At 38.5% G+C, this 144,179-nt stretch overlaps 9 protein-coding genes and 2 non-coding genes across 14 annotated transcripts in view; 3 read left to right on the forward strand and 8 right to left on the reverse strand.

Moving 5' to 3' along the window:
* Positions 1–11,985: 11,985 nt before the first annotated feature.
* Positions 11,986–34,687, reverse strand: ark2n (arkadia (RNF111) N-terminal like PKA signaling regulator 2N). 3 transcript variants are annotated; one of them, XM_052104377.1, is made up of 5 exons: positions 34,521–34,687; positions 30,148–30,909; positions 19,343–19,420; positions 14,323–14,407; positions 11,986–12,474 (listed from the first exon to the last, which is right to left on the reverse strand). In XM_052104377.1, the coding sequence occupies exons 2-5, from the start codon at positions 30,836–30,838 to the stop codon at positions 12,309–12,311; spliced, it is 1,020 nt and encodes a 339-aa protein (XP_051960337.1). In that variant the 5' UTR covers positions 30,839–30,909; positions 34,521–34,687; the 3' UTR covers positions 11,986–12,308. The 3 variants fall into 3 exon arrangements, with proteins under 3 accessions (XP_051960337.1, XP_051960340.1, XP_051960336.1); XM_052104380.1 differs by lacking the exon at positions 19,343–19,420; XM_052104376.1 differs by lacking the exons at positions 11,986–12,474; positions 14,323–14,407; positions 19,343–19,420 and adding an exon at positions 22,659–25,371.
* Positions 34,688–34,784: 97 nt separating this feature from the next.
* On the reverse strand, positions 34,785–40,417 carry LOC127627818 (HAUS augmin-like complex subunit 1). Its single transcript, XM_052104383.1, has 9 exons — positions 40,363–40,417; positions 39,152–39,326; positions 38,907–39,042; positions 38,577–38,711; positions 38,273–38,396; positions 38,122–38,187; positions 35,187–35,258; positions 35,031–35,078; positions 34,785–34,918 (listed from the first exon to the last, which is right to left on the reverse strand). Exons 1-9 carry the CDS (start codon positions 40,381–40,383, stop codon positions 34,853–34,855), a joined length of 843 nt encoding a protein of 280 aa, XP_051960343.1. The 5' UTR covers positions 40,384–40,417; the 3' UTR covers positions 34,785–34,852.
* Positions 40,418–42,591: 2,174 nt separating this feature from the next.
* Positions 42,592–47,712, forward strand: LOC127627812 (ATP synthase subunit alpha, mitochondrial). Its single transcript, XM_052104372.1, has 11 exons — positions 42,592–42,740; positions 43,420–43,495; positions 43,599–43,768; positions 44,706–44,879; positions 45,033–45,199; positions 45,636–45,936; positions 46,074–46,298; positions 46,386–46,493; positions 46,872–47,016; positions 47,114–47,264; positions 47,487–47,712. Exons 1-11 carry the CDS (start codon positions 42,681–42,683, stop codon positions 47,563–47,565), a joined length of 1,656 nt encoding a protein of 551 aa, XP_051960332.1. The 5' UTR covers positions 42,592–42,680; the 3' UTR covers positions 47,566–47,712.
* A 544-nt stretch (positions 47,713–48,256) lies between these two features.
* On the reverse strand, positions 48,257–52,181 carry hwa (huluwa). Its single transcript, XM_052104382.1, has 3 exons — positions 51,630–52,181; positions 50,107–50,293; positions 48,257–48,994 (listed from the first exon to the last, which is right to left on the reverse strand). Exons 1-3 carry the CDS (start codon positions 52,155–52,157, stop codon positions 48,828–48,830), a joined length of 882 nt encoding a protein of 293 aa, XP_051960342.1. The 5' UTR covers positions 52,158–52,181; the 3' UTR covers positions 48,257–48,827.
* A 5,338-nt stretch (positions 52,182–57,519) lies between these two features.
* Positions 57,520–61,561, reverse strand: LOC127627814 (dnaJ homolog subfamily B member 5-like). Its single transcript, XM_052104375.1, has 4 exons — positions 61,421–61,561; positions 60,529–60,775; positions 59,530–60,038; positions 57,520–58,215 (listed from the first exon to the last, which is right to left on the reverse strand). The coding sequence occupies exons 1-4, from the start codon at positions 61,511–61,513 to the stop codon at positions 57,982–57,984; spliced, it is 1,083 nt and encodes a 360-aa protein (XP_051960335.1). The 5' UTR covers positions 61,514–61,561; the 3' UTR covers positions 57,520–57,981.
* Positions 61,562–69,340: 7,779 nt separating this feature from the next.
* Positions 69,341–88,525, reverse strand: thbs4b (thrombospondin 4b). Its single transcript, XM_052104371.1, has 22 exons — positions 88,204–88,525; positions 83,422–83,619; positions 80,947–81,230; positions 80,719–80,821; positions 78,687–78,769; positions 78,536–78,587; positions 78,174–78,325; positions 77,941–78,078; positions 76,657–76,734; positions 76,385–76,537; positions 76,077–76,181; positions 75,860–75,967; positions 75,566–75,725; positions 75,334–75,452; positions 75,134–75,186; positions 74,849–75,042; positions 71,399–71,577; positions 71,258–71,306; positions 70,773–70,969; positions 70,501–70,673; positions 69,947–70,086; positions 69,341–69,808 (listed from the first exon to the last, which is right to left on the reverse strand). Exons 1-22 carry the CDS (start codon positions 88,277–88,279, stop codon positions 69,750–69,752), a joined length of 2,853 nt encoding a protein of 950 aa, XP_051960331.1. The 5' UTR covers positions 88,280–88,525; the 3' UTR covers positions 69,341–69,749.
* Positions 88,526–107,597: 19,072 nt separating this feature from the next.
* Positions 107,598–111,309, reverse strand: rpl37 (ribosomal protein L37). Its single transcript, XM_052104384.1, has 4 exons — positions 111,249–111,309; positions 110,042–110,177; positions 109,661–109,745; positions 107,598–107,700 (listed from the first exon to the last, which is right to left on the reverse strand). The coding sequence occupies exons 1-4, from the start codon at positions 111,249–111,251 to the stop codon at positions 107,631–107,633; spliced, it is 294 nt and encodes a 97-aa protein (XP_051960344.1). The 5' UTR covers positions 111,252–111,309; the 3' UTR covers positions 107,598–107,630.
* LOC127628294 (small nucleolar RNA SNORD72) lies at positions 107,946–108,024 on the reverse strand. The gene has a single exon (XR_007968645.1). It is a non-coding gene; the product is annotated as a small nucleolar RNA SNORD72 (small nucleolar RNA).
* Positions 109,855–109,932, reverse strand: LOC127628295 (small nucleolar RNA SNORD72). The gene has a single exon (XR_007968646.1). It is a non-coding gene; the product is annotated as a small nucleolar RNA SNORD72 (small nucleolar RNA).
* Positions 111,310–113,536: 2,227 nt separating the features above from the next.
* st8sia5 (ST8 alpha-N-acetyl-neuraminide alpha-2,8-sialyltransferase 5) lies at positions 113,537–135,931 on the forward strand. 2 transcript variants are annotated; one of them, XM_052104373.1, is made up of 9 exons: positions 113,537–113,963; positions 121,981–122,088; positions 123,452–123,550; positions 128,176–128,268; positions 129,571–129,657; positions 129,785–129,929; positions 131,709–131,821; positions 131,915–132,007; positions 133,528–135,931. In XM_052104373.1, exons 1-9 carry the CDS (start codon positions 113,833–113,835, stop codon positions 133,988–133,990), a joined length of 1,332 nt encoding a protein of 443 aa, XP_051960333.1. In that variant the 5' UTR covers positions 113,537–113,832; the 3' UTR covers positions 133,991–135,931. The 2 variants fall into 2 exon arrangements, with proteins under 2 accessions (XP_051960333.1, XP_051960334.1); XM_052104374.1 differs by lacking the exon at positions 123,452–123,550.
* A 7,776-nt stretch (positions 135,932–143,707) lies between these two features.
* Positions 143,708–144,179, forward strand: part of LOC127627346 (lipoxygenase homology domain-containing protein 1-like) — a 62,040-nt gene continuing 61,568 nt past the window's right edge. Inside the window, exon 1 of the mRNA XM_052103694.1 lies at positions 143,708–144,179. This exon is cut by the window's right edge and continues 327 nt beyond it. Coding sequence (XP_051959654.1) covers positions 143,810–144,179 — 370 coding nt within the window. The 5' untranslated portion in view covers positions 143,708–143,809.

The raw sequence follows: 144,179 nt of genomic DNA on the forward strand, positions 1-144,179 counted from the left end.
CCCTAGTGTACATAACAGAAGCATAACTATTCCCATAAAATCTAATGAAATGTGATGAATTGTAACAATAGTTTACCATAAAAAGTACATGTATCATCTTGTTAAATATATTATAATTTTTACCGTATACACAGTATGTTAAAGTTAGCGGTTAACAGTGTTGAGTAAGTTACTTAAAAATAGTAATCCACTACAAATGACTATTTCTCCAAAATTGTATTCAGATTATTTTACTATTACTTCATTAAAAAAGGCAATCAAATTACTAATTACTTTACTTTTAAATTACTTCATAAAACACTTTTCCACTCAACAAATTCAAAATAATGTCTATATTTCTTTTTTGTTCATTGTTACACACAAGTCAAACACACATTTCTCCTTCACAATGACACATTAGGATATATTAGTCATAAGCATAACCCTTAAATGTACTTAAAAGTAATACAATTAATTGAGAGTCAGTTACTGTAATCAGATTACAAGAATTTAAAATACAACACATTACACTACTTTTGGACTAAAAAGTAATTCGATTACAGTAACGTTTTACTTTGTAATTGAATTACACCCAACACTGCCCGTTAAACAATTAATGTTTTTCTACTGAATTATGGAACTTTTTTGTATCCCCTTTTCTCCCAGTTTGGAACGCCCAATTCCCACTACTTAGTAGGTCCTCATGGTGGTGCGGTTACTCACCTCAATCCAGGTGGCGGAGGACGAGTCTCAGTTGCCTCCGCTTCTGAGACCATCAATCCGCGCATCTTATCACGTGACTCGTTGTGCATGACACCGAGGAGACTCACAGCATGTGGAGGTTCATGCTACTCTCCACGATCCACAAACAACTCACCACACGCCCCATTGAAAGTGAGAACCACTAATCGCGACCACGTGGAGGTTACCCCATGTGACTCTACCCTCCCTAGCAACCGGGCCAATTATGTTGCTTAGGAGACCTGGCTGGAGTCACAGAACTTATTTACTTTAACCAGGAATATTTGATTATCCTTTATGTGGACTGAACATTTCTAAATTTGACTATGCAAGTTATATCAAGTAGTAAGTTAAAATACTATAGAATATCACCGTTTCAGATTCAATCTCTGTTTGTGGAAAATTTAGACCAACATAAAAATGGCAAAAACATTGTGTTGTAGTTTTAAAGTAAAAAATAAATACATCTTATTATAAAGAAAGAGGAAGTGAAAGAATCAAAGACATACACAGACTGCTGACCATAAAGGGGGTTGGTTGCTTTGAAAGACTATACGCTCCATATGTCAGTCCTTACCCCTCCAGAAACCCCTTCCCCCAAACACACGGGACTGAGCTGTGATTATTTCTGCTCCTTCTGTTCATACTTCTCACCATGACTCTAAACGAAGACCCCCACCCTGTCTCTCTAATTACAAAGCAACACATCTCATTCAACATCAATTACCATTCTTATTATAAAGAAATCTTTCACAGTCATTGTATTCATACAATATTTTACTTGTGTTCTTCCCAAAGCACATTCATTTCATGAAACCACAAAAATGTGACTAATGTCACAGTAAATCCATAGCCTTATTATAATTCTGATTAAAGCTACATATATGACTTTTAAAGTGATGATGGGATAATGATGCACATGCACGATATTACACCGATTATGCTTAATAACAACCCAACAAATTGTGGGGTCATGCAGATGCCTTAAACAGTTTTCCGGTATCGGGGTAAGGCCATAAATGGCTTAAGCAAAAACCAGGTCAATTTTAGCCCATTAACCGGATTTCTCGTTGCATGTAAACATCTTTACCAGCGTTCATACCGACCTATCCAATGTGCACATGACTGTTTACGTTTTGACGTCAATAGTTACACATTTATCTAGTTTTCTTGCATTGTCAGATTTGTTATTAGTAGTTATGAGTATCGCAAGCTAATTGTTACATTTAACATGTTTATACATTTATGCATTTGGCGCTTCTATCCAAAGTGACTTACAGTGCACTTATTACAGGGACAATCCCCCCGGAGCAACCTGGTGTTAAGTGCCTTTCTCAAGGACACAATGGTGGTGGCCGTGGGGATCGAACCAGCAACCTTCTGCTTACCAGTTATGTGCTTTAGCCCACTATGCCACCACCAGTGGAATCAGCCTTGCACCACTAGAGAAAATGCAAATATTTTGACTTCAGTAATTTGGTTCACACTACTAAAAGTATTAATTCTTGTATTAATTTACTATAAGAATTCCACAGTGATCTGCCATTGACACTTATTCAAAACACAATTACAGATGTCTATAATTAATTTCTTACAAGTTGAAATTCCAATTGCACACATCAGTAATGTACGACTTACTAGTAAAAACAATAACTTTTTAATATCAATAATTACATTGTTACCAGTGCAGTTGTCCACTCCTGATATCAACAATTAAATTACAACTAAAACAAATACTCATTTTATGACAGGAGCATTTTTGATTTTGTCCTTTTTTATAAGCAACTCCCAATGATTCTGCAATCTAAACTCCTTGTCCTAGATTAGCCAATAATATATACATTTACAAAAATGTACACACTGTGCCACTCAGTTGACATGATTTGGCAAAAAGACTCCCAAGTGTGGATTATCTTTTGAACTATAGGTGGCGCAGTCTCTACATGGCACAGGTACATTCAAGACATGATGTCAATAATGCATTCCAAATTTTATATAAATCTGACAATGCATTCAAAATATATTTAACTTTATGATTAAAAATCTATGTGCCAGAGTGGCCGTACAGCTGTGGTCAAAAGTATTGGCAGTGACATAAATTTAGTTTCGCAAATGTATCTGCTTCAGTTGTTTTGGTGTTGATTCACATTGTTTCTAGATTATTGTGCAGATTTATCAGATGCATTTTAAATAATTGCTAGAAGCTTCATTGGCCAAAAAAATGTACTTTATCACAAAAACCCAAATTGGCCCTGGCACAATATGACCAGCTAACATAATTTCACTAATCATATCAGCAGCTCCTGGGAAAGTGTGAACGAGTACTAGTCAGGTGAAATCATTCTGATTGGATTATAAGAGCGGACTGATTGATATTTAAGGAGGGAAGAAGTTCTTCCAATCATTGTGTTCTTGTTCGCAATGGTTACCTCTAAATAAAGACGTGCAGCCATCATCGCTTTGCATCAAAATGTCCTCACATGCAAGGAAATTGCTGCAAAGAATACTGCACCTGAAAGAACTTCAAGGAGAGAGGTTCAACTGCAGTGAAGAAGGCTTCAGGACATCCCAGAGTGTCCAGCAAGCACCAGGACCGTCTCCTCCTGAGTAGTCAGCTACAGAATCATGTCCCCACCAGTGCAGAGCTCAATAGCAGCAGCATGTTGGTGTGAGTGCATGTGCACACACAGTGAGGTGAAGTCTTTTGGACAATGGCCTGGTGTCAAGAAGGGCAGCAAAGAAGCCTCTTCTCTCCATGAAATACATCAAGGACAGACTGAAATTCTGCAGGAAGTACAAGGATTGGACCGCAGAAGACTGGTGCACTGATGAAGCCCCCTTCTGACTGTTTGGGACATCTGGAAAATCGATAGTCCGAAGAAGAAAAGGTGAACGCTACCATGAGTCCTGTGTCGTGCCAACAGTGAAGCATCCTGAGACCATCCATGTGTGGGGTTGCTTTTCATCACAGGGAGTGGGCTCTCTCACAATCCTGCCCAAAAACACTGCCATGAATAAAGAATGGTATCAAAACATCCTGCAAGAGCAACTTCTCCCAATGACCCAGGAGCAATTTGGTGATGATCCGTGCATTTTCCACCATGTCACAAGGCAAGAGTGATAATGAAGTGGCTCGGAGATCATTACATAAAAATTTTGGATCCGTGGCCAGGCAACTCCCCGGATCTTAATCCCATAGAGAACCTGTGGTCAATCCTCAAAAGGCTAGTGGACAAGCAGAAGCCCACAAATTGTGATCAACTCCGAGCACTAATAAGGCAAGAATGGATCGCCATCAGTCAGGATTTGTCCCAGAAGCTGATATCCAGCATCCCAGAGTGAATTACAGAGGTTATGAAGAACAAGGGTCAACACTGTAAATATCGACTCTTTGTGTCATTGCCAATAAAAGCCTTTAAAACTTATGAAACGCTTATCATTGTTTTCCAGTATACCATAGAAACATGTGAAAAAATAATCTACAAATATTAAAGCAGCAAACTTTGCAAAACACAAAACGTATGTCACTGTCAATACTTTTGGCCACGGCTGTATATGGCTAATATGTAGATCAAGATTTTAGGACATATGGATAAAAAATTACAGACAAAAATGGCCATTTTCACTTTTCTTGACCCATAGGTGGCACTGTCACCAAACTTTGCATGCCCCCTCCAATCGTGGTCCGTGATGAAGCATACCAAGCGTTGTTTCAATACGACAAGCCATTGTCAATATATAGCCTCACTTCCTGTTTTATGTCGGCCGCGTTAAATTCATGTTAACTTTTCAACAAAATCTAAATTTGGAATTCTGTTGATCAGACTGGAGATAATTTTGTGCCACTGTAGCGAAGATTAGAGAATAAATGATTAATGTAATAACGGCAGTCACGGTTTTAATTTAAGTGGTCCATTTGCATCATCCTGAGGAGTGTAATTACCATTAGGACTAATGGTTCAAAAGATACATATAAAAGAAAAGTGAATTTTTGAACTGGTGGTGGCGCTATAGTGTTTGACCAAGAGACTACAAATTAGCCTTTTTGTGCTCAGAAATTACTCTACACTTTAAAACAAATTTAACGCAACAATAAACCAATCCTTCATGCAACATTTAATACCATGATCTTATGAATTTAAGACTTGTTGCTTCGATATAAGACCTTTTTAAGGCCTGCAGAAACTCTGTTAAAAAAAGTGCATTTTTACCACTCAAGAGCATAAACCCTTTTCAAACTGAAATCCAACCGAGCGCACATTTGCATTCAGCTGCGATTGTCTGTATGAGGGAAACTCCTGTTTCTTTGTCTTTAGGGATGAACAGACCCTCCTGTGGCAGCTGCCTAACTGTGACCCCCTGAGGTCGGAGGTCACAGACTGCTTTCCCACACTGGAGTCTGAATAATAAAAGGTTTGTTACTCATTCACAAGTTTACCAGATGTTGAACTCATTTTAATAAAAACACACAAGAAATCACAACGTCACTCTTTAAATATCTCTATTTATCTTAAAATAGTTTCATTTTATACTACATAAATGGTTAAAGGAAGAAAAAGACTTGCAGAAGCAAAAAAATATTAACACTCTTTCACTGTTAATTTAAAATACTGTCAAAATGAAATGAACAAAACAAGAGTAACATGATTCAATTATAGGGAAGTGTTTTTTGAATGCAGAGGAAATCTAAAAGACAAAAACTAACAGACACCACATGCCCCTCATGTTGGGTTTACACTGTTCTCTGGCTGTCTAAATGATTGTTATTGCTATTAATGATGGTTAAAACACTTCAAATCAAATGACAGAACATTTCAGCAGTAGACACAAGAAGAATGGCGATCAGTTTGGAGAGACTCAACACAGGAGCAGATGATGATGTCACAATGGAGGCCTCGGAACTTTAAACTGGAGTTGCAACAGTTCAAAGTTCTAAAGTTTGGCAGGTAAATTTCGTTCTAAACAAAACAAAAAAAAGACCAGCTTGATATGCTGGTGTGGCGAGTGAGTGCTTGAAAACTAATTTAAAGAGTAGTTCACTCAAGATTGTAAATTCTGTCATAACTTACTCACCCTCATTTAATTCCAAACCCATATGACTTCCATGGAACACAACAGAAGTTAGGCAGAATGCCTATGCACCTCTTAACTACATATATTCAGAGAGACTATGCTGTGGAGCTAAAAAAAAGCTTTTTAAAGTGGTCCATATGACATGTGTGCTATATATATATATATATATATATGTAAGAAAAAACAGGAAGACAATTAGCATTTTCGAGCCATGGGTTTCTTTAGGAATTTCCGATGGGTTTTAAAAATGGCAGTTTTAGTTTTACGAGTAAAAGAAGGCCTATGGTAAAAATTAGGGATGCACCAATCCATGTTCTGACGTTTTTAGACGGATCAGGTCTCGGTCCAAAGAGCCGGATGCAAATCCGATACTTTTTGTAAGTCATGTTCGCTAATGTCAAGCTCTGTAAAACAAACATATAAGCACAATAAAGTAGTCCATATGACTCGTGCATTTATTCAATACCACTTAAAGACACGCAATAGCTTTGTGAATTGCAAAACCCTGCGTTTAATAAGTAAATATAGAGTATGCATGCGCAGAGCGGTTTATTGAGTGGCGCTGCTCTATTGACACACATACATAGCACGCGCAGGCTGGTGAAGCGGTCGCGGCTATATTCAGCCCTCAGAGCTTGTGGCTATTTTCATATTTGAGCGCTACTCATGAACAACATCTGTAGATGCTCAATAGTTCGGTTCACTTATAATATAATATAATATAATATTTCACCGGAAGAGCATTTTACCAGGATTTGAATAAGAAGTGAATTAGACTACTGTGAACTAGCCTACAAACATACACTTACAGGACTTCCTGGAGTGTTCCGACCATCAAAATAAAAGCTCAAGGGTTTTAACGTTAAAGGTGCACAACTGAAATATATTACTGTTGTATTTTACAAATCTGAAAGTCAATAAAATTAATAATAACAACTTATTATTATTTGTTTACAAATTACAAACTTATAAAATGATGAAGCGAAATTTTGTTCTAAAAAATATGTAAATTTTGAGCTACTAAATTTCTCAAAAGTACATGTAGCCAGGGCTGGATTGGTAATCTGGCATACTGGGCATTTTCCCGGTGGGCCGGCGCACTTTGAGGACGATCAGGGGCAGGAGGGGTGGGCCGGCTGTGAAATGAGCTGCCGCGTTATGCAGAACGGGCCACAAAACGGCACCGCGATTAGCCGAAGGGGACAGCAAAATGCAGAATCGGACAGACCCGTTCCACAACTTTTGGGCCTGTTTCTATGTAAAGTCCCGATTACTCGTCCCAGTCCACCCCTTCATATAGCTATCACAATGCTAATTAAGGACTACAACTACCATCAGCATGTGATATACGTGCTTTACAAAACGGATGACTGTTGTAGTCCTAATTTAGCAACGAGTTAGCAACGAAGCCACAACGGCTTCAAAATCTACGATTGAGGTATGACTGTGTGTAATTTATGTTTTAGAACAAAAAGTGAAAGTTACTTCAAGTACTTTTCTTTTGAAGCCATATAATAGCTTTGTGTAAGGGACAGACGGAAATGTAAGCAATTATTCACTGAAATCTTCATTTTCTAAACAAATAATTCACAAAACAACAACAACAACAACAACAACATGAGAGTGAGTAAATGATGACAGCATTTACATTTCCTTTAAAGGAAAAGCTCCAATTGCAATCATTTTGTTTTAGAAAGTGTTGATATGCGCATCTGGGTATTTGAGTGTTCTCAGTCACCATTGACAGATGTGGTCATTTTAACAACAGTCTAAATGTGAGACATCAGCTGGGATACAGCAACGGCTATTGCTCGAGGGCCTGAGAGCCTGTTACAATAAAACTAGCTTGAATAACTCTTCCCTGCTTTGAAACTACCAATTCCCTTTTTCAATGTGGCTAACACAGAAGTCCAAATAAATGCTTAGAGGGGCGGGTCACAGTTTAAGGTTGGGCTAAGAGACTCAACAGCCAAAATGGCCACCAGAGAGGCTTTAAAACCCCACCTACGAAATGACTTGCAGGGTCAAAGGGCGATACATGCAATATGATGCTGAATTAAGAATAATGATTCACATTCAGGTAGTCAGTGCTCCTCAAACACACACACACACACACACACACACACACACACCTCTAAAAACTCTTAAGGAAGAAAAATAAAACATTTACTTATACATTTCTCCCCAGTGGATGTCAAACAGACTAAATATATTGGCAAGACTCAAACATAAAGGGATAGTTCACCCAAAAAAACAAACATCTACTCACCCTAATGTTGTTCCAAACCCGACTTTCTTCGATCCCACACAAAAGCACATATTCAACTTCTTTCATAATTCGAAATTCATTCGGTTATGGAACAACAAGAGGGTGAGTAAATGATGATAATGTTCATTTCTGGATGAATAATTGCTTTCAATTTTGAGAAGCATATGCATATTGCTCTTCGAACAAATATGTGTATATGTAACATCAAGAAAAACACATAGCAAACATCAATAAATAGTTTCAGTGGTGTTCTCGGATGGCATGATGATGTAACCATAAAAACATGTGGAGACAAGTTGTGGTTTAACTGCTTAAAAACTCTATATGCAAATGAAATCCCATTAGAAAATAGCTTTTTTGCCTGTCAAATGTTGATTGTATTCACAAGTAGATAACTGAATAAGAAGTTTCATTGGCATAATAAAAGCACGGGTCTGTTTTTATGAGGGTAAATCTCACAAAACCTGTCAAGAACCAGTCCAGATCATATTTCACCCCAAAATCAAAAGTAAGATGCAAGAAAAATATTTTTCCCCTAAAACATATTTTTGGAATATTAAGATATTTCGCATTGTGACATTATTTTTCTGTCAATTAATTTTATTTTACTCCTAATTATTATTCCTGCACTGCAAAAAAATAAATAAAAATAAAATGGCATAAAAATTGTATTTAATATTTATAAAAATAACTATAATTGGTAACACTATGTACCATGCATTAGCATTAGTTCTCATGAACTAACAATGAGCAACACACACACACACATTAACAGAATTTAAGTTTTGTTAATGCTAGTTTCTTAAAATGCAATTGTTCATTGTTAGATAAAAGTGCTTTGACTAATGTTAAAATATACTACATTACATTTTTAAAAACAAACATTGTTTATGTTCAAATGAACATTACCCAATAAGAAATGCTGTAAACGTATTGTTCATTGTTACTTCATGTTAACAAATGGAACATTATTGTAAAGTGTTACCAAAAAAGTTATATTTATAAATCATGGTAGCATTTGTTTTTATGCCGTTGTTCATACAAAAAACAGTATTGCAGCAATTTTACTATAACAGTAAAAAAATACTGTATTATGTAAATGAAAATAATGAGAAAAATAAACAACTACTCTATGTAGATATTCTGGAGACCACTCCAAAATTACAAGTCTCTCTGGATTTACTCTATATATGTAAGTGTTTGAGTAAAATGGGCATTTTTGTTTTATTCTATAAAGTACTGACACAATTTTTCCCAAATTTCAAATAAAAATATGGTCATTTAGAGCATTTATTTGCAGAAAATGACAACGGGTCAAAATGTCAAAAAAGATGCCGTGGTTTCAGACCTATGAAATAATGCAAAGAAAACAAGTTCATATTCATTTTTAAACTACACAATACTAATATTTTAACTGTGGTGCTTTCATGCATCTTGGCATGTTCTCTGCCAGTCTTTCACATTGCTGTTGGGTGACTTTATGCCACTCCTGGTGCAAAAATTCAAGCAGCTCAGCATTGTTTGATGGCTTGTGGCCATCCATCTTCCTCTTGATCACATTCCAGAGGTTTTCAATGGGGTTCAGGTCTGGAGATTGGGCTGGCCATGACAGAGTCTTGATCCGGTGGTCCTCCATCCACACCTTGATTGGTCTATCTGTGTGGCATGGAGCATTGTCCTGCCGGAAAAACCAATCCTGAGAGTTTGGGAACCTTGTCAGAGCAGAAGGAAGCAAGTTTTCTTCCAGGATAACCTTGTACGTGGCTTGATTCATGCATCCTTCACAAAGACGAATCTGCCTGATTCCAGCCTTGCTGAAGCACCCCCAGATCATCACAAATCCTCCACCAAATGTCACAGCGGGTGCGAGACACTGTGGCTCGTAGGACTCTCCAGGTCTCCGTCTAACCATTAGATGACCAGGTGGAGGATCGGTGATGATCTTCCTTCTGCAATGACAATGTACCCCAAATCTGAGGATTGTTTTGTTTTTTGTTTTTGCTTTTTGAATAAGCATTTTTTGTAATGACTTTAGTGTAATGAAAATAATGTCACAATGGAAAAACATAAAAGGTCCTAAAAACAGGTTTTGTTTTCTTGATGCTAAATATTATTTCTTATATTTTCGCTTATAATTTGGGGCTGAAATATGATCTGGACATGTTTAATGAGATTCAGGTAACGCTTTACAATAAGATTCCACATTAGGAACCATAAACTAACAATGAACAACATGTTTACAGCATCATTTATGACTCGGGTTTAATGTTAATGAATGAAAACACATTTGTTCATTGTTAGTTCATAGTGCATTAACTAATGTTAACACATACAACTTCTTATTAGTATCAACATTAAGCAAGATTAATAAGTGCAGTAAAAGTATTGTTCATTGTTAGCTCATGTTAACAAATACACCTTATTGAAAAGTGTTACTGAGATTCCCCATTAAGAAAGCAAGATACACTTTAAAAAACTAATGCTCAAGACACACACACACACACACACACTGTGAAAGCAGAATTACATGAGGAACACACACTCCAAGGCTTCTCCCCACAGCAGCATTAAATGACAGTAAACACACACACACACACACACACACACACAGCAGTGGGGCGTTAGCTCCAGTGACACTAAGACCAGCAGGTTTGCTTTTATATCACAGCTAATAGGCTCTCCAGCAGCTTAAAAGGAAGTTACATCACAAAGGGCACTAAAACAGGGAGGGGCGGGGTTGGGGTGTATCAGCAAGCGACTCCTGAGGAGAACAGCAGGATCATGTGAGTGTACGTGTTTGTTGTGTGGATGGCAAAGTGACTCAAAACTACTGAAGGATCCTTGATTTCCCATGACAAACTAAAGGAAGTTTTGTATGAATCACGTGGAAAACACGGCCGGGTTACATTTCACCCCAAAATCAAAAGAAACAAATGGGAAATTATATTTTGCACAAATTAAGCTTATTTTTAGGACCATTAAATGTTTAGCATTGTGACACTATTTTCAGGACAATTAAGCCCGTTTTCCCAGAAATCTAAAAAAAAAAAAAACCTCTTAATTTTGCATTTCTGCACAAATTCCTAATTACTTTTTATCTTCAAATTACTTTAATTACAATTTAATTTGAATTGTTTGCTTTTCTGCTCAATGATTTCAAAATAATGTCTATATTTCCTCCATTTTCACTGTGTTTTTCCCCTTCCGCTGTCACAGAAACACAAACAGACGTATGTATTTGAGGTCATCCGATAGTGGATTTTGCGGATACCGATAACTTAGGTGGTTTGAAAGTCCGATAACCGATTAATCGGCCAATAGTTTTTAAAATCGATTTATAGATTGTCAAAAAAAAAAATCTCTTTAGGCCTACTCTGGCGGGCAAAGACAGAGTACAAAATGCCCCCCACCCCCCAACTTGGAATGCCTAATTCCCAATGCGCTTTAAGTCCTTGTGGTGGTGTGGTGACTCACCTCAATCCGGGTGGCGGAGGACAAATCTCAGTTGCCTCCACGTCTGAGACCGTCAATCCGCGCATCTTATCACGTGACTTGTTGAGCACGTTACCACGGAGACGTAGCGTTTGTGGAGGCTTCACACTGTTCTCTGCCGCATCCACGCACATCTCACCACGTGCCCCACCGAAGGCGAGAACCACATTATAGCGACAACAAGGAGGTTACCCCATGTGACTCTACCTTCCCTAGCAACCGGGCCAATTTGGTTGCTTAGGAGACACTCAGCATGCCCTGGATTCAAATTCACGTACTCCAGGGTTGATAGTCAGCGTCTTAAGGAGAATTTAGAGGAAATATGTTTACGTGTCATGAAAACAATGGCAAAATGCAAAAATAAAGGCTTAATTTTCTATATGCAAAATATAATTTCTTAATTTTGGCCTTCTGATATTGGGGGTAATGCGATCTGGACATATCTTTGTGAGATTCCCCCAAGTGTGTTATTGGTCATTGGGCTAAAAAAAAAAAAATTATAAATAATATATATCACTAAGAAAACAAAAAGCCCATTTTACTTATGTTACAGTCTCTGTGACAAATAATTAATCAAGTATAAGAAGTGTATCAGAAGAAATCGTTGAGTGGTTTGAAGAGTTATCGGAGTCATTTCTGAAATCATGAAGACATTGTGTTCTTAGATTCAAAAGTCACATTTTATTATTGTTTGAGTCACTAAGCCCACCAATCACATGTATATGAGAGCGTGTCTATGTGTGTGTGCATCTGATCACAGCAGGAATCTGTGCCTGTCTTCATCCAGTGTCAGGTCCACCACCTCAGGAGGCGGAACCCAGCCTGACTGGGCGGAGACTGATGTCCATGTAGGCGGAGCTCTTTGTTTCCAGGAAGAAAGTGACTGGATCACTCCACCGCGTGGAAACCGTGAGATAACGCTACAATAACAGATGAACATTCGATGAACATTCGCCAAGCACAAAATGCGAGTATTTTATCATTGTCGAATACATTAAATTGTCCAGTTAAAGGGTTAGTTCACACAAAAATGAAATTTCTCATCATTTACTCACCTTCCTGTCATCCCAGATGCGAATGGGTTTTTCTGCTGAACACAAATGAAGATTTTTAGAAGAATATTTCAGCTCTGTATGTTCATATAATGCAAGTGAATGGGTGCCAAAATGTGTACACTCAAAAAGTGGACATTAAGTCAGCATAAAAGTAATCCATACTCCAGTGGTTAAATGCATATCTTCAGACGTGACATAAGTGTAATGCCCAGTAGGGGGCGTATGCATGAAGAATTTGAATCACCAAAAACACAAGAACAACATGAAAGTGAACAGAGTTTGACTGAGCAGGGAGGAAATTTATAGTCAAATATTTATACTAAAATATTGATTTGTTTCTCACCCACACCTATCATAGGAGTTGCATGGATTACTTTTAAGTGATTGTTGGAGCTTAAAAATTTTGGCACCCATTCACTTGCATTGTATGGACCTACAGAGCTGAGATATTCTTCTAAAAATCTTAATTTGTGTTCTGCAGAAGAAAGTAAGTCATAAACATCTGGGATGGCATGAGGGTGAGTAAATAATGAGAGAACTTCCATTTTTGGGGTGAACTACCCCTTTAACAGAACAGTGCAGCAGCTGCGAGCAGCAGCAAACGAGCTGAAACGAACTCTTCCAAGTGTGTAGAAATGCATTAATGTATTATTAGCTTTCTCGGTTGTTCGTTCAGTGTTTGCTCACATCAAGTTCACATTCACAATCATGTTAACTGGTTGTACACTGTAGCATACCCAATGAAATTGAATGTGCCACACCAAAGTACGCCAATCTAATTTGGATTAAGTGGTTTGATGATAATATAGAGACGGTTGTTTAAACGCGAGCAAATAATTAGCTAAAGAGAATAACTAGAGGATAATTGATCATTATTTGATGATTAACATAGGTAATGGTTATTTTTTTGATTAACTGTTGATCATTATTCAATGATTTACCATTATTGATTATTGTATAATCATTAACCACATTAGTAGCATTTCGTATGCCATCGTTTTTCACCACGAGATTATATATGATACTGTGAATGACACAATGAGCTTTGCGGTCTGTTACAAATATTCAAGGGAAAAAACAGCAAAAAAGTTGTCTTAAAAAGGAATTTTTCAGGTTCAATATAAGTTAAGCTCAATCGACAGCATTTGTGCTATAATATTGATTACCACAATAAACTATATAGACTCGTTCCTCCTTAAAAATAAAAGATGATGATGGTTGCAGTGAGGCACTGCAATGGAAGTCAATGGGGCCAATTTTTGGAAGGCAGAAATTTGACGTTTATAATTGTATTGCATTGCAAAAATGTTATCATCATGGCAACACAGTTGTAAAATTGGCTATAACTTTACACAGAAAAGGTTAAGCAGTTTTATCACACTAAAATAATACTACTAAGTATAATAATATACTTTTGAAACAGTGAGAATTTTAACGTTTACAGATTGGCCCCATTGACTTCCATTGTAAGTGCCTCGCTGGAACATCGATTTGTCGATTGAGTTTAACTTGCATTGGACAAACAAAAACATATTTACCTAAACACAATACCCACCAAAACGTTGTTTCTGGATCCTGTCTACAATTATGCAAGTCATTCTTTTAAATCCAAAAGATGATGGATGTGTGATCTATTGCGACCACTTAGCAAGGGAATACTACTAAACTGAAGTTTTGACTTAAATATGACGAATTCAATGAGGATTCGCTCACCTGGTATTTTCTTGAACTCCAACAATCTCCACTTCACTGTCTGTGGAAGCCAGACTCACCTGAGACGGCTCGACTTTTACGGCACCTACAGAAATACATACAGAATTCAGCATATTATAAAACCCTTGAGCTAATTTGACACACTAATTGCTTTCCGAGACAACAGCAACAAAACACACACAAATGTCCTACAAAAGAAATCAGACTGTGTCTGACATACTATCTGAATGTCAAGGGGACCATTTTGTTACTATGTAATGTAAAATTTCCTGTAGCGGAGGGCAACACTTTTTACCTCACAGTAAATGTAAGGCAAGTCAATGAGAAAATGGCTGCATCCCAACTTGCATTCTTCTACTGCATACTAAAATTAAATAATCCACTGGGAATCAGTGGCAGAACTAGTGGGTGGCCAGGGGTGGCCGTGGCCACCATGTCCCGAAGCCTGGCCACCCCACTCGCAATTGCTGTTTTAGTCATTTTGTTGGTCATTTTTTGGCATAATTTAGTTCTTTAGAGGTGAAATCATCTCTGTACAAACTTAACATGTGCGCACAACAAGGTCACCAAACCTCTCCATCCCGGGAGTCACTGTATACACTCCGCCCGCCCCCAAAGTCCGACGATATAAAAATGCTGCCCGAACATTTCTGTGCCACCACAGACTGATCGCTTGCCCCTGCTTGGCCACACCCCTATGAAAAACACCTGGCTCCGCCCCTGCTGGGAATGGGAAAATACATACTTTTGAGTATGTAGTACGATGGTACGCCACTGAGAAATTACAAAATTGCATCTTGATACCAGGGATCACTTTATTACATACTGTTTGCATTTGCATGCAAGCGTTAACTTAGCATCAATCTTAACTCCTTAGTGTAAAATGAATTAGTACTAGAGACGAGAAAGAAATCGTAATGCTCAATATGGTGTTTGTAGGAATGGAAGTACGGCCTTTCAGTTAAAAGAGCCAATCGCTAGTCTGATAAGTGTTCGTTTACCCTGTAATTATCTGGACCAGCCTGACAAATAGATTTTGGTTTGATTTGAGCAATACAAGCAAATTGTATGATACAATTGTTGTCAGATTTTGAAATATGCTACTAAAATGTAATCTTTCCCAATTCAATTAGATGGTAGCTGCAGTTAAATGAACATTGCCCTTATGGACAATAACCAAGATGGCCTTAAATGCCTTCACGGGACTTTGTATTCCTTAACTTTTAGATTGATCCATTTAAAAACTACTTTGGCCTCAAGTTCAATGCTATTATTCAACAACTGAAATGTCTAAAGCAAGTGTCCGAAGCACAAAGTATTGCAAGTAATTAACCTCAAAAGCACACTCAGATGCATAATTCAAAAATCCATTGTAATTAATATACCATTAGGGCACGTTTGGCCAACTACTTTCAAAGTACTAAGCTTACATTCTCTCTCAGCTAATGCTATTTATTATACATTTATTATTCTAAGTTCATTATGAAAAGATTGATTTGACAAACTTTATTTTAGCATTACTTTTTCATCATCTTGGCTACATGTAAGCATTTGCTTAATGTACAAATCCATGTATTCTGTAACTAAATATGATGTCTTTAAATTGCAAATATTATATTGCATATACACCAATCAGCCACAACATTAAAACCACCTGCTAATATTGTGTAGGTCCTCCTCGTGCCACCAAAACAGCATCTCAGCGCCAACCCGCATTTCAGTATAGCATTCAGAGATTATATATAATCTCACCACAATTGTACAGAGTGGTTATCTGAGTTACCGTAGACTTTGTAAGCTCGACCCAGTCTGGCTATTCTCTTTTGATCTCTCTCATCAACAAGGCGTTTCAGTCCACATATCTGCCGCTCAATTGATGTATTTTTGTAAACTCTAGAGACAGTTGTGTGTGAAATTCCCAGGAGATCATCAGTTACAGAAATACTCAAACCAGCCCGTCTGCACCAACAATCATGCCATGGTCCAAATCACTGAGAGCAAATTTTATTTCCCCATTCTGATGGTTGATGTGAACATTCACTGAAGCTCCTGACCCTTATCTGCCTGATTTTATGCACTGCTGCCACACGATTGGCTGATTAGATAATCGTATGGATGGTTTGTTGGTGCCAGACGGGCTGGATTGAGCATTTCTGAAGAGAATATAAATGAAGAGAGAAAGTTGCATCGGTACAATTGGGCTGAGATTAATATAATCTCTGAATGCTACACTGAAATGCGGGTTGGCGCTGTTTTGGCAGCACGAGGGGGACCTACACAATATTAGGCAGGTGGTTTTAATGTTGTGGCTGATCGGTGTATATATACATGTTTATTATTTACATTCATAATTTTTTACTATTTCTAAGTATGCACACTGATATGTAGAGAAAGTGTTAAAATGGTACCGTCTCTTTAAGCAGCAGTTCAGTGAGCATCTCATGGTTGAGCGCACATTACAAGAGTGGAGTCAAATTGCGTCTTTACTGCATCTGTTCAATGTATGATTAGAATGAAATGTAAACTATTCAATGACAAATGGGTTGCGTGGATCTCGTCTTTGGACACACATAAAGTGGAACCAAACTTTTCCTCTCAACTCGCAGGGAAAGGTCTTGCTCAAATTAATCTTCAGCTATCCGCATTGCTGATCGGAATGCGCACAGTATGAGTGATGCAAATGTCGTCATCAGCACAGCGGAACCGGACCATTTTTCTCATCACCCAGACTGTCATTGTCTGTGGGCATTGATGGTGCGTACGTCCCGTTAACTGTACTAAAATAGGATCACAAAGCAGCTGTGTCGAACGCATTTGTACACTCTCATGGCCAAAAAAAAGTGTATCCATTAAAATGCAAAATGGCCAACCAATATACAGAATGCAGAAGAATGTATACCCGGGCTTAACACTTAAGGAAGTGTTAAGCTAAGTTGACAATATAATTTTAACGCCGTGAAATTCTCCAATTCATTCTTCTTTCCACAAAAACCCGGTGTGGTGTTATTTTACATTTGGATAGCAACTTCTAGCAGCCAAGCATATTTGGAATTATGCAAATGTCCAATTAGTGAATCAAGAACGCTGTAGTTATTACATGCTCCGCGCATTTTGGCACACCAAACTGAACTCAAGCATGTCTGTTAACTCTGGGCATAACAAGGAATTTGTGTGTATAAGCACAGAACTGCTTTTTTAAAAATGCTATTATGAGCTTCATGCATGGAGTATGTTTAATACACTTCAGAGAACAGATCAGCACACATACAGTGAGTGTAGTGAGCAACACGTGCAGGATATTTACTCATCTAATAAAATCTCAGCCCTTGTGGTTTAATAATCGCACTAAATCATTTAGTGATTTCAATTTTATTTCATTAATTGTTCAGATGCAAATATGACAATAATAGCATCCATTCAGCGCACTTGAAGCACATAGACTTTAATGTTGCTCTGACAGCAACTGACCACTTCCAGTTTACACGGCCCGGATCACCACCTGCTTTTGTCACAGACTGATTGTATCGCAGAATTCGTCGTGAGTTTTGATCCATGCTGATAAAATGCAAGTTTCAGAGGAAGATTTAGAAGCGCGTCACATTAATATGAAACATTTTACTGAATTTTTATTTTGCAACTTTTTTAAAATGGTATAAAACTAAAATAGTAAAATATACTTAAATATGACATATTAAAAAGAGTATATTTAACTTAATTTTACATACAAATATTATATACATGGGGCTTAAACTTATTAAAATTTCAATAAACATCTTTATAACATGAAGAACATGTCACGTTTGATTATTCCTTACAAAGATAACTTTAATCACGCACCACATGACATACAGAAGTCTCCGAAAGGGAAAATAAATGCATGCTATGTAGTCCGAGACAACATCACCCCGCATAACCAGCGATAGAAATGAGATATAGAGCTGCGCACGCACATCTCAAGACTTGCCGCACAAAACACGATGACGGTGAAACTCAACAGATAATGTAATGTGTCATTTTTAGTTGAAAATAAACTTCAGACAAAACAAGAAGTTACCAAACGTAACAGAATTAATAAAAATGGTGTAAATAGCTTGCAAACAATGAAAACATTCAAGCTAATTAATTATTCAAGCTCAGTGCATGCTGGGAAAACCAGCTTCGAAACGTTAAGTACAATTTACTTATTTTATTTACTAGTAAATATGACAAAGTATTCTACTTTAGTACAGATCCATGTGGACACATGTTAAAAATATCAAACAATCATAAATAATATTTATTTATAAGGTTGATGATGTTTACATGAGTGAATGTAGAATTCACTTCACATTATTAAGTTCACATTAAAACGTATTCAATGTAGAAAGTACCTAATCTTTTCTGCTATATTTACTTCACCACAAAATATATTTTTTTAGTGCGCAAGTTTCGTAAGGTTCATAAATTCAATCTATGAAAGATATCCAATCCGCACATTTGTGGACGGTATATGACATAACCTTTAATACTATTTGCCTTTTTGTCATTAGACCAGACAGTTAAAAGTTATAGGGAACTGTTGAGACAGAGGGAGAATGAAAGTGAAGCACAACATCACGAGTTTGTGCACGTCTTCTGAGCCCTTGAAATACCAAATGCTGTTTAAACGAGACGGTGTTGCAGGCTGGTCTATTATGGTTGAAACGCAATGTCACAAAGCAATGAAAAAAAAACTGTAATGGGTCATTTATATATCTCAGAAAGCTCCTTTACATGCAAATGAGTGATTCTCGGCGCCGTTATAGCTCGCTAAACTAACCTGATAATGTAAAATACCAAATATCAGCTGATTTATCGGCCGCTGCGATATACGTCAACCAGTAATCGAGATTGTTCAAATGTTTTTACCCAGCCCCATTTACAACACACTAACCCCAATCATGCATGCTATTTAGGAGTATGCAAATTGAGATGCAGCCAAAGGGTATGAGCGTACAGTAACATTACAATCACAGAGTTTTAGGTAACAGTGTAAACGAACCTGAGAGCGAGTGTGACTGATGTTCCAGCTCAGAGTGAGTGTCTGAAATGTCATAGTGCCCAACAACTGCAGGACCCACTGCAACACACACGCATGCATACACATACACACACACACGCGCATGCACACAAACACCATTTATAAGGCCATTTTACAGCTTCTACTTTAAAGATTTAGTTGAAAATCCATTGACAATGTTTGGCAAAGTGTCACTTTTAAATAAATATTCTGGGTTATTTTCAAGGCAAAAGTGGACTTGAAGGTTTTTAAGCAGAAATATGAAGCTGGTACTTTTGTTAATGCATTTACATTTTAGTAACAAAAATGTGTTACTTGAGCTGTAAAGTTGTCCATATCATCCTTTCGATATTGCACTACTTTTCTAGGTGGAGGCAATTATGCTACTAGGGCTGCAACTAATAATTATTTCGATTAATCTAACGATTATTCGACTATTCTGCGATTATTGCACCAATTAATCATTAGCTCTTAACCGATTATTCTGCTTGTGTCCTGACTTAAAAGGTTGCATTAAACGTGCTTACTAACAATAAAGAGGAAACAAATCATCTTTTAAAAATACCTCTAAGACATTCAACGAATTAATGAGGGAAAAATACATTTTATAAGAATTTTACAAGTGAAGAAATTCACTGCAAATAAATCAAATTGTTATCAAGAGTTTTTGTCTTGTTTTACATTTAAAAATGTCTATAAATCCTTAAAACAAGATACATTTAATTGAGAAGCAGCATATAAGATATTTAGACTTGCTTTAAGAGAATGCATCTTAAATATACATCAAGTGTATTTTGTATTTAAGTGTATTTGTTCACTTGGTTTTACTTCTGTGAGTACAGTAAAGACAAAATATTCTTGTATTCAAGATCTATTCTCTAAAAGCAAGTCTAAATATCTGATATGCTGCTTCTCAGGTGAATGCATCTTTTTTTAAGGATTTTTAGATATTTTTCTTTTTAATATTATATTCAACATTCTCAGAAAACCATTTTTTCTTCTGCAGTAAAGCTGCTAAAAACATGTACGTTGTTTTAAAAGAGTTTTACATATTTATATTGGAAAACAAGCCAAAACTGTGTTTTGTTGCCGTGTATAATGGGGGTGAAGACTTTCTCACCTTTCTGTTCACTTCAATCCATCTTTAACTCACAAAAAACAAACTCTCTCTTTTTAATGAAGCTGCATATTGCCAATTGTCTTCATGATAAGAAATGCACAGTGACATGTATTATGATTCAATAAGTCGAGAGCAATCATGTTATAATCTAGCTGCATTAAGCGTGTGCTCGAGGGACGAGCGTCCCGCCACAGAGTGCGTATCAGCCGGGTGCAGTTTCAATCTCTCCCCTCAGATCAGGACATTTGTGCAACTCAAAGAAGAGATGCTGACTGCACAGAGAAATGCCAGTTTCAGAGTTTGTAGTTTTTTACATGATCTACTTCGTATTATTTGAACTTTAACTCTTTCCCCGCCAAACACGGAATTTTCCGGGTTTTATGAAAAAATGGTTCCCCGCCAAACACAGAATTTTCCGGGTATCCGTGTTTTAGGTGGTATACGGTAAGGAAGACCCGCGCGCATGTTTTGAAAGAGTACGCTAACTCTTTGATCAAAGAAACAGACTGCGATCGTCTCAAACGTGAAGTGGAACACCATACTAATACTAAAGCACTATGATAAAATGCCTTTTTCTCAGCTTTTTGTCCGAAATGTTGTTTTTGACAAAACCTACCTCTGTTCAAGTGGCAATAAAAAAAGAACAAATGAAGATAAAATAAAATAGTTTATTTTGCCTAAAAGCAGAGGCTCAGATCTTTATTATGATATATATCATCTTCATATATTCATGGAAGAAAATATTCTGTGGGCCATTAAAATTTAGCGGAAATCGTCAAAAACCCTGGCGGTGGCTGGCAACTTTTTTTAAAAACGCTGGCGGGGAAAGAGTTAATAAAGCTATAACGCATTAAATATAACTGCATTTATGATGTTTCCTGTAAAGACGCTCGACACAAGTTTTGCTTCAGCAGAGTGGCAGCTCCGGCTCCACTTATGCCACAACGAAAGTGCATCTGTATTTACTTACTTTACATTTTTTGCCTAATTATTCCCTCGTATTTTGCGATCTACAACACCTGAAGCTGTTTGGATAGTTTAGAGTGCATCTGGACTGTGATCGGTGTAATCCTTCCTCTCATCAGGTGCAAGTGCTGCTCTCAGCATTAGAGTTTAAAGTGATCTCATGTTACATTAAATGACTATTCGACAACGAAAAATGTCTAACTAGGTTTACCTTTTTATCTGGTCATGACATGATTTAAACGATTAGATATATTTGTACATTAAAGGTGCTGGAAGTTATTTTTTTATGGAAAGGTATGCACAATTTTCCCTGCTCCCTGAAGGATACATTATTAATGAAATAAGGGCCATGACATATCTCACTGGTCTCAGGGATAGCACTAGACAAAAATGTGTCTGTGGTCTCAGATGCTTTCTGCCTGTCAATCATTTTGCGTGTTCTCATATTATTGTAGTTGCAGTGAATTATTGTGGCTTAATGCCATTTTTATGCCGTGCTGCTCACAACAGTTGAGGGCGCCATTTTGCTTCTGTTGTTCTTGGCAACCGCTTCAGCTCGGTGTCAGTCTCAAAGCTCATTTGGTATCTTTGAAGTGCGGGGCTTTGTAAAGAAGGGCCGTGGCTAATCCAGCAGCAGTTTGTGGAAAATTCTAGAACGGCTAAAAATCACTCACAGCAGCTTTAAGTGAAGGGATGGAAATCGTAAGGAATTTAACAATTCTGGTTCCGATTCCTCAACGATTTTGATACTTAAATGTTTCCATTAACTACTCTTAATTTTGAGGTAGTAGTATTTGGAAATAAAAATGCAATTTTTATAGCATTTCCTACCCTTATTGGGGCACGTTCTCGAACCGTTAACAGAACCGAAAGCCAGGAAAATCACACGGTTCCGTAAAAACCAGTTCTGAATACGTACTAGTTTTTGGTTCCCAAACTTATATAAAATGTTATAATTATACTTTCAAACTAACAGTACACGAGTGAAAATAACCCAGACTATTCTTTTGACTGGCTTTAGACCAGTTTACACCAATTCACATCAATGTAGGTGAATTACTTAAAAACCAAATGAATGCTGGTAAAAATTCTAGTATATTTATTTACCTGCTAATGAGCAAACATCAAACGTCAATAATGTATTACACATACATGAAGAGACACTAATTATCACCTGGCACATTTTGAATTGGTCAGGTATTAGTAGGACATTAAAAATCAATGTAATAATAAAGAAGAAAAAAAAAAAGGCCCTCATCTCTGCTTAGTCAATTCTTGATTCAGATATTCACTCATAACTTTCTAACAATTACATAAAGGAAATTCACTCCTCCATCTAAACACACTAAACGTAATCATTTAGCAGCCTGTTAGCTTCACGCAAAAAAGTAAACATTCTCCTTCACACAGTGTACAGTAAAGCAGTAAACAACTTTCAAGTTCTCCTGTGAGCTGACAACAGTGACTACAGTAAACGTTTGAGTATACTTGTTCGTAGTAGTATGTAGGAAGCACGACTTATGTGAGTCACATAGCCTATCGAGAACATTTCCAGGTCATATTTCTCCCCAAATCGCAAAGACAAATAGATTTTGCATTATAATTTTACTTTGCATTAAAATCAATTAAACTGGCATTGAGACATCGATTTTCAAGACAAATAAGAAATAGAACATGAAAAAATATTTAGATTTTTTTTTTTTTTTAGAAATATCATTCGAGATATTATCATATTTGAAGTGTTAAGCATTTACATCATGGTAGTATTTGTTGTACTAATTTATGATGAAAAAAAAAAACTATTGTGTCTTGATCATTTAACAGTATTGCTTAAAGGAATAATCGAATGAGAAAAAAAGAATTAAACACTGAAAAGTAAAACTACAGGATGCATTACGGTGATGAGAAATGAAATGAAAATGTGTTTATAAGAAAATATTCCGGGTTCAATACAAGTAAAGCTCAATCAAAAGCATGTGTGGCTTAACCACAAACATTTACTTTTCTTTAAAAATCAAAAAATCAAATCTGGGTTACAGTGAGGCACTTTTCAATGGACGTGAATGGGGCAAATCCGTAAACATTAAACTACTTCCTGTTTTAAAAGTGTAGCCACAAAACTTAAACAATATGTACGTTAACATGATTTAGTGTGATAAAATCACTTACTAACCGTTTCTGTGCAAATAGCCAATTTTGTAACTTCGTTGCCATGATGTAATGTCAACAAACCCTAAAACAACTTCACACATCAAATAATACACAAGTTTTAACAGAAGAATTAATGTAAGTGCTTTTATCAAAATACAAGCTTCACATTTCTTCCAAAAATTGGTTCCATTCACTTTCATTGCAAGTGCCTCACTGTCACCCAGAAGGAGGGACGAGTCGAAATACATGTTTGTGATAATCAACATAATTCCACATATGCTTAACTTGTATTGAACCCGGAATATTCCTTTAATTGTTATGATGCGTCAAATTTTAGTAGTCCTAAACATAGTCTTCATTTTCTTTATGCAATATATTTATTTTCAGGTGAAACATGACCCAGAGAAAGTTTATGAAAATCACCCTTAATCAGATCGAAAAATGGTGTGCAGTTGTGCGAGCATGACATGTTTAAAAAAACAAAATTGAAAATCTACAATTTCTGCATTGTTAAGTAGAATCACCCATGTTTATTGCAAGTGCAGCATGGACTGTTAATATTAGTGTTAAATGGTCAGTTGCCCATTCGTGTGAGTCCCAGGTTAGCATTTAGCATTAAATCCAATGAGTAGGCTGTCATTACATTACAGCTCTCCACTTTCAGCTTATATCATGCATATTCCACTTTGGAAGTAATTCAATGATAAGGTAAAACAAGCCATAACACAAAAAGATCAGGGTTTTTTAGTAAACAAGCCAGCCCACCTATTCTAGATGAAAATATATCATGAGACAAAAACACAAATGGTAGTCGAATCAAAAGTCTCTCAGAAAAATGTCTTTGTCATTAATAAATGGGCAAGACAAATGATTCATCTCTAGCTGGATTGAAGAATTGGCTCTTCCAAAGACAAGAGCAAATGGCAAAGGCACTGACTCTGGAGGGCACCCCTGAGATGCGAATAAAACAACAACAACGAGAAAAGTCAATTCAATGAGAGACAGAAGATGTTAAAGAAATAGTTCGCCCAAAAATAAACCAATCTGTCATTATTTACTCACCCTTTAGTAGGGTATTTCAGAGCTTCAGAGAAGGGTGAGATGACAAGTGAATAGTTTTGAGTCTCGCACCACACTATCAAATGGCTTCAGAAAACTTGGAATATCGTACAGGAGTCATATGGACTACTTTTATAGTGCTTGTTGTCAGTTGTTACACTGGAGGTGTGGGTAAGTAAATGATGACAATTTTAATTTTGGGTGAACTAAGCCTTTAATATAAAGAGAGAATAAAGAAACATTAGGAGAGTTTTAATGCAAGATAAAAAAAATAGTTGTGAGCCTCCACTTCAGTATGCTTGAATTCGTCGCAGTTCTTAGTGTATAACAAGCGGTAATGTTCCTTAAACGTTTGGTTCAGATGAGTCCACGTTTCCATTGAGGCCAGCGGTGTGTGCAGGCTGGACTGTGTTAGCGTTGATTCGGGCCATTTGATATGCCGCCAGCGTTTCCTGCGACTCAGATGACGGCAGGAACGAGCTAACGTGGCTCCTTCCCTCAGGATTTTCACTGGATGAAAGGTCGTCGTCGGAGTGGAGGCGGGTCAATCTTTCCATCCACACGCGAAAGCGCTCCTCGGTCTGCCTCTGCATCGCGGCGAATCGCGTAAGAGCTTCCTCCAAGACTCCGCCCAGACTTCCACTGGCCACACCCACGTTGAGTTGGCCCAGCCCAAGCACTGAAGCTCCGGAACTCTCGGCTCGACGATGACCAGCTTAAAGACAGACGGCAGTGCCGAGAGAGAGGCGTCAGACACACAGGAATGCAGAATGCAGAAAGTGGCGACGTTATTGCGTGCACACCGGCGAGCATGCTGGGAACAGGTCATGCAGCTCCCGCAGTGCATTCTGAATACAGTTCACCAATGATCACATGACTAAGAGACGGCTTATAGACCACACAGTAAGACACCAACATTTTTCCCAGTATTCTGTAGTAAACCCACCAGCTTTTAGAAAAGATAGAAGAAACAACCGTGAAATAGCTAAGAATGTTAAATCAACAAAAAAAGAAATGGACTAATTTTTCTGAACGACTTGACGGCCTTAATGAAGCCCTGTATAAGTAGGTCCACCAGACACCAATCAGATACATTTCTTAGTTCGGATATATGCAGGGCTGTGCAGTATGACAATTTCAACCCATTTGTATGCGTGCAATAAGTGTAATTTCCCTACGAGGAGGGTTTCAACAAAAACCATGTACAAGGAGTCTGATTGCTTTACTTTTGTCAAATCTTGAGCGGTCAAACTTTAGTGGGTTGCCGTGGACGCTTTGTCAGGGTCACGGTACTGTTCCTTCTATGCTATGCAGTTGTTGTGTTGCTCAAGAGTTGCGAATTAGCCTGTGCGTAGAAACTACCAAACCCACTATTCTACAAAAATATATTTATAAAACAACATTTGCCAAAGCAGCAAGTTTTGGTGGTGGTAATCTATTGGTTAAAAGTCTGGGCTGCCATCACTGGTTTGAATGCTGGTAGGGTTGACCCAAAATGAGAGGTATTGAGATCCCAGTACTACCCTGACACCAATGTGGTCCCCAGAAAGGCAAATGCCCCCTAGTGGCCCCTTTTTCTGCAGAGCTGAAGTTAGGCATGTCTTAAAGCTGAAGTATGTAATTTGTGCGCCACTAGCACCACCAAACGTAATTGCAAAAAACAAGACACTGTTTTTATAACAGCTTTCAGAATCCACGCCCCCATCTACTGTTGGTCAAACAAACAGATAGCCCAACCCACGCCATTGTTTGAGTCAATGTTATGGTCTCTCAAAATAAATAGGAATTTTCATAGCGCCACAGAAACACAGTGATTACACTTTTCAATAAAATTAACCTAAGGGCCGTTACATAGTCAACCTGAGCAACGCGAGCAAGCGACGCGAGCGGCGCTCCCTTTCATAGTCTAAACAGTGGACGCAAGCAGACGCACGTGTCACGGGCGATGCGTGAAATGCAATACACCGCTCCCGCAACAGGGGGTAGTAGAGTCTGGTGATATTAGTAGGTGATAGAGTCGGGTCACGTCATATTCAGATCAAAATGGCAACTGAAGAGGAGTGCATATTGCTGATTTTACATAGGCGGCATTAAAGGCAGCGCCGAGATAGGCGGGGTACTTTTGGGTAGCCGAAACTTAGCTGCCCCACACCACTTCTGCACGCCATCTTCCACTTTTTGTGCGCCCTAGTAAACTTGTCACGGGCACTTTTCCAGTCCGTTTCCACCTTATGTACGGTCTTTCCCATCGCGGTTGCAACCTCCCTCCAGGCATTTTCCAACGCTATTTTATGTCATATAAATGCGGATGTATGCGTATAAGCTCGCATAATTTTTCCTCTTCGCCCGCCATTGTATTCAAATCTTCTTCTGTAAACATAATATACTTGAATTAATGTACAATACTTGCAATGTCGCCCCCACGGACAACGCATAGTATTGCGTGCATCGCATATCAAAAACTAGGACGACACATTTGGCTACGCATCGACGCATAATGGCGGCCGAAGCGTAGCGACGCGTATCCTTTCAGATGTGTTGACTATGTAAAGGCCCTAAGAATAATGGCTTATTTATGGCTGTCTCTGCATAATAAACTGGGATAAGAGAACGAATTTTAACACCGAAAAAGTTCCGTACTTCAGCTTTAAGTACGCACTACTCAGAAACCAAATTAAAAATGAAGCTGAATTCTAGACACATTACAAACACAAACCACAGATAACACACAAACAACATTACACTACATTAACGGAGACAATTTTTAAACCTAATGATTGTCTAATGAGACCTGGAAGCAAATATTACATCTCATACTTGAAGGAATATTCGAAGGTAGGACATGATCTTAGGAATTGCTAATAATAATAATAATAATAATAATAATAATAATAATAATAATAATAATAATATGCTTAACGTTGAAATGTGCAGGATGAAGCCGAGCTAAAACATTATCCATGTCTGTTTGTCCACTTTGGCAAAAACAGGACTGGTGTGATTTCAGTGGGACTAGCATTTACATGATCTTTAAAAAGACAAATTATTGTAGCAATCCAACTGAAATCATACTTTTAAAGTGCATGTAAACATACCAAGTGTGTCGCATTTTGAAATAAGGGATGCTAAAGGGGTTTTTATTTGTTTTTTCAAGATATTTTCAGCAGGTCCAGACCACATCCAGATTTTTTGATCAGAAAACATCACTAGCAAAGTTTAAAACATGTTGATTTGGCACAATTATAATGTGTCGTATTAATGCGGCCCTTGTTCAGATAGGCTAACATTAACCTTAATTTCTTTGCGGAAAAGTATGGATATAACATCTGACATAACGTCTTTGAAAACAAAGAAAGTCCAGTTGCATACAAATATATTCTACTGACACTAACACTGTTTTCCAATGATCTGCATGAATAAAGTTCATTAGAAACAGCCAAACTTTAATGTTGAAATATTACCAAATTAGCGTATCTATTTATTTTTTATGAAATCAGGTCTGAGAGTAGCCATACTTAGGAGGTCAGTGTGGGAGGTCACTGAAGACAGGGGTCGGTGTATGGGCTGAAGCTGTTGTAATCTAATACTAGAAGTGTTTCTCACTGAACGCTTTGCATATGAGGTCATTCAAGACACATGCCGTAAAATACACACCCTGACCAGTGCAAAAGATCCTCAATGTGTTTGCTTAGATGCTGTTTTGGGACTGATGTGTGTAGGCTAGGGGTGGGCAGTATGACCCAAATAATGGTATATCACAGTAAGTTACTTTTGCCAGCAATTCAATAAAAAAAATTTAAAAAGTTTAAATATTAAATAACCACCTGCTAAAGGCTTTTTTTGGATAATACTTTTGAGTAAACAACATAAAAAAAAATAAAAGGTAATTAATCGAATATGATTATTTTCTCTTTTTATTTATAACTTGGAGCAAGCCAAAAGATTATTCATAATTAATGAAAAACATTTAAAAAAAAATGATGATAGCACCTCTAAGGCGCACATAATTGAATTCTATTATAGAGCGCAGCAGTTTGGTTCTGGAAGTGAAAATTCTATTAATTAATTCCACAGGGGAACTGATTATTAACTATACATTATAAACCTTTAAAGACTGACCTATTGTGAACTCTGCGGTTGTTCATTGATGGTATTATCCTTGTTAAAACCATCAGTCCATGTTATTTCTACTTCATTTAAAAACAAAATTGTGATTAATGTTGGAATTACTGGTGAAGGATAACACTACCCATGAATAGTCCTGAGAAATGCTACACCAATCAGAGAATAGCAGCAAACAAAGTGCACCAAAAGAGCTCTGCAGCAACCGCCCACTCCCATGACACTCTGTGAATATTGGATTCGTGTTGGTTTCCCTAGACTCTCAAACTACTTCTGAACAAAGTTCACCAATAGTTTTATATTTTTACAATTGCTTTTAATTTCATAACGTCATTCGCAATGCTTCATGAGATTGTAGTTCATTCCCTCATGAAAGACTTTAAACACACAGTCTTGAACCTTTGTCTTTTTGACTGATTTTCAAATATTTTTACTTCAAATCAAAGTTTGTAAAGTGATTCACCTCGGAGCTGGTTGGTTTGGTTCATGACTTGGAAGTCTTTAATGAAGAACTTTACATAAATTCACTATGGAAATTATGAATGAGCAAAACATTTAAGGAAACCAAAGACGGCTAAAAATGTGAGCGGGCACTGTTGTACTCTATTAATGCACCAAGTTCTAACGTTTCTTGGCAACCGTAAACAACCTACAATGTATCTAGGGCCCCGTTTCCACCTGGTATTAAGATGCGTTTCGGTTGATACGATCACATGTGGTCAGCCCTAAATACAGGTCTAAACGGGGTCTAAACCATTTTGTGATTGGATCACAGTCTTTTCTGACTTTAATATCATGCAGTAACACACTGACAGTGACCCATATATGTCAACATGAAGCTGAGACCCTCTCCTCCAAATCCAAGTGGTCGCACTTAAATGGCCAGGTGTAAACAGCCATGTGTCTCAACTGACCACATATGATTTGATCACTCGAGACACTTCACAATAGCAGGTGGAAAAGGGGCCTAAATTGAACACTGCAAAAACGTATCGCTCCCATAACCACCAATGACACTCATCTGTGACACTTTTTGCAGAGTAGACTATGGTTTGGATAATTGAAATCATTCCATGGATATTCTGCGGTATAACAGAATCTGAACCGGTTGACACTTCTATTGTCGCAGAATAAATACCATCATACTGCCCAGCCCTAGTGTAGCTTTATGCTGTCATTCAGCCAGCATGCACCAAACAATGTACGAAAAAACAAAAATGTCAAAAATGGTGTTACGTGTTGGTTGGATGGTTTCAGGACAGGCTGTTACTGTGAACGTGACATTTGTCTGTGCACTGTTGCCAGTCTGTTCTGAACTTCCTGACTAAATGCTGCATGTGTCTTTGCATGTATGCATTTGCACAGTTACCTGGTGCGTGAGAGTTGATTGTCTCTCCCTCGTTGTCGGATGAGGCCGTTAACGGCGAGGATGATGAGGAGTGGGCTGTGATGTCACTGTCGCTGGTACTGCTGTCTTGGAGCACGTCTGGTTTGCGTCTGGCCGCCGCCTCGCGTTTCTGTCGCAGCTGTCGCATGCGCAGCTTCTGCCGCTGGCTGCGCGGCCCTCTCACGCGGACACGCCCATTCACCTGTTTTTCCTGGCAACGGTTCTTCTTGGCTGCCATGGCGACGGAGGACGTGTCACTTTCAGAATGCGACCGCCGCGACTTCCTGCCAGCATTTTGGGTGGGTGCTGTCACTTCCTCCGCAGACGAAAGCGTGTCAGAGTCGCCAAGGTGACCGGACGAGGAGGGTGATCTCAGGCATACAGACGAATCGCTGTCTTCTTGTGGATAGGGTTGAGTGGTGATCGGAGGCCGTTCCGTTTCCGCCGGCTGCCCGGAGTCAGAGTCTCTGTGGAGCTCCTTCAGTAAGCAGGGCATTGATAGAAGCCCAGGGGTGGGCTGTTTATCAGGATTCTGTGAGCTGATTGGCTCGTCACCCACCGGAGAGCCGGTAGGCATGGTCTCTTGTCTCAGTGGCATCTCTTGCTCTTCTGCAGTGGCCCCATCCTCTAAGGGGCATTCAGGGAGCTCGTTGGCCTTCTGGGCATCAGTCATCTCTGGAGGGCGGGGCCAGAGGCAGTGTCTCTGAAGTGGCAGTTGCTAGGTGATGAACAGGGGCGATTGACCTGCAAAACAGAAATGATGTCAATACAACACCTGCCAAACATCGCAACTGTACTTGCATCATAACACTAATGACAAGTGTACTTTTCTGTGTACTTTAAGTCACAGCTAGTAAGCTAAAATAGCTGCTAAATGACTCCTTGCAAGTCAAAAGAAAAAACTAGTTTTTATTTTAATACAAAACTATTCATGTGGTGCAGTGGCTTTGGGTAACCAGCCAGAATGCTATACTACCATGCAAAAGTGAGTCTTATCAGTCTTTCTACATATCAGTGGACTCAATACACAATGCTGCATGTCAAAACAGCACAGCCTTAAAACGATGTCCTAAACATTATCTGCATAAAGTTTTGCATTGTTCAAGACAAGAGGATCCAGTCACCATCCTCTATGCATGAACTTTCAACCAGGGTTCCCACACCTTCAGACCAATTACTTTTTCAGTCATACATGGCTACTGAATATTAATGATTTGATACACACAAAGTCATTTTTTAGACCCTTAAAATTATTTAGCTGGCACTTTTATCACTTTATATCCATAAAAAGATGCGAGTATTACTAGACCCTGATATTTCCATGTTTTCTATAACCATGGGAACCCTGTTTAACAAAATACTTCAAGTTCAAATTGCACTGCAATGGCCAACTTGAGAAGCACTATACACAAAAAAACAAACACAAAAAATAGAAACTGGGGCAAATAAATAGAAACCACATAAAGTCAAAGTTTTTTTTATCTTTTTAAACATACTCCTCCAGAACTGAAAAACCAAAAGATTAACCTTGAAAACCACAGTTGTTGCCAAAACACTCCATACATGAATGTGATACATGGCAGGCAATACATTTACAATACTTACATGGGCATGTATTTTACTGTATATGGTTTTCACTGATAATAGCCTTTTTTTACATTACAAAAATGTCATTCATTTTGGAAAATAAATACAAATATTCTTTGTTCAATACAAATTAAGCTCAATCAGAGACTAATTAGTCAAGATGGGCCACTTCAATGAAAAGTAATGTGAGAAATTGGAATGCCCAACGGTCACCGGACATAGAAAGGAAGTCCCACTTTAGAGCCAATCACCTTTAAGATACAGATATCACCTGTCAATTGAATCAACTTGAGAACGTGCACAAACATTTGCTATACAAGTCAGGAATTTTTTTTGTGTGTGTGTGGAACCGTTTAGGGGATTTCGGTGTTCCCCCCAATTGAAGTTGATAGGAGGTCCACTGTCATGACTGAAAATAGCTTCTTGTGAGCATCCAAAGATGGCCACCAGAGGACGGACTTGCTAGAAAGACTTTTGCGCAATCAACAAGTTTGGTGGCACTATGTTGATTACCATGAAAATGTTTATACTCGTCCCTCCTTTTCTTTAAAAATAAAAGGCAAAAATAAAGGTTACAATGAGGCACTTATGTTGGAAGTGAATGGGGCCAACCAAGTTTCAAAATCGCTTACTAAACTTTTCTGTCAAAGTTTCACTCTGTTGCCATGACAATGCAACCATAACCTCTAAAACTTTTGTCCTCATAAAAAACATTTAACTCCCAAACACATGAATTGTAATTTTGCAATATATGTAGTAAAATAATGAGCACTCACTTTAAAACGAATGAAGACTCCAGTCATATCAGTAACCTTATAAAAGCCGTTTTATTCTACATGGAGAGGGTCTGCACATGGGGGCGGCCATGTTAGAATCACATGACCAGCTGAATACTACCAAAGTCTTTCTAGCAAGTCAGTCCACTCCAAGCTATCTTTGGACACACACACACACACACAAACAAAAAGATAAACAAAGATCCCCTATTTAGCCTTAACAGACTGTAGGGGCAAGTACTGTTAGCGAGCACCTATGAAGGCCGTATACACACACACACGCGCACACAGGAGGCTTTTTCCAGTCATGACAGTGCAGCTCCTATCTACTTGAATGAGAAAAGACAGAAATCTCCTAAACGGTTGGTCAATATTACAATCATAGGACATATAGAACACTGGTATAATAAATTGGGCTTCTTTACCTCAGATTACGCTAACAAACGCAATTTTCTCAGTTTGTATAGATAATGAGCATGCGTGTTGTTGAGTTGATTGACAGGCGATATCTGTATCTAAAAGGTGACTGGCTATTTTACCAGTAAGGCGAGACTTCCTTTCTACACCCGTTGACCATTGGCTGCGTTGGGCGTTCCAATTTCTCCCATTCATTTTAACTGCAGTGGCCCATCTCTGCTAAATATTCTCTGATACTACTCACTTAATCTCAGTAACCGTCCTGTTATTTGACACGTTCACTCATTGATTAAAGTAATCATGGCTGGCTGTGAATACTTCCTTTCTACAATGGCATCTGAAAATGAAAACTAGTGATTTTAAAATTATGCTGCATCCACGCCGCTAGGTGTCAGTGTAAGTCAAAGATGACACAAAGAGAAAAGTTACAGAGTGCACCCTTTAAAGAACTTTACAGCTTAAATAATACATGAGTTTTACCAGATGAGTTTATGTAAACACTTTTGTACAATGATAAGCTTCACGTATATATGCCTTTAAACCCTCCAAAAATTGGCCCCATTAACTTCCATTGTAAGTGTAACTTGTATTGTATCAGGAATACTCCTTTAAATATATGTTCACATGCCACTGCCCACACATACAGATATATTTAAAATTCGATTGTGACATAAAAACATCAGCTAATATGGTAATTTTATTTAAGGTACATTTAATTTCTCCGCTATTAACCACCACCTTCATAAGCAATAACATAGCCGAAAACGTATTAAAATGTCTTACACTGTTTTGAAAGAGATCCCTTATTAATGTATTACGATTTAGAAGGTATTTTGGTGAAAACTACCGTTGCTGTGGTACATTTTGGTACAGGTTTCCATGTCATTACTTGTCCCTGTGACAAACAGACAGACATCAACAATGCATCGTGTATGAAGATCGCGCGCGCAGAGATCAAACCGCAAATGCAACAGTGTGTTTATATAGCAAGGGCGAAGATTTGGCTTGAACATTGGGGGTTGCAACGTTAAGCATTTACATGTTTCAGTTGATAATGGTATAACTATTGGGTGGGGGTCCCCTCATCCCCCCTCGGATTAGACGCCCCTGCACTGTAGTATTACAATGGCTCATTCGCAGGTGGTTCAAGTTCATGCATACTTCCTCAAAACATTACCAGAATAAGTTTAGAAACCATGGTGTTTAAATAACGTTACATTTAAACGCAACTAATATTACAATGCAGCTGTGACATTAATGCATGGAATAATGCACCTAACCTTTCAAACTCCCCACCAGAGAAGATTATAAAACTCATGCACACAAATGTTGCATTGGCTCACTGCAGTACAGTAGCTAAAAAAAAAACGTACCCTGCGACACACACACTTTTTACAGTCTGTCGGTTCAACTGGAGCACTTTCACCGGCAAATTTACACATTAAATAGTGATAACACGTATGCATACATAATATGCATGAATATAAGCATGCATTATTCAGAACTGCAACACTGCCTCAAAATGGAAGGACGCACTGATAGCATCCCGCTCTACACCCGACAACAGCGACTTACCTGGATCAAAACTGTCCTCATGTGTGTGCTCTCTGTATCATTTTAGGCGTAAACTAACATATGCATGAACATCTGTAATGGATAGATATTCTAGGGAATAATAGCTCCGTGTTCTCGACTTTCCGACCCCTTTATCACAGTTTGCTCATTTAAAATGTCCCCAGTAGCCGTCGCTGGAACAAATGTGAGCACGTCAATTCCGGCTGACATGACGTGGAGAAAAATTAAAAGCACCAACTAGAGGTTTGGAGAGGTATTGCATTTATTACAACACTTTGTTGCCATATTTATGCACATAGTTTCTAATGTTTTATTACATGCATTATTAAATATTAATGGTTATCTAGACAAGTGTTCATGAAGTCGACCTTTTGCTCCAGCTGAGCATCCAATGCAGCCTTGGGATGAAAACACAAAACACAAGTCAAATATCAATATTGCAGGATTTCCAACAAGACTACATTTGTTTATGTTACTTAAAAAAAATGATAATAAATTAACAAAAACTACCAGCTCTCGTTTAGCTTCCTCGATTTTCACACGTGCCAGAGCCGGACTCTGTACAGAAATGAATGGCACAAATGAAAACACATAAAACACATTTTTAACAATAATGCTCATTAACACAATTCTACAATTAAAAACATTCATATGAACTGTACTCACGGGGCTCAAGTCACTATACGGCTCTAGTTTCTTCTTCAAAGGTAGCATGTCCTCTTTCAGTACTGCAATTTTCTTAGTATAGCAAAGATTATAGAAAAGGGTGTAATTAATTTTTACCCTGCTTGTTATGTGTCGTTTTTTGCACTTATACAAATCTTAATGTTATTTAAAGGTGCACTCAGTCATTTGTTTTACTCCAAAGTAACTTTAAAACACATGTATATAAAGTCATAAGCACTCACATTTAGATGAAGACTATTTATGCCAGTAAACATATAAAAAGCAGTTTTATTCTACATGGAGAGGGTGCCTTCATGGGGGCAGCCATGTTAGGATCATGTGACCAGCCGAATCCTACTCGCTTGATTACAATAACCACCCTGTATTTGGACACTTTAACTCTGAAAAGTCATTATTTATGGCTGACTCTGAATAGAGAATTTTTACATTGGCGTTGGAAATGGACGTTAAAACTAAATGCATTTCAATGGTGCTGCATCCCTGCTTCTAGGTGTCAGTCTAGTTCCACGAAAACTTTAAAACCAAAAATGACTGATTGCATCTTTGAGCACATTAAAGAGACATTTACATCATAAGCGGCTTATTATACATTATGATAGGTGTACACAAAAGTCTCAGTGACAGATAGAATTAGCTTCTTTTAGTAATGCATTGTTGACCTGCATATATACAGCAGGTCAATTAATATTGATAGCTCACTCATAAATGAAAATTCTGTCATCATTCACTCAACCTCATGTTGTTCTAAACACGCATGACTGTCTTTCCATGAAACACAAAATGCAAGTGAATGGTGGCCAGATATTTGAAGCTCCAAAAAGCACATAAAGGTAGCATAAAAGTAATCCATAAGACTCCGGTGGTTTAATCCATGTCTTCAGAAGTGATATGATAGGTGTGGATAAGAATCGGATACATTTTTTTTTGTTTTGTTTTTTGGCGATTTACATTCTATTTTTTCCATCCCCCTTTCTCCATGCCCAATTCCCACTACTTAATAGGTCCTTGTGGTGGCGCGGTTACTCACCTCAATCCGGGTGACAAGTCTCAGTTGCCTCCACTTCTTAGACCATCAATCCGCGCATCTTATAACGAAACTCGTTGTGCATGACACCATGGAGACTCACAGCATGTGGAGGCTCATGCTACTCTCCGCGATCCACACACAACTCACCACACGCCCCATTGAGAGCGAAAACCACTAATCGTGACCACGATCGTTACCCCATGTGACTCTACCCTCCCTAGTAACCGGGCCAATTTGGCTGCTTAGGAATCCTGGCTGGAGTCACTCAGCACACCCTGGATTTGAACTTGTGACCCCAGGGGTGATAGTCTTCATTTACTCACCCTCATGCCATCCTAGATGTGCATGTCTTTCTTTCTACTGCAGAACATAAATGAAGATTTTTAGAAGAATATTTCAGATCTGTTGGTCCAAACTATGGAAGTGAATGGGTGCCAAAATGTTGATGCTCCAAAAAGAACATAAAGGTAGCAAAAAAGTAATTCACAAGACTCCAATAGTTAAATCCACGTCTTCAGAAGTAATATGATAGGTGTGGGTGAAAAACATATCAATATTTAAGTATTGTTTTTGCTAGAAATTCTTCTGCCTGCCCAGAAGGGGGTGGTGTGCATGAAGAATGTGAATCACCAAAAACACAAGAAGAAGAGTGTGAAAGTGAAAGTGGAGATTGGGTGCGTCTCAATCAGCTCCCTACGTCGTGAAACAGCATATCGTCAACACGAGTTCAGGCACTGGCAAGGGTGTTCATCAACTGAACATTGGGACACTTTTGACTCAATTACCCGCGACATGATAATGGGTTGGCGAATTCAAGTGCAGCTGTTATTAATCAACTCCATCATTCATTTTCCTTGAAGATAATCAAACGTACAGTAATTTTGAAATATAAATGACATTAAATAAAGAAATAAAAATATAATAATTTTCATAGTATGAAAAAAACCATTACAAACAACATCTCTTTTGATGAGAAAATAAGGCTTTGACACCATATACTCTTTATACTTGTGATCGTCTTATATCAACTTGAGAATTCAGAAGACATGACGACATTTCCGGTAAGGGAACATAGTGAGCAAAAGATGCTCCCTCATTTGTACGGTGCATTGTGGGATTTTTTTTGTGAGCGAACGCATCAGTACACTGGAACGACTTTGCTATCGACACAGCCCTTAATATGGCCGACTCCCGATCAGTGCCCTGACTACTGAACGAGGGAGATGATTAATATGCACCCATTGACTGAGCAGGGAGGAGAATTTATAATAAAAATTGACTAAAATATTGATCTGTTTCTCACCCACACCAATCATAAAGACATTGATTTAACCACTGGAGTCGTATGGATTACTTTTATGCTGACTTATGTTATTTTTGGAGCTTCAAAATTTTGGCACCCATTCATTTGCACTGTATGGACCAAAAATCTTAATTTGTGATCTGCTGAAGAAAGAAAGTCATTCACATCTGGGATGGCATGAGGGTGAGTAAATGATGAGAGAATTGTCATTTTTGTGTGAAATATTTATCACTTCTGAAGACATGGATTAAACCACTGGAGTCATATGGATTACTTTTATGCTGCGTTTATGTGCTTTTTAGAGCTCCAAAGTTTTGGACCCCATTAACTTGCCTCTTATGAACATACACATAAGATTCATACACATCTGGGATGGCATGAGGATGAGTAAATGCAGAGAGAATTTCTGTTTCTGGGTGAACTATCCCTTTAAGTACTTTGCCGTCAATCACACATGGATCCATTGTGTTGACATGTATGTGAGCCACTAAGAGCAGAATCTCCAAATTGTCCTGGCATGATTGCAGCATAAATCAGTGATCTGGTGAATAAGTCCTGTAAACTCTATGTTAATATATATTTACCTCTGACAACTGAAGAATGGCCTGATGGGTAAGAGAATCCTCCATATGCCGTGACTGCAACTTTTCCTGTCACAAAAACACAAATTGACTTTGTAAAGCTGGATGAAAGATATCACACCATAAATTCATGGCAGGAAAGAACTTTCCAAACCTGTGCCATCTTATTCCGGCAGGTGAGATCTCTGGATTTATTCTTCATGAAGTCCATATTAAGAAGTCTCTCCTCTGCTGTCGCTGCTTCCACCTGTTGTATATGTGTGATCTTCATCAAATCACTGAAAGACAAAATTTCACACCCAAATGTAAATTGTAGATATTTCTATGCAGTTATTCTCAGAAAATCATAAAGCCTACAAAAGAACCTGAGAACCTTAATTTCTAAACACATCCTCAAAATATCGCCCTGTAACAGACGAACAGCAAAATGAGATGCAGCGATTTTCGTGTTCCCTTACTCCTGGAGTTTCTTCCGAAGGACAACTGTGGCAGTCATCTTCTTCCTCGCAGCGGAGAGTTCCCGCTGCAATCTCCTGTTGGTTTTCTCCGCTTCCAGCACGTCATTGGTCAGTTTATTTATTGCTGGCATGAAGCTGTAGATGCAATTGACAGAAATTAATCACATATTCCACAATGCACAATTCAGACTTAGTTTGGGTCATTTAGCAAGACATGTACATGTTGTGTGTGTGTGTGTGTGTGTAATATATATATATATATGTGTGTGGGTGTGTGTGAGTGTGTGTGTGTATATGCATCTTTATAACATTAGAGACATGTTATTCTACCTCCCAAGAGATGTGTCTCTGAGTTTAAGCACCTCAGCAGTGCCCTCCAGCACCGACAGCAGGTCCACTGTGGGTTTGGAAACTCCTCCGGGTTGCAGACCTACTCCCTGGAGAAGAACTTCCTGGAGATGGGCACCTGTCATAAATAGACAAGGCACATATTTTGAAGAAAAACAAGCAAAACATTTCACAAATCCATAAGGTTAAAGTTAAATATGAGTGGAACATGTCCATCCTGTTGTCACCATCGCTGCTGTATTCTGCTGCTTTCTGCTCGTGGTCCTCGATGAGAAGTGTGATCTCTCTGCATCTCATCTCACTGCTCTCTGCCAGCTCGTGCAGTATCTCCACAGTGCGTGTGTTTACTTCAAACTCCGGTACCGGCTGCTGCCCGAACACCTTACTGAGCCATTGGGTCACCTGGAATTAAATGGTGCAAGCACGTGTTTAAAGATCCTACATTGCTATAACACATTGTTGATTGTACATTGATTCAGTATGCTAAGGGATCATAACATTTACATTTACATTTATGCATTTGGCAGACGCTTTTATCCAAAGCGACTTACAGTGCACTTATTACAGGGACAATCCCCCCCGGAGCAACCTGGAGTTAAGTGCCTTGCTCAAGGACACAATGGTGGTGGCTGTGGGGATCGAACCAACGACCTTCTGATTAACAGTTATGTGCTTTAGCCCACTACGCCAACCACCACTCATAAAGGCATGAAGCATACATTAAAGGAATATTTCGGGTTTAATTCAAGTTAAGCTCAATTGACAGCATTTGTGGCATAATGTTGATTACAAACATTATTATAAAGATATATCTAACTTTACTGCTTACATAATAAACATGTTTTAACAGAAGAATGAATGTAAGTGATTTTATAAAATTATAAGCTTCACATTTTTGCCTTTAACCCCTCCAAAAATTGGCCCCATTCACTTACATTGTAAGTGCCTCACCATAACCTTGCTTTTTTTTTTTTTTTTTTTAAGAAAAGGAGTGACGAGTCAAAATTATATCAACATTATGCCATAAATGCTGTCAATTGAGATCAACTAGAATGAATCCAGAATATTCCTTTAAGAACATAATGCACAAGACATATAAAATATGACAAAGCATACAACACATTAAAATCACACAAACAATGCATGCATTTGGGTCTATAAAGGTACATTGTACAGATAAACACTCCTATAATTCAAGAATTAATGCTGTATTGCCATTATATCCTGTTGTTTGTACATAAGCGGTATGTTAAAGGAGCATTCAAAACCATACATTAAGAACATGATGCACAAGACACTACATTAATGCACTAAATCCCACAATCAAAGCATGCATTTGAGTCTCTAAGGTACACAGTACTAATAAACACAACATGGAACAACAGTGTACTCAGCTGAGAACATAACTCTGTTTAATTCTACAAAGACAACAACTTACGATTTTACTTTTCTCACACATGTTTGTTGTAGCTGTGCGTCAGTTTCACTCCCGCCACTGAATTTGTTATTCTTTTTCCGGTGCCTCGAGGCGCTTGCTCTCATTGGCTGACCACATGTAAAACTGACCAATGACATTCGGGGACACTGAGGCACCGCCCAGATATAATGTACAACGCTTATTCCGTATCAGAAATAAAACGGTTTCGTTGATTGTGATAACTAAATAAACATAGTTTTAAAATAAACGGAGATAGAGGTCATGAATGAGGTGTACAATTATTCTCCTAAACCAAATTGATAAACACAACCTCTCTTATGCAGTGGGAACCAACATTACAAATTATTATAATACAAGTAATATAAGTTATAATCAGTGTTGGGTGTAATGCATTACTAAGTAATGAATTACTGTAATTAAATTACTTTTTAATTGAAAAAGGAAAGGATTAATTTTTCAGTAATTTAATTACATTTACTTCTGATGTAATTGTGTTAAATACTGTATATACTATAGAAAAATTCTTTATAAAACAATAGTTAATTTAAAATAGAAATTTAACATCTAACATTAAAATATATGGGGGGGGTTCTCCCCTTTTCTCCCCAATTTTGGAATGCCCATTTCCCAATGTGCTATAAATCCTCGTGGTGGCGTAGTGAGTGACTCGCCTCAATCCAGTTGGTGGAGGACAAATCTAAGTTGCCTCTGCGTCTGAGACCGTCAATCCGCACATCTTAACACATGGCTCGTTGAGCAGGTTACCGCTGTAACGTAGTGCATGTGGAGGCCCACGCTATTCTCCGCGACATCCACACACAACTCACCACCTGCCCCACCGAGAGCAAGAACCACATTATAGCGACCACGAGGAGGTTACCCCGTGTGACTATACCCTCCCTAGCAACTGGGCCAATTTGTTTGCTTAAGAGACCTGGCTGGAGTCACTCAGCACACCCTGGATTCAGTGTCAATACTCGCAGAGCTACCCAGGGCCCTCAAAATATATGTTTTCTAATTTAACGCTGACCCCTTAAATTCTTTATTTGAAAATGTATTTGAAAGAATTAAATTGTCTGTGGTGGTCATGAGTGGTGGTGGTGTAGTGGGCTAAAGCACATAACTGGTAATCAGAAGGTCGCTGGTTCGATCCCCACAGTCACCACCATTGTGTCCTTGAGCAAGGCACTTAACTCCAGGTTGCTCCGGGGATTTGTCCCTGTAATAAGTGCACCGTAAGTCGCTTTGGATAAAAGCGTCTGCCAAATGCATAAATGTAAATGTCTGTCCTTGTATTTTTCATCTGGTCGAGGTTAATCATCTAAGTAATTAGTAATAAGTAATGCAATTTCTTTTCAGGTAGAGTAATTACTACAGTAATCTAATAACACTAGAAAATGTAATTAGTACTTTATTACTTTTTTTAGAGTAACTTACCCAACGCTGCATATGTGTATATGTATTATATTGACTGACACTATTCTTTTATTATCTCGATATAAAAAGATGGCAGGGTTCTTGAATAATTTCGAAAGTTTAGTGCGCTGTGGGAAAACAGTAAATATATAAACAAAATTAAAATATAAGGATTACAACCAGTGTTGGATAAGTTACTCACAAAAGTAATTAATTACTAACTACTAATTACATATTTTACAGTGTAATTAGATTACTGCACTAATTACTCTGTCTGAAAAGTAACTGCATTACTTATTACAAATTACTTTCTAAATCCCTTATCAACCTCGACCCGATGAAAAATACAAGGATAGACATGAAATTGTCATTTTAATTCTTTCAAATAAATCATATAAAATCAAATAAATTATGTATGAACTGGCCAAAGAATTTAAGGGGGCAGCGTTAAATTAGAAAACATATTATTTAACATTAGACGTTAAATTTCTATTGTAAATTCACTATTTATTATATACAATTCATTGTTCTAAAGTCTATACAGTATTTAACACAATTACATCAGATATAACTGTAATTATGTTACTGTAAATTACTGAAAAATTAAGATGAATCCCTTATTTTACTTTTTATAATGAAAAAGTAATTTAATTACAGTAATTCATTACTTAGTAATGCATTACACCCAACACTGCACATATGGAACCAAAATAAAGACTTCAGCGTAAAGTTCTAATCTGTGTACACAAACGTTTACAAATATCTTTCCCTCCGTCTCGCGCAAGTATATCCGGGTCTCGCGCTGACCTTTCCTATATGAGCTGCTCGCGCGACCTCCATTTCCTTCATTCAAGCCGCAAGAGGACACACGCCCGAGCCCACTACACAAACGCCTCACAATCATGCTGTCTGTTCGCGTCGCGGCGGCTCTGACCCGCACCCTGCCCCGACGGGCCGCATACGTAAGTCGAATTTTCTGGAGTTTTAAACAAATGTAAGAGACGGAACCGGTGAATGTCAGCGCTTTTAAATGGTGCACCGCCATCTTGCAGTATGAAGGGCCTGAGTATATCTCGCGCACTACTGCATTATTTTACCTTTTTATGTCTCGCAGCAATGTTTTGCTCTAGGGAACCATTTAAAGGCGTTTAAATGGTAATATAAGACCAAAAAGGCTGCAGTTGCACGTTTTTTGTGAGGTTGTGTTCAATGAATGACATTCCCAATTGAAGGTCAGGAAATCCGTCTTTGGTTGTGACATGCTAGTTGTCAGTGGCTTTATAGTTCACTTAATAGGGTTTGTTGACGTTTCGTGCTTTATGTTTGATTGCATCGATATAGGAGTTCTTTTATGTTCCCTTTGCATGTGCTCTACGTGTACGAGGAGTTTAGATGGTGTCGTGACCGCATTATACAGTCTGTGGAAACCGATATATGGTCTTTATTGGTGCATTTCAAATGAAATGGATATTTACGGGTATTTATAATGGTTATTTTAAAGGCAGAATGGGTTTAGCTGCAATGACGTGGTCACGCATGAAGGTCAAGGGCTCGTATGCAACAAACATTGCTTCTTTGTATCACAAACTACATTCAAAGTGGTAATTTTATCTTATTAGATTTTAATTATCATCTTTGCAGGTTTCCAAAAATGTGGCTGCTGCATGCGTTGGAGCAAAGAATCTGCATACTGCCAGACCATTGCTGCAGAAGACAGGTCTGTGTTGCATTTCATAAGACAACATGAACCAATGTTTTGGAGTTGTCTTGCTTTTACCTTGTCATGCATGCTCAAAGGCTCTGCATGTACTTTTGTTTAGGCACAGCCGAGGTGTCCAGCATTCTTGAGGAGAAGATTCTTGGAGCTCATACTGGAGCAGATCTGGAGGAAACTGGCCGGGTGTTGTCCATTGGTGATGGTATCGCTCGTGTGTACGGGCTGAGGAATGTGCAGGCCGAAGAGATGGTGGAATTCTCCTCTGGTCTTAAGGTGAGTGAGCTGGGGTCAAGAGGTCACTGTGGAGCTTTCAAGGTGCACAACAGCTTTGGCCTTATCCTTGAAATGAGCATTACATCCTTGTGCTTTGATTTTTATGCCAGCATGAACTTTATTGGTTATATAATATCGTTGCAAGAATGCCAGATCTTATTTTGTAAGTAAAATTAGGCATCAAAACACTTTAGTAGGGATGTCAAGATACTGGTATCTGCTCTCATCCTGGACACATGTATTTGTACTCATGCTCGATACTCTATTCTATCTGACATGCAAATGTCATTATGTAAACATTTAGCACACAAATTGAAATCACGTTGTGTCCTGGTGTGACTTTAACCACAAAGGCTGGTATTTAATTGGATAAATATAAAGTTTGCATGCACTGCACGCTTCGAAGGGAATGTTGTGCCGACACCGGCTGCTCTTACCTTTTTTAGAGCTCTTTGCCTCATATGCAGAAAACACCATCACGAGCATCGCGCGCCATGTTTGTACAAAATTATTGCGTGCAGAGTGCTAATTCACTTTGTAGCGCGAGGCACATGCAGACTACATAATTAAATGGCAGCCTTCTGCGGTTTAATAATCACGGTCACCTAGCGACCTGTTACTTATCAGAAGCTACCATCAAAATGCACAGGATCAGGATGCCTTAAAATAAAATTTAAATGTAGAAGTATGATAGAAGTATATCACTACTGTGTAGTAATGTAATATTCACTGCAATGCTGTTGCTACTATTATAAAAGTAGTTGTATTATATATCTCACATCTGCACCTACGGCTTATCTTTCAGCTGTTCCTTAAAATACAATCAGGTGTTTATACAAGTTTGAATCAGTGTGTCTTCAGGCATTCCATTTTCATGTGACTCCGTCTTTCCCTATCCTGGTTAACTCTGCAGACTTTTGACATTCTTATTCTGTAGGGCATGTCTCTGAACTTGGAGCCTGATAATGTTGGTGTAGTGGTGTTCGGTAATGACAAACTGATCAAGGAGGGTGACATCGTCAAGAGAACAGGAGCTATCGTGGATGTGCCTGTCGGAGAGGAGCTGCTCGGCCGTGTTGTGGACGCTCTGGGAAATGCCATTGATGGCAAGGTCTGACCACCAATTGAATATGTTTTTTAGCTTTTATGTATCGTATCTGTTGCCAAAATATTAAACTTTTGCTTTTATGAAGACTTTCTGGTTCTTTTTAAAATTAGACTCTGGACAAAAGTATTTATTTTTTTCTTTTCATTTTCAAAACAGGGACCCCTGGGCTCCAAGGAGCGTAGGCGTGTGGGTCTGAAGGCCCCTGGCATTATTCCCCGTATCTCTGTGAGGGAGCCCATGCAGACTGGCATCAAAGCTGTGGACAGTCTGGTGCCCATTGGCCGTGGACAAAGAGAGTTGATCATTGGTGACCGACAGACTGGGTAAGTGACATGGGGATTCTGGTTTTGGTAGGAGCAGAGACTAGGTCACGTCAAACTAATTGGTGTTTGATTGTTAAAAATGGAGTGGTGGTGGCATAGTGGCTAAAGCAGAGGGCTGTTAATCAGAAGGTCCTTGGTTCGAACCACCACCATTGTGTCCTTGAGCAAGGCACTTAACTCTAGGTTGCTTTGGGGGGATTGTCCCTGTAATAAGTGCACTGTAAGTCGCTTTGTATAAAAAATCTGTGTTTGCAGTTTCAAACCCCAGAAAGGACAAATTGAAATGGCTGTAAACTTCAGTTACTATTGCAAAGTTTTTGGTTCTCTCTCTATATGTCCGTCCTGGTGTTGCAAAATGCTATTTGAGCACTGAATTGCAAGTCAGTTTGGTAGGAGCCTCTGCAATGATGTAAATGTAGTTTCATTGTGCCTCTAGCAAAACTGCCATTGCCATTGACACAATCATCAACCAGAAGCGCTTCAACGAGGGCACTGACGAGAAAAAGAAGCTGTACTGTATCTATGTGGCCATCGGTCAGAAGAGATCCACCGTGGCCCAGTTGGTCAAGAGGTTGACCGATACTGATGCTATGAAGTACACCATCGTGGTGTCCGCCACTGCATCTGATGCTGCTCCCCTGCAGTACCTGGCTCCTTACTCTGGCTGCTCCATGGGCGAGTACTTCAGAGACAACGGCAAACACGCCCTCATCATCTACGATGATTTATCCAAACAGGTGAGGACTTAACCAAGGGATCAGTGGATTATTTGGAATACATCATAACGCTTTGTAGTAGCAGTTGGGGATCAGCCGTCCAAGTGCTGAAAATTGAGAGTATGTGCCTCGAAGTAAACCCTTGCTGCTCTCTACAGGCTGTTGCCTACCGCCAGATGTCCCTGCTGCTGCGTCGTCCTCCTGGTCGTGAGGCCTACCCCGGTGATGTGTTCTACCTGCATTCTCGTCTGCTGGAGAGAGCAGCCAAGATGAACGACAACTTTGGTGGTGGATCCCTCACTGCCCTGCCCGTTATCGAGACCCAGGCTGGAGACGTGTCCGCTTACATTCCCACCAATGTCATCTCCATCACTGACGGACAGGTAAGCAGTTGTTCAGATGATAAATGTTGACTTTCCTTGTTTTGTTTAGCTTACACAATCCATGCTGACCTACTCGTATTCATGCAGATCTTCTTGGAGACAGAGTTGTTCTACAAGGGTATCCGTCCCGCTATTAACGTCGGTCTCTCGGTGTCCCGTGTTGGCTCTGCTGCCCAGACCAGGGCCATGAAACAGGTCAGTATATTTCCATTTATTTTTGTAACGTTTGAACGGGGGTTTTCTTTCACGGATTACTTGGTTGTTTGTTGACTGGATTCAGGATAAGGTTTAGGATAACTTTGGGCATAAATCTGGAATATCAATCAGAAATTGTTTATCCTAAAACCTATCCGGCTAACCATTGGTTGTCCAAGTGGCTGGCTTTGGCTGAGTTCAGGATAAGTTTTAGGAGAGATTTGGGTGCAATCTGGAAAATCAGTTTGGAATCACCAATCATTAAACTTAAGTTTGCCAAGCAAGCTGTTCAAAGAAGGGAGCCAATCTTTGGTTGCCAAGAGGAACAAACAGGAAAACTTCACCATGGCAAAAAATGTCCTTGTCTCTATTCGACAGGTGGCTGGTACCATGAAGCTGGAGCTGGCCCAGTACCGTGAGGTTGCCGCTTTTGCCCAGTTCGGTTCTGATCTGGATGCCGCCACCCAGCAACTGTTGAACAGAGGCGTGCGGCTCACAGAGCTCCTTAAGCAGGGCCAGTACTGTAAGTACACTGCTGCCCCCTATTGCATTGGAGGACATTCAATGTGTCTCATTCAGCCTTTTTGATACTCTCATAGTAACTCATTTTATTTGTGTAGGTCCCATGGCTATTGAGGAGCAGGTAGCAGTCATTTATGCAGGTGTGAGAGGACACTTGGACAAAATGGAGCCTAGCAAGATCACAAAATTCGAGAAAGCCTTCCTTCAACACGTCATCAGCCAGCACCAGGTTCTGCTCTCAGCCATCAGGTGACCTTTTCTTTGGATTCTTTTAAAGAGTTAGTTTACCATGTTTCGAACCTGTATGAACCTTGACCTCCATCACCATTCACTTTCATGACATCTTTTACTAATTGTTTTTCCATTCCATATATAGCAATTGGTCACAATTTTTGAACACTCCTGCATTGGTTATCCCTACCATTTGTTAGTTTGTAAATGTTTCACTCTTTTATTCTTTTTGTGTTTTAGGAATGATGGTAAGATTTCAGAGGCCTCCGATGTACAACTCAAAAAGATTGTTCTCGACTTCCTGTCCAGCTTTGAGTAGTTTGTGTCCTTTTATCGCTAATGTTTTGTCAATGTTCGCATAGTGCTCCAGCTTAAATTTATACAAACCCTAAAGAAAATATTCAAGTGGCACTTGACCTCAATGTACAGAAGTCTCCTAACAGAGAATAAAGTGATCCCAACTCCACCTTTGTGACTGCCTTTTATCTGTTGTATATAAATGTAACCAAATGTTCAATAAGGAATGCTGTTAAAGTCTAAAACGCATTTGTCAATTGATTTTGACACTGAATTAAATTGAACCAATAATTTATTTGCATTCTTGGCTGAGGTGCTTTGCACATTGGTTCTTCAAAATGTAGTATCCAAAATGCTAGTAGTAGCAAGTCCCAACATTCTGTAGCATTCTTGTGTAATCCAGCACACTGTCCACGCACCAAACGTGACTCCCCATTGCATATAAGATTAAAAACTTCCTTCTAATGGAAGATTTGATTAAATGTTTTTTGTTTGGTTTTGGCTGAATTTTGGGGTTATGTTCTTTAGCAAATTTCACTGTGGAATTAGCAAGATTTTAAAATCTGTAGTTGTAGAATAGTGCTTGGTGCTAGTGTTTAACAATTATTCATTTGGGAAATGGGAATTACTCTGGTAAAGCGAATTGAAGAGGTTATTTCAGGACCACGTTGTTACACACCATTTGCCACTAGGGGCACTTGAGCATTGTTTAATGCCCAACTGGATTTATTTTTACCAATGCTTTTAAAATCTGGTAAATCTACCTTTTGACATTTTGCTTCGAGCAATAAAATCAGAGCCTGTATTTTAAAACTTTATTATACAATTCGGGCGCATCTAAATACACTTTGAATATAAGTAACATGTAGGGTGTCAACAATGTTGTGAAATAAATACTTAACATCTATACAAACAGTCCTTAAGACCACAGCAACTCCATGCTGAGAATCACTTAAACAGGCAAAAATAACAAACAAAATGTGACTTGAGTAAACAAATGTGTCAAAGTGAGAAAAGTGGAGTGATTCTGTAAACGCATTTTTAAAAGACTGTGTTGAAGCTGCAGAACTTTGCTGTGATTGTGAACCATTTTTTTCATATTGTGTGTGATTTTGTGTGTGAAGTGACGTGTTGCAGTTAAAACAGCAAGTGGACATTTTAAGTGCACTAAACCAAGACCGAATAAATCTAGACTCAACTGAAGTTCTAGAATTAGTCTGGCTGAATGGAGTTGTTTCAGAAGGGTGTTCTGGAGTTCTCCATCCTCTCTATGGAGCACATGCTCTAGACCCAGTACTGTTTGGAAGTGATGGGGGGTGCGTGGTGTCTGTGTTTGGGGATGTGGTTTTGGGTGACATAACTTGGGTCATAGTAATCCCATTCCAGAGCGGACGCCCAGACAGAGCCCGGGAAACCATCACTGTCCATAGAAAGGATACGTAGAGACACACCTATATGAACAATTTAGAGAATTCATACAAAGAACAAGTCGTTTTGATAAGATTGCACAGTTTATGCATCCTCAGAAACATGATTTATATACTTCAAAGTGCTTACTTTAGAATCAAGCTAGGTTTACAAGCAAACCTGTGAAAGAGACTTTAAAGGGATAGTTCACCCAAAAATGAAAATTCTCATGACATCCCAGATGTTTGACTTTTTTTTTTTTTACTTCTGCAGAACATCTCAGCTCTGTAGGTCCATACAATGCAAGTGAATGGTGGCCAGAACATTGAAGGTCCAAAAAGCAAATAAAGGCAGCATAAAAGTAATCCATATGTCTACAGTTGTTTAATATATATCTTCAGAAGTGATGATACGTGTGGGTGAGAAACAGATAAATATTTAGTCATTTTTGACTATAAATCTCCACTTTCACATTCTTTGTGCATATCGCCACCTACTGGTGAGGGAGAAGAATTTATAGTTAAAACTTTTTTTTTTAATATCAATCTGTTTTTCACCCACATCTATCATATCTCTTCTGAAGATGTGGATTTAACCACGAGTCTTATGGATTACTTTTATGCTACCTTTATATGTACTTTAAGTTCTGGCCACCATTCACTTGCATTGTTTGGAGATATTCTTCAGAAATCTTTGTAATCAGTAGAAGAAAGTCATTCACATCTGGGATGGCATGAGGGTGAGTAAATGATGAGAACGGTTTCATTTTTGGGTGAACAATCCATTTAAAACTGTAAATCTTACCAGACTGAAAGCTACCCATAATTTAAAGTAGTTGGGTTATTCTCACAGAATTTGGTCACATTTAACCCTAAATCAATGTGTGTAAAAAAAAAAATGTGAATTTTCTTTTTACATTGTCCCGAGAATAATGTAACATTCTCATTACCTTAACACATCTGAGCATCTTTTACTTTGACGACATTCTAATTTCGATGGCTTTCTGATTGATTATTTATGGGATCAAATAGCTATATTTTACTGCAAATACAAGCACCATCCAGTCTGTGATCATCCTAACCTCTTCAACCACTCAAAAGTAGTCATATTAACAACATTTACCTCCAAATACAGCAATGACTTCAAACCCACTCACCTGCACTGGCACCAAAATCACTGTCCAGTCCTGGGCCTCCAGCAGAATGGTTTGATGACGGCACATAACAGGAGTTCTCTGGCCGGATGCTGCTGGCAGACTCACACACCATGTGGATCTTATCCAGTGAAGCACTCTCCAGATCCATAGTGCTGCTTCTACGCATGGAAGTCATTGGCACTGAGAACTGTAACCAGTGCAGTTAAACAAAACTGTCAAGTTACTCCCATGGGGCATGCTTTATAAAAAGATTAAACAGTGGTACTTTACTTCTATGGGCAGAAACATTTATTAAAAACATCTGTTACACTTGCAGTTAAAACTTTATAGAGTGCATACAGTGTTTATCCCTCTAGCTACCAGGTTTTCTAGTCAAGAATATAATATTCTAAGGGTTACACCAATGAACAAATCAAATTGTGGCTTTTCATAAAAACGTCAAAATGTTAATAGTGATGCCGCATGTACATATATACTCTGTCTCTGTGTGTGTGTGTGTGTGTGTGTATATATAAGATATTTTTTATTTTTTTTACTTCAAAAATAGTTCAGTGTCTGAAGTAGTCCTCTGTGTTGGTAAATTTGGTAACCCACATGTTTGTAACACCACATTACTTTGAATTTGTTTTTGAATATGCTATTAATAATTTAAAAAAAAAAAAAATTTCAGGACTTTCTCAACAAACTATATTAATGATTATTCTGCACTATGCATGCCAACACATCTTTTTTTTCTCTCAAGAATTTCAGCTTTTAGTGAGACTTTTTTTTTTTTTTTTTTACTGATGGTTACACCACATGCCATTTTTTTTATTTTATGTTACATTTCATTCATGTCGGATGTGATATTCCTAATTGATATCTCCGACCATAAATGCACTCCATTGCCGGATGCTCGGAAGATGAGGTTTAAGTAAACAAAACTGTAATGCGCAGCTTAGCAGTGATTTGACTGTCACCCAACTGATCAACAATCCTGCAGCCCTAGTGCTACATACTAAAAGATCTTATAGTGGAACACGTTTTGAACCCTGTTTTTCTCTGCTAAAGTTAGTTAAACACGCTTTAATATCATGTAATGTAGGAAGTTTGACTCATTCGTCGATATTATTTGAGAAATGTTCATGTTTATCACTTATTTTTACATCCTCCTGTGTGCCAACATGTTTGTGTGACGTCACACTTCAAGTGGCGTTCCATTGCACTTTAAATTCCTAGTAAGGAAGTTGGAAAATACGATATTCCGAGTTTAATGGGACGTAAGTTTCAAACTTATCAGTTTAAAACGTGTTAATTTAAATAAAATAAAAAAATAGGTTTAGAAGTTATTTTGTGTGTACTGAATTTTTTAATGTATGTTTACGTCATTGACCCATAACCATCTGATACTCACAGTAGTTCATACACGTTTCATGGGATTTGTTTGGACTTTGTTGCCAGCACAATTGTTAAATTCAAAGCATGAACCACTGACTGTGCTTTCAGATTTGCTGACAAAATATACCATGTAATCACGGCCTTACCCCGTTTGGAGTCACGCGCAGTGCAGGTGAATTCGGTGGCACAGTGTTAATTCGCTCCGTCTCCGAATCGCTGGACTGCAACAAAACCGGTGCGCTTTTCCTCCAGGAGCGCGAGTTTGCCAAGCGCAGTGACCCGCACCAGGGGTGCGTTGCCCCATCCGGGCGTAGAAACCTTCCGCGTTGCCCGGTGGCCCTTCTCTCGGCCGAGGAGGTCAGTGACGAAGTGACGGGTGGCACCAGCACCGGTTCCGACACAGAAACATAGTTGGTCTTTCTGTTTGGACCGAAAAGAGGCTCGTCGGAGAAGCGCGTGATTCTCTGTGTTGAGTGCACGAGCGAGATTTCGGACCCGCAGCGCCCTCTCTTCCTCCGGGTCAGCAGAAAGAGCTTGTAACCCACGAACAGGCAGTTGAGGAGCAGCAGCAGAACCACACAGGGAATCAGAACCAGGATCAACAGGGCCAAACTGGACACCGGGAGGCCCTCAGGGAAGTTTGTTGAGGGCACAGCCGATCCCAGCTGCGACATTTCATCACAGAGTAAATCGAAATAAAATTAGGTATAGTTTATTTTAATGTACCTGATATATTATCTATGATTAATAATGTTTTTATGTACAATAATATCTATAAAACGTCTAAAACGGACAGTCGACGGCTCAATCACAGGTGTGCTCCTCTGAGATTAATTAATTCTGACACTGACTTCGCGCTCTCACTGAAGTGCTCGAGCGTCAAGAGACTTCGGGCTTTTTCAACCGTTAAAATCGATAATTTGCATCAATTTAAAACACTGCAGTCTTACCTCTCAGATGAGAGTCCTTTTGGTGTGTTTACTCGTCTATTTCGTTTGTGAGTCTTCATAATCTTGATCAATATGTAACGTGGTCTTGTGGCGTTTCACAGGTTTTGGCAGTTGAGGACTTGCAGCTGAGGTAAAAATCATGGGTCGATTTAAGTGGCAAGATTATTCACGAAAAATGTATTTATTAATTAAATTTTTCACAATTAAGTTGAGAATTCTTTATAGAATAACTTTGTTATTGAACGTTTTTGCTGTTTGGACCAATCTAGTGATGTCCAGGTTTTGGCGGGAAGATGGCGCTAAAGAGTCATAGTAGTCCATAAATGTAAAGAAATATGGCATTTTAACGTAAAGGTCGGTTATTATAGGAATATTCCGAGTTTAGTACATGTTAAGTTCAATCGTCAGCATTTTTGGTATAATGTTGATTTCCACAAAAATTAACTTCGACCCATCCCTCATTTTCCATTAAAATATAAGAGAGCGGGCCTGGGTAGCTCAGCATGTATTGACACTGTAATCTACCACCCCTGGAGTCCTGAGTTTGAATCCAGGCCTCATAAGCAACCAAAATTGGTCTGGTTGCTAGGGAGGGTAGAGTCACATGTGGTAACCTCCTTGTGGTCTTAATGAGTGGTTCTCGCTCTCAGTGGGGGTGTGTGGTAAATAATGTGTGGATCGCAGAGAATAGCATGAGCCTCCACATGCAGTGAGTCTCCGGTGTGTCATGCACAATGAGCCACGTGATAAAATGCACAGATTAAATGTCTCAGAAGCGGAGGCAACTGAGACATGTCCTCCGCCATCTGGATTGAGGTGAGTAACCGCGCCACCACGAGGACCTACTAAGTAGTGGGATTTGGGCGTTCCAAATTGGGAGAAATGGGGGATAAAAATAAAAAAAACAAACGAGCAAACACAGAGGTATTGAGCCCATTTACATGCACACCAATATGATGATTACTCTCTAAAATCAGCTTATTTAAAAAGTCCGACAAGGCAAGTAATCCGTGTTTACATGACATTTGAAATAACCGTGTTTTTCTACACTTTTGATGTGCGAAGAGGCACGTGCGCTCTTTGGATAATGTTTTTAACGGCGGGGAACGTTTTTTACACTTCACGCGAAATCTGCGCAATGGCCAAAAATCTGCCCATGTCAATCGGGTTGATTCATTCATAAGCCGTTTATGGCCTTTACAAAGAAACGCGGTTTATTGCATTTGCATGACCGCACACATGCTTATTTAGCATAATCTTGCATGTAAACTTGCTCAGTGAGGCATTTACAATTGAAGTGAATGGGACCAATTATTTTTAGGGTTTAAAGGCAGAAATGTGAAGCTTATAATTTTATAAAAGCACACATTAATTCTTCTTTTAAAATATATGTATTTTTTTATCATTTTTGCAGTCGTTTTAGGGTTTGTTGACTACATCGTAATGGCAACGAAGTTGTAAAATTGCCTATAACTTAACACAGAAAAGGTAAGTGATTTTATCACACGGAAATCATGTTAACATATTGTTTGTGTGGCTATACTGTTGAAACAGTGAGTATTTTAACATTTACCGATTGGACCCATTGACCTCCATTGTAAGGCAATCACTGACACTGTAACCCAGATTTTTTCTTTTTTTAAAGAAAAGGAGGAGCAAGTCAAAATATTTTTTTGTGGTAATCAACATTATGCCACCAATGCTGATGATTGATCTGAACTTGTATTAAACCTGGAATATTTCCTTTAACAGTATATCTAAAATTCAGACCCTTTGGGCTATCATGAGATATTTCCTTTTCATCCAGAGAACATTGACGTTTATTTTTCTTGTGGAGTTTGTGAGTGTCCGAACTAACCTAGTATGATCAAAAAGTCATTATTTTACTTTAAGGTTTTGCCTTTTTTAGACTACTCTTTCTCCCGCCCAAGAAATTAATTTTACTGTCTGCCATTCACCTACGACCGACAGGAGGCAGTATAGACCATTTTACAATGTTAAGCCCTTTTGTTTCCATCTTCTGTCTGTGTATTACCATCACAAAGACATACATTTGTGTTTTATTTGAAATCACCACTAAGAAAGCACCTGCCATAACACAGACATGTCTAAAATGCCAATGCACACTTGATTTCCTCTAGCTTGGCCTTCAATCACTTACATGTACATACTGTATAATCATATCGCCGACACATTTATCAAAGTGCTTTTAAATGAGAGATAATTCAACAAGAAATGCCACTTGTTCTTCTGCTGGATGCAACTATAAAATGTATAGTTAATGTGAGAATATATAGGTAATATAGATATTACTGCTTAAAGATGGAATTTCCCTAAAAGAAGGCGGAATAAACAAACATTACACTTCAGATTTAGAACGGTGTATTTGAGTTTTTCTAAGAATCATCTAGGATCAAAATGCCATTTTTTGCACTAATCACTCTCACACTGCAAAAAAAAAAGGCCATTCTGACCCTGAATAATTGTTTGGCACTTGGAGCTGTGAGTATGATTCATGGGCCGCAGATATGGCTGTGACTGACACGAAACAATGTTCTTTCTCACCCAGACAGTTTGTACATTCACACATTGCCTGTGAAACGCAGTCTGTGGAGATTGAAAGGGCATCAGTACCAAATCCCTGCTTTAAAATGTCAAATTACTTAATGTTGTCACATAGGACATGGTGTCTTAATACCACCACTAAATAAAACGGATTTAAAAATGATTTTTCACAATTCTGACATTAATTCTCACAAGTGAGTTATAAAGTCCCAAAAATGAGATTTATAGGCTCATGCAAATTATAAAGTTGCAATTGTAAGTTTATTTATCAGCGTTGCAAGTTACTCACCTTTCAGCTAAAGCCACTTTTAAAAAAAAGCTAATTTATCAAATTCTTTGGTTGCAATATTCTGCATTTTACTTATTGAAATCACTGGAAAGGGATACTTTAAGCTTAATCACTTTAAAAAGCTTTAAATGCAATAAACAAATCAACTGAAAATGTATTCCTTGAACACCTGATAAAACTTTCTCACCTCTCAAGAGTTTGCATCCCTGATTTATATACTATATATAAAATAAAAATAAGAGCGGTAATTCTGATTTATATCTTACAATTGTGAGATAAAAAGTCAGAATTACCTCTCTTTTATATTTATTTAAATTATTTTTTTATTATTATTAAGTTGTGACTCGCATGATGTAAAATTTAATTTGTAACGTATTCCAATAGATTACTGAAAGTCAATAATGTAATCTAAATACTTTGGATTACTTCAGCACTGGCAGATTGTTTTTCACTTGTTTTCACTGTAAATAACAAGTGAAAAAAAATCCTGCTGGAAGATCCAACCAGAGTCCATTTTAAGCTTTCTAGCAGAGTCCATGATGCCATGGATCCGATAAAGATGTCCAGGACCTCTAGCATAAAAACAGTCCCACAACATTAAAGATCCACCACCATATTTATCCGTGGGCATTGGGTACTTTTCCATATGGCTACCTCTCTGTGTGCACCAAACCCATCTCTGGTGTTTCCTGCCAAAAAGCTCTACTTCTGTTTCATCTGCCCACAGAACCCGGTCCCATTTGAAGTTCCAGTATTGTCTGGCAAACTGAAGACGCTTGAGTTTGTTATTGGATAAGACCAGAGGCTTTTTTCTTCAAACCCTCCCAAACAACTTGTTGTGATGTAGGTGATGTCTGATTGTAGTTTTGGAGACTTTCTGACACCAACACCCAAATAATTTCTCCAGCTATGATCCTTGGAGAATTTTTGGCCAATCGAACCATCCACCTCACCATGCGTGGAGACAGTATAGACATGCATCCTCTTCTAGGACGATTCTTAACATCTCCAGTTGATTGGAACTTCTTACTTATTGCCCAGATGTTAGAAATTGGCATTTTCAATGCTTTAGCTATTTTCTTCTAGTCACTTCTCATTTTGTGAAGCTCAACAACCTTTTGCCGCATATCAGAACTATATCCTTTAGTCTAATTAGATTGATGAATAAGGGAATTTGGCCTGTCTTACCTCATATTTATACCCCTGTGAAACAGGAAGTCATGGCTGAACAACTTCATGTTCCTAGTCACCCAGGTGTACTAAACATGTAAAATATGAATGGGAATATACTTTAGATATATTTTATAATAATTGTGGCATACGTGTTTTGGATTTAATTATAAGACCCCCCCCCCTTTTCAATTAGTTTCCTTCTATTAAAGGTTGGATTTTTGTGAACTTTTTAAATGTATGATCAAAAGGATTTACAATAATGTTTCACAGCCATCTTTGGTCATATTTACCAAGGGTGCCAATGTTTTTGGCCACAACAGTATATGGGAAAATGTTTACCACCTGAATAGACTGAATATTAAATTAAACAAAGTAATCTCTTCAGTAATCAAAATACTTTTTGAATGTAACTGTATTCTGATAACCAGTGATTTAAATTGTGACTAGTGGAATACATTTACTAATATTTTGTATTTTAAATATGTAATCCCGTTACATGTATTCCATTACTCCCCAACCCTGGCTATGTGATTGTTAGGGTGTTCTTGTTGGTTGCTAAGTGCTTACTGCCCCAAGTCAAAAGAGGCTAAACCCCAAGTCTCTATGGTATTCTGGTCCAGATATATGTAAATAATTTTCATGTACTCTGCACAAATGGTGTGGGATGAGTTTTGTGTTGAAGTTTAATACTTTGTATACCTAGTATAGTTTGCATGCATAAAGCTTAATACAATATGCAATAGTGATGTTTGCCTTAGCAACCACTACTAATTACATAAATCCCATTCCAAATCCATTAGAGCGAATATACCCATGTCATTATGCTCAGCTCTTTGTGAGCTCCATGAATCCAATAATCGAGTCCTTTTACTAAATAAATAGTTTCTTCTTGTCTTTCACTCGCTGATAATAATTTGTTTTATTCTTTAATGCATTACCAGTCTAATAAGGAGAAATATTTGTCTAAGCTATTTGTATTTGGTCTTGTATCTTGAATGCACCACCCCAACAAAATGACAATCAAATGACAGCTATTTCATTAATAAACTTTATTTTGCTTATAAAACATGCGTTCATCTTACATGCCAGGTTATATCTGAGATGCAACATTTTCTCTGTATAATTTCTTTACAAATAATTCATTTGAACATGACACAGGGTTCTCTCATAGAGACAAAATCACTGACAGTTCTGTACGCAAGTACAAGATCGTCATGGTTAAGAAGTATGCCAACACTTTAGCGTAACACTTCTGTGTGTTTCAGAGGAATGCAGGAGTGTGTGTGTGTGTGTGTGTGTGTATTCAGTTTATGTGTGTTTCTGTATTTCTCAAACATTACATCTCTGTATGAATCACACTTATAGAGGTATTACATACCCATATTTACTATATTTGTGCGAGCAACATTTTTGAATGTTTAAGTGTGTATGTGTGTGCCTCACAGAGACAAAATTTGGACATCAAGTCCATCACTGAAATTGGTATGCGTCCATATATATATATATATGTCTGTTGTTAAGTTAACATTGTCCCAAACTGTGTTTGATGATTTCTTTGCTGCTAGGTGGAATGCGATCTGGGAAAACCACTTGAAACTCGACCAACAAGTCGCCGCGCTGGGTGGGGTTTTTCACTCTTGGTAGCCCCTCCCCTATAAGGCGTCTGATTGATCCTGGCTTTATGACATCACTGGATGGGAGTGGTTTCATCTGTCCATCTAGGGTAGGAACGTTAACTGTGCATCCACATAAAGCCTGGAGAAAAACACAAGACACAAAAAGACATATTAGATATTGTGTCAAGATAATCGTAGATATGTATTAATATAGAAAATGTACACCAGATTTTAAAGCCTGACCCAAAATAAGGCTATCATATCTTTATCGATCTCGGCTACACAGCTCTCCTCCTCTTAAAATGATCTGATCTTTTATATCACTGACTGCAGGGTTTTGGCAGGAAATATATCAGCAGGAGTTCTATAGTGTCCCTACAGCATATGTAATCAGATCTAATCCACTTATATATATGATGGTTTTATATAATGCGGGTATCTGTGCTGTACGCGGGCGGAATATTGGCCAGACAGATTGAACCTTGCTGTTATGCAAGCGCAGAAAAGAGCTGCTAATCGCTCCCATTTCTCAATGATGCTACAGTCTGCGGGGGACGAGAGGGTGTGCGTGGGATGAGAAAGATGAAGTGGATGTGGAAAATGAGAGTGACTGGAACAGAGGATGAGAGGTGGTAATAGTAGCTTAAAAAAGTGAGAATGGAAATGAGAAGGAAAAAAATGAAAGACTGAAAAATTTTTAGTGGTCGACCATTTCTTTTCAATGGCTGACACCAAAACTGATATCTAGAGGGAAGGGTGATGTAAAATGTGCATGTATAAATGAATTTGGTCATCGTTAGATTTTTGAACTGACATTAGCCGGAGTGACCACTTCTGTTATCTATAAATCGGGCACAGTTATTGGCCGATAATCTCAAAATGGACAAATATTGGCCAATTTATGGGCCTCGCCAATATATTTGTTAGAGGTCATTTTGCTGTTGAATTTCGAGTTGACCTCTTCTCTTAATCGGCCAGTCATTCACATATCAGTTGATAATCTCAAAATGACCAAATATTGTCAGAGTAATCGGCTTGGCCGATATATTTGTTGCTATATCTTATTTGCTGTCATTAATTAGTATTTTGTAAATATCTGCATTATGTCGGCCATCCTGCATGCTAGATATCAGCATTGGCCATTCAAAATCCCATATCAGTCAGCACTATTATCGGTTTTAAAGAGAAAATAGATGGATGAAGGCGGAAAAGCCAAAAAAAGATTGACTGCTAGAGTGGAGAGAATGAGAGAATGACAGAGTGTGTGTGTCAGACAAGCCGAGTGCTGAGGGAGGTGTTACAAGAGAAGGGAGGGGGAGTGTGTGTGAGTGTGCACGCTAAAGCTGCGGAGGAGAGATGCTAAATTTAGATGCTGCTCTCTGCAGAGGCTTATTGAGTACCAAAGACGGCGAGGGAACATTTCGTACCACGCATACACACAAACGCATCTCACCTCTCGCAGTGTGATGGTGGAGATGTACACAATATGGGACCCATCTCGTCTGAAATGGGTGTGCTGCTTCTCTTTAACGATGAAGGTGAGGTCATTAGGAGCGTGGCCGAGCATTTGATGGCCCTCCTTGGGGAAAGTGATTCTCGTGCCCTCCTTCCATCCCTTCTTCACCTCCACATCAAATACGTGTTCTTCCTGCCTCAATGTGTGTTTGTCGGCCTGTCGAAGGCGTGTCACTTTCACACGCTTTGTCACGCCCGTCAAAATGTCCTCCAATGACACGAGGAGCTCGTGGACCTCGGCCACGCCTGAAGGCTTAGGCCCGCCCCTGTTACCATGGTGACGGCTGAGGTGGGGAAGGGGGTTTCGCAGGAACGGGTTGAAGAGGTCGTCGTCAGAGTCTTGATCAAAGTTGAAGAAAACGCGCCAGGAGTGGGCGTCAGCTTTGGAGGTGCTTTGGGAGGGGTCACCTTTGTTTCCTGTGGAAGCCACACCCCCTTTGGTCAATCCTAAAGGAGGAGAAGAGGAGGATGCTATCAGCAAAAAGGCAGTGTGTGTCTGCATTAGAGTGAATGTCTGAGGGTTTCCTCAAAGCTTAGCCAATTATTCACAGTTCTGATCTCCGTACGTGTCTACTGAGATTTGTTATGCGTTGTAAGGGTTCACATGCTGGTTAATAAAGCTTGGATAAATAATTTAGCATGTTTGCAGCTATTTCCACGTGTCTAAGTCTGCAGCACTGTGTGTGTGAGAATCAGTTCAACCCATTACACTCTGTTTGTTTAAACATTTAGTGTGTGTGTGTGAGAGAGAGAGAGAATCAATGCAGCTGAGGTTGCCTGAACTCATTGCACTCAGTGTTCAACTGAGCATAGGTGCAATGAAGTGTGGGACTGGGGAATTATCCCTACTCTAAATGCAGTTTTTGGGAAATTTTGTACCTAGAATCTAGAGTCTCTCTGTATATATAAGGAGAATGTGTGTGCACTTCGTTCTCACCTTGTTGATCATAAACACTGCGTTTTTCTGCATCTGTCAGAACATCATAGGCTTGTGCAATCTGTTTGAATTTGTCTTCGGCGTCTGCGTCTGGGTTCTTGTCTGGGTGGTAACGGAGCGCCAGACGCTTATACGCCCGCCTGATCTCCTCCTCATTAGAGTCACTTGACACACCAAGCACAGTGTAGTAATCCAAACACTCTGGTGAAGACGGGGGGCTTGACACCTCAGGTTCTTCATGCACCTCCTACACACACACACAGAAATGGCAGAAGTTTAGAGTGAGCTTATGACTAGTTCTGTGGATGATCCCAAGTAAAAGTGTGACCTCAAGTTTAATGGTTTAGGCAGGGAATCACCATAGACTCAAATATTTATAAAAGTGGTTGATCAATATAGGTTTTTTCAGTGACCGATTCTTAATTTTTCTTTTTGAATATATGGTTACACCCTTACAGGTTCAGGTAGAGATATTGCCATTAGTGTTTAACGTTACATTTTAAGAAGCAGAAAAAAATACGTTTACCACCAAGTATAATATGTATAAGATTAAAAAACATTAAAACTCAAAACTTTCCATAATGTGAATACCTTTTAAGATATTTTTCCTACTCATTTTATGAAATTTGATCCAATGTGTCAAAAAATATATAATTTTAGATAAATATTAATAAACAATTATTTAAGGGTAAATATTTTAAATGTGCAATACAAATATATTTAAAACGTATATATATATATATAAATAAAAAACATTTTTAATAATTGCCTCACATAAAAACACTTTAAAAAGTAGTATTGGGTAGTATATATGTATGTTATCCTATAGTGGAAATAATAGATGCATATGGATTTTTAGAATGTAATTGAAAAGTTTAGGGCATTGTCTTACCTCTGAGGTACATCCTTCCTCGCCGTGGATCACTCGCACTTTGCACTTGACATTCTTGTGCTTGACGCCGAACTGAGTCCAAATAAGAACCATGTTGATGCCGCTGCTGGTGCTGGTGCTGAGTCTGAACCGAGCGCTTGAGCTGCTGTCTGCTGCATCTCACGCCGCTCTCCGCGCGCTTATATACCCGCGCTCTATTCTAGGCGCCCACACTGCGTGACCGAGCTTCCCCGAGCACGCCCATTCTCCACGTACACGAGAGGGAATACCGCGTGCCCACCAATACGCGCTCGGTGCTGATGCGGGAGGAGATTATCCTCACGCGGATGTAGCAGCCCATCGCTCCATGTGTAGAAGCGTTTCCGGAATTCATAAGGAGTTCTCATCCATCATCCATCTCTCCTAATTTCAGCTCCTGTTACAGATTGTTCTTTTGGCATGTCTGCCTGCAAGCTTTGTTTTATCACATCTTTTTTGCAATTTAATGAGAATGAGAATTGGTTCACGCAAAACACGTTAAATTATAATGCAAGAATGGAAAATGTGCATATTAAAATGGTGATATCACACCCTGCAAGATACATCTTCCAACTTTTTCGATTAGAAGAGTGGTTTTGGTTTGGAATGGGCATATTCTTTGTAAAAAAAAAAAAAAACAATGCAGCAGTTTTTTTTATTTATTGTAAAATTGTTGCATATTTGATGTATGCATGCAAGTATAAACATTGCAAAATCATGTTCGATGCTTTGTGCAAGCAATGTAGTCTTGTTCGAATGTGCGTTACCTGTTACCTGTCCTGTCCTGACCATTAGCAATGACTTCAGCTGGTGTAATGAAGTCAGGTTGATTCCAACATAATTAATCATATTTTTAACTTGAATAAAACCTGTCAATATAGATGTTAACATTTAAAATTTCAAATAACATAATTTTTTAAATAAATATACTTTAATTTTGAGGAAGGGGGCTTTATCAGTTTGCTATCTTAAGGGGACAGTTTGTCCCCAAAATACAGCTAAATACACCCACATACAAACACCTCAATAGCCATTTGTGCCAGAGTGCAATTAAAACAGATTGAAATAATACAGCTAGCGCCGCTTCACCCCCCACATGCAATTAAAGACAATTAACGCGTGCTTGTCGAGTCTGGAGGGTTTATGGAATAATAGTTCTTTATGCTCGTCACAAATGACAGTTCAATATTTCCTCTCCACAGGCATGAAGAGGCTATTACGAGTGCGTGTTCACATAATATCCTCAGAATTAACTGAGCGTTAGAGCATTAAAGCAGAGCCTTGGGGAATGTCGCATTACGCAACGTAAGTGCAGGTGAATTGGAGCGCATTCCCAAGTACATAAATGGCCATATTTCCTCCGCCATGACGCGTTCAGCCAATCACAGGCGAACGATGCTTCAGGATTCCCGCTGGTTCCGGAAAATTGGACAAATTTGGTGAAGATGCCCACCGTCAGATAATCTTTCAGAAGACCGGGCCGACTGGTGTGAATGACACCGGCTCGTAATCTGTCATTACAGACCGGCTGGACATTTCCGTTGTGTCTCTCGAGAGATGAATGTCAGATAAGGTGTTTAAACGAATGCTTGTGAGGAAACTGAGGGAACATTGGTATTAGCGCCGTGTCGAAGAAGAACATTGTGCTTCTGTTCTGCGGTGAAAAAGGCTCAGTGGCTCGTGAGAAGTCGTGATGTCGTGCCTTTAATAATAACTCTTGGCGCTTAATCAGCGGATGTCCTACTGTGCCGCGAAATTTTCGCGCCCTCGTAGTGCCGAGGTCTGTTGTTCACGCTGCGGTGATTATCACGGTTAATAGCGTCGACTGAAGGGCCAATGTAGACCCCTGGCTCCCCTGGGAAATTTGTGTGTGTGTGTGTGTGTGTGTGCAAAACCAGATCATTCAATTCTGGTGACTGAGAGAAACATTTTTTTATTGTCTCGAGTATAAGCATGGGCGGTTCTATAGTCATCCAGGGCTTAGCCCACAGACATCCATGTATGCATCATAATACACGGGATGCACTTTAAAATATGTTTTAAAGATACATCGGCAAAGAGCCAATTTTAAAATTAAGTCTTCAAAAAAGTATTTCAATATTGTTTGTTAAAGAATACAAAACATAAAAAGTATGCTTGAACATAAAATTAGTTGGATTGAAAAAATTTCAGATCTACCAACTGCTTTATTCCACCACAGTAGACAATCATCCACAATCTTCCTTAAAGGGGACCTATTATGCAAAATTCACTTTTACGGGGTGTTTGTATATGAATGTGAGTCAGCAGTGTGTGTACAACCACCCTACAATGTTAAAAGTCCACCCACTCCTCTTTCTATTAATCAAAAACAGTGTGTCAAAATGAACGGTTTTCGTTTCTGCTCTAATGTGACGTCACGTTAGAGCAGTCCTCGCCCACGACTGGTAACGGACTTAACCCTATTTTCATAGATCCTCCCCTGTGTGATCACACAGTCCGCCATTTCTTTCCGTGCTGGAGCAGATGGAGTTAGAAGAATAATGTCTCAGCTTCTGAGACTAAGTGTTATGTTGTTGGCTATAAAAGTGAACATAAGAGTCTTCATGTACTCCTGGCATCAGAGCCACTGAAGACGCAGTGGACAAGCTGGACTGGTAATCTGGCATACCGGGCATTTTCCCGGTGGGCCGACGCACTTTGGGGCCGATCAGGGGTGGACTGGCCATAGGGAGAAACGAGCGGGCCGGTCGGTCGGCCGCGAAACGGGCCGAATGGACTGCGATAAGCTCAAATGAGCCGCCGCGTTATGCAGAACAGACCATAAAACGGCACTGCAATATGCAGAAAGGATGGTGAACGCTGCGCTAAACTGTAAAGGCACAGCCCTCTTCCAGAAAGGGGGCAGGGGACACAGCTCATTTGCATTTAAAGAGACACACAAAATCAGCGCGTTTTTGATTCCACCCAAAAAGAGGCATTTATAACATGGTATAATAAATGATCCGTGGGGTATTTTGAGCTGAAACTTCAGACACATTCTGGGGACACCTGAGACTTATATTACATCTTGTAAAAAGATAATACTGCTTTAAAAATAATAATACTGCTCTATGCTATTTATCATTTGGAATGCCCAATTCCCAATGTGCTCGAAGTCCTTGTGGTGGCGTAGTGACTCCGAGTGGTGGAGGACAAATCTCAGTTGTCTCCGCGTCTGACACCATAAATCTGTGCATCTTATCACGTGGTTGTTTAGCCCGTTACTGCAGAGAGGAAGCGCATGTGGAGGCTTCACGCTATTCTCCGCGGCATCCACACACAACTCGCCACGCTCCCACCGTGAGCGAGAACCACATTATAGCAACCACGAGGAGGATAACCCATGTGACTCTACCCTCCCTATCAACTGGGCCAATTTGGTTGCCTAGGAGACCTGGCTGGAGTCAGTTAGCACATCCTGGATTCAAACTAGCGACTCCTGGGGTGGTAGCCAGCGTCTTTACTCGCTGAGCTATCCAGGCCCCCTATTATAATTTTTAATTAAACTCACTGAACAAAGGCTATATGTTTAAAACCTACAAATCCAGAGCCATGACACCAAGCTGGTATTCCTATTAGGAACCAGCCTACAGAACATCCACAAAATATAATATTCATCAACAAAAGTGCATGATCACAAAGTGAGAATCCCACACTTTCCAAGATGTTAGATTAACAAACAAAAGTACTGCACAGGTAAGGTTTAACATGTGCGCTGCTGCAGCCAATTCTCTTTCATATTATGTTGACAGTGAATCCAAACTTCTTTCCAAGTACTGAATTTTTAGAAGCTATTTTTGTGAGAATAATTTTAATAAGTTTCCTTACCCATTTGTCAATCACAAAACTTAGTATACACAGACACGTAGATACATAACATGCACACATATACACTTGTTGAGCCAACTATAATCAGGGATCAGGCTCCCCCTTTACCATCCCCTTTAGAGCAATTGTTATCAATTATTAAATAATTGATAAAAATATTCAATGTTTTAAAAGAATGTTGTTTCTAGAGTAAACAATAATGTTCACAAAAGCAAAGTTACTATATAAACTCAATGTCTCACTGGAAACAAATCTAAAATGTCAATAAAATAATTGTGTCCAATGGCTGTGAAGAAAGCAGAGAAGGCTGTCATCAAGGGGCTGTGTTTGATGTCAATCAAACTCCGCCCATGTGGGTCAAGTGCAGGTGGACCAGTCACCGTCATTGCTGCCTACATAGCGCCGGGGAAAATTGCGACGTTTATTTTTTAAATTTAGATAGACGTCATATAAATATGTTTGACTTCTCAGCATTGGTAACGTGTCCTACATTAACATAGCTACTCTTTGTCCCACATTTGGTTTGTTGGGATCTGGTCACCCCTTGTGTGTGTGTGTGTGTGTGTGTGTGTCGCAGCTCCGAAACAGAGTAAAGAGGCTGCAGGAACGTGATTATAAATTACACAAAAACATTAAAAAGAACTGTAATGTCGGAGCTTATCAATACTACAGTCTTTAATAATTTAGCAACGGGGCCCGTTTAATACTGGGTTTTGGTCACCATCGCTACTTATAAGGGCATTTATATCTATCTATTATATTGATATCTTATCTAGTTAAGTTAACATGATTACGTTATTTAAAGGTTAAGCTAGCTAACTGCAATTTGATTTGCTAGTCTACACTAGCTCCTCGCTTTTGCCACATTCTGCTTCGCCTGTCATACCTAGTGCTTCATGTTTGGCAAGAAATTTGGCCATCGCCTCTCTGCTTCTTTCGTTCACTTTTGCTCTCTGTTTGCGCACATTTATTTTTTTGTGTCCCTGATTTGAACCTTTGGTGAGGCATTTTTCTACTCTCTAGTCTCTAGTGTTTTAATGATACAAATTAATGTATTTATCATGTAAATACATATACATTCTATTTTCGGTGATGTAAGTCAGTAAGTAAATTGTTGTACTTGATCCAATTAAGGGTCAACTACTTTTGCATGGGCCCCCCTGGGCCTTGGGCCCGGGGTCATCTGTACCCTTTTACCCCCCTGACGGCGGGCCTGCCCAGTATGCCCACCCCAAGTGCCAAGTAGCGTTCATGTAACTATTGGCTAAGGCATTTCTTCCAGTAGCCTAACCATTGAGAACAAACACATTCTTTTGCTAAAAAAGCTAAACACACCACAACAAATAAAGCAGAATGCAGGTGTGTTAAGACGTGTTTTTATCAGTTTAAGTTTTTTAAACTTGACAGTGTCTAAAAATGCAGCACTCCCTTGAGAGAGGATAAAAACATGAAACGTGATGCAGTTGTCATAAGAATTCCTTCTAGTGAATGTTTTCATGGAATATGATTGAAAAACAGCACGAGCGGATGCAAAAACACGTTCGTTTTGAACAGCTCCTTGTTCACATGACACAGCACTAGCTGAAGTTTCTCAAAGTTACCTCTCAAAAAGACAGAATTTTGTTTCCGTTGATTGTATGGACATTTCTGCTGTGTTTGTTCTCTGTATTCGTAAATATCCCAGTACTGTTTTACTGCGTGAGAAACCACTCCAAATGATTCAGTGAGAGTGCACTCCGAACAAATTGTACTGAACCACGAATTGATTCAGACTGTTTTGCAAGCCTGTTTGGCCAATTCACTGAAAAAAACAAACTCAAAAGAATTATTAATTTGCAAATGGGCAACATTAGTTCTTTTAAACAGCCAACAGAAATACGGGACATATCTCATGATTGATGAAATATTCTGAGAGTATATGTTTCTCAGGTCAGTAGTAGCACTTATGGTATGCAGTGCGTACGGCCATACAGCTGCATTAGTGCGCTTGTCTCCATCGTCCCACACCGTTTATGCTATGGACAGGGGCATAGATTCCAGGGGGGATGGGGGGAGATAACCCCCTTAATAATCAAAACAAGCAAGTACAGCCCCCCACTACCATGATCAATGGAAACATGGTTAATACTTCACACTGCAACCCCTAATGTTCAAGCCAATTCTATGCCCAAAGGATACCTCAAATCATGTTGATTATTGAGGAGAGGTGTGGTTTCTCCTAACGGACAATAAAACAGGCGAAAATAACCTAAAAGACCTACATTGAAGAAGGGTCCTAAGCTATATTACTTACCAGAATATCATAAAGACTTGGGGGTGGGCTCTTTTGACTTGGAGCAGTCAGACACTACCCTGAACACCTTAGCAGAAGCATAGCAGCATGCTAAAAAACATCCCTGATAGCACACATACACCACCCAGGCGTCTGTTTGATCTGGAAGAAATTGTTTTTTAATTGTTTGCTCATCTGCTGAGAGACGTATGTCTTGGATGCCAGTTTAGCAGATCTTGGAGACGTTTGTTTGTTAATCTGATCTTTTTAAGATGTTTAGAATAAATTACTTAGATTGTGATGCTTTTCCAAAAGAAAATATCTAAAACAGAGGTGTACGTATGCTATTTTGGACGCTTAGCAACCACGAAGGAACACCCTGGTAACCACTTACCACACCCTAGCATTGTGGTACTAAGTTTTGCACAGATAAGCATCACTTGATAAATGATAGTGTTATTCTGTGGCCATCTAACTACTTAAAAGTAGCTGGTCATTAAAGAGTGTGATAAATTTTACTATAAGCTTAATTATAGCAATAATACCAGGATACATTTTATATGTTATTTATAGTGGTGGAATGGTGGTGGCGTACTGGACTAAAGCACATAACTGTTAATCAGAAGGTCACTGGTTCGATCCCCACAGCCACCACCATTGTGTCCTTGAGCAAGACACTTAATCCAGGTTGCTCCAGGGGGGATTGTCCCTGCAATAAGTGCACTGTAAGTCGCTTTGGATAAAAGCATCTGCCAAATGCATAAATTTAAATGTAAATAAATGTATATCTTTGACTTTGTGCCATGGCAATACAATGTTTTTTGTTACCATGGTATTTTTTCCAGTACCTTGTAGTACCATGTAAATACAATGGTATATGAATATGGCAATCCTACAGAACCATGGTATTACCCATGTGTATTACCATTACTTTTTATGAGGGGAATAGTAAATGAAAGCACATGTAACACTATTCGACTATGTAAGACTATTCTACAGTACAATCATTTTAATGTCAAAACTTACACACATATGGTAAAAATGAGGGTGTGTGTTGCAGGGGAGTGATATTCTCAGGCATGATTTTTCCTACTTGACTTTCTCAATCTCGGTCAGTGGGTGATACCGTAAAGGTTACGGGGATGATTCATAATGAGTAAAGTGGCATGTGACAGACTCTCAGTTCAGTTCCATCCCTCAGATGAGATCTGTTTAGTTGTGTAATAGTATTTATAATCAATGGCTTTGTTCTCTTTTAGTTGACTCTTTGGCTGACTGATTGATGGAAACAAAATTATTTTCACAAAGAGGACAGAGATATAAGGCAAGTTAGAACAAGGTAGTAAGAAAGGATCATTCTAATAATAACTCACATCAATGCTCTAAATGTTAGTACCATACTGCCATCTGCTGACCATGTTTTTCAAATGCTCTACCAAGATATTGGTAAAAGATATTGGTAGAGCTAAATGTTCTACCAAGAACATTTATAAAGCTTGTTTTACAAGTCTGTAATGAAACCGCTTTCACATACAGGAGGAATGTGAACAGAGGCATGAACTGCTGAGGTTAGCTTGACCTCAGAGCAAAACCAGCAGGAGATAGTGCCGCTAATTCAGCCTGGCACTAATTCTGTTGAGCAAACACTTACCCTATTACCTTAACTTGTTCACTCTGCCTATTAAGTTTTAGAGTCACAGAAAGTATCAAAGTGTGATATATTTGGCAAATGGGTGAACATTAATACATTGAACATATTGGGATAAAATGTCTTCGTGTCTTAAACTGATTTTTTTTATTGTGTAAAACAGGATGCGAGACTGAAGGTTTAAGTAATTTAGATTTGTCTTTATCAAGTTTCATCCTTTTTGTAAATGTTGTCTTTACAATGGGTTTGATGCAATTGTAGTTTAATTCTAGGCAAATTACAACATAACAGACAACAGGAGTTAATGTTCATTTCTTATCAAAAACATTATATGATTTAGTTTATTTTCTGAAGATTTTTTTTACCACTAGAAGGAATAATCCAGTACAAAGTAAAAAGTAAAAAAAAAAAAAAAAAAAAAAAGGCATACACATTGTGTATACACAAATCCCAATTATACACACACATTGTGTACAGACGTACAGAGACACACACAAGAGTGTGTCAAATGGTGTGTGGGTATTCACTCACACACACACAATTTATAAGGGGTCCATGCCGTGTTGTGCACTGAAATCTTGGAAGTCTTCTGGAATCGTGTCTGGAAAGGAAAATAAATATATAGTATGATAACGTGCGTGGGTTCTAAGAGTTCGACTACTATAAGTTTGCATGCATGTATAAAAATGTGTGTCTGTAGAAGTGGCACTTTAGGGGGAACATTTGTGTGTCCTCTCACCATTGCAGCGGTACTTGAGGTTGGACCAGATGATGTTCTCCTGAGAGAAGCAGAACACACCCAATCTTCCACCTCTCATTGTGGTATCAATTGTCACCCCTGAATCTGCCACCAGCTCTGAGCCCTCATAGAAACGCACCCTGAAAACATACGCAAGTCATCAGGATTCAAACATCAACTCAAAAAGGAAGAGTGGGCTGAAAATCATGGGTGGGATGAATGTAAGAAGTTGCTTTAGGCCAGAGGCATACTTTAGGCAAGTAAACGTGTGGTCCAGTTGAACATGCTTAACATTCATTCTTGCCTTACTGTGGCAGTAACAAACCTCAGTACTCAAGGGAGTCTGAGCCATTAAACCGGATGTTTAACTATTCTCTTCAAGCTGTTGCTCTGCCATGACAGTAGTTGGTTTGAAAGAGAAAACTCTCCACAACTCTCTTGTGTGGCTAGAAGTGTCTGAATTCACATAATTGTGTAGAGTACGTTTCAGCATTAATATTGACTGGCCACTTGTACTTTTAAAGTTTGAAGCATCTGAATTTAGATTGGCTTACCTGATGTATCCAACCTGTGGGCGATGCTGCAGGTACCAGCGGTATGATACTTTGTCCTTCCAGCCAACGTTCCGTGGATCCTTCCACAGGAGGCGCACCTGATCATTGGTGTCACCTGTGTGCCAGAGAGAGTTCCTCAAATGTTCGCCTGGACCAGACTTAGACTTCACTGACTGCAAGTGAGAGAGAGATATAGATTAGATAGTTCTGTTGTGCAAGACGTTTTCAGAAATTCAGAGGTCACATTAAGTCTTGAAATTCATCTGACCAACCTTCAGCTGAATGCCAGGTTCAGCCACGGCTCTGAATGGTGTGGCCTGCCAGTACGTCTGCTCCGTTTGCTTCCACATCACCACGTAGAAACTGGAGGAGTCCTGGTATCCAAAGATGAAGCCGGCATAGTCATCATCAGTCACTGTGTTCACATGGAACGTACCCTCAAAATCAACACCGCTGAATGCAGTGTAGCCTGGTAATGGAGAGGTGGATAACATTATATATGTATAATTATTTATTTTGTGTTCTTTTTTGTTTTTAATTACCTATGCCTTGCTGCTGTTTTTTTTGGTATTGTTTGTATTGTTGTTGACTGGAAGCTCCTGTCACCTAGACAAATTCCTTGTATGTGTAAGCATACTTGGCAATAAAGCTGATTCTGATTAATTCTGATTCTGATTCTGATTAATTATCCATAGAAATGCATAATGATGGAGTAGAATATGTTGTTAACCATTATGAAAAAAGTGCATTCACTTACCAACAGCAAGGCCTGGGTCACTGTTCATAGTCTGAACAATTTCCATTCCCTTTATTTGAAAACAAAGAATTTGTCAGACTTGTACATCAGAAAAACAGTGTTCTGAGATCAATTCTGTTATGTTTTATACTGATCGTTCACCTGGTTCAGAACCACCCAGTTGGGGTCAATCTGAGCATCCCCCTCTGGGTCCAGGACAACTGTCTGATAAGCTCTAAAGTCTGTCAATGTGATCTCTGCATTTTCTGGGCAGTTATCAATCCTGTCGATCACCTTGTCCTGGTCAAAGTCTGATTCACAAACATCACCCAATCCATCATCTGGGAAGTGGAGAATTGACAGGTGAGTAAGCCAAGACTGGAAATTGATTTCTGTAATGTTCAATTCCTTCTACAAGACAAGACTTCTAGTGAATAAGGACTTAAACTTTGGTCTGATTCTCACACAAAGCTAACGAATGACTTGAAATACACTTGAAATATAGAACTTTTTCAAGGGGCAAATATCGCCCCCTAATTGAATTGATTTCTAGGGACATTTTTTTCCTTTGTAAGGGCAATTTTTTTCTAACCTTTTAGAATTAACTGTCATAATTTTATGTAAAATAATTAAATTTAATCAATTCAGTTTGAATAATGAGATACTGTTTTCTGTTACCAATAAAATAATATCTACTAATATTTTTAGGGTAGTGTATTTCCCAATTTAATTCATTTGGATTCAATATCAGTTTATCTGGAAATATTTCAGTTACAATGTTAACAGGCTTTTTCAATAATTACGTATTGCCTGATCTCTACATTGCATAATGTGCGTTGTGACTGAAATTTTTGGATACATTTTTTTCTCATTCATGCATTTCATGCCCAGACCCAGTGGAGATGATAGCATTTCTCCAGATTTGGGATGAAGAGCTTTTTAAAACTGTTATCAAGTTCTTCATGCCAATTGAATAAAACAAGGCAGTGTTTAGTCCGAGATATGATCTACATGGTAAAATTGGTAAATTTTTGGTATATTATTATTATTGTATTCTAAATAAAGTTTTTATTTAACATATCCAGATTAATATATTAATATTATCATCAAGCTTGGCAACATCTTCACAACTGATGGCGCGATACAAATAATGTTCAGCAAAAGTTCAAATAAAGATTGCAATGTATGTATATTGCGTTTGTAACTATATTAGATGTTATTAATTTAAAAAAAAAATGGGAAGTCATTGCGGGGACATTTTTTTGCCGCTTTATTTTGAATTTAGGGGCATTTTTGCCCCAAGCACCTTTTCATCTCCAACCCTGCATACAAATCATGTACACTAATTTCAGTGTTTTTTTTTTGTCCTTTTTTGGATTTTGACAGTCATGGTATTTTTTAAGTATCTGTTGCATTTTATGGAAGAAAATAAATCTTATGGGGAGCAACATAACAGTCAGTATGTTAACATGCACTTTAAAATTCAATTTTAGTTGGATTAAAACCATAGAGTCGTGAGTTCGAATGGTAAATGGTCTGCACTTATATAGCGCTTTTTTAACCTTAGCGGTTTTCTAAGCGATTAACACTGTGAACACACACACTCACACCAATGACGGCAGAGCTGCCATGCAAGGCACTAGCCTGCCATTGGGAGCAACTTGGGGTTCAGTGTCTTGCCCAAGGACACTTCGGCATGTGGAATCCTGTGGGCCGAATCGAACCACCAACCCTGCGATTATTGGCCAACCTGCTCTACCACCTGAGCCACAGCTGCCCCACAAATGTCCAGGGTGTGCTGAGTAAATCCAGGGTGTGCTGAGTGACTCCAGCCGGGTCTACTAATCAAATTGGCCTGGTTGCTTGGGAGGGTAGAGTCACATGGGGTAACCTCCTTGTGGTCGCCTTTAGCGGTTCATGCTCTCAATGGGGTGCGTGGTGAGTTGTGTGTGGATCGCGGAGAGTAGCATGAGCCTCCACATGCGGAGTCTCCGCGGTATCATGCACAGCGAGCCACGTGATAAGATGCACAGATTGACTGTCTCAGAAGCGGAGGCAACTGAGACTTGTGCTCCGCCACCTGTATTGAGGTAACTGCGCCACCACGAGGACCTACTAAATTAGTGGGAATTGGGCATTCCATATTGGGAGAAAAGCATGAATGCTCCAGAAGACAGATGATGTATATTTAACCCTGCGCATTTGCCGTCCTTCAAATATTGATTATGCAATGTATCATGAACACTTGAACGAAGAGATGTAGCTCAACTACACTAAAACTTGTTGTAGCTCGATTGTAATTGGGCATGTAAACATACAGACTAACTAGATGATCATGTAAGCCATGTAACACCTTGCATACTGTTTATACACTCACCTAAAGGATTATTAGGAACACCATACTAATACTGTGTTTGACCCCCTTTCGCCTTCAGAACTGCCTTAATTCTACGTGGCATTGATTCAACAAGGTGCTGAAAGCATTCTTTAGAAATGTTGGCCCATATTGATAGGATAGCATCTTGCAGTTGATGGAGATTTGTGGGATGCACATCCAGGGCACGAAGCTCCCGTTCCACCACATCCCAAAGATGCTCTATTGGGTTGAGATCTGGTGACTGTGGGGGCCATTTTAGTACAGTGAACTCATATGATTCGAGCTTTGTGACATGGTGCATTATCCTGCTGGAAGTAGCCATCAGAGGATGGGTACATGGTGGCCATAAAGGGATGGACATGGTCAGAAACAATGCTCAGGTAGGCCGTGGCATTTAAACGATGCCCAATTGGCACTAAGGGGCCTAAAGTGTGCCAAGAAAACATCCCCCACACCATTACACCACCAGCCTGCACAGTGGTAACAAGGCATGATGGATCCATGTTCTCATTCTGTTTACGCCAAATTCTGACTCTACCATCTGAATGTCTCAACAGAAATCAAGACTCATCAGACCAGGCAACATTTTTCCAGTCTTCAACTGTCCAATTTTGGTGAGCTCTTGCAAATTGTTGCCTCTTTTTCCTATTTGTAGTGGAGATGAGTGGTACCCGGTGGGGTCTTCTGCTGTTGTAGCCCATCCGCCTCAAGTTTGTGCGTGTTGTGGCTTCACAAATGCTTTGCTGCATACCTCGGTTGTAACGAGTGGTTATTTCAGGCAAAGTTGCTCTTCTATCAGCTTGAATCAGTCGGCCCATTCTCCTCTGACCTCTAGCATCAACAAGGCATTTTCGCCCACAGGACTGCCGCATACTGGATGTTTTTCCCTTTTCACACCATTCTTTGTAAACCTTAGAAATGGTTGTGCGTGAAAATCCCAGTAACTGAGCAGATTGTGAAATACTCAGACCGGCCCGTCTGGCACCAACAACCATGCCACGCTCAAAATTGCTTAAATCACCTTTCTTTCCCATTCTGACATTCAGTTTGGAGTTCAGGAGATTGTCTTGACCAGGACCACACCCCTAAATGCATTGAAGCAACTGCTATGTGATTGGTTGATTAGATAATTGCATTAATGAGAAATTGAACAGGTGTTCCTAATAATCCTTTAGGTGAGTGTATGTAAGAATTAATTGAATTGGGTCAAGAAAGGCCTTTTGGTAAGTACTCACTGTTGTCATCTGTCTGGTCAGGGTTGGGCACCAACCGACAATTATCGGGTCCGGGAGGCAGTGTGTCAGGAATACCATCATTATCATCATCATCGTCACACTCATCTCCAAGTCCATCTTTATCTGTATCCAGCTGGGAGCTGTTAATTACCAGTGGGCAGTTGTCCTTGCTATCTTGGTGACCATCACCATCACTGAGGGACAAAAGATAACATCACAAAGGAGCACCAGAAGGGTCACAGAAATCTCAAAGAATTCAGTGTATTGTTAAACAATTCTAAATACCTGTCTTGATTTGTGTCACAAGAGTCTCCGACAAGGTCATTGTCAATGTCAGACTAGGAAGAAGAATATTGAGCATCAAGTTTAGTGATGGTAAGTAGCTTGGGAAGTATTATTTTATGTTTTCTATCTAGCTTTTCAAGTTCATATTTCATGAAAAATATTGGGGGATATCTGGTTGAAAGTTGTTTGGCATCATGTACCTGGTTTGGATTTGGGATGTCAGGACAGCTATCACATGCATCTCCCACCCCGTCACCATCACGATCCAGCTGATCACGGTTCTTCATTCGCTGGCAGTTATCCAGGAAGTTCTTCAACCCTATCAATCAATCAATGAAATTGCACATCCAAACCATAGAGATGATTCAGTATCAGAAAGACAAACAAGAACAAATCTTTTCTCAAAATGATTCGTGAAGACTAAAATCTCACCATCTCCATCCATGTCATCGTCGCAAGCATCTCCAAGGCCATCGGAATCTGTGTCTCTCTGGTCAGGGTTATTTACTCTGATACAGTTGTCACATGCGTCACCATGACTGTCCTTATCACTGTTCCGCTGATCAATATTTGGCTTCAACCAGCAGTTATCCTAAAATCCATACACATACACACCAGATTACGGTGTTTACTGCTTAACCAGATATAATAGCACAAGAGGTTAGAGACTGGAAAATAATTAGGGTGAGACAAACATAAACAGCTATGCCACTTCTATTTGTTTACCTGTTCGTTCAGTATTCTGTCTCCATCTGCATCTGGGTCACATGCATCACCTTTCCCATCACCATCTGCATCCTCTTGTCCCGAGTTGGGAACACTAACACAGTTATCCTGGCATTAAGGAGACAATATGAATCAGCATTCCCTGAGACAGGCAAGTGATATCACCACAGCCCTGAGCAAGTCAAAATCCATTGCAGTGTTGCCATAGTTACAATACCTTTCTGCAGGTGGGGTCTCTGCAGCGCAACTTCTCATCAGGGTAGCCGTCGATATCTGTGTCTTTTCCACAGAGATAACCGTTACCAGCCCATCCAATGCCACACTGATACATAAAAAAAACCTTTTAGTCAGGTGCAATGTGGCAAGTCATTTTCGATCCAAACTGTAAGTCAAAATGCGGCTATTCAGAACATATTTGATGATTAATTGAATGCTACTTGGGGCAGGAGTTTGTTCCAATGAGATTTCACTGTGGGAAAGGCCACCCACTGTGACAAAATAAGAAAGCAAGTGAGCAAATGGTACCTGACAAGTGATGGTGCCATCTCTCTCCTCTTTGCACTGTGCATTGGGATCGCAAGGGTTCTGCAGGCGGTTTCCACAGTTTTTCTCTGGTTTACAGCCTCTGATCTGGTCACCTGTAAATCCGGTCTTACATCTGTCACACTGATATGATCCCTACAAATACCCGTACATAATGCACACATTTAGAGTCTGTTTTCCTTTGCTTTGCATGTGTGACTTGAAAACACAATGACATTATATAGGATCGTGCTAATGAAGACATCGATTCTCACCACCGAGTTCACACAGACAGAGTTGGCCGTGCAGCCTCCATTATCTGGTCCTTTACACTCGTCTATATCATCACACACCTATGAAAAAAAACAACAGAAATGCCTTCCAGACATATGTTACTGGTACAAGCAACATGGCATAAGTTATGAATATAAAAGGCAACTGAATAGGGACAGTAATTGCTAACAAAATGGGAATTTGATTAATATACGGCATTTAAGCGAATAAATCTGCAATTTAAGATGGGTTGTATTGGAATATTCCAGGTTCAATCCAAGTTAAGCTCAATCGACAGCATTTGTGACAATGTTGATTGCCTCTAAAACTAATTTTGTCTCATACTTTTATTTAAAAAATGAAAAATCAAGGTTACAGTGAGGCACTTACAATGGAGGGTTGTTGAAACCCTACATTTTTGCAGGGTTTAAATGTAGCGAATAATTGAAGCTTATCATTTTATAAAAGCACTTGCATTATTTCTTCTGTTAATACTCATGTTATTTGAGCTGTAAAGTTGTTTAAATCATAATTTATTATAGGGTTTGTTGAAATTGTATCATCATGGCAGTTAAGTTGTAAAATTGGCTATAACTTTACACAAAAAGTTTAGAAAGCATTTTTATCACACTAAAATCATGTTAACACACATATTGTGTATGTCTTGTGTCTATACTTTTGAAACAGTATTTAACATTTACTGATTGGCCCCATTCACTTCAATCGTAAGTGCCTCACTGCAACACAGATTTTTGTTTTTTTAAAGAAAAGGTGGGACAAGTCAAAATACATTTTTGTGTTAATCAGTATTGTCACAAATGCTATAGATTGAGCATGACTTGTATTGAACCCGGAATATTCCTTTAAAGTGAAATCTGTATTGTCAGATGGGTTGTATTTGGATTAACTGGAGTGAAATGAGTATCATCAGCTTGGTTGTTTATTGCATTATTTAAATGTGAAAATGTATGCTTATTTTTTCCATTACTGAGGAAAAATTAGTTTCACGCTCGGTGTGAACAGATGTGGCAAATTTCATCATCAGCACAGAACGTGTGCAGCCTACTTTTTCTAGACACGCAGATGGTCTACGTCTTTGCTCGGGTCTGTGCATGCACCTGCCATTGACTCTACTAAAGGAGTATCACCAAGGAGTCAAAATGTGTATACGTCAAACTCATTCATATGGGTTTGCATTCAAAAGAGTACACTATAAAAAGCTAGGGTGCTTACAAATGCGTGGTTAAAATGAAATATACCCTAGTCTTAAGTCATCAGTGACATACCTGTTTATGTGTTTGTGCAAAGGCAACGCCCACACCCTCAACTGGTTTACCAGTGAATCCAAGAGGACATGTCTCACAGCGGAACCCGGGTGCCATGTTCACACACCTCACACCAGGGAAACAGGGGTTAAACTGACACTGCAATAAATGCATAAAGTGTCTTTTAAACATGGTTTCAGAAGCTATACGATGCATTAATGAAAAGATACCTTCATATACAGGTAAACACATACCTCATTAACATCATCACAGCTATAGCCATCTCCAGTGTATCCATCAGGGCATGGACCGCACTCCATACCCTCTACAGTTTCTATGCACATATCTTCACGGAAACATGTTCCAGGGGTGCACTTTGTTTTCACCTCATCTGTTCCGCCCAGCCCTAGAAAATAACCAATCATATGTTGTATTGTTGGTTTGAACTATTCATGATTCCTTTATAATTAAGATAATGGTAGGATGCCATGATTGCATCCCAGCCTCAAATTGCTAAAGCTTGTGTGCCTACAAAACAATGCCAAGACTAGTCCTTGTTTGGCATGTGTTGGCAAATGCATTCACATCAAACTTTGGCTCTCTTCAAATGTCTTACCACAGGCCTGGCACTCAGAGATGGTGTTTCTCAAGAAAGATGTTTCCTTCACCTGTAAACATGCATGCACACAAAAAAAAAACAAATTAGAGAAGTAAATAAGATAATAGACAGGAAATTAAAATGGTTTTAATGGTTTAATGAGCAGTACCTGCTGAATAAGAACATCTTTCAGCTCATTAATGACCTTCGTTAGCTCCAGCATCTGAGTTGTAAGCTGTTTTGTATTAAGACCTTAACGAACAATAAACACAGCCTACCGGGTTAACAGACAAGCAGTTGATTCACATTCTCTCTTTAACCTTGACTATCTCGCTGTCTGGTTTCACAAATTCCCATTCAATCTACAATTGTTTTTATTTTTCCCATTATGTCCATTTCTATTTTTCTATGTCTAATGTACAATATATCAGCTGTTAGGAAAATAAAGTTCCATTCAATAACATCAGATAATTAATCGGGTTTCATGAACTAACAATGAACATTGTATTTTAACAGTATTTATTAGTCTTTGGTAATGTTAGTTATGTGTAATGTTAGTCATGTTGAAATGAACATTAACCAAGATTAATAAAATCTGTCAAATTATTGTTCACTGTTCGTTCATGTTACCTCATGTAACTGATGTTAACAAATAGAACATAATTATTTTTACAAACAAAACTGAAACAAATGAAAGCTGTTAGGATAATCTTTTTGTAAGCAAAACCATAACAAACGAAAACTGTTAGGATAATCTTTTTCCAAGCAAAACCATAACAAACGAAAACCATTAGGATAATCTTTTTGCAAGCAAACCCAAAACAAATGAAAGCTGTTAGGATAATCTTTTTGCAAGCAAAACCATAACAAATGAAAGCTGTTAGGATAATATTTTTGCAAGCAAAACCATAACAATCGAAAACTGTTAGGATAATCTTTTTGCAAGCAAAACCATAACAAACGAAAACTGTTAGGATAATCTTTTTCCAAGCAAAACCATAACAAACGAAAACTGTTAGGATAATCTTTTTGCAAGCAAAACCATAACAAATGAAAGCTGTTAGGATAATCTTTTTCCAAGCAAAACCATAACAAATGAAAGCTGTTAGGATAATCTTTTTGCAAGCAAAACCATAACAAACGAAAGCTGTTAGGATAATCTTTTTCCAAGCAAAACCATAACAAACGAAAGCTGTTAGGATAATCTTTTTCCAAGCAAAACCATAACAAATGAAAGCTGTTAGGATAATCTTTTTGCAAACGAAACCATAACAAACGAAAGCTGTTAGGATAATCTTTTTCCAAGCAAAACCATAACAAACGAAAACTGTTAGGATTATCTTTCTCCAAGCAAAACCATAACAAACGAAAGCTTTTAGGATAATATTTTTGCAAGCAAAACCATAACAAACGAAAACTGTTAGGATAATCTTTTTGCAAGCAAAACCATAACAAACGAAAGCTTTTAGGATAATATTTTTGCAAGCAAAACCATAACAAAAGAAAACTGTTAGGATAATCTTTTTGCAAGCAAAACCATAACAAAAGAAAGCTGTTAGGATAATCTTTTTGCAAGCAAAACCATAACAAATGAAAACTGTTAGGATAATCTTTTTGCAAGCAAAACCATAACAAACGAAAACTGTTAGGATAATCTTTTTGCAAGCAAACCCATAACAAACGAAAACTGTTAGGATAATCTTTTTGCAAGCAAAACCATAACAAACGAAAACTGTTAGGATAATCTTTTTGCAAGCAAACCCATAACAAACGAAAGCTTTTAGGATAATATTTTTGCAAGCAAAACCATAACAAACGAAAACTGTTAGGATAATCTTTTTGCAAGCAAAACCATAACAAACGAAAACTGTTAGGATAATCTTTTTCCAAGCAAACCCAAAACAAGCGAAAGCAGTTAGGATAATCTCTTTTTTTTTTTTTCTTTCTTTAAAGAAAAACCCCAGAATGAAACGAAAGCTGTTGGGATAGTACTTAAAAAATAAATAAATAAATAAATAAAGCATTTAAAATAATCTTTTCACAAACAAAACTAAAACAAACAAAAACTGTTTGGAGAATCTTTTACAACAAAATACACAATATATATATATATATATATATATATATTTTTTTTATGTATGTTTTGAAGTTGTATTTAACCTGGAACCATCTTTTAATTGCAAATGTTACTTTATTGTTACCTAAAGTCTGTACAGAGTCACTCTGATGGGTGTGGCAGTCCTGCAGCGAGGCAACATTTTCCACTGAATCACCATATGCCAGTTTGAGCTCCTCCAGTTCCTCCTGCCAATTAGAACAGAGAGAGGTCAGTGGGGCATTTATGCGGGTGTATTATACCAGCGTGTGATGAAAGCCATTCAGTACGCCTCTCAGCTTGTGGATGTGTAATGATTAAATATGTTGTATACTTGTGCTTTCCCCTGCATTGTTCTTAGCTCCACACCCTGGTGATTGTTCAGGCCATTAAACACTGCTGGTAAATCTCGCAGTGTCTCTACCAGCCTACAGTCCAGGTGTAACTCCACCCCAGGCACAGGTAATACCCCCTGTGTGTTTGGGAACGCCCCCGGCCTGCCCACTTCCAGCCCCTTTAGATGGAAGAGCAAGCGATGCTTCTCACCATCGGCTAGTTTTAGGTTGTTAAAGGTGACGGTACTCATCCTACCATCTCGCCGAAGGTATCGCAAGGAAGCTGAAAAAAGAGATAAAGAGACAAAGTCTTGATTCAAATTGCACTGTTAAAATCTGATCTTTGGTACTGACTGTCTGCCATTTTACAAGTGATAAAATCAAATAAGTTTATTCAGATAATGTACAACCCCAAATCCGAAATTGTTGGGACAGTATGAAAAATGCTAATAAAAACAAAAAGGAGTGATTTGTAAATTATATTCACCCCTTGCTATATTGAAAGCACAAGAACTATACATGTTCTTTTTCCTTATGAATTGTATTGTTTGTTTTTTTAATGTACATTAATTTCAAATCAGATGATTGCAACACGCTCCAAAAAAAGTTGGGACAGTCGAGTGTTTACCACTGAGAAACATCACCATATCTTCTAATAACATTTATTAAGCATTTGTGCAATGAAGACACAAGTTTGTTAAGTTTAGAAAGTGGAATTTTCCCCCATTCATCCATTATGTAAGTCTTTAGCTGCACAATTGTACAGATGGTCAGGACTTTAGGCAGGCCAATATAGCACTCTCACTCTCTGCCTATTCGGGCAGTATGTGGTTTGAAGTTTTCCTGCTGGAAAATGCAGGTATGTCCCTGGAAAAGACGGTGCTGGATGGCAGTATATGTTGCTCCAAAATTTTTACATATCTGTCTGCATTCATGGTGTTCTCAGATGTGCGAGTTACACATGCCATGGGAACTGACAAACCCCTGACACATACAGACACTGGCTTTTGGACCTGATGCTAATAACAGCTTGGATGGTCCTTTTCCTCTTTGGCCTGGATAACACGATGGCTGTGTTTTACAAAAACCTTTTAAAATGTACTTTTCAGACCAAAAAACTCAGTTCCACTGTTCTGCTTTCCATCTAAGATGAGACCGGCCCAGAGAAGTCGTCAGCGCTTCTGGACAGTGTTGATGTACGGCTTCTCCTTTACATAGTAAAGTCTTAACTTGCATCTGTGGATGCAGCGGTGACTGGTGTTGACTAACAAAGGTTTATTAAAGTAATCCCAAACCCATGTTCGTGATATCCATTACAGATGAATGATGTTTTTTAAGAAAGTGACGACTGAGGGATCAGAGATCTCGCACATTCAGAAATGGTTTTCGTCTTGCCCTTTACGCACCGATATTTGACCATATTCCTTGAATCTTTTAAATATATTGTGCACAGTAGAGGGTGAAATACCCCAAATCCTTCCAATTTGTCTTTGGGGAACATTGCTCTCCAAGTGCTGGATTATTTGCTGAAGCATCTCTTGAATGATCGGTGCTCTTGAAGGACTAGGCTGTTTTTGGAGGCTCCTTATATACTATGACACGATTGCCTCACCTGTTTAACATCTCCTGTTTCACATCGTCTTGTTATTTCAACTCGTCAAATTATTATTAGTCTTAAATTGTCGGTCTCAACTTTTTTGGAGCGTGTTGCAATCATCTGATTTGAAATTACTATATATATATATATATATATATATATATATATATAAAAAACTATGAATTTCACAAGGTAAAACATCATATTTGTGTAGTTATAGAGCTTTCAATATAGCAAAGGGTGAACATAATTTACAAATCACTCCTTTTTGTCTTCATTAGCATTTTTCATACTTTTTTAGAATTGTAGTAAATATCCAGTATATCTACATCAGTCACCATAGTAATAACTTTAGCAACAGCACAATGTCAAGAGACATTAGAAAGTAGCTGTCATGGTGGAAAGACAGGGTGGAGAACTGGAATTTTGTCTTTTCACATGTCTATCATGACATTTCGACATGATACTGATGAGGCATATCAGACATCATACTATTTACAGACTATTTGATAAATGAAAAAATTCAGACACAACTGTAGACACTACAGCGCTTTGTGTGTGATGTTACAGTCTTGTTGAATCCCGAATGACTCACTTTAATCACTTGAAATCCAATCCGACAAAAATCTGATTTTAATAATATTTCAAACCAAATATTGATGTCTTTTGGGTTTGATGCATCTGGGTTTTGCTAAAATCATTTGTTTATTTGCTGTTTAGTGTACAAACGACTAAAGTGACATTTATATTTTTGCAGCCTATAGAGAGGCCATAAATACGAATCATAAAATATATATATATATTTTTTAAATAAACAATCAAAAAAATCATGTGAATGCGTTTAGAAATGTCATAAGTATTGTCAAAATGCTCTCACCTTTGTTGAGTTTTCCCATTACAGTAAATTCAAAGTACTTGCTGTTGTCTCGAGGGTTGTACAGGCTGAATACGGTGCTTCCGGTTCTGGGCTGAAGACGGAACGTTGTGAGAATAAAGAGTTCTGTTACTCCCTGCTCTGCCAAACCACCGTGCAGAAGATCCGGCAGACATTCCGGCGACGTTAAGAGGTTATACACTGAGGAAACATTATTAAAAGGTTATATAAGCGTTAAACAAGTGTCATTCAAAAACAAAGTATTCCACTTACAAACACAAAGTTGTTCCTTTGGCTAATAGATCCTGAGAGTGATGCCCATGTCTTTTAGATTTATGTCATTCTGTTAGACTGTAAATACTGTTGCTGTTTATTTAGCCACTTGCACATGGGCTCTGAATAAATGTTTAAGAATTTCTAGTTCTGTGAAGTTGCAGCGTTACAAGAACTAGTCAATTTTATATATGTTAACAAGTAGAATACCATAGCAATCACCTAGCATTGCCCTAGTAACCACCTAGCAATGCCCTAGTAACCAACTAGAACACCCTAGCAAATGACTAGCAGTGCCCTTGTAACCACTCAGAATATACAGGTAAATGTCTTGCAGCCACAAAGAACACCCTAGCAACCTCCTAGTAACCACTCTGAACACACAAGCAACTAACAAACAATGTCTAGAAAACACCTTTGAACATCCTAGCAACTGTCTAGCATTACTCTTGTAACCACACAAAACACTCTAGCAACCATTTTGCAACTACCCAGAACACCCTAGCAACCTACCAGAAAACTATAGCAACAATGCCCATCAAGTCATCCTAATAGCCATTTTGCAACCACCCAGAACAATCTATCAACTGACTAGCAATGCTCTTGTAACCATTCAGAACAGCCTGGCAACTATCTTTCAACCACTCAAAACACCCCATGCAACCACCTAGCAATGCCCTAGCAACAACCCAGAACACCCTAACAACGGACTATGCCCATGTAACCACTCTGGTCATCCTAGCAGCCATCTTGCAACCAGCCAAAACACCCTAGCAACTGCCTAGCAATGTAAAAGCAACTGACATGCAATTACCTTGTAACCACTCAGAATAGACTTGCAACCATCTTACAACCAACTAGAACCCTAAATGCACCCTAAAAATGACCCCCCCCCCCCCCATCTGCCTCCTCAGCATAAGCATCCAATGTATAAAATATAAATGTAGGTATATTGTAGTTGATGTGGACATTGTGTAAGGGTTTATACAATACATGTCGAACTGTTTAAACCTTCACCGAACACACAAATCACTACAGTCCCATAGTGTGGCTGATTACAGCAGCGACCAATCCTGTGATTGTTTAAAGCAGTTGCCAATCACAGCATCGACTAATTGTGTACCTACTATTCTCAGCCATATTTTTTGTGTGTATGCAGAGTGTGTGTGTTGTCTTTCTCTCCCTCTCACTTAATCGCTCTCAGGTGTGCTGTAAAAAGTTGAGTCGATTGCTGATGGGTGCACCGGTGCGCAGGGTGTTTCCTCTCTATATAAAATGTGTTTCATGACTGGGTTGTGTGATGGGAGACAGTTGTTCATGGACTGGTTTGTCTCATTCACGGGCGCTCAGGCGCATATTTACTTTTTTCCGGGTTCCTGCTGCCGGTGCGTAGATTTTGTGGTTATTACTGTCTGAACTTCGGAGTTTGCTGTTTTTCATTTACAGAACTGTCAATAAATGTGTCTGTGTTTCCACTACTCTCATCTCCCTGCATTAATAAAATAACTATATTATGTGAAATATTTATTTGAGTGCTTGAATCAGCACCCAACTACCCCCCCACCCCAACGAAACAATTATCCGTAAGGTTTTTATTTTTATTTAGACCAAATTATGTGTTAATCTTTGCTTTCAAATGGATTATTCCAGCTGTTACAAAGGTGATAGGCCTACAGGACTTTATTAGCAGAATAAGATGGTAAATACATGCATTTTCCAATCATGGGAATACTTAATAAAATAAAGGTGTTAACGTATTTCCAGATTGCGGGTTGTAAATGTCAGGCTAAGTAACATTTAGAATTTGTTGATGTATTTAATAGACAATGTCTTAGTGCTCCGGAGGTATACATTTTGTTACTTATTTTTTATTATGCAAAAATCTGTAGCAAAATGGTTTCTATGTGGTTCCTGTGAAAATGCAGTTGTATTGCAAATTCATGGACATTTGTAATTTGGTAGTGACTCCAATTAATGAATTAGTACTTACTGGTTGCAGTGAAGTTTGGCAACTTAATCCATAAGAATTATGCATGTGTGCTTACTTTGGTGTTGCCACCCCATAAAAAAATTCTAAATTCGCACCTGACCCTAGCAATCATTAAACAATGCCCTATCAACCACCCTGAATACCCTAGCAACAGACAATGCTCATGTTACCACTTAGATTATCCTAGCAACCATCTTGCAACCACCCAGAATGCCCTTGCAACTGACTAGCAATGGCTGTGCAACCACCCAGAACTCACTATCAACCGCCAAACAATGCCCTTGCAACCACCCAGAACACCCAAGCAACTGACCAGCAGTATGCCCTTAGAAACTACCCAGAACACACTATCAACTGCCAAACAATGCCCTTGCAACCACCCAGAACACCCAAGCAACTGACCAGCAGTATGCCCTTAGAAACTACCCAGAACACACTATCAACCGCCAAACAATGCCCTTGCAACCACCCAGAACACCCAAGCAACTGACCAGCAGTATGCCCTTAGAAACTACCCAGAACACACTATCAACCGCCAAACAACGCCCTTGCAACCACCCAGAACTCACTATCAACCGCCAAACAACGCCCTTGCAACCACCCAGAACACCCTATCAACCACCAAACAATGCCCTTCCAACCACCCAGAAAACCCAAGCAACTGACCAGCAGTATGCCCTTAGCAACTACCCAGAACACCCTATCAACCGCCAAACAACACCCTTGCAACCACCCAGAACTCACTATCAACTGCCAAACAACGCCCTTGCAACCACCCAGAACACCCTATCAACTGCCAAACAACGCCCTTGCAACCACCCAGAACACCCAAGCAACTGACCAGCAGTATGCCCTTAGCAACTACCCAGAACTCCCTAACAACCACTTAGAACAAGCAATGCCCGTACAACCATTCACATTTTCTTCAGGAAATGTACGAATCTAGTTACATTTCTTAAGTTTACTGTGTGGTCTATTGGAGTCCAGAATAAACAGAAAATTCCTCAGATTAATATCTCAAGTTCTAAACTGAAACACATGAAACTCCTCTAACTGTAGCAACTGGTCTTAGTTTATATAATTGAGATTGAAAGGGACTGGAATTGAATTGGATCTCATCCATTGAAAATTTTGAGAGGAAAACTTCATGGAAACCAGGTGAATGGCCAGCCGTTGTGGTGACACCACTAATACAGATGTTGGTTGTTATGGTAATGGCAGGATGCCATTTGCTGAACAGGCAAACATTATGTTGTGTGAAAAAAGTTATTTTACTGACATGGCAATGACATCTTTCCAATATGTGAGCGGAAAGCGATGGCCTGACTTTAATTTTCAGACTGCAGCAATCAAAAATATAATTACCAAATACAACAAAGCAATTTTCCCACTAAAACCAAAATCTGGTTGGAAACATTCTAGGAAACTCATGGGTGGCGCTGAAGCAGTGCAAGTTTAAATTCCAACAGCTTAAATCATAAGCCACTATTCCATCTTCCTTTGTTTCTCTTTTTTGTCTCTCTTATGATAAATTAAGAGAAATAGACTGTCCGTTTCAAACACTCACAGCGCTGCTTTTGTTGTTTTAATCAATCACGTGTATTTACAGATGGTGTGCTGAAATGTTTAGATGCAGACAGTGATTGCAAACACGTGTGATTTGACTTTATATATTATTTGTCTCCATAATGTTCAAACATGCACTAACACACATGTTTTGAAGTAAATGTTGCATTGACATTAAAGAGGATAATGTTTACAGCCTTTTTTAGGTGTAAATAGACTGCATGTGTATGAGTGAATGAGTGCACTGTAACTTGGGTTTTCTTTAAGTATTATGTGTCCGTCTTTTCGTTTTAGCACATTCAATAAAATAATGCAATCACATAATTTCTGCAAAAGACATTATGACTTCTACAGCCCAGAATGAAGTAGCCTACCATTCCCACACACACAAACACACACATCCACATTTTCTTAGCTTAGTTACTTATCTCAATGAGGACAATAAATTGTTTTTATTTAATGATTAACCCAACTCATAAAACGTCTTTAGAGTTGAACAAATATTTGCTTTATTCGTTATTTTATTTAAGAATCTCCCAATAGAGAGTTTTCGTCAGGTTACTTCTGGGGACAATTTTATCCCCAAACTATTAACTTTCTCTCACATACAATAACCAATGACATCGAAATTGGAGCTTTTATGCTTTGCGCTAAAAACATCCACATTGCCAAGATGAACAAAATGAAAACTGGAAAGGAGATGGCTCTTAAAGACTTTAAAAAGCTGAGAAAATTTAGAAAACAGCCATTAGAAAAGACATCAGACTCTTTTTAGAGTTAGACAGCCATTGAGATGCGAGAGAGTGAGAAATGATAAAAAGAGTGAATGAAACCACAATTAAAGTGTCAATGATGTCATTAAGAATACAATTAAACACTCTTATTATGATTTAAATCCAGTACCACAACTAGTTCTAAATTAAAGCTAACCTTCCAAAAGTAATATGTATACTCACCGGTTGATTCTGCGTTTGCAGAGTAGAGACTCAAGATAAGAGAAACGGCCACGAGGAGATGCATTAAACCAGCCATCCTACGGTAAACCTTCTGCCACTCCACAGAAGGAGTGTTTAAGAGAGTGGCGTGAGCTAATCTTTGATTTCTTTGCGTTTTCTGCCTTCAATTACTTGTATTTGTGAGTTTGTGTATTTTGCTGTGTAGTCTTTTAGTAAAGAGAAGACCTGTGAATTAGTCAAACCTTCAGCTCTCAAAGAGTGTAGTTGTATAGGAGAACAGCAGAAAAGAGCTGGTTCTGTGTGCCTTTGGGTTTTAATGATGAATATGTGTGTGTGTAAGTGTTGGGGTGAGGTAACAGCCTGTCTATCAACTCTCAGCAGCTGTGGTGGGCGGAGTTAATACTTTAACAGACGCCCCCATACTGAGGGGGTGGAGCTAAGTGTGGTGTATTACAATGGGCCAACCTGGCTCAACTCTTATTGGTTCCTTTTATTAGATTCCATTTGTTCCACATCCTTCATCATCCTTTCCTCTCCATCCATCCATGTTTTCACATTTTTTCCTGTCATTTGTACTGGCAGGTGCAGTAAAATACGTCTACCGAGATGGATCCTCGTGGAACTGTGTACAGATAACGGAGGAGGAGTGTTGCTAATGTTCCATGAATGTCTGATTCTTGCACAAATGATTCCAAGTAGGTATTGCTACAGCCTGGAGATCTCTAAAAGGGGGCAGAAACTCCAAAAGAGGGCGGGAAAATTCAAGAAGTGGTTTGGGCCCACTCCAAAAGGGGGTGGCACTTCCACCCACAGTTAGATTAAGGGTTGGGTTAGGGGCTCTGTATGCCCCATTTTAGAGCTCGGCCTGCAGCTATATATCCTTTTCAAGGATTCTGCAATAAAATAAAAATAAATAAAAAACAGATACACATGTGAACAGCAGACACAAATACTGGTTACAGTCTTTTAATGATACAGGAGCCATTCAAACCAATTTTCTCATCTTTCAACACAGTGGCAGAGTAATAACATTCATTAACACGTTTTATAAAAGGCAAAGAAACACATCTAAAACTATGAACTGTTTGTGTGTATGTGTGTGTTTGTGTTCACCGATTCAATACAACTGAATTTTATTAATGATGCTTCTAGACACAAGTATCTGTACTATTATTAGGGCTGGGCAAAAATATTGTTTTTTAGATTAATCATAATTTCCATTTGTATAATCCGATTATACAATTATAATCAGATTATAATATTATTATAATTATAATTATAATAAGAATAACTCGATTCTTAAAATCTCCAAATCTTTTACTTCAAAGTAAATCTGTAAAATAGCAATTTAACAGCATAGTTTGGGCCCAGTTGTTAATTCTTTAAATAAATATTTCTGCAATAAGTTTGAAGGTCTAAGAGAGAATTTCTTTCATATATATAAGCAAAACGGATATTATAACTCTGTAAAGGGGGTTAATGGTAAAGCAGGAGGCGAGAACCGGCTTGACAATATAAATAATAGTTTAATATAAAACCAAAAAGACAAACACACACAAAGGTGTCGGACAGCTGTCCGTAAATCTCTCTCTCCTCGCACTGCCGTCTTCGGTCGGCCTTTATCCCTCTCGAGGGCTAACTAGCCTGATTTGGGGCCGGGTGTGTGGAATCACGACCCGGCCCCGCCCTCTGCCCTGCCACAAACTTAAATATACCCAAATTAAATGGTGATGCTATACACTTGCCACGCAGCCGATTGTCATGCTTACTGCCTACGCTTTACATTAAGACCAGCAGAAACTGATGCGATATATGAAAATGCTAAATATTTTCCCTAAAGATTAAAAGTAGAGCTGTCTATTACATTCTCTAATATAATTAAATTATATATGCCAAAAAAAAAATAGAAATGCAATTAAATTGCAATTAGTTGCATATAACAATATTTGCTGAAATAGCCTCCAAATAATAAAAAATTAAAATAAAAAAATTATATTTAAACAATTTAAAATATAATATATAATGCAAACATTCAGATAATTAGAATATATGACATTATTATAATTAATTGCATTTTTTTACGAGTTCTTTGTAATATAAATTGACTGCCTTAATTAAAAGGTTAAAAATAGTAAACAATTTACACCGCACTTTTCTGTGTCTATACACTTTTATTTTAATTAATTTTTTCACTAGTGCCTACGTCTAAAAAAGTAAGCGTACAGCCCAGCTCAAAGCTGACCAACCAGTGCCGTTTTCTTCAAGGAGGCAAGGGAGGCAGTGCCTACACAAAAAATTTGGATGAGAAAAATAATTGACTGTACTTAAATAAAATCAATAAAATATCACGAATTGTGAGATCAAATCATGTGAATAATGGACGATCATATTTCCAAAGTAACAGCGACACCAGCTGCCTCCCTTGAGCACATTGCAATCTCACTGAGCTCCTAAAGCACGGCGTGAATGAGCTGAGAACCGCAGAGTACAGGCGAAAAGTCACGTGAGGGGAGACATTCCCTCAACTTTGAACTGATTCGTTCAATACGCTGTCACTCAATCAATGCGATAGTGCCCACCTATCATGCTCTCGCATTTGCAGCGGATCGCAGATCGCTATAAATGGGACGATCTGATGGAAGTTGTACAGATATTTACTTGGATTTGGACTAAATCCAAATTTAAAATGAACTTGAAATGACTTCAAACAATGGTTTGTCAGTGAGACGTTTTTTTTGTAGCACTCGCTCTTAAAGATACAGTATGTCTGCTGTAACTTGTAGAAGTTGGATGTAGATGTTCTTCTGCCCCATAAGAGGTTAAGAGAACATTCTGCCATTCTAAACAAGGTCAAGAGAAAACTACACTTCCTCTAGTGGAGTTCAAGAGAACATTCTACTGCCCCAGTTTGCCCCATCTGGACAATTACATGCTCCTAATGTCCATGTAACACGGTCAGTTACACAGGCTGTTAAAAGCCTCCATAAACACATATTGAACACTGAGTCTGTGTCTGAGAGGGATAACTCGAGTTCGAGCCATGTCAGTAGACACACAATCTCATTGTGTCTGCTAAAAGACTCACACAGACATTTCCAACACAAAAAAACTTTATTGTTGCTATCCTTCCACAAACATAAAGACGGATATGCGTCTTTGTCTGTGCAACCAAACCCTTGTGCTCATGCATATGGTAAGATCATTAGCAGGGTTGTCTTACCACAAACTAACAGCCTCCGTCAGGTCATCTCACCCTACAGGAACAAAAGGACACTGTGTTTGTGTGTGTGTGTGTGTATGTGTATTTCCTGCTGGTCTACTGACAGATCCAACAGAACCAGACATTCTGAGAAAGTCTTAAGACCAGAATCCTATTGTAACAGATGTACACACCAGAGGAATGTGGTTGGAATCAGAACATTCCAGAACTTTGCTCACCTGGGTCTTAACATACCCATAATGCCTCAAAAAGCTGTAATTTAGACTCTTAACACACACACACACACACACACACACACACACACACACACACACACACACACACACACACACACACACACACACATACTGTAGTGTTCACCCCTCTGATTAGGATGTAGAATCATGTCACTCGCTGAAAGATCACGTGGTTGGTCATTGGTCAGTGTGATCGACCAATCAGCGGTTTGAATACATGTTGCTGTATTAGTGTGCTATATCAGAATCATACAAGCCTGTTATTAATGATACTGACTGCCGTGAGTGATGCACTGGATTTTCACCACAAGAGTAATGATAGAACATTGATTCTATCATTGCAATCATCACATTTTGTCCGTAAATGCCCTTTAATGAAACCTGGAATCAAGACACATCATTTTGGTAACGATATGAATCGCTCACTCAATTTTGACTTTTTCGTACCACCATGAAAAATAGGGTATTGTTGGTGCTTGTCAGGCCATTGCTATGCTTTTGCTAAGGTATTCTGAGTGTGTTTTAGCACATTGCTTTGGGGTTGCTAGGTAGTTGTTTTATTAACCCATGCCAAAAGAAGAATGTAATTGAGGTGCTGATCAACAAGACAAATTTATTAAACAAGGATAGTTCACCTAAAAATGAAAGTTCATTCATCTTTTACTCCAAGCACATATGACTGCATCTTTTTTTTCCATACAATGAAAGTGAATGGTGACTGAAGCTAACTAAGTTAGACACAAGTTTGGAACAAAATAAGTGGGAGTAAATGATGACAGAATTTTCCTTTAAGGGCGAACTATCCCTTTAAGGCTTTAGAAAGCTGCTCAAATCTGCAGTCACACGCTCCAAACCTCAAAGACACATTCAGCAGAGATGGATGAAAGTGTGTGACGGATGACGTTTTGGTGTGTTTGTCACTGTATGTGTGTGTGGTGAGTTGGGCCGCACATGGAAGCTATTACTCAGGTACTTAGGATCCTACACACACACACACACACACACACACACACACACACACACACACACACACACACACACACACACACACACACACACACACACAGGGATTGTGTACCGATTGAGTGATAAAAATAAAAACTGATTTATAGTGAGTGTATTGGACAGAAAAAGGTCTTTAATATCTCAGTGTCTTTCATATGCCAATATTTTTATTTCTAGACGACAATGAGACCAAATGGAGACTTTTGCCAAACTCTACCGCCTCTCAGATTTTTTTGTGTCTCCTCTAGAGTTTCAGAAGACAGATCTTTGTGTTCTCAGAATTGCCAAGATACCAAAGACTGGAATCAAAAGTCAGAAATCTAAATATGAACTCATACATTTCTCATCCAGTTCCTCAAGAGCAAATTATTTATTATATTATTACTTATGCTATCCACGTTAAATATAAACCTCTATAACACTCCCTTTTCAACTGAAGGTGCATCGCGATGCGTCATAACGGACGCTTCCAGTTTATACAGCATCGATGATTGTAATATGAGCGTTTTGCTTTTGACGCAACACGCCCATTGCGCCCCCAATACCTTCAGTTGAAGGACACCTCGGTCTGTTGCTGACATGCTGCAGAGCTACTCCGTCCTTTTATTATCATGTTCATTTGAAATAAAATTATTTTACTAGCATACTACTAACATAGGTGTGAATCTTTTGCCATGACTTTTATTCATTACATATTTAAATAGCATCTGACGGTTAGATTAAAAGTAGCACTGATCTTCTGATCATCTTTTGTTTCTAACCACATGCATATGCAGCTTAAGCAGCAGTAACATTATAATAATACCTAGATCGATATAGTTTGTCAAGACAAACTTCGATGTTGTCTAAAAGTTTAAACTAGTTTGAAGCTTGCTGGTTAATACAGTAAGAGAAAAAGCTAGCTAGATAGTCAGACAAATAGGCTGTCACATAGTTAGTCATAAACAATATATAGATAGAGAGAGAGAGTGAGAGAGCAAATTAAAGCTGATGTTTTTTCTATCCCAGCTTAATATGCAGACAACTATAAGCCATTCATTGATTAATTTTCTCGAAAACTGTAAACACTTTGTCTCTGTGGCACTATAAAATCTGTGATTGTTTTGAGTGACCCGCTTAGACTCCTCCCAACAACGTTGCTCAACCAATGGCGTGAGTTGTGGGCGGAACTATCTGACTGTTTGAACAACGGCAGATGAGGGACGTATTCGGAAAGCAGTTTTGAAAACATTGTTTATTTTTGCAATTCCATTCTGTTGCACTAGTGTCGCAGGAACTACATCAGTTTAAAGGAATATTCTGGCTGTCGATTGAGTTTACAAATTAAGCTCAAACGATAGCATTTGTGGAATAAATGGATTATCACAACAAAACAACAAAATCGAGGTACCAGTGAGGCACTTACAATGGAAATGAATGGGGCCAATTTTTGAATGTTAAAATACACACTTTTTCAAATGTATAGCATCAAGACACAAACAATATGCATGTAAACCTTAAAATGACTGTAAAAATTTAAATTCAAATAATAAATGAGTTTTAACAAAAAAAGAATGCTCTTTTTTTAAGTGCTTTTATGAAATTATAAGCTTCACATTTCTGCCCTTAAACCCTTATAATTGGCCCGATTCTCTTCTATTGTAAGTGCCTCAATGTAATCTCGAGTTCTGCTTTGTTTAAAGAAAAGGAGGGATGAGTCGAAATACATTTTCGTGGTAATCAACATTATGTCACAAATGCTGTCGTTTGAGCTTAACACCGTGTCCTAACTACACGCGACGCGATAAAATTCCAGCGACAGCAAGTGTGTCTGTCCACACGTGAGACGCCACACGTCAATCAAAAATCACAGCCATTCAGAACAGCGTGTGGGCGGAGTCTCTCTGTGAAAGTGCACTGCTGGCCCACACTCGCATTGGAAATGGTGTGCACAGCTCGGACTACTGTCATTGTCATTGCGACTCCCCACCCTGCCTGTATTTCAGTAGATTGTCTGGAATGACACCCCTGGATACAGGGACACAAATCGTCATGCCTATTCACTCTACTTTACATTGAAAATAAAGCGGAATTTGTTTTACACAGGTTGATGCGTCATTAGTAGCCTACTGTAGCTAAATGCTACATTCATTCATTCATTCGCTGTAGATGAAAGTCTAAACTTAACTTACCATGTGTATTCAATGCTTCAGCTATACTTCTCTAGACGGAATCCTTTTTCCTGATGTCTTTGTGGAATTTGTGGGATTTATCGTAGAGAATTGAATGCCTTTGAACTTCGACAATCAGTTCCTCGTCGTCCATGTTTGATGATTAAATATTCATGACACGCAGAACTTCCATCCAATGAGATCTCTGTGTGGGCGGATCTGTCAGCCACGACGTCGCAGAAATAGGAACCGTTTCTAAATTAGAAACTTCGCGTGTCGCCGTCGCGTCTGGTTAGGACAAAAACTCTGATTAACATGGAAAAGATACCTTTTATCGCGCGTCGCGTGTAGTTAGGATACGGTGTTACTTGTATTGAACCCGGAATATTCCTTTAAAGCAGATCAAAGACTTTTTTTGGGTTTGTTTACATTTGAATTAACTAATATTCCATTGGCCCATTTGAACATTCCGTCAGTGGGATTTTTCTGATATTTGATCACCTGGTGTGTGAAAACCGAAAGTCCAATCCATTAGAAAAGACACTGCATGCTAAATCAGAACAGTCTGAAGGTCTGTGCCAAGTTTGGTAGCTGTAGCTTTAAAGATCTAGTAGGAGTTAGTGTTAGTATTTTTGTTGTTGTTGAACTAAACCAAGTTTGTAGAATAACAGTAATTTGGTCAGGACAAAATAATTATATAATGAGTAAATGTTTATACCAGTGGATTTCTGTTGAACATTAAGTGGGATACAGGTTTTTCATCCATTTAATCATTGCTGAAGTTTGCACAAGCTCACAGCTGATTAGTCCATGCTATCTGGATGTCATTTAAAACGTTCACGTCAACACTTCCAATGTAGACAGCTGTTTTGTGGCAAGCTGCATTAACGGACATGTCTGGTTTAAACAGGATGTTACTGTTCATCACAAATTGTTCATCTAATTGTTGTGTCTTATAGTATTTCTCCTCAAGAAAATAATGCGAAACATCCCCTGAGCTATGAAAGAACAACCTCTGAGCAAAAGCATTTCTCTCTGTCTGTTATACTGATCATATGAATTAAAAACACACACAAATGTGCAGATGTGCTAAATTACCAGAACTTGGTAACAGTCTGGTTTCATATTTAAATGTAAACTGACATTATCTCCATGGACTGCATTAAGAGGAAACCCAAGAACTCACATCCCTTCACCCAAACAGTGACATTCATTCCACATTTAACTCCAAGTTTGTCCCACAGATGCCTGGGTCCGAGTATATGTAATGCTGGCATTGGGATGGAGGACGTATAAGTCAACAATATTTTCTCAGAATAAAGGAAGTCAATCGACCAAACACAAAAAACTCAGATGTGAATGTTTACCTGGAGTGAACGAAGTGGAGAATATTCTGGACGAGTACAAAGATCAGCTCTTATAAACAACACAATGTGTTATATTTTAAAAATGTAAGCATGACCTCTTGTCAAACATGTCTGAAGGCCAGGTCGAAAGTTTTCATTCGTGGAGCTGATGATTTAGAGAGCTTTATTCCAACAGAGCGTCTGTGGATGCAGAATAGGTCAAACAACACAGGTAAATCACTATCAGTCGTCGCTAATCAGAACCAGCCCCAAACAGTGACATCATCCTTTTAGTGAGCTAATGGTCACACAGTATATTTGTGTGAGTGTGTGTGTCTATCTAGAATCCAGTAGGCCAGTAAACTGTTCACTGGATCTTCTTGCCTCATTGCGAAAAGGAAATGACCCGGTGTGTGTGTGCTTTGTATTTTATTGTGGATGTGTATAGTGGCACATACATAATGGCTTTCACAGAAAGTGAAGCAAAAACACTGATCATTTCCAGATGGTTGCTCTGTTCTGACTTGATTCTACCATTTAAAGCTTTCATCTCTCCGATAAAACGAATCTGAATCCAAAAAAACGGCACTTCAAAAACATCTGTAACTTTCAGATTATCTCACCACCTCCTGTTTGTTTTGTTGAGCACACTAAAACCAGCTTGAGGATTATTCTAGAAAATGCCTTTCCCATTTTGCAAAGGTGATTTTTTTAAGTAAATGTCCACAGGAGTTTCAACATTCTATTTGACAAAGTCTTTTAAGTGTTATTAAATTCACATTAAATACATAAATATTAATATATGTTGGGATTTAAAGGAATATTCCGGGATCAATACAAGTTCAGCTCAATCAACAGCATTTGTTGTATAATATTGATTACCACAAAAATTAGTTAAAGAAAAATGTATAGCCACAAGATGTGAACATTACACGTGTTTGACATGGCATGTTATACCTTTGCACTTCCATTTTAAGTGCCTCACTGTAACCATAATTTGTGGGTGGGATCATAGTTGCGTTGCCCCATCCAGCTCTCGTTGGATCCTCTCCTCGGCCACTAACGAGAGGAACGTCTGCACCTCATTTATTGACCACGGTGTGGTTTTGTGCACTGCCATTTCTTTTTTAAATTCGAAATTCACGTAAACAAATGATACTGCTATTGCTGTAGCTAACTTTAAAACTAGCGGGTTGATGTCCCGTGTCGCAAATCCAGTGATGCTGTTAATGACGATTCTCTCTGACCAATCAGTGATCTGCAGGGTTTTAACGTCACATTTAGCATCGGCTCGGCTCGCTTGGAATCTCGACCGAGGTGGTACTAAAAAAATTTCCAGGTTCTATCCACAGTGGAAAACCTCCAAAAAGCAAGGAGTCGAGTCGAGTCATACCGTGCAGTGGAAAAACCCCAAAAGTGTTTATTAGAAAGAGTTTATTGTTGATATATATGTTTATATCTTTCTCTCTCTCTCTCTCGATATTATATATATATATATATTATTGTATATTTTGAGAGGTTGTTCAAAAGGGGACTATACTGAAATTGTCAACCCCAAATATAAAATGTGTATATTTGTGTATAAAAAAATGTGTATAAAATGTGTATATATATATATATATATATAAAACTTACAATTTCAGTTTAGTCCCCTTTTGACCAACCTCTCAAAATATACAAAGATTATAAAAAGAGAAGACACTTACTCGTGCTTGCAGAGTTCAATTCCTGAAAGGAGTATGATGTCATTGGCATTGGGTTCTGTCTGGCATACCGGGCATTTTCCCAGTGCACCGACGCACTTTTGGGCCGATCACGGGCGGACTGTCCATCTGGAGAACCGAGTGGGTCGGCTGTGAAACGTGCCGAATGGGCAGCGCAATAAGCTATAATGAGCCGCCGCGTTATGCAGAACAGACCACAAAACAGCGCCACAATAGGGCCACAATAGGACCCCCGCTCAACATTTGGGCCAGTTGCTATGTAAATCCCAGACCGATTTTTCTTCCCAGTCAACCCCTGCCCCCATCCCCCTGGAATCTACGCCCTCACTCAGCATGTTAATCTGTGGCATTGGTTGTTTTAACGCCATGCCAGCTTCTATGGCTATTTCCATGGCGAGAAATGTATAAGCAATTCTGTAAAAGGTTTTTAAAATACATTTTTCCAAAAAACTCTAAAATTGCATTCGGTTTGATTTTGTTAAAGATTTCTTCCAGAGTGCTGACTGAGTAAGAAAGGTTTCTCACGGGGTTAAGAGCAGTACAGTCTAATAAAACATGTGTCAGGGATAATGGATTCTGGCAGATGTTGGTGAATCTTGTCCTAATATTAAAAACTTGTGTGTCGACCTGAGTGACCAATACGACAGCGGGTGTAGACAATCTGATCGCAGCGATTTGAAAACAGAGGGGAACTTCTTTTGCCAAAAATAGGGCTGATTTCATGGAGTTTGTTCATGATGCATTGATCCCACTCAGTTTGCCATTTGTTTTTAATTTATTATGGGTTTTAGGTCAGTGGGAGGTATTGAACACTTTTTGAAATCTGCTGATAAAGCCTCTTTTGCAGCAGTGTCTGTTCCTCGTTTCCTGGGATTCCACAGTGTCCAGGAACCCAACAGAAGCAGATACTGAAATTTTGGGCCTGCAAATCCAGCAGTTTGCCTAGAATATTTACAAGCATTGGGTGATCATTTTTTAAAGATGACATTGCTTGAAGACATGCTTTTGAATCTGAAATGATCAGAAAGTTTCTCTGTTGCACAGTCTTACATTTACATTTATGCATTTGGCAGACGCTTTTATCCAAAGCGACTTACAGTGCAATTATTACAGGGACAATCCCCCCCGGAGCAACCTGGAGTTAAGTGCCTTGCTCAAGGACACAATGGTGGTGGCTGTGGGGTTAGAACCTGTGAGCTTCTGATTAACAGCCCTGTGCTTTAGCCACTACGCCACCACCACACCACCACTCGCTATCGTCTTCGTCTTGATGAAGTCCAGTGCGAAGACGATAGCGTTTGCCTCTGCTGTAAAGATTGAGCTGTAATTGGGGATAGAAATTCCTTTTTTTTTGATGGTTGATCACAAATGCATATGATACATGATCCTCAGATTTTGATCCATCTGTATATATTGGGATATGTGATGGAAATATTTCTCTAATGAAAAGGAGTTGTTGTTGAAAGACATTTGGCTGGGTTTCAGATTTTTTTGTTTCTTGTTAAGTCTAAGATTATTTTTGTTTTTTTAAAGTTCCAGGGGGGATTATACAGAAGTGTATCTGTTCCAGTATGCTCAGATCTACTTTGAGATTTTGTAAATGTGGTTTGATCCGTAGTCCAAAAGGTCGGATATGTCTTGGTTTTTGTTCATATTGGCTTGAAGCAGGGGTTGAGAAAACAGGATTGTAGGCTGGGTTTTCTTTGTTGGTCTTCAGCTTTGTTGTATACTGTAGGGCTAGTTTGAGGCATCTGTTCTCCAGAGAAAGTTAATTTGCTTCTACATTCAAACTTTGAATTGGCGATGTCCTAAATGCCCCAAAAGCGCCGTGCCTGCGAGACATGAGTGAGAGTAAATGACAAAACAAACTGACAAACTCACCGGAGCCATGACTGTACCTCTAAAATAACACATAGTAAAGGTTAGTAATAGTTATTCATTGTTGAAGTCATTAAATATACACAAATGTTAACGAGGTATACCAATTTTGTAGAATGACTATTGTTATATAACTCCCTCAGATGGGCCTATAACTAGTCAACAAATAATTAGGAACAATAAAAGAACTGTTCAAAACAAACAAACAAACTCTCTGTATTCCTTCAGTCAAATGAATATTTAAATTAATCCAGTTCAGTGAAAATCAATTAATAAAATAAAACACTGACTCATTCTAAATAGCTTTTAGCATCTACTAGTTCATATTAATGCCACGAATGACCGGAAAATGGTTTTATCATAGTCATTCAGAACCACTTTAAGTCCGACTAATTCACTTCCTGTGAATTCAGGTTAATGGATTTTAAGGTCGTGAAGAATAATTTCATGGGGTGTGAAATGTTAAAACATAACATTTGAGGTAAAGATTTAAGTCAATGTGCTATTAAAGATAACACTCAATCACTAACAAACAAATACTGAAGTATGAAAATACTAAGTTGTGAAGTTAAAATAAAACTGAAACGAAACAAGAGAGACAAAGGAATGAAAATAGTGGATTCCAGTGGAAATCTTTTTTACTGTCAATAAGTATCAAATTAACAAGAGGTCAAAAAATGTGTTATTTATATATATGTATTTATTAAACAAATACATGAAGATGAAAGCCTAAAAAAGTTATTCGTAATTTTGTTGAAGGGGTCAAAATAAAAATTTTCACCTATGATTTTGGAGCAAAACTACAGGTCAAAAAATAACCTTAGAAAAGTTGGCTGCGTCATGATTTTATTTTTACACAGAGATTGGCAGGTCTATTACTAAAATCTATTGACTTCATCACCACTTGTTGCATTATATGCCAAAGGTGTGTGCCCAAATATGGGGAAAAAAACACTTTTTTGTGTTGTTTTACCAAAGTTGGAGTGCCAATAGCTCCAGACGTATTAAAGATATCTTAATATCCTTTTAGATTCTAGTTCAGAACAAACTTTCCTTTTAGTATCGTCATATTTAAGGCCCTATATGTTAAAATACTAACGAGATGGGGCTCTCAATATGGCTTAAATCAGTGTTTCCCAACCACTGATTTAAGAATGTGAATTAACAAAAGTGTGCCGTGGAAAATTATCAAATTCCACAAAATAAATAAATGCAAAAAAATTTTTAATTACAAATATTTTCAAACCATAATCTGTCACTTTTGTGATTGTGAAGAGCAATGATTATTGTGCAGAAGTGAGTGATATTTATATGTGTAAAGGGTCATCACATGACTCGAGTCAGCGCTGCAGAACACATTGAAGTCTATGAAGTGAGTGATATTTATATGTGTAAAGGGTCATCACATGACTCACGTCAGCGCTGCAGAACACATTGAAGTCTATGAAGTGAGTGATATTTATACGGGTAAAGGGTCATCACATGACTCGCGTCAGCGCTGCAGAACACATTGAAGTCTATGAAGTGAGTGATATTTATACGTGTAAAGGGTCATCACATGTCTCGCGTCAGCGCTGCAGAACACATTGAAGTCTATGAAGTGAGTGATATTTATACGTGTAAAGGGTCATCACATGACTCGGCGTCAGCTTGCAGAACACATTGAAGTCTATGAAGTATGTGATATTTATACGGGTAAAGGGTCATCACATGTCTCGCATCAGCGCTGCAGAACACATTGAAGTCTATGAAGTGAGTGATATTTATACGTGTAAAGGGTCATCACATGACTCGCGTCAGCGCTGCAGAACACATTGAAGTCTATGAAGTATGTGATATTTATACGGGTAAAGGGTCATCACATGACTCGCATCAGCGCTGCAGAACCCATTGAAGTCTATGAAGTATGTGATATTTATACATGTAAAGGGTCATCACATGACTCGCTTCAGCGCTGCAGAACACATTGAAGTCTATGAAGTGAGTGATATTTATACATGTAAAGGGTCATCACGACTCGCGTCAGCGCTGCAGAACACATTGAAGTCTATGAAGTGAGTGATATTTATACGGGTAAATGGTCATCACATGACTCGCATCAGCGCTGCAGAACACATTGAAGTCTATGAAGTATGTGATATTTATACGTGTAAAGGGTCATCACATGACTCGCTTCAGCGCTGCAGAACACATTGAAGTCTATGAAGTGAGTGATATTTATACGGTTAAAGGGTCATCACATGACTCGCTTCAGCGCTGCAGAACACATTGAAGTCTATGAAGTGAGTGATATTTATACGGTTAAAGGGTCATCACATGACTCAGCTTCAGCCTGCAGAACACATTGAAGTCTATGAAGTGAGTGATATTTATACGTGTAAAGGGTCATCACATGACTCAGCGTCAGCTGCAGAACACATTGAAGTCTATGAAGTGAGTGATATTTATACGTGTAAAGGGTCATCACATGACTCGCTTCAGCGCTGCAGAACACATTGAAGTCTATGAAGTGAGTGATATTTATACGTGTAAAGGGTCATCACATGACTCGCTTCAGCGCTGCAGAACACATTGAAGTCTATGAAGTGAGTGATATTTATACGTGTAAAGGGTCATCACATGACTCGCGCTCAGCCTGCAGAACACATTGAAGTCTATGAAGTGAGTGATATTTATACGCGTAAAGGGTCATCACATGACTCACGCTCAGCTGCAGAACACATTGAAGTCTATGAAGTGAGTGATATTTATACGTGTAAAGGGTCATCACATGACTCACGTCAGCGCTGCAGAACACATTGAAGTCTATGAAGTGAGTGATATTTATACGTGTAAAGGGTCATCACATGACTCGCGTCAGCGCTGCAGAACACATTGAAGTCTATGAAGTGAGTGATATTTATACGTGTAAAGGGTCATCACATGACTCACGTCAGCTTGCAGAACACATTGAAGTCTATGAAGTGAGTGATATTTATACGTGTAAAGGGTCATCACATGACTCACGCCAGCTGCAGAACACATTGAAGTCTATGAAGTGAGTGATATTTATACGTGTAAAGGGTCATCACATGACTCACGCCAGCTGCAGAACACATTGAAGTCTATGAAGTGAGTGATATTTATACGTGTAAAGGGTCATCACATGATTCACGCCAGCCTGCAGAACACATTGAAGTCTATGAAGTGAGTGATATTTATACGTGTAAAGGGTCATCACATGACTCGCGTCAGCCTGCAGAACACATTGAAGTCTATGAAGTGAGTGATATTTATACATGTAAAGGGTCATCACATGACTCGCATCAGCGCTGCAGAACACATTGAAGTCTATGAAGTGAGTGATATTTATACGTGTAAAGGGTCATCACATGACTCGCGTCAGCGCTGCAGAACACATTGAAGTCTATGAAGTGAGTGATATTTATACATGTTAATGGTCATCACATGACTCGCGTCAGCGCTGCAGAATACATTGAAGTCTATGAAGTGACGTCATACTTTTTCACACACACGTTTCTGCTTCACCAATAATGTCTTTGAGATACTAAGCAACAAGAAATATTTAAAAACGGTCCAAATTTGTGAAGAGACATTGAACGTCTCATCATTACTTTTAAATAAATTTTACCTTATCGTTTACGAATATCAGAGACCCCAGTTATTGAACTGATTTAAATTCATCAAGAAAACACTTCTAAACATAAACGAGTCATTTTATTACTTTCTGCTCTCAAAGCAACTGCAAGCTTTTTCTCTCTTCCAAATACATGTTTTCATTGTTTATTGTGCACAACTCCCACTTATTAACGTGGCAAACTCGTAAAATCGCCCCTCTATGACGCTTTATGCGACTCTTGTCATGTGGAGGGCAATGCGGCGCTTGACGCGGGGTTCAGACTCCAAAACCAAATTAAAACTGCCATGAGAAGTCGTCTGTCCGAGGCAAAGACACAAAATCTAATGACAATCATCTCAGCATCACTCTCCTTGATGCGTTTGATTACGCACCGGCGAGTATATGTCGATGCGGACGAGGAGGAAGGTTTGAGTTGTCGATTTAGTTCTGTTCAAAATTACGGACGATGAAAGTCTAGCACAATGTGTTTTAGTTTTTTTTTTTGCATAGCTGAATTTCAAACATTACAAGTAAACGCCACTAAGACGAACAGAAAACATGGACAAGTTCTTGAAAAGGAAAAATATTGACAATGGTTAGCCTGCGAGGGATAGCGGTGTGCCGTAGAATTTTTTAGTTGTAAAAAGTGTGCCGTGGCAGAAAAAATGTTGGGAAACACCGGCTTAAATGAAAAACCAAATGTTTCTATCTTTCTTAAGAAAAAATGTGGTTGATTTGACATGGAATAACCCGATAACCTTGTACAAATGAGACCATGATTTTATCACAGTATATGTTCAAAAACATCCTAACACAATAGACTTTTTTATACTAGTGAAACTACAGAAATGCTTTTTAAGAAATACATTTTCCCCAAGGCCTGCATCACTTTGGTCCTCTATTTAAACCTTGAATCCCCCTCCCTGTGTGTTAAAATTGAGTTTGGTGATGTCTAGATTCTCAGACGTGAGTTCACCTTTAAAAGTCATCTCAAATGACGTACACTTACAGAGTAGGCCAGGAGCATCGTGTCTGCATTATAGACACACACACACGCATCTACAACATCAGGACTTTTGCATTCTTGTGCCAAAAGTGTGTTTGTGATATTAAAGCTGTACCAGGAGACTTAATAATTCCAAAACTCTTACACACGTGTGGGTGAATGCTGTATGCGGCTGAGTGTTTTACGCTTGTGGGAGATGAATAGCCACATGTGTGTGCTCAGCAGAGGTGTGTGTGCTGTATCCCACTGTTATATGACATTTCCTGTTGCCCAATAAAGAGACAAATGGCAAAAACCACAACACTTTTGTAAACAGATATACACATGCACAAACACTATGTGTCTATGCGTGTTCTTCCAAACGTTGCTAAATTATTTTTTCCGTATTTTTTATTTTTTTGTGCAAATGTTGAATAATTGGAAACAGCTGTTTTATTCCGATGAGAGAAGAGGAGAACGTGCAAGCACAGAACATGTGATGCTTCTCTGTACTTTGTCAACACATGCTTGAGGGGGTGTGTTTTTCAGGGTACATTAATATGCAAGTAGCTTTTGGACAGTACACAAACGTGCGTTTACAGGGAAGCTGGACGTGTGTGCAGTCCAATACATACATTTTTGACTATAAGGTTTGTGACAGTGTTGGGTAAGTTACTCTAAAGAAGTAATTAATTACTAACTACTAATTACATCTACAATCTAATTAGTTTACTGTACTAATTACTCTGTCTGAAAAGTAATTGCATTACTTATTACTAATTACTTTTTAAAACCTTTATCATCCTCGACCAGATGAAATCTGTCAATTAGAAATACTTTAAAATACATTATATAAAATCAAATCAATTATTCATGAACTGGCCAAAGAATTTAAGGGGGCAGCGTTAAATTAGAAAACATTTTACATTATACATTTTAACATTAGACTTTAGACTATAGACTATTGTTCTATAGTCTATACTGTATTTAACACAATTATATCAGAAGTAACTGTAATTAAATTACTGAAAAATTAAAAGTAATCCCTTACTTTACTTTTTTTTTCAATGAAAAGTAATTTAATTACGGTAATTAATTATCTGGTTCTTGAGTTGGCTATATGCTACTTTGATGATGAAAAACTGTATGATGTTAAATGATAGATTCTTCAGGTCATTGTATTGGTTTCTGGGTTCTTGAAACATCAATACATTGAAGGTTTTCTAAAGATCTCTTTAAAGTATCCCAGTATGATTTATTGTGTTTATACATATTAAAAAGCTAAAACATAGTAACCTTAAAGTTACTGAGATATGGCCCATGTGACAATTTCCTCAGGTGACAACTTGCCCCATTCACCCCTTTAACATGATCTCCCCACATATCAGTAATACCTCCATAAATACTCAATTAATATCTGTTTTGGGGTGCTTCATTTACCACTTTGATGCACCTCAGTCAAGTCTTTGCAGCCATAGCCTATTTTCTTTTGTTGTTGTTGAAAGAATCAGATTTCTACTAACAGTCATTCAGACCCATTCTGCCCAAGATTTACTGAAAGATTAGCTCAAGAATTTGATACTTTTTACACCACCAAGAACTGTTTGTAATATTGTTTTGTACTGCAGTGCATGACTACATGTGTGCTAAAGTACTGAGCCATTGAATCAGCCATGCAATCTTTCCAAAACCCCATACACCGAGCAGAAGTGTCAGTAGCAAAATAGCGCCCTCAACTGGCAACTGTTATGAAAAGCATGGTATAAAACTAGCATTAAGCCTCGATATTTCACAGCCAGGCAACTATTTTCTATGGACTTGGAGGTGTCCTTCTAGACACATCCTGATACAATTGGCATGAAAGTACAGCTCCAATCTACTTGAATGAGGAAAGACCGAAATCTCCAAAATGGTTGACAAGATCACAATCAAATAACATATTTCAAATCAGCTGTACTATCTGAAAACGATGGTATCATAAATTGTGCCTGTTCATCTCAGATCACACTTTGTTAACTGACAGGCAAGGTCTTTATCTAAAAGGTGATTGGCTGTCTTACCTGTAAGACGGGGCTTCCTTTCCTATATCCGCCATATTGGCAGTTCCAATTCCTCCCATTTATTTGAAAACTAGTGGTCCATCTTGGGCTCTGCTAAAAACTTCAGCCTCAAAATATCATGCTTACATACCACAACACTTCACAACTGTTGAATAGCTGATCATACACTCAATAGTGAATTTTACTTTACTTCAGTAAATTTTTTTAACCTCTAAATTAAAGTTGAGCTCTTTTGACAATACCGTTCCCTACTGTCAATAGACTGCAACAGTCTAATTCCAGAAGTAAAAATTCCATTACTTTTTGCCATAGACTAATTGATTTTCAGTGATAACTTGTAAACCTTTTAAGGCAGACTTACTGTAAACTCTGAGGTTGTTTAGCAATGATATATGCCTTTGTAGAAGCCACCAATCCACGTATATTTTAACTTAATTGTTTTAAAAGTGTTTAATAGCAGAATGCTTGGTGAAAAACTACATTTCCCACGGTCCAGCAGTGAAACAAAGCCTGTGCCCACTTCCATTATGCAGTGAATGACACAATCTAGTCAGTCTCCCTACACATATGTATATTGCAATATTTACAGTAAAGCCAAAACATATGCTTTCTATACTTATCAATGACTCTATTCCCATCGCTTATTTTTATCAGATTACATCATGCACAATGGATTGTAGTTCATCCCCTCATCCAAAGACTTTTTTGCTTCAAATCATAGTTTGTAATGTTGGGATTCCCCTTAGAGCTGGTGGGTTCAGTTCATGGAACTCTTTTATAAAGAGCCTTTGGAATTTCTGTGGGAAAATTACTTCCGGAACCCAGATGGCTGAAAGTTGGGAAAGCACTGTTGTGCTCCATTACCTCAGAAAATAATTCCAATTTCCCAGTTTCTTCAAAATTATAACATTGCTGAATATTTTCACATGCTTGGCTTCCATTGTAACTCAAAAGGTTTAAACAGCTGAAGATATTGAAGAAAAAAAATAATCCGTAACTAAACTAATCCATATTAACAATAGTATTGGTAGGTTCTCCTCCAGTTCATAGTCGGACTGCATATTTTAAGCAAATTTGGTTTCCAAATGGCTTGAAGTGAGATTTAATAGGTTAAAAAGCACAATTTTCCAGCTTAAAGTTGACAGTTCATAAAAGAGGCATTCAGTCAAGACATTTGAAACGTAACTTTTATTGGAAACACAGTTTATGAGGAGCTGGATGCAGCTACTGCTGCCCGACGGGGCTTGGGCACGGTTCCCTCACGGAATCCATTTCTGAAACCGAGAAAACATGCTTTAGCAAACAAAAAGACAGAAAAAAATAACTAAATGGCATCTTGTGACATTTTTTAGCTTCATTTTGCATTCAGCAACACTAGAGACTAAAATTCAAAAACACTTAACATGCCTGATTATTGGTCATGTCCCTCCAAACTAGTGTTTTAAATCTGTTGCTGTGAGCACAACGGCACAAGAGTAATGAAAACTGATTCCTAACAGATGTCAGTGTACATATCTCAGGCTTACCTCAGTATTAAATTATATTCACTGGATAGTCATTTGTTCAGACATTTATTTTTATGACATCATTGGTAAGCCTAGATTGCTTATCTGACCTGACGACAACCTCATTTTTGGTAAATATAGTTGTGCAAAACTGATGATTGGGGCTCCCAAGAACATCTCTAGCAACTAGTGGTGTAATATGGCAACAAACTAAACTAACTCCTGTCCACCGTTTTGACCTTTCCCTTAATCAAATGGTAAAGACTGGAACCAGCAAAACATCAGATTTCCAGGGAACCACAAAGTTTTGATGAAAGAACCCAAAAACTCACACTCACTGTCATCTGAACCAGTGTCAAAGTGAAACACGAGAGCAACCCAGGGTGTGTGCGATAAAGACTGAATGGCGCTCGATAAAATAGTTTTGATATTTTAAACTTCAGTATTCAATATTTTGTAGCAAACATCATTTTAAATAAAAATGATTATCTTTTAATGTACCATGAATAATTGCGATTAATCACAAAATGATTTCAAGGAATATTAGAATAGCTCCACTCTTTTGGTCCATACAATGTATGTGAATGAGTGCCAATATTTTGAAGCTCCAAAAATGACACAAATCAGCATAAAAGTAATCCATAAAACACCAATGGTTAAATCCATGTCTTCAGAAGAGATATGATAGGTGTGGGTGAGAAACAGATCAAAATTTAAGTCAATATTTTCTATAAAATCTCCTCCCTGCTCAGTAAATCTCCACTTTAACTTTCTTCCTGTGATTCACATTCATGCATATGCCCCCTACTGGCCATCAAGAAGAATTTCTAGCAAAAATGGACTTTAATATTGATCTGTTTTACACCCAAATCTATCATATCACTTCTGAAGAGATGGATTTAACCACTGGAGTCATATGGATTACTTTTATGCTGCCTATATATGCTTATTGGAGCTTACATTTTGGCACCCATTCACTTGCCTACTTATGGACCTACTGAGCTGAGATATTATACAAATCTTCATTTGTGTTCTGCAGAACAAAGTCATACACATCTGAGATGGCATGAGGGTGATTAAATGAGAATTTTTGGGTGAAATTCCTTAAATTAATGAACATTTTTGTGGCTATCCGTTTTGCTACAGCAATCGTGAATATGTGTTCACGATTCACATCAGAGTAACAACGCCGTTTTGAACTACATATAATAAGTGTTTGCAGACAAAAACGTCTCATTCTCCGTTTTGGTGATCGTTAAGAATTGGCATGCTTGTGGTAATTAAAATGCATCTTACTTAGGCTGAAACGTACTTGATTTCTGTCACAAGTCCCATCTGGGTTTGTTTTGTACAACACATAGCATTAAAAGTGTAAAGACCTGGGTACACTTTCAAATGACGAGAACACTCAGCGTCTGCGTACAGTAGTAAGCGAGCCTGTCAACGTATACCCTATTTAACCGTTTACGTGCACACACACAGGTGGTTGGCACATGCATGCTACGACTGCTATGAGACACGGACACTCTCTTCAGGAGTTTAGATCCATAAAGATGTCATATTCATTCAGACTCAAGTTATACAAATGCAGGTACCTCCAGACCTCCTCACATGTTCTCTTGACATGCATGGGAAGCATTCTGAAGCATTTTGCTGCATCTCCACAAGGATAAAACCACATGTACACAAACAACATATGACCTGGTGACTGCAATGCATGTTAACTCACCTGAACCTACGGAACACGACCTTCATGTGCCTCATACGGCCGGTTCCTGTGGTGCTGCGTCTCTTGGCCTTAGCGCTCCAGTTGTCTACAAATACACAATGATTACACCATTAATATACAAATGAAAGCAGCCAATGAATAAGCTCAGACCAGCACCACGCTCAATCACCAGCCTGTCCATAAACACTGCTCTAGGCTTACCTCAGAGTAAAACTAATATCACTGGACAGTCATTTGTTCAGACATTTATATTTGGACATCACTGGTAAGCTTCGATATGGTAGATAGAACACAGATGCTGGTATAATCCATATACAAACTGTCGTAGACCACATACAGACTAAAGCATGGTCCATCACAAGTGTGCATTGGGATACTCACACTTTCTCTTGCGCTTGGCTGGGTAGCCACACTTGCCGCAGGTGGACTTCTGCAGGTGATATGCCTTGGATCCACAGCGACGGCACAGTGTGTGCGTCTTATTACGGCGCTTGCCGAAAGATGACGTACCCTTCGTCTGGAAAACAACACAGGAAACTTAACCCTTGTGCGACATTCAGGACATTTTTATACTTTTCATTTTGCTCTCACTTTGGCTGCCAAAACGGCAAAATTTCAACCTCAGTTCCTATAATACACGTGAACACAAAAATGTCCCCATTGAAACGGCAATATTTTAGCCCAGTGCCATTAAAGCATAACATCTTTGATATTATGCTTTCATTGCAGAGCCCTGGCTTAAATTTCTTTTATATATATTTTCCACCAGATGGCACCATTTTTCTCATGATTAGCCTATGGAGCAAATTCATGCTCTCCCCCCCCCCCATTTCCTGAATTATATTATTTTTTGTATTATATAATTGTATTATAATGCAGGCCAATTTAATAAATGTTTCAGCTAAAATTGTATGTGTGTGTGTATTGATGTCAGAGTGTGTTGTGTGTGTAAAAAAAAAACACTGGCATTATCTAAGCAGGCATTTAAATGGTTAATATCCTGCAAATATGAATATTTGGTAGTTATAAGGACTGATGTTAAAAAAAAAAATGAAAGTGGAAAATAATATATGTATTTTTATGGCAGTTTTTTTTAAACTGACATTTTTGTCCTCCAAGGACCTGGTGTAACTTTTTATTTTTATTTAATTGATGCACAAGGGGTAGTAATTCAGTATGTGACGTTTAGACATGCTCCCTAGATAGGTAGCTCACTAGGTTTTGAGCCGCAGTTAGCGTGTTTACAGATAGATACAATATGAACTCATGCAACGTTAATACGCCATTAGTAATACTTTTCAGGCAAAAGTCTGGTCTGACACAGACAGGTCTTTAAACCTTTACGTAAACTAAAACGTGGTTATTTAAACGCTAACAGGCTCGTTACGGATGCTCACCGTGTCAGTACGGAAAGGCTATTTGACATGCTAACGGACAAAATCAAACTACAACTCTTATCATCGCTGACATAATGGATGATACCGAATTCTGGATATGAGTTCGTGTGATATTATGAACAGTTGTGTGATAAAAATGCCCCTTTAAACTGATGTTAGGGGATTTTGAAGGGGAGCGCTTTGGAACTCACCATCTTTCCTTAGAGTTGAATCGAAAGAGACCGGAACAGGCGCGAGTGTAACACTAAAAAAGCACCGGCGCTCTTCCGGTGTGACAAACAAATGCTTCCCACTAGACTGCGGACTTTATTCACACATGAACATTTATTACTTGAACAACAACAAAGAAACAATAGAAAAAGAAGCATTAATAATATGTATCTCCAAAGATAGCCTACAGTAAGAAAATAATCAAAAGGGCAATGATAATAAAACATTTATGCGATACCAAAAATTTTGAAATATTCAACAGTCGATATAGCATTTCATTCTTGGTTAATTTAAAGGGATAGTTCACCCAAAAATGAATATTCTCTCATAATTTAATCATCCTCATTCCATCCCAGATGTGTATGTCTGTCTAATTTTCAGCAGATCACAATGTTATATTTTTTCAATAATATTTCAGCTCTGTATGTCAATACAATGCAAGTGAATGGTGGCCAGAACTTTGAAGCTCCAAAAAGCATATAAAAGGCAGCATAAAAGTAATTAACACAACTCCAGTGGTTAAATTCTTGTATTCAAAGTGATATGATAGGCGTGGGTGAGAAACAGATCAATATTTAAGTCCTTTTTATAATAAATCTCCACTTTTAAACAGCCCTTAAACAGTGCTCTTCTCTCCTACCACTGGAGTCATATGGGTTGATTGTATGCTGCCTTTATGTGCTTTTTGGAGCTTCAAAAATGTGGACTTGCGTTTTATGGATCTACAGAGCTGAGACATTCATTTTAACCTGTAAATGCATGGATGTTTCGCCATACATTATTACAAACAAAGTATCTACATAGTGTCAACATTTCCTACATTTTCAAGACATTTAGAAAAATAATAGAATAGAATATATTTTATGTTTTATTTTTCATTTATAAAAGAGAAACTGGATTCATTACTTCCACACTAATATTTCTGGCTGTCAAACACAAACTGAGCTAAAAACAATGTACACACACGTATTTTCTCAGGCACTTTTTAAGTCTAAGTAGACACACAATTCACATATTTTCAAAAGTACACTCAAATGACAATAGTCATATACTGTTCATTGCTTCATCAGCACCACATTGAGTAAGTAAATGCATTGCATTGAATACTTATAATTCACCATTATTGCACAGAAAATGAACATGATATAGTGTTTATCTGAATGAATATAGTGCTAATTTCTCTTGTAATAAACAAATACATATATATCCTATGATAACAAACTTATATTGATATGAAATAATCATGAAAATATGATTTATGGAAGTGCAAAAAAAAAAAAAAAGCTACACTATTACGTATCTCGGGTCTTTAATGACCTTATACACGTTTGGCAATCAAGCAGTTATAAAAAAAGATGTATTTTTATCAATAATAAATAAAAATGTAAATATTTATAATTTGCAATTTTGCCTTTTTTTATGTTTTGTTAAATTATTCATAAGAAAAAGGTTGAGGAATACTAAAAAAGTGTGGGCAGAAATCCCCAAAAATGGATGAGGTACAGGGCTTTGAATGAGGTCCTGGGTCACTAAAGAACCAAAGTATGCAATAAAGGGTTAAAATGATTAAATGTTAGCTCAAATTACCTCAAAATCAGCCTTAATGTGTGAAATGACCTTATGAATCAGGGACATTTTTCAGTGCATTGTGACAAAAAGGTGTTTAGGAAAGTGTTAGTTTTTATATAGTTCATTTTAGCCCCGAGGATGGCTCCTTTTCATAATTTTTTAATTTTGTGCCATGCCAACTAAACTAGCAAATGTTTCTATTTATTTTATTTTCCATGATAATACAATGGATTATGCATACTTATTCTGTACATGCTAAACTTTATGTTGGATGTAGTTAATTGATTATTTAATTTAAAAACAACTGAAGTCTGTGGAAAGTCCCCATAGTGCAGTATAAAAACTGTGTGTATGTGTATGTTTTTTTTCTTTGGGAACAAAGCCAACAAATCGTGGAACAGTTTCACAGATAGGCCTAAGTGCAACGGCTCACAGCCACCACCGGCGACCATAAACTTTAATTACACGTCTGGACTCAAATTGTCGCCGAAATTACCTTCATTCGGCGCGTACAACCCCTAATCCACCATAGCACAGGCCTACTTCCCTATGCAATCCCAGTCTGACTCTACCCAGATGTCCCCTAGACCATTATATCCCATTATAACGTGTCCACTCAAGCTATTTAACCAGCCTAGGTCTGCAATTCCCTCCAGTTCCATTGCTGCTGCTGATGAGAGGGAGTGGAGCGCGCCACCGATTGCGCGCGCACTCCGCATCTGATAGACGCGCGCCGTCGTATCGCGTTTTTATTCATAGAACTTGGATATTTACTACACATCCAAATAGAAAGGTGACATAAATGTGCTTTAATTGACATATGCACGGCCAGATTGCGCAAATGCCCCACTGGAGCCAAACCCTGCTGCTATGGAGACTGAGCGCGCATCCGTTCCTCTGAGGACCGAACGATGCGCTTCACCCTTCAGACGGTAAACACACACGGTTGTGCATCAGTGTGTCTTCCTTAAGGCAAAAGCGACTCTTTTCTAAAGGATGGGGTACTCAGACCCGACAGCTAGTCGAGATTTGTTAGGAAACAGATCGCTTTGTTTTATTTTTATATGCGCTTTTGGACTGGTCACGTTACTGCAGCAAATCCTCTATGGAAAAAACTATATTAAAAGGTAAGATGACATATTCGCTTGAATTTAATCAAAATGCATGGTGAATTTTTTTTTAATTAAACAAGAAATTAATATTTTCTAATGGTATTAATGTAATAATTGCAGTTAATTGTGATACATTATTTGTGCATTAGAACAAAAGCAATTAATCAGCTATTATTCTACTCATGTTACACCCATATTTGATTATTTCTGCTATAAACTCTCTTTTTAAAGCCGAGCTTCATTGAATCGTGCCATACACAGTCACTTGGCTGACTGTCTATGCATCAAGCCGCTTAAATTCCTTATTTTCCTCTTTTTGGTTTGTTTGTCTAACTTCAGCCCTTTCGAACAGCTCATACATCTTGCATAAAACCTGTGTGACGGCCAATAAGATGTGTTTAAAGTCCTTATTGCATGCAATTGTGTCTGTAATATATATTAGGACTATATTAGGAAAATAGTGCACTTAAAGACTGTGATGTAGCCTCTGTTTTTTTTGTGTGTGTTTTTGTGTGTCAGCACATAGCCTGGATTCAAATAATTAATAATGCATTTAAATTATGGTAATATTTCATGAGACAGTCCCAGTTTTTCTAGAGACACTTAAAATACAATGACATCATCACAAGGAAAGTTCTGAAGGTGAATCATTTAGAGTATTAGAGTGGGGGGGGGAGCTTTCTCACACTCCCACCTGAACACCCCCCCCTTGCGTCAAACACACACTCAGGATTCATGACATCGGCCACAGATTGCATGAATGCTGTCGTGTATCCCACTATCTATTCTGCTGAAGTGGAGAGAATAAATGGTGGACGGCTTGAGTGGGTGGTTTTGGTTTGCGTAACATGCAAATTGCAGATTTGCATGTTTATATTCCACTCTTGCACCTACCAGAAGCACAAATCAACAGACTTGCCCATAGGTTAAAAAAAATCACATATGAGATCTCTTTAAAGCCAGCTTGTATCATTGTTTTCAATCCAGTTTTATTCTGTTCCGTGACATATTTCAGAGTGAAACTGGAGAAAAAGACCTCAGTAATCTCACATGTGTCTCATTTACAGTGCCAAAGATATCTCAACAATGTCTCAAACTGTGTTCAGATTTGCCAAGAGTCAAAAGCCTACATTCAAAAGTTTCTCATCAGATTCATCCAAGACCATATGATCTGAGCTATGCTATCCACATTAAAGGGATAGTACACCCAAACATGACAATTCTCTTATAATTCAGACTGCTTGGTATGACTCTGGTTGCATAAACAAAGATATTTTAAAGGATGTATGGGGTGTTTTGTCCATACAATGTAATTGAATGGGGTTCCAAAACTTTCAAGCTCCTAAAAGAAGCATTAAAGTGAACAATATGATTCGAGTGGTTTAATCCATGTCTTCTGAAGTGATACGGTCGCTTTGGGTGAGAAACAGTCCTTATTCACTATAAATATTGACATTCTTAGTTACTTCCACCGCTTGACACGAACCAGATCACAGTGTTGCCAGGTTCATAGTATTTACTCCTAGTTTGAAAATGCAGTCGCAAGTTAAAATGACTTAAAATTTTTATTTTTGGGATCCTTCAAAAATGTGCCTTGGCTGTTAAAAAGTTGATAATAAACAATAGACAATGCTACCAGGATTGAGTACCTGGCAACCGCATCTAGCACCAAAGAATCACCATCTTTAAGCCTGCTGTGTGTTTTCCGATTGAGCTACTGTCAATAGTTGTAGTGAATAAGGACTTAAAGTTTGGTCTGTTTCTCACTCAAAGTGATCGTATCACTTCAGAAGACATGGATTAAACCACTCGAGTCGTATGGATACATTTTATGATTTTATATAACTTGGGCCCCATTGACTTCTATTGTACGGACAAAATCACATCAAACATCCTTAAAAAATGTCTTTTGTTTGTGTTCTGCAGAAGAAAGTCATACAAGTTTTGAGAAGGCATAAGGGTGAGTAAATGATGACAGAATTATAATTTATGGGCGAACTATCGCCGAACTATCCCTTTAATCTTACACCTCTGTCCTCTTACTGCATGCCAGAAATGGTCTTATTCGTCTATATTTTTATTCCTGAAACACCTGAGACAGAGTTGATACTGAAATGAAACAACTGCAGTGACAAAAACATCTTTATTACATATTTGTCAGATTCTCGGCCTTGCTGCTGCTGTGGAGACACTGACAAATGCTTGCATTAATAATGCATTCACAGAACAGAATAAAATGCTCTCTGCCAAATTCCTCTCAAATGCACCTGCCAGGGTAAATTATGACCTAAGTTAAGAACACTTAATGGTAGAATTGGCCTTCTAATGACAGTGCAATAACTCTTAAAGCTGTCATGTAGTACAGATGCTGTTGGAATAGAGGTTCAAAAAAGAGTCAAAATGAAAAATCACACACACATTTATGCATACAAACCAGTAGAAAGGAATGGGCCGATCGATCTTGAAATATTGATACTTCTGATACTATCGAGGCCTATTTAAAGTCTGCATGAAACAGAAATTGCGACAGACTTTACTTCCGCATTGTGACGTATTTTCCAGTGAAACGGCTTATCGAACAAGAAACAATGTAGGGCGGAAACTTGTTGATTGGATTGAGAAAAGTAATTCCAGTCTGACTTTAAACTATAGTGGTTTTATTATATATTATGGGTGAAAATGAATGTCAAGAACGTGTAATATGCTTCTCTCATCTCGTTTCTTTTTTCTGTTGTGCACAAAAGTTATTTTCCTTTTAAAATCATGATTAGCTTTAGGGCTTGGGTTAGAGGTTTAACTAAAATATAATTGATTCATTTATTTTTCTCTAAGGGAGGAAGAGTCGTACGTTTTGCATGAGGTAACTCATACAATTTGCCATCTCATACTGTTATTATCAGGGATGCACCGATATGTAAATTTGTGGCCGACATGATACCGATTTTAACAAAAAAACTATAGGCTGTTAACGATACCGATATTATGCAAAACTCCATATTATGGAGTTAAGTGCCTTACTCAAGGACACAATGGTGGTGACTGTGGGGCTCAAACCAGTGTCCTTCTGATTACCAGATTACCAGTTATGTGCTTAGACCACTACACCACTAAATGAAAAGTTCCAAAAATGATAACAATTTACCTTTTGTCATCAGATCAAGGTTTTACTTAAGAATGCTTAAAAAATGTCAAGGAGGTACAAAATCATTTCCACTTTTCAACTGAATGGAAAAAAAAAATTCTGTTGTTTCGCCAGTTTAAAACACAGCCTTTTAAGGTTTATTAATCGCAAAAAGACATCTTGCAAGTTCAATCTTAATTCAATCAATCATGCACAATTAGTGGATATCAAACCGATTATCTCAGAATTCGAAGTATGCTGGTTTCAAAGTGTTTTGGATGGTTTCCTTCATCATGTAACCCCATAGGTAAATGCCCTTTTCACAACTGTCACGTCCATTTATGTCATTTTTTTCCACATTAACGTGAGAACTTTTTAAGAAAAATATGAAATGTTCTTAGGAGTGCCAATCCTTTTACATATTGTGGCTATTATTATTTCTGAATTGTGCATTTAAATTCACAGAGTTTTTACAAAGTGTGTTTCCAATTAATTATAAATAAACCATCGGTTTTTCAAATTGCCGTTTTCATGCTTATTACTGATATGCCGTTTGTTTTACTTTGGTCAGCAATTGGCCGATAAATATCGGCAGCTGATACATCGCTGCATCCCTAATTATTACAACTTAAATTGTATCGTTCATCACTACTGGCTGAGAGTTGATTGTTGCATTTGGATGTTTGTCTGCAGGGACTAAAAATGACATGATTTTCATTTCCTTTCATTCTGAGCAAAAACATAATTTTTCCGTTTCGGAGGTTCCGCAGCCTCCTTTCCAAATGGTAACCGGATAGAACAAATGAAAAGAATGGTTAAAAACAAGCTAAGGGTACCTTAGCAATACCACTTGCGGGTTTTCCAGATCTAGCAAGAGAAACAAGCAATGTGGTCTAGAATAACATGCCCAAAATAAGCCATTTGTCACACCACAATAAATGAAAATAAGCCATTACGTTTTTCTGGTGTGGCGAATTTAACAGCATAGAAGAACAAGCATACAGTTAATTCAAGTATAATCTTAATTACAGATCTGCTTATCAGTCAAATCCATCATTTCTACCTATAATTCAGTGAAGACTTGGAAACAACTTTTTACCTCTAATAATGGTTTCATGAAACAATTATTTAAATGAAATTAACTGGTTATTACCGGTCACCAGCATTTAAAAATAAAGTTTCCGCTCCGTTTCACTTCGTTCCCCATTTTTGGTTACGTTCTGCAGATTTATCATTTTTATTTTTCGTTTTTGTACCTTGAACCATTTTCAGTCCCTGTTTGTCCTTGTATGAATCAAGTCAAACAAGGTTATTTTATTACGGGTACCTCCAAGTTTCAATTACACTCGTGCTAGATTTAAGATCAGTTTCTGCAGTCCTTTTCCAGGCTTTAAATTTCCCCTTCGTACTGGAGATATTGATTTGTTAAGTGTCTGGCTCCATGCAGACGAAGTATTAATGGTTAGCTACATCTACAGCGGTGACCTCTTCATTATCTGCTGGTCTGTCCTGGCTTGTCTCTCTTTTCTCTCTCTCTACTCTTCGCATCAGCAGCTGAGTTTGCGTTTCTCATTCTGGTTTCATCCACGATTCATTCATGCATTTTTTTAGAAAGTGTTTTTTTCCCTTTATATTTAGTATATTGTGATTCAAAATGTTAAGATATGGTTATCTTGTACTCACTCATTTTTCAGCTGCTACAGCCTCTTCGTAAGCAAAGGCCGCGATGTCCTCGTGCGTTTATGTTGTCAGTTTGGTAATAAATGTGTTGATTGCTGCTCAATTTCACGATAACCAGCTCTGACTCGAGCAGCATGGTGGTAGGGGTGTGTGTGTGTCCGCTGCAAACTCGCATTTACATCCGCTATGCAATGGCCAAATTTTCCCAATCCAATCAACAACCAATAGAGAAACACAAATCCTCACCCTACATTTATTTCTTGTTTGACAAGCTGTACGAGAAATACGTCACAATATGGAAGTAAAGTCAGTCGCAACTTCCGTTTTATGCCGACTTTAATTGCTTGGTCGGTATTGGATCTATCATACATGTTGTTGATTTTGATGTTTTGATAAGTTTGTTTAGCTCTTCCTGCCCTAAGACAGCAAATTATTGAAGTTGCTCTTGGGGAATAATATGAGACACTTTCTTCAGAGGTGCTATTGCTGATAGTTTTGAACTTATTTAAAATTAATTACTTAAGGTTTTGAAGTGTTTTTAAATGTCCCATCCTTCAATAACAGTTCCTTTGCAAAGATTGAAACGTATTATCACTGTTCACAAGCAATCCATGCTGACATGAGCTGTAAAAAAAAAAAAGAAAGGAACACACCATTGTCCAAATAATGTTGAAATGATGCACACACATACTGTACGCGCACTGAGATGCACATACGTCGGAAACACACCAAAACGTTAAAAGACATCCATCGATTCATCGTCAAAGACATCCTGTGTTTACATACACCAACAATTAAAAATAGTGCTGATGGGGGGCCTGGGTAGCTCAGCGTGCATTGACGCTGATTACCACCCCTGGAGTCACGAGTTCAAATCCAGATTGTGCTGAGTGACTCCAGCCAGGCCTCCTAAGCAACCAAATTGGCCCGGTTGCTAGGGAGAGTAGAGTCACATGGGGTAACCTCCTCATGGTCACGATTAGTGGTTTTCGCTCTCAATGGGGTGTGTGGTGAGTTGTGCATGGATTGCAGAGAGTAGCATGAGCCTCCATGCCTGAGTCTCCGCGGTGTCATGCACAACGAGCCATGTTATAAGATGCGCAGATTGATGGTCTCAGAAGCGGTCCTCCACCACCCGGATTGAGGTGAGTAACCACGCCACCACAAGGACCTACTAAGTAGTGGGAATTCTGAGAAAAAGGGGAAAAAATGTACAAACAAATAAATAAATAATAGCGCTGCTGCGCGAAAGAACGCATCCATGATGCGATCTGTGCTCAAAATGACGGAGAATTGCTACGTCTACGTAATTTAAAAGCTACGAGATACATGGCAGCAGTCAAAGAGTCTGTGTAGTTCATGTTTATATACAAAATAATTCAAAGTAGTCCAGATGGGTCCACTTAGGTGTTATGTTAGGAATAGTTAGCCACAGAAGGCCTGCTCTCTTGACTTGAACGGCACGCCAGTGGGCGGAGCCAAGGGTGCAATGACACGTTGTGGAATGTGTAAATACAAATGAGCAATGTGTCGTGACATCACAAACAGATATCAAAAAGAGATGTTTCAGCAGGTTGGCAACTATGAATGCTCTTTTTAGACTGGGAAAGAAGTTTTGAATTCTGAAATGTACAGTATCTTTTTATAGAACAGATAACCTCTTATATGTCAAAATATTAAGGAAAATTTGATTTTCCAGTGGGGATTTCCACTAAAATCACCTTAAAACAATATTGTTAAATGTGGATAAAAATTACATTATGTGGTTCGTTACACTTATTGCAGCTTTCACTTTTGCCTCTCACGTTGACTCACGTGCATTTCAGGACTTGTACTCCAGTCCTTTTCATCGCAAACGCTCTATCAGTTGAGCTACCGTGTAATCTAATCGCACTTGAACATGCTTGTAAATGTAGTTGGTTTTGTAATGCGCAGTGTTGGGGAGTAACGGATTACATGTAACGGAATATGAATTTAAAATACAAAATATAAGTAACTGTATTCCACTACAGTTACAATTTAAATCACTGTAATTAGAATACAGTTACATTAAAAAAGTACTGAACAGATTACTTTGCATTTTATTGTCATTTGTTTCATTTAATATTTAGTCCTTTCAGATGGAAAACATTTATACATATAAATGATGCGATCCAAAGTGCATTTGAGCAGCGGTGAAACACTTATGATGTGTTACAATCATATGAGCAGACAGAGAAGTATGTTTGAAGTACGTTTGGAGCAGAAGAAATAGAAATAAACTTGTGTAAATTGTCATCTTTACTCTAAGCTAAAATGCTAATTCTAGCCAATTTACATGCACATGTTACCAGACACAATCATATTTTTTTATCAAGAAAATTTACGTTGGATCATAATTTCTTTTTTCTAGTAAGACCTTTGATATTAGGACAAAAATTATATTCTTGATAATATTTTTGTTTTGTTTTCCTGTAAAAAATCTCTAAAAATCCTTAAAACTAAATAAATGTGATTAATCTTGTTTTAGAAGCAACACTGCATAAGATATTTAGGTTTTCAGATAATGTGTTTTAACATGTGTATTTCGTCTTACTGTATTGGCAGAGTTTTTATAGTCAAAACAAGTGAAAAAATCTACCAGTGCTGAAGAACTAATCCAAAGTATTTAGAATACGTTACTGACATTACAAATTACATTTTACATCATGTATTGTGTAATCTGTAGTGGAATACATTTTAAAAGTAACCCTCCCAACACTGATAATGCAATTAGATGTCATAAAATAGCATAAGATTGTGTGAGGAACAGGGCGAAAAGTAAGTGTTTATAAACTGATAATCTGCTGTTTTACTCTTGATTTGTGTGAAGAGGGATTCAAGTGATTGTTGTTGCAGCGCCTCTAGTTTTCATTCCACCTGGAAACATTTACATAAAGTAACATTTTTGGGGGATCTATACATGTGAAAAGTGTTGATTTGTCTACATTTCTGTAATTACAGACTTGCTGTTTGTAGTATTTGAATGGGTGTTGTGGATTGCTTCTCTGTTATCAGTGACTACTCTCACATTTTTACAACAAACACCATTTTAAAATGGATTTCAGTGGATTTTGAACATTCTTTGACTAATCCTCTAAAGGTTTCATCTCTTACAGCCAAATCTAACCTTACAAAACTTGTGTGTTTGAGTTTGTGTGGCTTTGAATGAATAAATAAAACCTTAAACGACCTGCCTCATTTTTTCACTAGCGGGCAACAGTTTTCCCGCCTCAAAGGAGAGGAGGTGGGCAACTGGAGCGGGCTCATTAGTTACCCCGATGATGGAGGGATGAAGCCGGCAAGAAATGGGAGGAAAAGGTACAAAACCAGCACGGAAACCTCTCAGCTACACAACTAACACTCTAGAGAGAGAGTGACAGAGAGAGAGAGAGAGAGAGAGAGAGTGACAGAGAGAGAGAGTGCCATATAGTGAATGACAACTCAGCCGCTTGCATGTCTGGACTGGAGACACATCCAATCCCATCAGCCAATCAGATGAGCAGAAATGAACAGCTGTGGCAACTACAAAGATTTACTGAAATCAGAGCAAATCAGAGGGCCAGGACTAATTAGAGTTCCATTTTTAGAGTCCCAAAGGAGAAATAGAGTGCAACAGTGACCGGCCACGTTTTTATAATTCATCCAACTCATTTTCTAAAAAAAACACAAAACTTCATTAAAGAGTCAGTTTTAAAGCCATGAAAACCAACAAGGTCCAAGATGAATCAAAACGTTAAAAACTTTGATTTGAAGAAGTAATTTAAACATTTGAAAGTCTGAAAAAAGACAAAGATATAAAAAGATGGTGGCAGGTTTTGAATAAAATACTTAATCTACTGAATACTATGCAGTATACACTGTATACTGCCTACTATTTATATACTGTATATATATATATATATATATATATATATATATATATATAAAGAAACAAAAGCAAAACAGTAGGCATCTCTGTGGATCTCTCTGTAGGATTATGGGTAGTATAGTTCTTCAGGAATTCAGCGTTTAAACACAATTTAAAAACACAAAAGTTGTGTTTAATAGCCGAATGTTAGGGCTTCTACATAAGCATATACCATTGTTTTAAAGGATGGCTCTCTCAAAAATGAAAATGTAATAGCAATTTTAGTGAATTCATGTTGAAGAACTACACTACCCATGATCCATCAGAGAAAAATCGACCAATCAGAGAATCGCAGAAAACAAAGCTCACCAAAAGAGCGCTGCAGCGACTGGCCACTCCCATGACACACTTTGAATGATGCAATCGAGTCTCCATACACTCTCAAACTACTTGTATATTTGTATATATCTGAATATTGTGCAATATATTTTAAAAGTACTGATTTTAGACTTATATGAAAATCAATAGTTCATTCCCTCATTAAAGATGTTTAGTACACAATCTTGTACCTTTGGCTTTTGTCCGATTTTCAAATACTTTTTGCTTCAAAACAAAGTTTGTAATGTTGCGATTCACCTCCGAGCTGGTTGGTTTGATTCATGGCTAAGAAGTCTTTTATGAATGATTTTATGTAATCCCTATGGAAAAAATGAATGGCAAAAAGTGGGCGGGCGCTGTTGCGCTTTTTTGTGGTTGTCAGTACTGGGACATGTCATTACACCACACGTTTAACTCTAAACTCTAAAGCTAACCCACTTGTATGCATCTCAACAGATGTGTCCGTCAGAATTTTCAGCACTCCGAGGCTCAGAGCTCCATAGTTATCACACCCTGCCTAGCCGATATTCAGAGGAAAAAAAAAGAAAAGAGAAGGTAGGCCACACTGATGGCATCTCCAGTTCACAAACCTTACGCCCCCGTTTGAGGATGTCTCTTATGTCTTTCTATCTGGTCTGAGTGACAACCCACTGCTCATGCTCGCTGTGCTCGGTGCACAGACAGTCCGTTTGTGCATGTTGTCTGCAACCCTTCATCTGCCCTTGACCTTTGACTCCATCACCTTGCCCTCTCCCTGAGGTTGGGGGTTCATTCGGATGTCATGGGTTCCTGTTTCTATGTACCTCATCATGCATCTCTTTACATACACCCCCGCACCTCCCGCACCTCCCATGTGTGTGTGTGTGCATGCAAATTATTTGCCAAGTGGATTGTATGAGTGTGTGTATGTGTCATGTTATCTCAACATACCTCTACCTGATTCCCGCTTGCACATTTGCACTGCATTTGACTTGACAAGAAGGTTATTGTCTTTTACTGTTTTTCTTTCCATTAAATTGATCACAGAAGTTTGTAATGTGTCATCCAGGGTGTTTGTGGTCAGATGGGTCACACATATAAAGTTTAGGTTACAGCCCAGTCGCATGTCAGAGATGTATGGAATCACTAATGTGTTTCATTCTTTTAGTTTGTTTGTCTTTTTGTTTTTATCCTTTGGTCATTTTTCTTCATTTTAAACGGTTATTTTCATAAATCAGCACAACTTCACTGTTTATTTCTCTAACACCAAATAGATACAATTTAGCACCTTAGTTGGGGGAAATTAATGGGTATGTTCAGAATGGAATACTAGTGTACTGTAATTATTGTATAACACAATTATTAGCATGCACGGTTATATTATCTTGGACCCTTCAAAATAGGTGAAAAAAATCCAGATAAACTATTAGCCAACTTGCACTCGCCACACGCCAAATGTGAGTAATTATTTGTAATTTTATGTGCGTATTTATTTAACTGTACATTCACTTTCTTAAATGTTCAAAGTTCTTTTCAAAGTAATTTTTGTTGTGATCTTTTAATTTAGAACACAAATTTGGTGTTCTAAAATGCAATTAAATATTCTGCCCTCTACTTGAAAAATAGTATGTGAAATATAACACATTAAGCAACAATAAACATCTTAAACAGGATTGTTGTCACATGACAACTAAATGTTACTTGTTTAATTCAGCGGCCAGTTATCATCTCGGAAATAGATACCGTTATTTTGCATTTTTAATCCAATTTTGTTTGACAATGACTTGACTTGACTTGACTTGACATGTCTTGACATGACTTGACTTGATATGTCTTGACATGACATGACTTGACTTGACATGACTTGACATGACTTGGAACAATACAACAAAGTTACATTCACAGTACCTGACAATAGACCATGGAAAACATGAGGGTTAAATTCATGACATGGGAGAACACATGACAAATATAATCAATCACAAGACAAAACTATAAACAAGATAACAAGACTAAATTAACTTAAACCAATGAAAAGACGAGACTAATAACAAAGTAATCAACCAATGAAATAATGAAAACAACTGAGGAAACACATGACAACATCACACAAGGGAACAGGAAATCACATGACAAGACACCACATGACCAGAACAGGAACTAAACTAGAAAATAAAATAAACATGAAAAACATGAACAAAACAGAATAAACATGACAGTAGTATGCTACTCTGAACATATCCAGACTCTTGTCCTCTTATAATCCTCTTGGTGTGTCTGTTATTACTGGCCTATAATTATGCAGATAAAACAAAAAGTATTTATATTTTTAATTTGAAGAGTATCACTAATGGCATGTTATTATTTTATTAAAAAAAAAAAAATGATCATGTTAAAGGCATTGAAGAGAAGCGTAAAATCTCCATTTGCATGGTGATATGTTGATATATGCTAGGCAACCGAATTGACTTTTGCTAAAGCTGTTAGCAGTAATTTTGGCTCTGATTTAATTTAAAATATCAGTAAGTGGTCTGGAGTAGCAGACCACCCTCCATTATAGTCCATTTAAACCCCATTAAAATGGAAACGTGAAACACTGAGGCTGTTTTAGAAGGAAACTCAAAATGGCAAACAGAGATATATAATGATTAACAAAGAGAAAAAGACTTCCTGTACCAGCGGTTTACAACATGATGTCATCTTAATACATTCTCATATTTGACACTCTTCCATGTAACTGCATTTCCATGTGTTTCAATGCATAGTTTTTGTTGGTATTTTTGTTTCACAACCAAGGTGAGGACACTCATCTGTTTTATTCCTCCTGCCTCTTTCTTCATAAATGTATCTGCAGAAAATTAGACAAGATTTTCAGCTAGAAACATCATCAAATGTATAAATGTGTCTTCAATGGTCATTGTCAAAATATACTGAAGGAATGCTAATAATAGTCCTATCCTAATTTCGATCCAATCACTGCCCCCAGTGGCCGGAGTTGGAAGTGTTGTTGAACATATAGGCCAGCCTGATCTCACAGTGAAATCGGAAAGAGTAGACCGACTTTTCTTTCATAAAAATTGGGATAAGTTGACAGAAATTTTGAAACACTGCCCTCAGTTGCCAAATCGGTAAGTGTTGTAGGGCATATGGGCACATGTGAGCTCCATTTATGTCCAGGAGAGGTCGCCAATAGCTAGTAGTGATGGAAGTTGTTTTCAGCTTTACAGGACATTATACAATGAAGAAAAAAGCATATTAACTCAGCAAAAAAGAAACGTCCTCTCACTTTCAAACTTAACATGTGTAAATATGTGTATGAACTTAAAAAGATTCAACAACTAAGACATAAACTGAACAATTTTCACAGACATGTGACTAACAGAAATGGAAGAAATGTGTCCCTGAACAAAGGGGGGGTCAAAATCAAAATTAACAGTCAGTATCTGGTGTGGCCACCAGCTGCATTAAGTACTGAAGTGCACCTCCTCCTCATAGACTGCACCAGATTTGCCAGTTCTTGCTGTGAGATGTTACCCCACTCTTCCACCAAGGCACTTGCAAGTTCCCGGACATTTCTGGGGGGAATGGCACTAGCCCTCACCCTCCAATCCAACAGGTCTCAGACATGCTCAATGGGATTGAGATCCGTGGTCTTCGCTGGCCATGGCAGAACACTGACATTCCTATCTTGCAGGACATCACGCACAGAACGAGCCGTATGGCTGGTGGCATTGTCATGCTGGAGGGTCATGTCAGGATGAACCTGCAGGAAGGGTACCACATGAGGGAGGAGGAGGTCTTCCCTGTAACGCACAGTGTTGAGATTGCCTGCGATGACAACAAGCTCAGTCCGATGATGCTGTGACACACCACACCACCCCAGACCATGATGGACCCGCCACCTCCAAATCGATCCCGCTCCAGAGTACAGGCCTCAGTGTAACGCGCATTCCTCCGACCATCATCCCTGGTGAGACAAAACCACGACTCGTCAGTGAAGAGCACTTTTGCCAGTCCTGTCTGGTCCAGTGAAGGTTTGTGCCCATAGGCGACGTTGTTGCTGGTGATGACTGGTAAGGATCTGCCTTACAACAGGCCTACAAGCCCTCAGTCCAGCCTCTCTCAGCCTATTGCGGACAATCTGAGCACTGATGGAGGGATTGTGCATTACTGGTGTAACTCCATCCTGTACCTGTCCCGCAGGTGTGATATTCGGATGTACCAATCCTGTGCAGGTGTTGTTGCATGTGGTCTGCCACTGCGAGGACGATCAGCTGTCCTTCCTGTCTCCCTGTAGCGCTGTCTTAGGCGTCTCACAGTACGGACATTGCAATTTATTGCCCTGGCCACATCTGCAGTCCTCATGCCTCCATGCAGCATGCCTAAGACACGTTCATGCAGATGATCAGGGACTCTGGGTATCTTTCTTTTGGTGTTTTTCAGAGTCAGTAGAAAGGTCTCTTTAGTGTCCTAAGTTTTTATAACTGTGACCTTAATTGTGTACCGTCTACCGTCTGTAAACTGTTAGTGTCTTAACGACCGTTTCACAGGTGCATGTTCATTAATTGATTATGGTTCATTGAACAAGCATGGAAAACATTGTTTAAAAAGTTATTTGGATTTGTACAAATTTGTTCATGTCAGCACGTCGGCATACAGTTGCCGATCCTAGGGTACCAAAACTATCGGAAACATCATGCCGACTTCACATGTGATCATGTTGTATAGGCACGTGTGAGCTCCAGTTTCCAGAGTGCCACCAAAAGCTAGTTGTTTTTAGTTGTAAATGATGTAATAGAGTCAACAGGAATGTATATTTTATTAACTCTACCCCCTAACCCATACCCCAACTCTAAAACTTACCATCAGTGGAGTAAAAATGTATATAAGAGCGAAAAAGCATCCTCTTAATAGCGCACAGGATTGTTTATGTGAACGCGATTACTGCCTGTTCACATGAGACGAGAACTTGCGTCTCGAGTAGCGCTAGAGAGGAATGTGATCACGTTGAACTCATGCAAACATTTCCAATGATTCCAAATAAAGAAGTTAGCATTTGCATTCCTTTAGGATCTTTTGAAAAGATTGTAGACATGCAAACTTTCAACAAGACTTTTCAATCAGGATCTTCATTTAGGTTCTCCATGGTGAAACTTCTCAGGTTGTTTCTACAGTATGGGTGACTGTCTGTTTTCTGGCAGGTATCTCGAACGCTTGGATGGCTCTTTGGAGTTCAATTCCTCTTCCTGCAAGGAACTACGGCAAGAAATCACAGATGTGAAAGTATTGACCATGTAAGTCTCGCGTTAGATGTTTGACTGTCTTTAACTCTACTATTGCGTTCGGGTCAGATAATCATTTTTAAATACCACATAGTTTTTAGTGTGGGAACCAAATATTAGGACTTTGTCAAGACTATCAAAAAAAAAAAAGATGTCCTCACATGCATCACAATGCTTTTGCGCTAGTTAATGTATATTATGAAATGTCAAAGAATTTCTAAATTTTTTATTTTTTATTTTTTAAATTGCATATTAATTAACAACTCAGTTAACATGCCAAAAATAACAATCATTTTGTATGTATGATCAGTTAAGAACCTATTAATGACTAACAATATTACTTGTTATGAATGATTTATGAGCTTAAATTCCACCGGGTCATAATTGACCTGCGAATGCTAAAGGTGTATGCAGATTCTGAATGCAATCACATGGTTAAAGGAATAGTTTGTGTTCAATACAAGTAAAGCTCAGTCAACAGCATTTGTGTCATAATGCTGATTACCACAAAAATAAGTTTTAACTGTGAGGCACTCACAATGGAAGTGAATGGCGAAAATTGTAAGTGCTTTAAGGCAACAATGTGAATGAAGCGTCTCATTTTATAAAAGCACTTACATAAATTCTTCTGTTCAAACTCATGTATTAATTGAGCTGTAAAGTAATTTTTGCAACTACTTTTCAGGGCAGATTACAGTGTTTACGGTGTTACATTGTCATGGCAACGAAGTTGTAAAATTGGCTATAACTTTGCACATTCATACTGTTTACGTCTTCCAGCTATACTTTAGAAACAGTGAGTATTTTATCGTGTACAGATAAGCCCCATTCACTTCCATTGTAAGTGCCTCACTGTGACCTCTTTTAGCTTTTTTTTAAAGAAAAAGAGGGACGAGTTGAAATATTTTTTTGTAGTAATCAATATTATGTCACAAATGCTCTCGATTGATCTTAACCCGGAATATTCCTTTAACGTCACGTCTGTAGTATAAACTTGCAGTGGGATTCAGATTTCCTGATGAATGTCTCATCTCAAAGGCAAACCCTGTAAGAACACTTATTAAAAGAAGTATAATATCTGTACTCTCTCTCCTTTCCTCTCGCCTCCTCTCAATAGTGGTGTTTGCTAAGGCAAATCACTATTACTATTGCTCATACTTAGGATTTGGGATATGAACAAACCCCTAATCCTAAGGATTAAGATTCGGCACATAATTCGTCCCACACTGTTACCGAGTAGTTTGTTGAGGAGAGATGCACAAGATGTGCTTTTCTAAGCAATCAGATGTTTTTTCTTCTTCTTGTGGACAACAGGGTCAAGACATCAGAATTGTTTGAAAGATGGAGGAACCTACAGGCGTGTAAGTGGGACCAAAATAAGGAGGAGACAGACAACTTTAAGTAAGTATACAAACACAAAGACATTTGGGATTACTTTGTGATAACCAAGCAACGATGTAATCTCTCTCTATATCCAATAGGATGCCTTTGTCATTTAGTAATGATGTCATCTCTTTGTGTCCAATAGGATGTCTCTGTCACGTTGCTGCAATGCCCCCTCCTTCCTGTTTACCACGAAGAGAAATACACCCTCAGGGACTAAACTGAGATATGAGGTTGATTCAAGTGGAATCTTACACATCAGCCCTGAGATTTTTAAAATGTTCCCCAATGTGAGTTAGCCTTGCTTTAAATCAAGTTTAAAGTGCATGTCTTTGACTTCATTAGCTGATGTCTTATAGAAGAGCAGAACCGACCAAGTCATAAAATCCTGAAGAAATGTGAACAGGATCATTTTGATCAATGTATCATATCACACCAATTTTGCCAAATGTACAACCAACCCTAGAGGATCCTAATGGGAAGTCTAACATAATACACAGCAAAAAAATAGAACTTTTAGAATTTATAGAATATAATAATAATAAAAAAGAAGAATTTTTGGAATTTAGAATGCACCTTTATGACATCAAAAGCAACTTTACAGGATCTTCCATTAGCCATATATTATTCCAATATAATAGAAGTAGAGTTCTGATAAAGATGACACAATATTTAATAGAGCACAACAGTTCCCGCCCACTTTTTCAGCTGTCTGGGTTCCAGAAGTATTTTCTCCTTTAATTTCTTCCATAGACTTTTTATAAAATCCTTCATTAAAGTGTTGTGAGCCATGAACCAAATCAACCAGCTCAGAGGTGAATCACAACATAACAAACTTTGTTTGACGCAAAAAAGTGAACTTTTGTTTTTGTCATAAAGACAAAGGTACAAGATTGTGTACTTGCCGTCTTTCATGAGGGCACAAACTACAATCCCGTGAAGCATGATGAATGATGTCATTGAATTAAAACTGATGGGATTATATAAAACTATTGATTTTAGGTTATTGATTTATAAGTGTAGAAACAATATATTTTAGGTTATTGCAAAATATTCTGATATGTACATATATTTAAGTAGTTTTTATATAATATTTACTTTAAAGGTGCAGCATGTAATATTCCGAATCCCTTGTTATTAATGACACCTGTGGCCATTAAGTGAACTGCAGCCAGCTACCAGTTGCTCGTGCACACACTCCATAGGGACTCGAGCATCGACCAAAACAATGACGTAATATACAAAGTCGGTGTTGTGCTGGGAGCCGGACGTTTGCTGGATTCAGTCTCTAAGATAACGTTACCTAGCATTGCAGACTGTTGTTGCTGTTGAATAGCGGAAGAGAAGCTATTATTGGCTCTCGGGAGGGCGCATAAACGTCACATCCTTTGGGACCCGCTCCCTTCACATGAAAATCAGTCTACATGCTTTTATAGGCAACCTAGGAAGTCCGGGAAGGGCTAATTTTTTAAGTTGCGTTACAAGCCGTTCACACACACAAAAAAGGCTAATATGAACATGAAAATTGTTACATAATGCACCTTTAACTCACTTGCTCAGCATTTTTCAAACTGCTCCTCCATGACAGCAGTTAATTTATAAGAGAAAACTCATTGTAGAAGCAGACAGTTCGCACTAATGTCCGCTATAGCGCCCCTTGTGGTAAGCGTTGAGAATGCAACACGTATTTGACATATTTGTTTAAAACAACAATGCACAATATCGAGCTTGAGTGGCTAGAAGCGTCTGCGTTCGTATTTGCGTAGAGTATGTTTTGTCCTTAACACTTAAAAATTAAAATAAACTAAATTCCTTTAAAAATGTTTGACTAGGGATATAAATGCATGTATACATCTGTGTTTACAGCATACACTATTAGTGGCATAATTTTTTTCCCTTGCATTTAATAGGAAGAATTTCCTAGCAACCTACGCATTGATCACACCCTAGATATCATATGCCTGTCACAGTTGCCTAGCAACCATCTCCCAGCAATCACCCTCTCTTGTCCCATTTCAGTGTCTCCTGTCTTGTTTCTTAATATACTGTATATTGTGCTCTGACTGCAGGATATGCCCTATTCCAAATCCCAGTTCAAGAAATGTGCTGTCATCGGGAACGGAGGTATCATCAAAAACAGTAAATGTGGACGAGAGATCGATGCAGCTGACTTTGTCTTCCGGTAAAAGGCAAAAGCACTTTATATGTCATGGTTTATATGCACACTGGTAATCTACATGTTAAATCTACACAATGCTTCCCTCTCGCTCTACAGATGTAATATTCCTCCCATCTCAGATATGTACAGTGAAGATGTGGGATCTAAGACTGATCTTGTTACCATCAATCCCAGCATTATTACTGAGAGGTACACAAAAAACATACGTACATCTATTTGATCTCATAATGATTTATGAACCTCAACAAAGGATTCAAAATAAGAAGATTTGTTTAAAAAAAGTATATAATAATAATTATAACATTTTGATTCTTGCTCTGCTTTCACAGTTTGTTAATCTTGATGCTCATTACAAAGTTGGTCTCTATTTCTGTTTATACCAGTGTTATGAAAATAATGAACATTTAATATTTAACTTCTCACTCGTGTAATACCACATATGGGGGCATGCCCATACATGCTAAAGTACACAAAGTATAGCTACAAAATGTGAACATGATATGGGGTTAATGTGATTTTAGTGTGATGAAATCGTTTAACTCTCTTAAGTTATATTCTGGTTTAATTATTTTTGTCATGAAACGAAACCTTGCACTGAAAACCCTAATGAGTTGACTTTACTCAGTTGATTGAGTAAACTCGTTCCCTCAATTTAATTGAGTAATGGTGTGAAAAGGATTAGTTCATCCAAAAATGAAAATATAGTCATTGTTAACTCATCCCTGTGTAGCTATAACCCTTTTTCTCTACACAAAGGGAGAACTTAAGTTGTGCTCAGTGATGTCACAATGGCAGTTTATAGTGACCACCTCTTCAAGCTTCCAAAGAATGCAAAATATACCTTTTATCATGGGTCATTTGCTGTCAGGTTTGGACACGGTGTGACTGTGGCGGCCTGTAGCCTCCTCGATGTTTCTGTTTTCTGAATGCTCCTTTAAAAAAATTATTATTACAATTCAACTTTTTTAATGAGGAAAAAAATACTGAGTGCACCTTTAAATAATTCAAGCACAAGGCATTATGGGTTTTCCCCAAAGCCTCAATTTTGTACTTAGTATTTTGTGTTATTAACACTAAAAATCTTAAGGCTATACGTTTTTAAGAAAATAAGTTCAAGGAACATAGATATTTGAATTATGTCCCATTTCAAGTAATGTTTAATTAAAACTTTATTTTTCCAGTAATGACAACATTGAAAACTCTAAAAGGTTAGTAAGTGATATTATCGCACTAAAAACCATGCTAACATGTATAATGTTTATTCGTTATTATTTTGAAACAATGTGAATTGTAGCATTTATTGACTGACCCCATTCATACTATTGTTAGTGCTTCACTATAAACATTTTTGTTAATAAACGAGTTTGAGCGTTGAAATTCTTTTTTGTGGTAATCATCATTAAGCCACAAATGCTGTTGATTGATCTAAACTTGTATTGAATCCAGAAAATTCCTTCAAATGTCACGACAAAAATGCCACAATGCAAAAAAACTTATTTTGGCAAAATATAAATGTATAATGACTTTCTATTGATTTTGGTGTGCAAATATGGCCTGTACATGTTCTTGACTGTTTTCGTGAGATTCACAAAATGTAAAGACATAAAAAAACTAAGCTAAAATACTTTGTGCAAAAATACCTAAGCAACCTGCATACCTGCAATGCAATCTTTGAAACACAAATTTTCTCTCTATCTCACTATTTACAGGTTTCAAAAGTTGGAGAAATGGAGGAAGCCGTTTTATGAAGTTCTCCAGAATTACGAGAACTCGTCTGTGGTTTTACCCGCATTCTATAACACACGAAACACGGATGTGTCATTCCGTGTCAAATACATGCTCGATGACTTTGAGTCCGCACGTGGCGTGTACTTCTTCCACCCGCAGTATCTGCTGAACGTGCAACGTTTCTGGGCCGTGCAGGGCGTGCGCGCCAAACGACTCAGCAGCGGTCTGATGCTGGTTACAGCAGCGATGGAGTTATGCGAAGAAGTGCATCTCTATGGCTTCTGGGCGTTTCCCATGAATCCTTCGGGAATCTTCATAACGCACCATTACTATGACAACGTCAAGCCCCGCCCTGGATTCCACGCCATGCCATATGAGATCTTTAATTTTATGCATATGCACGCTCGCGGCATCGTGCACGTGCACACGGGCCCCTGCAGGTGAAATACCGAAGCATAGGTGCCGATCTTTGACCTGCAATCCGACTAGACTGTTATGTAGAGCTCCCACCATTTACTGCCACTGTGGATCTCGGACGTTACACGTGTGTGTGAGCACGTGCAAATTGTTGCCTTAAAGGCCGGACGTGTGAATACTATGTGTTTTTACATTATTGTGTCGGGACAGTAGCAAAACGGTACTTGTTTGCTGTTTCGTGATTGTCTGTAATGCTGTCGTCTTTGTGTATCAAATCAGATATCAGATATTTTAAACAATTTGAGAGTGTCTTTGTAACACCTGTGTCCTAACCAGGTGACACACAATAAAGCGATAAATCTTATCTCTTCCATGTAAATCTGAGATTGTCGCAACCAGCCATAACTGCGACAAGACTTTTTGTTGTTTGTTTGGTTTCAATTTCCGTGGTGTTGCAGTGGGTAGCCACCCGAAATCTCAAAAATCCAAAGTCCCGCTCCAATGCAAATATGTTCTGATTGGCTGCGATTGTGTTGGCTGTACTTTGTAATGTGAATACAAAGTAAATATTGACTGTAATCCAATTACCTCACAAGTCAAAAAGTAGTTTATTCTTGTAATCAGATTACAGTTACTGATTTTCAGTGAAGTTAATTACTACTAATTACATTTCTTGGGTTACACATGTCTCTAAAATAATATTTTAAGTTCAAGAGTGAGAAAAACAACCATTTTATGAAAAGTGTTTCAGAAATTAAAGTAATTAGCAATGTGATTACTGTTTCAACAAAGTAATCAGTAATCTTATTTCAAACCAGTAATTTGTAGTGGATTACTATTTTTGAGTAACTTACCCAACACTGGTGGCGTAATGTGGAATTTCACTTTCAGAAATCAAATGCTGAAAATGTGTTACGTTGCACCTGGTCATGACACTGTATTAGGCTTTATAGCTTCTTACAACGGTCATAACAACATTTTAAGGACAAGAGTACCATTCATTAATAACCACAACAGTGCATAAAAGTATACTAAGGCTTGACATGGGGTTGAACATTTCGGTTTTATGTGTCTGATCAGTTAAAACATTTATGTGTAATGGTAAATGCTTGCTCATGTTTAATGCACATGTACTGAAGTCATGCATCATTATTTAAAAAGGAAGTAAAGCTTTGTGTTGTAATCCAATCAAGCACAACTGTTTATGCTGAGGAATGTTTTAACAGTCTGTTGGTCTTCTCGTTCATATACAACATATAGACCAACTCACATACACACATCAGCTTGTGTAAACTACACGTGACTGAAATTTTTATGTATTTTAAATCATCTGATCATGTTTATATAACGTTGAACTTTATATACACTTTGATATTCAGGTTTCTTGTATATGATTTTGTTATAATAGTTTGACCTTATCACTTCACAAATAATTTTTTTAAATCAATGAAGATCCTGATTAAGGCAGACATCAGGAGAACAATCCATCCATCCATCCATCCACCATCCATCCATCCATCCATCCATCCACCCAACCATCCATCCATCCATCCACCATCCATCCATCCATCCACCATCCATCCATCCATCCACCCATCCATCCATCCACCCATCCATCCATCCATCCACCCAACCATCTATCCACCAACCACCCACCCATCTATCCATCCACCCATCCATCCACCCACCCACCCATCCATCCATCCATCCACCCACCCATCCATCCACCCATCCATCCATCCACCCAACCATCCATCCACCATCCATCCATCCATCCATCCATCCACCCATCCATCCATCCATCCACCCATCCATCCATCCATCCATCCACCCAACCATCCATCCACCAACCACCCACCCATCCATCCAACCACCCATCCATCCACCCATCATCCATCCACCCATCCATCCACCCACCCATCCATCCATCCATCCACCCATCCACCCATCCATCCACCCACCCACCCATCTATCCATCCATCCATCGTTCTGTCTATTTAATACAGAATGGTGCAGTGATTATTTATTTTTACTTAAAGAACTTATAGAACTTACTCTGTGTTGGTGAAACATGCAATAGAATCAGAATTGAAATAGAATCATAAAATATTCTATCTAGAACCTTCTTTTCTAATTCTGGAACTCTGGAATGGAACTTCTATGATGATCTCACAGACTTTACAAATGCCTTTAAGGCACTTCATTTTGTTTGTTTGTGTTACAGATGTATTACAGCACTGTTCACCATTAGCAGCTAGATAAATTAAAGGAGCATTCCACAACATTTTGACATTTCTTAAATCTAAAAAAGAGACTGAATGAACAAAAAGATTAGTTTTTACTTATATGAGGTATGCTCTGGGATTATGCTTAACTGCCCTGTGTGCATTGCTGACTGTCTTTATAACTTGATGTAAATATGTAAATAAAATCATTTGTAATTACTAATGCGTTGATTTTTTTCAGAATTTTTTTTTACAAAAAGTGGTTCATACTTAAAAATTAACATATGCATGCTGCTTGACAATCTAGTCAATATTATGTTAGTGGACTGAAATGATAATAGGAAATATTAATATATCACCAAAACATCTTCAGAAATATTTTAATTGATTTTCATCAGGTTCTGAACATGCTTATAATGTTGACACACGTCAGATATCATATTGACCTGTATTGTGCACCTTTATAAACAAATACATTTGGAGAAAAAAGATGGTCAAATGTAAGTATATTAGCTGGTCAGCCGATCCCTTTGTTGTCTCTACGACAGGGTGTTTAAAGCAGGGTGAATTATTTATTTCTAATTATCTTGTGTTCTGTATATGCGTGTGTATTGTGTGCATTATGACACAGAATGTGTGCATGTCGCCCACTATAAAGCTGAACGGTCAGCCTGTCACCATTGAAACAGTCTCGACAATAGAGATATATATTTTATATAATCTAAAATGTTGCCCAGTGTTTATGGAAAATCAGATAATGTGAAAGTTGGCTGGAAAAGACTCCAGACTGTTTCAGTCCGTATACTTTCATGTGTTGACAAACAGCTCCTGACCTTTCCAATATGGCCAACATGCCAACTTATTGCAGTCCATATTGTATGTCTATGGTTTCAACCGTAACTCTGAATACGGTAATCAAAAGTGTATTTATATATTTAGCTATTTAGGTATGCACACAACGCGCATAACCTTGGTTATATATTTAAATTGTATGCCTAGTATGTAAAGGGTGTTCAAACCCATTTCTTTCTAAATCTTTTCTGTAGCTGTAATATTTGGGACATTTTCCCAAGCGGCCACTAGAGGTCGCTAGGAATTTTATGACTTTTAGTTTGAAGTTTGGTTTTTGTTGCGTTCCCTTTGATACATTCCAGCTGTGTTTTGACCTTTTATGACTTTTGATTTTCATTTACTTAAAAAATGTGCTGCATTTGGGCTCTAAACTCCTACTCGCCAGACCCTCAGCATTACAGAATGTAAGACCCATAATGAACCAAGTAGTAGTGCTTATACGTCTTGGCCAGTGGAATCGTCCACTTGAGGATTTTGACTTCTGTGTACATTTTAGTGATGTGGCACTTAAGGACTTTTTTCATGCAGGAATAAATGAGCCTGTGTACTCCATGCTGCCCTGTGGTGAACTTCCTTGGACGTTGGCACAATACATGGACTAAGCCCTGTTGCTCAGTGTTTTGCCATTTACTATAGGAGTGGAGGATAAGGATATCATCCCTCCCTCTGTGGCCACCACGTCTGTGTCCCCCATCATGGCTGCCACAGTCAATGAGCCAGTGCCTATGCCTTCTGCGGTCAACGAGCTAGCGCATGAAACCTCGTCCGTCCCAGAGCCAGCGCCTGAAGCCTCGTCCATCCCAGTGCCAGCATCCTTGGCCACAGAGGCTGTACCCACAGCAGTGCTCCTGGTCATCCGGAAGAGGAGGATAAGGGCCCCTGTTCCCCAGTCACTGCCTGTGCCCACTTCCACGGAAGGTATTTCCCTGTCGCTGCCTGTGCTCACGACCATGGAGACCATTCCCCAGTCGCTGCCAGCACTTCCGGCCACAGAGGCCGTTGGCAAGTCTGTTGCTCAGTCCAGTGGCCATCACCTGTCAGACACAAGGTAACAGCCTGTTCAGTGTCCAGCAGCCGGCCACTTCCTGTACCTCCGAGGAGGCTGACCAGGTGGGTATCCGCCAGGGGTAGCGCGCTCTGGCGGCCGGGCACAAAGAGGAGATGACGTGGTGCGGCCATAGATGCGCTGGCATTGCTCCACGCTGACCGCCGCGCGCGCCGAGGGTATGGGTAACCTTGCTTAATAGAGGATGAACCACGGTTTGCCACAGACGGGGGCAACACCCCCACCTCGGCCTCAGCCTTTTTTGAGCCGCTCTGGGCCTCTCGCCACCAGAGCCTTCGTTAATGATCCTTCCACAGGTTCACTTATGGAAACCTTGTTACGAATTTTACTTCCTCTAGATAGTCACACCTGCCGCCCAGTCTGCTAACCCCTGTCCAGTGGCCTTGCTCTCTGAGTCCTCTAATGCCTTGCTCTCTGAGACCCCAGCATCTCTGAACCCTTTGAGTCCCATGTTGACTTGACATCTGAGCCCTTGATATCTAGCTCCATCTTCTGAGCCTCTTGTGGCTCCGCCTCCTGCGGCTCTGACCCTGGAGCCTCCGCCTCCTTCGCCTCTGTCCTCTGACCCTCTGCCTCCTGTGGCTCTGCCCCCTGAACCTCCGCCTCTTGTGGCTCCGTCCCCTGGGACTCCATTCCCTGAGACTCCTTTGGCTCAACCTCCTGGGCCTCCATCCACTGAGCCTGAGGCTCCATCCCCTGGGCCTCTGCCTTCTGATCTTCCCATTACATATTTTATTTTACTTTTTTATGTGTTAAGGAGCTTCAGGAGCCGCTCCTTAGATGGGATAATAATACATAATATTTGAGACATTTTCTCTAGTGACAACTAGAGGCCACTAGGAGGTTAAAGACTTTTCATTTAGAGTTTAATTTTTGTTGTGTCTCTGTGTTCCCTTTGATTCATTCCAGCTGTGTCTTGTTACTCTTGTTAGTTCTTGTGCATATATAGCCCTTATGTTTTCCCTGTCATTTGTCTTGCATTATTTGATGTCTTTGAAGTTTGGTGTGTTCTTGCTTGTTTTTGTTAGCTCAGTTTCGTTTTGACTTTTTTTATGGCTTTTGATTTTCATATACTTAATAAATGTGCTGAATTTGGGCTCTAAACTCCTACTTGCCAGACACTCATCCGGAAAGTAGTCCTGGGACTCGATTCTTAAAGTCTAAGGCGTTATTCGAGAGTCGATTCCAAAGCTCAGAATTGATTCAGTTCAAAAGTGATACATGTGTTAATTTTGTCGACCACCAAACCACACATTCCAGAGCAGCCTTAACAGCACTGAGACAAAATACAAGGACGGCAGCGAAGTCATTATTTCTTGACTTTTGTAGTCCATCAGTCATGAGTAAATCTGATCCGTTTGTTCATTTGAACAAAGCAATCGTCCTTCAACACATCACACAGCTCCCCTCATCGCTCCTGTCAATCGTTCATGAGAAAGAAAGACTTCTAGACTGATATCCGTGCATTGTTATCCAATAGTATTGCATATAGCAGCTTTAATATAAGCTCAATATAATTAATATAGACAATAATACCCATATAGTGAATTTCTACAATGCCATCTGAAACTGAAAATGATTGATTTTAAATGATGCTGCATCCGTGCCGCTAGGTGTCTCTGTAACGCACCTGTTGGATGTTTGTTAGAAGGTAAAAAGTGATGCAAAACCCGATAGCTTGAAGATTTGAATTTAAACATTTGTACATGCAAGTCAATACACATTATGCTAGAAATCTTTCTTTTGACTCCTTGTTCCATGTAATGAGTCAAAAGACGAGATCCACACACTCCATTTTCATTTAATAATGTCTCTTTTAATATTCTTTCTGTTCTTTACAGTTGTTGATCCAAAAGTAAAAAGTAACATTAGTTCTAATAACACACAACACAGATGACTTAAAAACAACCATGCAACATCTCTCTCCTTAATTTGTGATGTGCTCATTCAACCACAAATTCTTGCTCCCGAACCTGTCGGTACTCTTAAAGAGACAGTACCATTTTAGCACTTGTTACAAATATCAATATAAACTCAATGTGAATATTTATAAACTGCACAAATTATGCATACAAACAAACATAAAACAAAATGTAGTAACTGTAATAAATGTTTAAATTAGTGCGGTTGAAGTTAATGCGAAAATTAACGCGTTAAAATTAGTTTAACGGCACAATTTGTTTTAATGCCGTTAAAGCGTAATATGACCCTTTGAATATAAACCGTAGTTCTTGAGATGCGAGTCAGTTTGCGCAAATAGCACTAATGTTACGTTTATTGCTGTCACTAAAACAGATGGTGGGAGGAATTATGCTGATACCTGCGGCAAGCTTTTTATCAGTGTAGCACAGTAGTAGAACATGCCCACAAAGCACTGATAGAGCTCTTAGCATTGTAACATCATTGTAGTGGCAAGACTTCTGCCATTTGAACACCAGCTTTACACTGCAAGGCGAGATTCGAGCGGGAGGCAAAACTTGCGATGCCCGGTGCGAGCATGAGACGATCGTCTGTGTTCCGCAACTTCTACCGTGTCCTTGAATAACATGTAGTTTCTAGTGCCCCCCTAGGCAGTTGGTGCCATACGCAGACTGCGGAATATGCATATAGGGAGCGGCGGTACCAGGGACGTGCCGTCCATATAAAAAAGGTTATATACCTCAAAGCATTGTTTACCACCCTTTCTTTCAACAAGGTCAGCATGCTTACCAAAATGAGCTAGCCAATTAGAAGCTCCTTCCTTCAGTCATGATATCTGATAGCCTAGATAATAGTTTTGTGTCAACATGTTCAAGTTCACGTAACTTATGCATTATTAAGCACTTAAATGGATATCTGCAGTGTAAGCACCTACGACCTACATGGATTTGTTAATTTCAATTACATTCAATTGAAAATCGAGAAAGAGAGGCTATTGAAACAAGCGGGCGACTTTTACAACAAAGTGACGGAGGTTTTAATTTGCATGGAGCGATGCATGGATTCAAGTAAAGGTATAGTTAATATATTTATAAAAAATCTTTTTTATTGATCTTGCAATCATGTCCTTCTTGTGTTATGTCTGTTTTGTGGTTCTAACATTAGGGCGCAGCCGTGTCTACGTTACATTTGCCTTGTGCATTCAGGTTTAGATGTCATTGGGGATCAGATAAGTTAATTGCTGCTGTCCATTCCAGTTGTTCTGAACTGTGGGAAGAGTGATGTGTGACGTCTATGATGATGAAACATATAGCCTGGCACTAACTGGCAATATTAACTTTTTGTTGTGTCAAAACAAGCTCTTCTGGCACTATGATACATTGTGTGATTTAACGAACTCAATATATGGCAATCTTTCATTTGTGTGATATAAGCAATATTACTGTCCTGAATTTAAAACAATTTGGTCACGAAGTTCATCACTGTGACATCATTGTTTTCATTGACTGGAGAGTTCTAAGGCAAACATTTACATCTATGACACTTCAGTGACATCACACTCACCCATATAATGTGTTTTGATACATAATACACTTACAATTACCATATTTTGCACATAATTTGAATTTAGTTGTGCTGTGTTCATTTTCTGTTGGTGGGTTTTGTGTGGATGACTGAAAAATACATCTGGATGAAGTATATTTGTCCACTCATGTTTGTAAAGATATTGCGATTAATTGCGATTATCTACAAAAAATGTGATTAATCGCGATTGCGTGCAAAAACAATTGATTACTCGCGATTAAATATTTTTATATAGTAGCACTTAAATGTAATTTCATAATGAGGTTCCAACCTTGTGAATATATTTTGTATTAAAAATGTGTATTAAATTTAAAATAATAACAACAGCTTGTATCATCAGCTGAGCTAAAATGTGATTAAAATGACAAAAATCTAAATAGGAAAATAAAATATGCACTCTCACGTACTATAACACGTGAAGTCATGTACGTATATGAATACAAGATATACAGAATGAGAAAATGCCCCCTTCTCGATTTGCTTAATATCTTTTTTAGTTGCATTACGCTTACATGTCGTCAAAACTCTGGCGAGTTAAAACTAAAATGTTCTTGCCAACGGCGATTCTTTCTCCAACGTGTCCGTAGAGGGTTGATATTGAAGTGTTATTACCTTACTTATATTTTATTTTTTGAACTGTTTGCTGCTTTTAGTTATGCGTTTGATTATTGTCACTATTATTGTGATTTGTGTGTGAAGTCTTTACTTAAAGTTTACTTAAAAAGACATTAAGCTCATTTAACAAGTAGCCTAATATTGATTTAAATCAACTTTTTATTTTAATTCAGTTTAAACAACTTTTCTGCTTAAGTTGACACAACTTAACATTTTAAGGCAGCACAAACACTTTTTTAAGTTGAAGCAACGTGATCTTTGTACAGTGTGATGAGGGCATTTCATACAAGGATCCTGAAACAAACACACACACTTAAACCTTATATCATATGTATTTAGTGCACATTGGTAAGTTGTGTGTATCTGAGGTAAAGAGAGATGAGATAGTGTGTATGAGAGATATAATGTGTAAGTGAGCTGTTGTGAATGTTTGCGTGTAGGCCTATAATCCTGTGTTCATCAGATGATAGTAGTATCAAGTGTTCTTAATAAAGCTAATGGCAGGAGCTGCTATCCTCAAGAGAATTTCTTATGAGCTTAAAGGTACAGTACGCCTTTTTAACACTTCATGTAGCAAAATAGTGTTCTCAAACGTAGCATGTATTGACCGACCATGGCACGGGTCACCCCCCCCACACACACACTCACAGTGTTTACAAACATTTGAGATTTGTGTGACATTTCATTGAAAATATTTGTCCTGTCATAGCATTTTTTTTAATTATATGTTTATTTTAATACGTTATTTTAAACTCACTTAATATATATATTAGGGCTTTTTTTCTCTAAGTGTTTTAGAACAACTTTTTCCACTTGTGTTTTGAGCCAGACACCACTTTGCCTAAATTAGGAGCCCGATCTTCTTTATTGCGTAATTTAGGTAAAGCATGTTAAATAGTTTGACCAAGTTAATCCAGTGGCACTAACTTATTTATCTGTGTTAATGAAATCACTGTTAATAATTTACAGGTGTTAGTGAAGCGTCTTTAATTATCTGTTCAGCAAGACTCCCTCTCTTTGGGTGTATCTTCTTTCTGGTTCTGTCTATCTCTTTGTAAGAGTCTCTCTCTCTCTCTCTCTCTCTCTCTCTCTCTCTCTGTCTTTGTCTATTTCTCTGCTTTTTTGTCTAATTATTCTGCATTTATTTATATAGAAATAAGTTTGACATTTTTTTGTCATAGTGTGTTTAAATACATTTATAGTGTGTTTAAATACATTTATATATATATCACATATATATATAACTATATGTGTGCATATATACCATGCCGTGCTTTAGTAAAGCGATCTCATGACCATGAATAATGAACGCCATGAGGCCCAGCCCTCCTTGATCTCTCTATCCTCTCCATTTTCATTTGCTTTCTCTCACAGATCATGTGACCTCTCTGCAGCCAGTAATTATTCATGAGCTCCAAGCCGCACCACAGGTCCTGCGTGAGAGAGCCTCCGGCTCCAAGCTCAGGCCCTGCTCCAGCTGCATGCAGGGGCCCATCGGCTGGCCCAGAACAGACGGCGACACCTTACACCGCAGACGGCGAGGAAACACTCAGCCTCACCCTGCCACACTCAGATGAATAAAAGATGCCCACAAAAGAGAAAAAAACAGCAGAAACCGAAGAAAGGGATGACGAAGGAGAGGAGAAGGAGCCAAAAGTGAAAGGAAAGAGTAAGAGGAATGCAGACAAGAAGACGAGACACAAGAGCTCAGAGGAGAACACGGGGAACACCGAGACTCACACAGAGGAGAAAAGAAAGAAGAGTGGATCGGTAAAAGAGAAAAATACAAAGGAAAAAGAAGGTCAAGAGACTGAAGATGGTCAGGTGACAGAGAATGACAACAGGACGGATGAACAAAACAACAATGAGCCCATCAAAAAAGAAAAACGGACCAAAGAGAAATCCTCAAACGAGGAACGGGACAAAAAAGAGGTAAAGAAAGAGAAGAAAAAGA

The sequence above is a fragment of the Xyrauchen texanus genome, chromosome 34, assembly GCF_025860055.1.
Source record: "Xyrauchen texanus isolate HMW12.3.18 chromosome 34, RBS_HiC_50CHRs, whole genome shotgun sequence".
NCBI lineage: Eukaryota > Metazoa > Chordata > Actinopteri > Cypriniformes > Catostomidae > Xyrauchen > Xyrauchen texanus.

Bases quoted from the DNA above. Each gene is read 5' to 3' on its own strand.
- ark2n (XM_052104376.1), bottom strand. From the start codon at position 30,838: ATGACTGATGCCCAGAAGGCCAACGAGCTCCCTGAATGCCCCTTAGAG. The intron at 25,372-30,147 runs GTAACTGTGCAA...TCTGTCTTTAAG, and splicing joins AATCAACTCTCACGCACCAG to CTGGTCATCGTCGAGCCGAG.
- LOC127627818 (XM_052104383.1), bottom strand. From the start codon at position 40,383: ATGTGTGAGAAAAGTAAAATC. The intron at 39,327-40,362 runs GTAAGTTGTTGT...ATTTAATTCCAG, and splicing joins TGTGTGAGAAAAGTAAAATC to GTGACCCAATGGCTCAGTAA. The intron at 35,259-38,121 runs GTAAATATATAT...TGCTATACTAAG, and splicing joins CCATTCTTCAGTTGTCAGAG to AAAATTGCAGTACTGAAAGA.
- LOC127627812 (XM_052104372.1), top strand. From the start codon at position 42,681: ATGCTGTCTGTTCGCGTCGCGGCGGCTCTGACCCGCACCCTGCCCCGA. The intron at 44,880-45,032 runs GTCTGACCACCA...TTTTCAAAACAG, and splicing joins GAAATGCCATTGATGGCAAG to GGACCCCTGGGCTCCAAGGA. The intron at 47,017-47,113 runs GTAAGTACACTG...TTATTTGTGTAG, and splicing joins CCTTAAGCAGGGCCAGTACT to GTCCCATGGCTATTGAGGAG.
- hwa (XM_052104382.1), bottom strand. From the start codon at position 52,157: ATGTCGCAGCTGGGATCGGCTGTGCCCTCAACAAACTTCCCTGAGGGC. The intron at 50,294-51,629 runs GTAAGGCCGTGA...CACTGGTTACAG, and splicing joins TGCGCGTGACTCCAAACGGG to TTCTCAGTGCCAATGACTTC. The intron at 48,995-50,106 runs GTGAGTGGGTTT...TTGTTCATATAG, and splicing joins TGATTTTGGTGCCAGTGCAG to GTGTGTCTCTACGTATCCTT.
- LOC127627814 (XM_052104375.1), bottom strand. From the start codon at position 61,513: ATGGTTCTTATTTGGACTCAGTTCGGCGTCAAGCACAAGAATGTCAAG. The intron at 60,039-60,528 runs GTGAGAACGAAG...CTCCTCCTTTAG, and splicing joins CAGTGTTTATGATCAACAAG to GATTGACCAAAGGGGGTGTG. The intron at 58,216-59,529 runs GTGAGATGCGTT...GTTTTTCTCCAG, and splicing joins CCACCATCACACTGCGAGAG to GCTTTATGTGGATGCACAGT.
- thbs4b (XM_052104371.1), bottom strand. From the start codon at position 88,279: ATGGCTGGTTTAATGCATCTCCTCGTGGCCGTTTCTCTTATCTTGAGT. The intron at 78,588-78,686 runs GTACTGCTCATT...GCATGTTTACAG, and splicing joins AAGATGTTCTTATTCAGCAG to GTGAAGGAAACATCTTTCTT. The intron at 76,735-77,940 runs GTATGTCACTGA...TTTTTTTCATAG, and splicing joins TTGCACAAACACATAAACAG to GTGTGTGATGATATAGACGA.
- rpl37 (XM_052104384.1), bottom strand. The intron at 109,746-110,041 runs GTGAGTATCCCA...GTGTATTTGTAG, and splicing joins AGCCAAGCGCAAGAGAAAGT to ACAACTGGAGCGCTAAGGCC. The intron at 107,701-109,660 runs GTGAGTTAACAT...TCTCGGTTTCAG, and splicing joins GTCGTGTTCCGTAGGTTCAG to AAATGGATTCCGTGAGGGAA.
- st8sia5 (XM_052104373.1), top strand. From the start codon at position 113,833: ATGGGGTACTCAGACCCGACAGCTAGTCGAGATTTGTTAGGAAACAGA. The intron at 123,551-128,175 runs GTAGGCCACACT...GTTTTCTGGCAG, and splicing joins AAAAAAAAAGAAAAGAGAAG to GTATCTCGAACGCTTGGATG. The intron at 131,822-131,914 runs GTAAAAGGCAAA...CTCGCTCTACAG, and splicing joins GCAGCTGACTTTGTCTTCCG to ATGTAATATTCCTCCCATCT.